Genomic DNA, 127,999 nt, shown 5'->3' with positions numbered 1-127,999 from the left:
GAATGCCATACGTAACATCATCACCATGGCTCATCCATAGACACACCACCTAGTCATCCATAAAGGACTCAATGATGATCACCACTCGTCCCCTATATTCATAATTTCCATCCACATCCATATGCATCAGTTGTCATGGGTGCGGGGTGCCACGGAGGGTGTGGGGAAAGAGTAAGGTTCCGAAATCCAACACCAACAAAACGTCGTTTCATATGGTGAGTTTGAAAGAGTGGATCAACAAAAATCCTTAGCGATAAGTTGCTTCTGACCTATGGTAATAATAGTCAAGAGGAATAAGTGATTATAGCGGGAAATACAAGTTCTCTCGGGACCTGATCTGATCCGCGCGGGACCAAAGTTATAGTGATTTTAAGGTTGAAAACCTACTTAAGGAATTGAAGGATTCTATTCGGAAGTTAAGTTATACTAATCGGCCCAAAACGCTCTGTTGCCGATTCAAAGTAGATGCATGCCAAAGAAACTGAATAAAAGAAACAAGAAATCGTTAAAGGAAAAAAGGCGAAATAAGAAGAGAAAAAGAAAGATGTGTCGTTTAAGCCCGTCCTCAAATTATTACAGTCTCCGCCGGAAGTGGATACGACCTGAAATCATTGTACATCGTGCTACGATTCTAATCTAGGATCCCCTATTGTGTACCATTCAGCCCCACAGTAGTTGTACATAGCCCTGCAGTCGTTTATCAGCACACCTATTGTATTTCCATCAGCCTAACCACAATCAATCAACAAGCCACTGCTGTATTCACAATGATCAATTTTGTATTAAACATCCTACATCCGTTTAGCGAGCCATATTAACTCTGTTGTAAATGAAGGTGGGCACTACATTGGCCATCCCTCAAGGTGGAGTAGCGAGAACTACACAGGACTGCTAGATCATCCAGTCGGGCCATAAACCACCCTTTAGCAGGATATCATTTTTAAAAGAGGTAAAGTGCAAAGACCAATGATAAGGACTCCAAAAAGGACCCAGAGTTCAAGTGGGAAGACCAAAACCAAGACGACGACGAAGCCGTGGTGAAATTTCAGGAGAGGATGAAAATACTTCAAAGACAAGTCAAAACGCACAAATCTAAGCCGTTTCAAAAGGTGTGTGAACGCACAAACAAGTACTTGTTCACCAGACCGACTATTATCTACCATCCACCTCTGAAATATCTACGATCGACCAGACATGTCGTACATCGTCCAAGATCTTGTATTGCTCACAGGCCATCCGTTTGTTTTTCACCAACCACTCAGTGGTAATTACAGACATCCTATAGATATGACAGCCTCCCGTAGTGTTCCATCAACCACCGCCTTTAAACCACAAACCAATTATCAATCACACGACGCGACGTGGCTCATCAGTATTTAGAACTCACAGTAGTTTCATTACAGCATACAGGCTCGTATGTGGGTTGTGCCCACCTCATTTTTTCACCGGCACTAAGCTTATGGCTGGGGTATTGCAGGGATTCAATGGCCCCAATTGGTGCTGGTCCGGGTTCGGCCTACCAATTTGGTCCGCTTTCGGTAGGTAGTCAGTGGTGCAAAAAGCTTCAAGAAGAATTCCAAAGAAAGAAAACAAAAAGAAGAAGGCGCATGAAGAAAGAAAATGCAGAGCAAAAAGTCCAAAACACGGAAAGATTCGTCAAAGGAGATCAAACAAAGCATCATAATCATTCATCATCATCGGCATCATAAAGGGACCTGAAACGTCATGCTTATTCACGGTTTAGTTAGACCTGCATATACAACGTAATGGAACAGGCAGGAGTCTCGTTTATCACCGATCCCTTATCACAAATCTACCTTGGTGAACACACCCCCTGCAGTTGGTGAGCCGCTACACAAGTCAAGAGTGGCTGCCAAGGGAAGAAGCAAAAGCAAGTCAGCTATATCAAACAAAATGCTAAAAGAAAAAGCTGTAATGGTGGTAAAGAAACAATAGAAAGGTGAAAGAAAGAAAAAATATGATTGTAGTTCACCGTCCACCGATGACTATCACCCACCTCCTGAGATCTCTGACGTCATGACGTTGTGGTTATGTCCAGATTTAGTCATCCATAGACCATCAATCGTATACCACCCAACCATCATGTTGTACTCCACAGACCTCCAGTAATATATCACGAACCACCGGTGTTTTTCATCAGCCAGCACCCATGGTACATACCCTATAATACACTCTCATGATACCTATGTTGGACCATCCGTTTACGAGCCATATGCGTCGCATGTTGAGCACGCAGGGAGCTATGTTGGTGCACCCCACTTTTTTGGCGGAGGATTTGGGTATGGATATGGTGGCTTTGGACATGACTTTGGACATGGCTTTGGACCCGGCTTTGGACCCGGCTTTGGACCTGGCTTGGACCCGGCTTTGGTCCTGCATTTGGCAAATCAAAGATTGAAAAGATCAACAAACCTCAAAGAAATCAAAAATAAAAGTAGGCGTTCAACCAGAAACCAGAAAAAATCATCTAAAACTGGTAGCAAGAAAAACATGGTTCTTATACATCGACCTCCTATGATATATCATCCCCCCTCCAGAAATCTATGACCAACCGGATGTCGTGGTCCATCGTCCAGACTTGGTAATCCATCGACCATCCATTGTGTATCATCAACCGTCAGTGGTTATTCATAGACCTCCTGTAATATACCAACAACCTCCAGTTGTATTTCATCAGCCTCCACCATTAAACACTCAGCCAGTACTACATGCGCATGACTCTTATGTTGCCCCACACATATCACGAACCTATTGCTTCTAGTATACAACATGCTGGAACATATGTTGGGTCGCCACCACTATTACCCTGGTGGCTTGGGAGTCGCCTCCACATGCTTGGGGTCCTGCATTCGGTAAATCAAAAGTCCCAAAGGCTAAGAGCAAAGGAAAGAAAGTCAAACGATCAACAGTGACAAAAAATATATCGAATAAAGAACACGCAGGCTTCAGGAAATCAAGCGGAAAAGGTGATAAGAAGAATATTGTAATTGCACACCGTCCACCCATGATTTATCACCCGCCGCCTGAGATTTACCACCGCCCGGATTTAGTAGTGCACAGACCTGACATAGTCATCCATAGACCGTCCGTCGTTTACCATCAGCCATCAGTTGTACTCCACAGACCTCCAGTAATATATCACGAACCACCTGTTGTCTTTCATCAGCCAGCACCCATGGTACATCACCCTATAATACACTCTCATGATACCTATGTTGGACATCCGTTTTACGAGCCATATGCGTCTCACGTTGAGCACGCAGGGAGCTATGTTGGTGCACCCCACTTCTTTGGCGGAGGATTTGGGTATGGATATGGTGGCTTTGGGACCGGCTTTGGACCTGCATTCGTAAAATCAAAAGTTACCAAAAGTCCTACAAAATTGAGTAATGTAAAGAAAAACGCAAAACCTGCCAAGCAACGGTCGAGGCGAGATCTTGAAGACAAAAGTAAAAAGATCGAGAAGAAAACTAAGACCTCAAAATCATCTAAGGGTGAGGCACCTGGACATAAGAAAAATCTGGTCATAATGAGACGACCACCCGTCATATATCATCCACCACCGGAAGTATACCACCGTCCTGATGTAATACTCCATAGACCAGACATCGTTATCCACAGACCATCCGTGGTATTCCATCAATCTGCAGTTGTTGTCCATCGTCCACCAGTGGTATACCATCAGCCACCCATCGTGTTCCATCAGCCAACTCCTATGGTACACCAACCAATCCTGCACTCCCATGAAACCTATCTTCCTCACCATTATTATGAACCAGCTGGGGCACATGTTACTCATGCTGGAACGTATGTTGGTGCTCCGCATTTCTATCATGGAGGATGGGGTTGGGGTTATGGATATCATGCTGGGCACGCCTTTGGAAAATCTAAGGTTGAGGATACTGCCAATGGAAAAACTGCTAAGAAAACAAAATCTTCTAAAAAGACAAACAAAAAAGAGAATGAAACTGATGACGAAGAGGACGATGACGATGATGACGATGATGACGATGACAATGAAAATGAAAGCAAAACAAAATCGAAAGTTAAAAATAGGCGAAGCTTAAGTACCAAAAGTCATAAAAATGGACACAAAAAGAATATAGTGATAATGCGTCGACCTCCAGTTGTCTACCATCCACCTCCAGAGATCTATCATCGCCCAGACGTCGTTCTCCATAGACCAGACATAGTCATTCATAGACCATCTGTAGTATTCCATCAGTCTCCTGTTGTCCTTCATCGACCATCTGTGGTGTATCATCAGCCTCCAATAGTATTCCATCAACCAACACCAATGGTACATCAGCCTATAGTTCACTCCCATGATACGTATCTAGCTCATCATTTTTACGAACCTTTCCATGCTCATGTGATCCATGGGGGTACATATGTTGGTGCACCGCATTTCTTCGGAGGCGGATGGGGCTGGGGCTATGGACATGGACATGGGCATGCCTTTGGGAAATCCAAGGTTGAAAAGACAAAGAAATCTCATCACAACAAAACAAAGAGAGACACTACTGAAGACAAGAAAAAGAAACACTCAATATTTCAAATGTTTCACAAGGTTCTTCAGAGGAGGTCTGTGAAAGGATCAAAGAATAATCTCCATGGCCATCCCTCTAAAGATTCTAAAAATACAGTTAAAGGCGCAAAGAAAAACTTGGTTCTCATTCAGCGACCCCCAATGATATACCACCCACCACCAGAAATATATGACCGGCCAAATATTGTTGTCCACAGACCAGATCTAGTGTACCACCAGCCCTCTATAGTCTACCACCAATCATCTGTTGTCGTCCATCGTGCCCCTGTAATTTATCACCCACCGCCAGTTGTTTTCCATCAACCGCCACCTCTGGTGCATCAGAATGTTCTACATTCTCATGACAGCTATATTGCGCATAGATTTTATGAGCCATTTGCGTCTCATATTCAACATGGTCAAACCTATGTTGGTGCTCCGCACTTCTTTGGCGGTGGATGGGGATATGGATATGGGCTTGGACCCATGATGCACCCAAGTGGACCATGGAATGGTTTTGGACCAGGAGCAGGAATGTTTCATGGCCCATTTACATATAATGGACCCGGATTCCATGGTCCCGTGGCATTTAATGCAAATGGGATTGCAGGTGCTCAAGGTTATACACCACAAGCTGTAGGTCCTTTTGGACCAGCGTTTGCTAAATCGGACGTGGAAAGAGCTCCTAAGGGAAAAGTAACAAAGAAGTCTCACAAAGCTGTTGCTAGTAAAGGCGCCAAACGTACACGCAAATCTCGTAGTTTGTCATCAGAAAACAAATATTCAAATCGTGTCAAATCTCATAGCCGTCATCACAAGGGACTTAAGAAGAATGTAGTAGTGATGAATAGAGCTCCTATCATGTTCCATCCCCCACCCGAGGTCTATCACCGACCGGATGTAGTTATTCATCGACCGGATGTAGTGATCCACAGACCACCTATAGTGGTTCATCAAGCTCCTGTAGTTGTGCATAAGCCTGCCGTGTTGTATCATCAATCTCCAGTAGTGCTTCACCAGCCTCCCCCATTTGTGCACCAACCAGTTCTGTACTCTCATGATACATATGTCCCGCACACGAACTACGAGCCTTTTGCTAGTGACGTGGCGCATGCAGGTACCTATGTTGGGGCGCCTCATGGTTTTGATGGAGGCTGGGGATACGGCTATGGACATGTAGTTGCTGGATATGGGAAATCGAAAGTAGAGAAAACCAAGTCTTCCAAGAATAAAAAAGCTCACAAGGGAACAAAAAATAGTAAAACAGGAAGACAGGAAAACGCTTCAAAAAAGGTTAACATTTTACACCCTGAAGTTGAAAAGGACGTCAAGGCGGACAAGAAAAATGACATCGTAGTGAACCGTCCTCCCATCATCTATCATCCTCCGCCCGAAGTATACCACAGACCTGACATTGTTGTACACCGTGCTCCTATCGTCGTTCACAGACCTCCAATTATCTACCACCAACCCCCAGTCGTAGTCCACAGACCTGCTGTCGTGTATCATCAACCTTCTATTGTATTCCATCAGCCTCCACCAGCCGTTCATCAACCAATCATACACTCGCATGACACGTTTGTCGTTCATCATAGCGCGATGTACGAGCCCCGTGGTTCGACTGTATCCCACCAGACAAGTTATATTGGAATACCATCACATGTTGAACACTTTGACGATGGTTATGATTATCATGGTGGTCATGAAGGTTACCAGGATGATTACCTAGGTTACCATGGTGGGTTCCATGGTGGCTATCACGGTGGTTACCACGGTTACCGCATGCTCCACAGATCAAATATCGAGCATGCCAAAAAGTCCGACAAAGAAACTGGATTTACCAGTAAAGATTCAAGTTCTACAAAGTCGACAATAACTAAGACAGAAACGCCAATCAAAAAGGAAAACACGCATACAGTCATCATAGACGAAGATCAGCGTAGCAAAACAATCACTAAAAGACAGCTTTTAGGGTCTCATTCTCTGTTTCTGCCCGTGTCTCCATTAAATATTGCCCATCCAAAAGGCCCTATTGTAGAACGTCTGCAGAAAATGTCTACTATACCGGGTGTACCGAGTACTGATTATGAACACTATGTTGCTAAAAGAGACCTGGATTCCCAATCCCAAAAGAAGAAGAGACAGTTGTTGATTAATCCTGGTGCTCAAGCTCCCATGAACTACCCGAATCCCAATGCCTTAGCACTTCAAAGGTTTGTTCAGCCATATGGACATGCAGCTGCTCCAATGATAGCATCTCCTTCAGCTATATATCCAAGACTACCATTTTTGCAACAAGCTCCTTTATTTCCTGGTTACCCAGCGGTCAAGCCTCCAGGGGTCAATGTTCATGTTGAAACAGAGAGATCTACTATTCCTGATAAAAAGAAAAAGAAAGGGAGTCGTCAGAGACGTCAAGTCCTTCCCATGATGCAAGCTGATATGTTCGGCGCTGCGCCCCATCTTTTTTACAATCAAGCGCCAGTTGCACCAGTCCTTCACGAGGCGCCTCCACAGTTACCCCAACAGATACTCCCACAGTACCTTGGTTATCATCCAATGATGTTACCTACGTATCCTTTGATGAACTTTCCACCACAACGACGACCACACGTCAATATTAATGTTCAATCCATGCGATCCAGTATTCCAAAATCCAAAAGAAGAAAGAATAGCGTAACTAAGAGGCGAAGCAAGCGACAACTACTTCCACAAATGATAAACCCTTATGCTTTGGCACTCAACTATCTTGCTCGCGGTTATGGAGCTTATAATCCCTATTGGAATATGAACATGAGCCCCTTGTTCTTCCGTCGAAATCAGGAAATCGAAAAGATGAAGATGGAAGATGAAGACGAAAGCGACCCTGAATCTCAAAACACAGAACTAATAAAACAGTACTTAACCAATCTTTACGAGTACTACACAGGTGAAACCTTCAATCACAAGCGTCCAAAAGTCGATGTTGAAGTTCATGCTTCGAAATCCAACATTCCTGGGTCATCGCCTCGTGACATAATCGTACGAAGCAAGAGACAGATGTTGAATTATCTTCCTCAGTCACCCCTTACAACTGGACGATATGATATACCGATATCTGGGCCTCTGTCTTCTTTTTTACCTCTAAAGAGAAGTAAAGTTAGTAAACCCAAACGATCCACGAAAAATGGTGCTGATAAAAAGATTAAAAGGAAAGAAATTAAAGGAAGCAACAGCAAACGGGACGAATTTGCACCTCAATCTGTGGGAGTTAGAAACGAACAATCTAACTTGATTCAAATGAATCCTGATAATCCGGATGCTTCGCTATTTGGAAATGGACAGAGCAATCAGTTTTCTACGGTTAATGGTGGTGCTGAGGGATTGAATGAGATCGGTCCAGGAGGACTCAACGGAGCAATAGCCGAACAACAAGATCAGCAATCCCCAAATAAGGCGTTTTTTCAAGGGAACACTCCGCAAGAATCGCAGAATCAAGAAGGACTGCAACAAGAATTCATGCAGGAAAAGCAACAAGATCTTCCAGTCGCAAGCTTACAATCTAACAATGTAGAACAGGTTCCTAACTTTGCTCAATTTCAAGAGATGCAAGGACAGAACAGAATGGAAATGCCTTTGAATGAAGAACAAATGCTTCGCCTTCGAGGACAAGTACCATTCTTCCCTCCTGGCCCACAAATACCACTAGAACGGGAACCACTGTTGGCACCAGGGCCTTCAAGACCCTTTTTCTTTACACCACCTGTGGTAGCTCCACATCCAGTACCTTTGCTGAGACCTTTCGCACCTTTGCCATTCGTTCCATTTCCAGCACAGCAAATACCACTGACTTTCCCCCAGCAGTCTCCAATGGCGTCTTTCTTCCCAGAACAACCACCACAACAACAAGGAACCATTAATGTAAATGTTAATACTGCAAAATCCAAACTCCCGAGGGTAAAGGTTCAGAAGAAAAAGACTGAAGAGCCAAGCAACACTGAAAAACAAGTAGTGCCAGCTGAAAATATACTCAAAAATGGAGACAAGCGTCAAAAGATTTCACTTTTTGAAAGAGTACCAGCCATGCAAGTGTTGCCTCAACGATTTCTTCAGAATGGGGTAGCAGTGCCTTCATTTGCCGGCAGCGAACCGCGAAAAGAAAGTCAAATTCATGGCGTAAACGGAATGATCATCAGTGAACTTCAAATGCAGAGGAAGCATGCTATTCCAAGCAAGGTCAACATCAAAAACATACAATCTGGCACCAAGAAGTCAGGCCTCTCGTTCAATGATGCTGAAAAAAGCAAAAAAACTGATGTCAAAACAAAGAAAGTTAAAAGGCAAATCTACGGTATGAACGAATTGCCTCAAGAGATAAAGTTTCCAAAAGATCAAAACAATTCCAAGAAATTTAAAGAAACAGAGGATAAAGAACAAGGCAAGAAAGATCAAAAACGATACATTCAAATTGTAAGAAGAGCTTTGAATGGAAAGACTAGTGGTAGTTCTAAAACTTCATCTAAGATGCCTGAGAAAGCCGTTGAAATGCCAAAGAAAAAGTCGTCGCTTTCAAAGATGAAAAATTTGGTGCCTCGTAAGCGACAGTTTGTAATGCCTTTTGCTGTCGAAAGAGCACAAGCTGGGATTCCAAGCTTGGGGTTAATTACAGAACAAGGAGCTCAAGAACAAGTTCCTCAAGTTATAAACCAGTATCAACAAGGTCCTCAACAGGTTGTTTCACAGCAACAGACTCAAGTTATTCAAGACCCAGAAGCTGCTTATGTTGAGCCCCAGCAACATGCCACCCAGATTGAAGAACCACTGAATCATGTTCAGTCCGAAGCCAATGAATTCAACCAAGCAAGTGATGAAGCAGGTGTAGCCTATCTTGGTCATCGGCCAAAAGTCCACGTAAGCGTTCAAGTAGCCAAGTCCTCCATTGGCAAAGGTTCAGCAAAGGTAACGTTACAAGACAAGAAAGCAGCAAGCAGCAAAAAGGATAAAACTATTACGAAGAGGCAGTTGTTCGGAACTGTGCCACTGTTCAGTCCATTAGGTCGAGCAGACGTTAACAACATTGTCAAAGCATATGATGGCCGATCCAGTGTTCCTGATTCCCAGGCCGTCGCCAACCAAAAACAGGTAAGAGGATTCTCCTTATTTACACGGTAAGTTCTGTTGGACATTTCATTTCAAAGTAACTGAAGGTACACGGACATTACAGCAAATAATATTATGTAGATTGAAAAAATAAATTATAAAAAATGTTTCTAGGCGAAGATACCTACTATGGGGACAAAGGATACCAAAGTAACTCATCACAATGTGAAGTGACATCAAAGGATCCCAATACTAATCAGGAGCAAGCAATATTTATTACACCTTTGACAACAACTTAGACGTTAACAAAGCATTGCGATTAGTTAAGATAAATATTTTATTAATTCTGCACTCTTCTGATTGGCTCTTTTTTTCACTCTACATCGTGATTGTTCAATGGGTAGTAAATCTCCTCAATGGAAAATCCTGAATACGTCATCTGTGGTAAGGTCAAATTTCAAGCTGGAGCTTCGAAAAACTATGTTAAGGAAGCCAAAACATTTGTCTACTTTCGCCTTTCTGAATTTCAAAGGAAGTCTGCTAAAGACCTTGTTGTACATATGGTTGTGGGGCAAGATTAAGTAGGGCTAGGAGGCCATAAGAGTCGTCTTTTCAGCTTCAAAAAGGCGAAAGGATTAATAACCTTATCAACGAGATGATTTCAATTCCTCAGTCGAAAATGATTTTATTTCTCTTTCTCGAAGATGCTTGGCTTCAAGTTATGTTCCCAATATTTTCCATTAATCACGTTGCCTTCTTGTGGCGACATCTATGACGTCACGAGGAGGCGAGCTTTTACTCATGAGTCACTAGCTAGCAAGAAAATATCTGTACTAACAAAATTTATCGGGTACTACTTATTACTCAATTTGCATGACTGTTTGCTGACAGCATGTTCATACGATAGTCAATGCTTTGATGCCTTTCTTAGGAGTTTAAGTTTTATTTCGGACGTTTGTTATTATAGGTTCCTGCCCGGTCCCGAAGATCTCTGACAAACCAAATGCATGAACGACAACACAATTCAAAATCAACGAATAGAAAACAAAAAAGACAATTAGGAGACCTGATCAACAATATTCTAGAGAGGCGCCGTGGACCAAAGCTGCTAGGTGATCTGCTGAAGAGACCCAAAAACCTGCCCGTTATGTTTTCAACCGGCAATGCTAATAACAATGGTGAGAAACCGATCGATGTGTTTCCCGGGAATGCAGGAGGCAACCAGAATCCTGGAGAAGGACAGCCAAGCCTTAATGATGGTGGAATAGACAACCCTTTTGCAGCGAATTTACCTCCACCCCCTCCACCATTGCAAACCAATCAGAACACATTGTTGAACAATCCAGCTATTCCCGGAAACCAAGCCATGTTCCAAGACGATCAGTCAGCTATTGCGGCCGCACAGGCAGCCCAACAACCACCACCACTTCCGTTGCTAAGGCAACAAGAACCCGACACTAGACAAAATGTGTTACAGTTTCTTCAAAATGCTGGCCTTCCAAACCCTTTGATTCAACAACGATTGAATCTCCAACCTGAAAGGGGTCCTGCACCATTCCTGCCGCCAATGCTTCCCATGGGAATACCACCTCCAATGATGCCTCAAGCTCCGATGAATGATGCTGCAGCTCCAGGTGAAGGAAGGTCACAAACACCTTTCGTCCAATCACCTTCTGGATTTGACCTTGCACCCCAAGGCGGTCCTCCAGTAGGACCATTTGGAATGGGGGCACCCTCAGTGTTTCCCGTAATGCCTTTTTATTCCGCCCAAACACCGTTTTCGCCATACCCATCAGTACCACCGGAGATGGAAACAAACCCTGGGGTCCCCGGTTGGCCTGTTAACCATTTAATTGACAACTTTAACGATCAACGGCCGTCAGTGAACGTTAATGTCCAAACGTCAAAGTCTAAAATTCCAAAAACAGACAAGACCTTGAATAGACACATAAAGAACGCCCCTTAGAGGTGAGTCGGAGACATTCGATTTCATTATAAGACCTACGGAATTTCTCATTCTTAATGATAGGCATCAAAGCATTGACAATCTCTTGACAAAGTTTAAAAATCTAAAAGATAAAAGTGCGAAGAATATCTCTCGCTTACAGTGACGTTCCTAGAAAGTTCCTGTTTGTTGGTTCGATTTCATTTGAAAACTTACGGAGAGCCTCTTATTTTTGATAACAGTCAACAAAGCATTGACAATCTCTTGAGAAGGTTTAAACCTATCTAAAGTAAAAGAGAAAATCGTAGGTGATAGGGATATCTTTTGACCTTAGGGGCGATCCTAGGCATTTCTTGAATGCTTTTCTCCTCATTCATTATACTAGTTTTCATCGACAATTTCTTTGAGTACCGACTATGCTATTGCATTGCACAAGTTAATGAAAAGCAAAGAAGACAAGATACTTTTTCTTGTTTCTGTAACAATTCCTAATGCCGTAACATTCTTCAATATTGGATTTTCCGATGTGGAAAACTGGTAACGAGTAGGATGCGCGCTGTATCATGGGTCTGTGTTGGGGGACAGCATTTGACTACTTCGTCTTACAGGTTTTAGCTTTTGAATCGGGTCACTTTGACTTTGGTTTTCGGTCTATATTTCAAGAGAGTTTGCTTTCTGCAATATTGAAACATTAACGTCCCTAGAAAAGCCCCGTGATTTCGCGCGCGTCACAACCTCGGAAAGGCCAGCATACGTATTCATGTCTCTGTCTAAAACTCGATAGACGGCAGGAAAAATACGAGAAATTGTACTTTGTCTCGGTTTGTATCGACCGTAGAATTATAAAAGGCACTACTTTTGTTTTTTCAAATAAACGTTTCTTCAACTAGTATTACTGATTTTCATTACCAAGCTTTTGAGCCGGTGGCCCTTTTCTGATTCTACTAGGAGTCGTTTCGAAGGCATTCTTTTTAACATATGTACACATTTTTACCGTTGATTATTTATGATCAATCGTAGCCTGATAATGGGCCATTGGCACTAAAAATCAGTAATGAGGAAGAAACGCTTATTTGACAATGTCCAATCTTGTCAACGATAGCAACTTTTTCATTTAATTGTATTTTTACGCTTGTTTGATTTTTTTTTTCCGCAGGAATAAATTTTTTTTACCATAATCTTCACCAAGCTACCAATAAAATGACTGGACACTAACATTTTTACAAGTGTCAACACCATATAAGGAAAGCAGCATGTCACGTGACCAGCCAAGAAGGCAATCCATTAGGAAGCACTCTGCGATAGTTCGTGGTGAATCGTTTAATGGCATCCAAAGAAAAATTGCACAATGCTCATTTGCTCATTTTGTGCCAGTTAGAAAATATTGAAAATTGATTAGAAATCAGCAGGTTATAATAAGTAGTCCTTTGGGGCTTCTTTTGCATGTGACGTCGTTGCCGCCATCTTTGCTGAGATAAAAACCTATTTTTTCCTTGAAACATAAATTAAATCATCCAAAATGGCTGCAGAACATTATATTTGCTCAATTCCTTTACGAATGTTCAATGCAATAATGTGAGTTTACTTGTTTATACCTAGTAATGTATAAAACAATGAGTATCGATGAAATATCAGCTTAGTTGGAACAAATTAGATTAGGAAAAAAGAGGAAAGGACAAATATTGACATATCCAAAACAAACTTTTTCCTTTTGCTAAACGTTCAAAAAACGTCACAACACAAATGTTCGTATAAAATTATAATTAGATTCATTTAGGAATCACGTGTTTAGGTAGTATGACGTGGCGGTCTCTCATTGGTCCTTTACCGTCCAATACATAATTATATATCAAGTCGATTAGTAATTTGATGAAATTAGTTTTATGTTGATATTGAAAGTGAGTGAAGAGATTTTCTATCAATATGAATACAATCATTATATGCCAAGCGTTATAATAAAAGACAAGATTTTATTTATATCAACCGTTTGCTTTTTGTTTGTTTGTTTTCTTTTTTCTTCGGTTTTTGTTGTTGTTATTGTTGTTGTTGCTATTGTCGTTGTTGTTATATTGTGTGTCTATATGCTCTCCTTTGCAGCTCTTATTCATGTAACTCTGATAGAAGTATAAAAATATAAGGCAAAGAAAATATATTACTTAATTTTTAGGAACAAAAGATAATCATTTGCAAACAGCAAGGAAAAGAAATGGACAACCTTAGCAAGATTTCTAATACGCCTTTTCGAGTTCCAAATTACCGCTGTCTTTTTTGATTACAGACTCATTTACCCAGGATTAGCCTCAGAATCAGTGTCCAAATATTCACAAATACCAACAGTAAAGTAAAGAATGCACAACTTTAACGATACAAATACTTTGAAATTCCACTGACCTTGACTGGAACACATGAATATTTTACAGTAAGTCGAGGCTTACCCTGAGCAACAAAGAAATGGAAACTGGAGTATTAAACGTACAAGAACAACATCCTCCCACTGTCTCATTCTCGTTACCAGACCCTTCTCAGCACATTTCTCGTTACAAAGCAACTGAGAAGGGTTTGGGAACGAGAATGCTACTGTCATAGTTATGGTTGCTAGGTAACGAAACCAAAATTGTAGTTTTTTTTCACTTCTGGTGAACAAAGCATTCGCTTATAGATTTATTCACTGGATACGGATTTTTTCCAAAGGATAGCGCTTCAGTATCACCCTTGTACGACCGAGCCCAGTTTAGTATTTGCTATTTTGAGAGACCACGGATTCATTTGCACTGGTTTAGCCTTTGGTATAAGTCATCTATTCACAGATACCATTCCTGAAAAGCCCGTGGGATTTCAAAACATCGCTGTAGTAAACGAGGCTAAACCTGTGCAGATGAGTATTATTAAGTCATAAAACACAGGTTTACCGAATGAGAAAAGCAACTAAAGTAGAATAATGAAATCTAAGCTTTCTCATTTGTTCATTCATTCAAATAATTTATTTTTCCTTTTCCTCATGTATTCTTTCTTTCTTTTATTTTTTCATTCTTTTATTCATCTATTCATTCATTTTTTTATTCATTCATTTGTCCCTTCTTTCTTTCGTTCTTTCGTTTGTTCGTTCGTTCGTTCGTTCGTTCGTTCGTTCGTTCGTTCGTTCGTTCGTTCGTCCGTTCGTCCATTCTTTCGTTCGTTCGTTCGTTTGTTCGTTTGTATATTTTTATGAGTGAACCCCTCCCCTCGCACGTGCCCGTGTTTTCTTTTTTTTATTTTTTACTTTTACGAAACAATGTTTGTTTTGTCTAAAAGACCTGTCGGATTTGATTTCTATTGTGTCTGAAAATGGAACGCTGTTATAAAAAAAATTTAATCCTACAATTGCCAAGACAAAACATCTTAATAGATACAAGATTATTAATAAATTAGAAAAAAACAAAACATTGTTTATCTAAAAGTTGACGTTCCCTTATCAAACCTTCAGTCAATCGACACCTTTATGGCCTGCTTAAAAATTGGTAATCATAGCGCATATTTCTGACTTACTTCGACCTGTTAATTTTGTAAAGAAAGAAAGAAAATTGAGAAAAAATTATTTTCTAGGTGAATGATTAAAACTCATCGTGTAGGGAACTCCTGTTGCAATATTGATAAAGTTTAAGGTTTTGACCTCAATCTATCAAGTCAAGCGATCAGAGTACAAAAGGAAACGATCCAACGGTTTTACCTGTTGGTTCAATTGGTTTTTGCAGGTGCAGTCATTGTTCCAGCCGACCAGCATTCAATCGCTCCAATTCAAACACAAATAAGCGCCACGTCTTTCTCAATGACCAAACATTAAATCATTTCTCCACATTCCTTCTGTGTTAGATCATCGAGTTGCAGTTTCGTAGACTGATCTGGCTGTGGATATTGTGACTCTTGAGGTTCTGTTGTTTACAAGAGAGGGAAAGAACAACGTTGTTTATTTTTACAAAAACGATGGGTGCCCTTGGGAGTTTGGGGCTGTTTATGACATTGTTTTTATTGTCAAATGCTGCGAGGATCAGAAGAAATCCCGATGGTTATACTGTCCATGAGAAACCACCCGAACTTGTTGTCAACGCTGACACTGAAGGAGTCAAAGTACAAGCCCGTCCTTCGAAACTACAAGTGATCGCCTATCCTCATTTACAAGGATTTCATCCGTTTGAGCACACTGCCGTTTTAGGACCTCATAGTCCTCCGGTAAATATTGGGCCAAATGCGCCCCCAGTTCATATTGGACCTCATGTGCCTGCTGTTCATCTTAGTCCAAGGGTACCAAGTCTTCATTTTGGGACTAATGCCCCTCTCCTTCATGTTAGACCACATTCACCATTTGTTCACATGACTCCACCACTTCCCGCGGTCCACGCCTTAAATGGACCCCCAGTTCATGTTGTATCCCCTTCGACTGTGTATCACCAACCGCCTATTGTCTTTCATCAGCCACACTTTGCCTACCCTGGTTATGGTTACGGTGGAGGGTTCTATGGAAGGTCTGGTATCCCTGGTGGTCAATACCAAAGGTCTTACCACAGATCTAGGCGTGATCTGGGTTCACAAGCAGGACGATTTAAGAGACAATGGTATGGATGGCATCCTTTCCCACACTCCGTCAACGTTGGCCCTCACACGCCACCTATCCACGTTGGACCACACTACCCCCCTGTACACATTGGTCCCCATGTCCCAGCAGTTCATATTGGCCCTCATGTCCCTGTCATTAATGTACCTTCACATGTCCCAGCCATTCATGTCAGACCTCACGTCCCAGCTGTCCATTTAGGTCCCCCAGTACCAATCATTAACGCCGGCAACCATTTCCCTGCAGTCCACGTGAGCTCACCACCAACTATCTACCATCGACCACCGATTGTCATTCACCAGCCTCATATTGTACATCCCTATGGCCAATGGAAAAGAGCAAGGATTCCTAAGAAATACAACAAGACCCTGCAGAAGAAGCAAGAGGAACCCGAACCTGAAGAAGAAGAAGAAGAAGATAAACCTCCAAAAGGTAGCAAAGACAATGATGAAACTTCACAGAAGAAACAAGAAAATCCAGAAGAACCAGAAGAACAAGAACAATCGGAAAATCAAGAAGAACCAAAAGAAGAACCAGAAGAAGATAAAACTCCCAAAAATGACAAAAAAAAGAAAGTCAGCCTCAGGGCAATAGTGGAGGGTGCAAAGAAAATCCAAAAACGACAAATGTTCTCGAATGCTAACTCTGGGCCCAATGGCGACTCTGTCATCTTCGTTCATCCAAATCAAAACCATGGCAACGGAGACTCCAATATTGGATTCAATGACATCGGGTTAGGAAACTCGAATCCACTTGAAGGGAACCATGCCAGTGATTTTGGTGACATGTCAAGCAAGGGTTTTGGAGGTGATAACTTCTCGCCTTCATTCAGTGACAACGGTGGAAATAATGGTGATAGCCTTGCCGGCATTGCAGGGGGAAGCCTTGGAGGGCCAGAGGTGGGTGGAACCCAGTCCTTCACGGATAATCCTGGAATGAACCTCGGTGGAATGGGAGGAGGGCAAAGCTCACTGTCGGACCTCGCTGGAGCATCACTTGGAGGTGGAAGCATGGGAGGCGGAATGGGAGGTGGAATGAATGGAATGGCGGGATTAGGAGGATCAAGTCAAATGGGAGGTGGAATGGGAGGAGAATCGATGAGATCTGATATACCAAGATCTTATATATCATACCCAGAAAGAGAAGAATACCAAATAGATGACGGCCAGAACTATAAAACTACGAAAAGAGATGAAATCCCTGCTGGGTATATAGAATACTAATCCAATATGCACAGGTGAGTAGACCAACAATTACTGTGTTCTAAGAACGCTATGACTTTTAAATGGCTTTTGCTTATGACCAATAAAAAAACACTAGAGAGATACACTGTCCAATCAGAAAGCTTAAATATGGAAGCCATTATGAAGTAATCATCTAACATCAACATCATCATCATCATCTATTATTATCATCAATCATTATCATCGTCATCATCATCATCATCATCAATCATTTCATCCATTGACCAATCTTATTTCTTCTTATACATATTTTCTTGTATCGACCCATCATATCCTTTCTTACACTAGCCAATCATTATCTTTCTTACATCAGGCAATCATTTCGTTCTTGATTTACCGATCATTTATTACATTAACCAATCATATTCCTTCTTATATTAACTAATCACATCATTTCGTTTATCAACCAATCATATACTTTCTTACATTAACCAATCATATTATTCTCTCTGCAGGCATTACGCTGATTGACATCAACAGAACAAGGGCGGTTCAACTCAGCCTTGTAAAAACTTTACATAATTAACGAAGCAATGCTTCGAGCTCTATCAATAATATTTCAAGTTGAAATAGAACAAATGTTATTATCACATTCGCCCTCAAACTCTTATCATCAAAAGCCTTTTTATGACGTCACTCAAAACTTGACCCCAGTTTCTCACGTCCACAACATACTGTAGCATGTTTCGTGGTAAACAAGATTGTTTTTTATATTCCCAAAAGAACAGAAATAATAGATATATATTGATCTTTAGATTGTTTATGTTACAACTGGGGACACACCCAAGAAATAGGAAGAAAATTGCCACACGTTTGAGTTATTTTTCTGATTTTAGAAATGTTTGTTTCATAAATAGTTGTGAGACGTTTCCTAATCAAAAAATAAAGACCCAAAAAAATGAATTGTTACAAATTTCTTTTTTGATTGTATTTTTATTTGTTGCTGGTATAAACTGACGTCATTTCCTGTCTTGCGCAAAATGTTCAACAGCTTAATCTCACATTTCATTTCACATTTCAATCGGACTCTCTCTGGTTGACAGCACATGGTAATTAGGCCCCGTCCACACGTATCCGGAAATTTTTGTATCCGCAAATTATTCCGGCCCAGCTAGTGGGCTTTCCCTCCCAGTCGCATCCCATTTTGCTTGGGTGGCCGTAGAGGGTCAGAACGCATAACTCCATAAACAAACGCAGATGTAAACAATTGACACTTGTGAAAATTGAACGAGGGAAATGTACAAGCTAGCCGAGCCGGACCAGGAACCGTCCGAAAACAGGTTATGGGGGGGGGGGGTTGATTTAGATTGCCCTTCTGGTCCAGCAAGGCAGTAGATGGCCCTCATGAATAGGTTAACGGTCGACACACGACCAGAATACGAATCTGAGTCGACACAGACCCGATCACGGTTCAGTTGGCCTTACGGTCGACACACGACCGAACAATAAATTTGACCGAGCTCAGGGTCGCCACACGACCGAACTGCCGAAACACGGTCGAAACACGACCAGACCACAAGTTTAACTAAAGGCCGACACACGACCAGACCAACGAAGCATGTAATACATAACATGTTATACATAACCCTTAAAATCTAACTATGCCGAATCTACTAACGTGCAGGTTTAATAAATACATAACAACTAGTAACCGTAATAACTACGGTGCAGCCATGACAAGCGAGTAAAGCGGTGACTGCTTGAAGATATAAAAATTTGAGCTAAACAGGCTAAACAGTAAACACAAAGCTTGACTGAACTACTAGGGAAACTAAACCATGCAAACACACGTGTCGGGTCCGCGGACATGAAAATATCAAACACAACGAAAAACTAGAGTCCATGGCAAAGTGAATATGAACTCCGAAACCAAAAATGGGGCTGGACTGAACTACGACCAAACACACATGCACGGCCAAATAAATCTTAAAACGATGCCAAGAATCGAGCGAAGCCCGTAAACATGACGTTAAACAGTCAAATAATTACCTCGACGACTGTTGGTACTGGACGGCAATGTTGTATAGGGAAGCTTCGGTGACGCGTTGGTACGGAAAAACCAAGAAAAAAAAATCCGTCTAGCACTGACTTGTACAGCGAACCTGAGGCCGAAACCTAGGATTTTTCGCTTGAATAGGCAAATGCCGAAGGGGGCATTCATAATGCTTCTCACCTAGGAATCACACCCAGAAAGTCATGATAACATTCCGCGTGTACTTTTTTAATGGCTGCTTTGGGGGTGAAAATACTTTCATCAAACTGATTGTAACAAAAAGTTGGTGGTTTGGTTATTGGTTTTATTTTTTTCAGGAAAATAAAATAAAAAAGACACGACAGCCAAGTTAGATGCCATGACATAAGCAACTAATTGCAAATGTTTTGTTAAATGATTCAACCAAGGTGGCTTCGATGACAACCAACAGTTCATAAGAGCTTGCGCTTTGATTCATGGAAGCGAATGTTCCATATCTGCAAAACTAATACTTCACCTTTCTCCCCTCCATCATCCAACTTCCATTTACAACAAAACATGTACCAGATTTCTCTCCTGTCCCCATGACCTACTTTCATAATTCAGGACAGCCTTATGGTGAACGGTATTCTTTGCCTATTTCCAACCCTCCTCCGATTTGTATTTCCCTATATGATCACTAAAGCTGAATGTTTGAATGTGATTAGATGGCTTTGTTTGATTAACAAATTGACATCAGATTTTTATGTGTCTGTCCTCTTATTGACAATAAATTGCGTCATCACATTGTCAAAGTAGTGTGGATCCACGAGGCGTAGCCGAGTGGATCCGCATACTACTTTGACAATGTGATGGCGAAATTTATTGTCAATAAGAGGACAGACACATAAAAATCTGATGTCAATTTGTTTTTTACAATAACAAAAACGATAAAAACTGTCTGTCCTCTTATTGATGATAAAAAATAACCAATCAGCGCGCGAGAAATTTGTAAGTTATTGTAAAAAGAAGTATTGCTGTCGTATGTAACGTCTTTATGGAGTGGGTGGGAAGAGGGTAGGCCCAGTTTCAGCTGAAGTTTACGTTCGTGCCAAGCCTCTCCTTATTCAGAGGATCGCAGGCGCACCGAAAGTGCCATACCTGAAAATCGAGCCCAGTGGGGGACAAATCTAATTATGCTTGAAATCTCTTTTTTTTTTTTTTTTTCATTAGTTTGATACATTCATTATTTTATGTATTCATTCATTCATTGTTCCAATCCTTCATTCATTTATTCATCCATCGTATTCTAATCTTTCAATTCACTCATTTATTATTTCAATACTTCATTCATTCATTCATTCATCCATTCATTCATTCATTCATTCATTCATTCATTCATTCATTCATTCATTCATTCATTCATTCACATAAATCATCTGACCCAAGCTTCTGCATCTCTGTTGAATACAAAGATATCCCAAACAAAACCTTGTTATCAAAGTCCCTAAACTGCAATTGAGTTGTTGTTAGTGCGTGGGGGATTATAGAAATCACCAGAGGGTGTGTATAGACATGAAGATAAGCAAGTCCTTCAATGTCTCGAGTGAAAAATTATCAAGAAAGTTGATAAAGAAAGTTGATCATATTCGTTCCCAGGCTTCTGGGAATACAAAAAGCAAACAGCTTTCTTCACGTATAACTGAGAGTCATAGCTGAAAAGTTATTATACCATGTGCTTTCCATTCTTATATTTGTATTAAAAATTACCATCAACTCGTATGTTGATTTTAGTTTTATAACCAACAATGACTTAGTTTATCAAAAAAACAATCGATGTCAAAAAGATATTTTTCACTTAAATATCAGAGCCACACACGCTTGACGAAATTTAGGTGGGAAATTTAGTTAAAAGAATAAAGAATTACTTCAATTTAACCGGTCAAAGTTAATTCAGAATCTAAAAGATCCAGGGCTAACGGTGTACATGGACTGTAGTTAGAAATAAAATTGGAATTTCAGTCACAGAACATTTTTTGAAGAATCAAAAGAGAATAAAGGAATAAAGTCTTATTAGCGTGTAAATACACCACTTGCCAAAGACCAAATAGTCATCCATAATTAATAACCATATGAAGTCATTAGATTTGTAAACCAGTAGCAGTCGACAATAATTTACGAAAGCAAACGTGTTTGCTCTTAAAATATCCTCTTTTCTTCGTCAAAATAAGGAATTCCTAAATGCTCAAAGCTATGTAAACTCGTGCTGTAGTTATGGCAACTGTAAGAAGGATCGTAGGATTGAGATTCCTTTTATTAATGGTGATTTGTACCAGAATCGAAGCGAGAGCTTTGCCAGAAGGAAAGGTGACCCAGTCAGGCGAGCCTTCACATTTTCAAGTCGACGACAAAGCAGCAGAGATCGAAGTCAACGCCAATCCCGCCGGGGTTAAAGTCAATGCTAAACCAGCATCTTTACAAGTAGTAGCCAAACCCGGGGCTCCGGCTATTCCCGTATACCATCCCGCTATTCATGTTGCTCCCCATTACTTGCCACCACCAATTATCCACAGGGAGCCCGCCATGTATCATCATCATCACCGCCACTGTTTTCCGTACTGTCTTGGGATGAGTAATGGATGGTTTTATTCTGGGCTGAGAAGAAACAAACTTCCTAAACCAAGTAAAAAATACGATTCTGATGGCACGAGAAGAAGTGAGCTGTCAAAAAAAGGCGAGAAACTGTCGCGAAGAAATGGCATTCCACAGATAACAGAGTTGGATGAAGATGACAATAGCATTAGCAGGATACATAAATCTTCCATACCAAGACAACACAAGCACAAGCACAAGGGTAGAAACGCGCGCAAGAGGCAGTTTATTGCTGGAATCCCTCAAATGTATCAGCCGGTGGGCCTAGGGACCCTTGGGGTTCTTGGAGGTCTTGGGGGTTTGGGGAGTCTGGGGACCTCTGGATATGGGGTACAGCCTTATGCTTCCATGCCAAGGACCAGAGCTCCATTGGCTAGGAACCTTATATCATCTTTAGGCGGAGTTCCACGGAACAACGTTCTTGGCTCCTTGGGTATATATGGTGCCAATAGATACAGCTCATTAGCAGGATATGGTCAGCCCATGGCAAATAATGCACTTGGTTCCCTCGCGTCCCAGATCCCAAGCAATGGACTTGGAATGTATGGCTCTATGAATGGCAACGGACAGTTCTCGAATTTTGGACAACAATCATCAAACTATGGACTCGGACAAAGACAGGATGACCCAATCACTAAGTTCCTTCAGGAGGAGATAAACCACGAGCTGTACAGGTCAGCGGCTAGTCCCAGTGCACAAGGGTTGGGTCAGGGTTACAGCAGATCTATTATCAACACTCCCTATGCGCAGTCTTACTCAGGACTTGAAGGCCTTCTACCTAGAAGGGGTATGGGTAGTGTTGGGGGTCTATATGGTAGCGGTGGTGTCCTGGGTTCGTCTGGATTGGGGTACGGTAATGGCGTTACTGACAGGAACCCCGCGTTAATGCAGCTGGCGCAGATGTACGGAGGACAACTATCAGGGATGCAGGGACTAGCACCAGGTGAGTACCCATATTGATTACTAGTTTCGATATTAATATATATCACATTAATAACAAATCATTTCAGCCCAAGGTCCGTTAAAGGAGGCTTTGCTGGTTGGGAAACAAGCGTTAAAATGCTTGTCTTGAGAACAAAATCTTGTCAAAAAGAAAAAAAAGCTTTTAAAAAGCGTTTTTGGTCTTTTCAAATAAGTAAAATCAAGAGAGCATAAATAAGAGAGGAAACTTCTAATTGTGGCGGGCGCCATGTAAATTACAGGTTGGACTAATTTTAGAAACCGGATGCAGTTTAAATTTGGCCTTACCCTATTATCTCAACTACCGCGCGCGCTCACTTTCTGTATGTTCTTTCGATCTCCTTTTAGTTATCAAAACAACAAACGGGAAGAGCGCACGGCTGCGCGTGTAGCTTTTTGTTTAGGAAATTTGAAAAAATACTTCCGTTGTATTTTTAAAATTGCATAATTATTAATGGTAACTTTTATTGCACGAACCTTTATTCAACTGTTTTATTCCATTAATACCCAGGGCTGCAGCAATTCGCTCAACCAAGAACAACGCTACCATGGCTACCATATCCAAACATGGCGGCCGGAAGTAGAAATCCAATGGTCGGTAGATCGAGCGTCCCTGGGTCCAAAAACATTACAAGAAAGAACAAGGATACTTTGAATAATGATGAACAAGTTGAAAGCAAAAAGGATCAGAAAAAGAAGGATGAATTAAAGAAGAAAAAGATGAGAAAAAAGAGGCAGGCCTTGTTCGAGCCAGATGACGAGGGAGGTCTTGACTTGAATCAAGTTTTACAGGAAGCCTTGGTGAATGAGGTCAAACGACAGATGATTCTTGGAGCGCCACCACAACCCGAGGTACAACAGCTAGCAGCTTTAAGAGATGAAACACCACAAGCAATGAGAATACCATTGCCGGGGCTACAGCGACTATACGACGCGGCTCAGGAACAAAATGTAAACCCAATGTTACAACAGCAGATGCCTTTTAGTGCCCTTGGAGCAAATTATATCTCACCGTTTGATAACTACGAGGGACATGAAGCAGGTGCGGCGCATTTAAGCGCAATGGCTCTAGGGAGATCTCAGTTACCCCCAGATCAAATGCGTCTCATGCCAACATTTCCTCAAAGAATGCCATTGATGCCACCACGTGGACCTATTGCAAGATACCAAGGTCCACAACCTCTGGAACCAAATAGACCCAATGTATATGTAGGCGCCCCGATGTCTTTCCGCGCTGATTATACGAGTCCTATACAATATGAAGAAATGCCACCAAGACACAGAAGGAAATATGGCCGACATCCTTTGTTCCGTAGAAGACTACGCCGACCACACCCTCGATATGATGACATATATGATGACGATGATGAGAATGATGCCGATGACTATGATGAAGATCGTGCGATGTACCATGCTGAACATTTGGGGAAAGAGAGAGTGTCCTTGGGGGGTTCTTATTCTGAGAATGAAATCCCCAGAGATCAAGGAGAAACATTAGTGGATACAAATAACCATGGATTTGGACCAATCACGGTCGAGGCTAAAACAGCTGAAGGAGTAAGGCAGTCCCTTGGGGAAGACAGCAGAAGTAACATAGCAAAGCCAGAGAAACCTGAAGAACGTCTAGAAAAGAAGAACTTTACCAGGCATCATCGCCGCCTGCATCCAGGAGCGAGAAAGGGCGTTCTATGAAGAAATACTAGTCGGTCAACTTTTCACGAACGTAGTACGCTTTAAACCAAAATTTGGCTCATGGAAATAGCTGTTAGCTCGTTAGAGGGGAAGGAAAGTATTTTCTAAACATCTGATCTGAGAAATATTGTTTGAATCAAAAACAAATTCAAAACTGAGGTGTCAATTTTCCTCTTACAATTATGGATTTCCTGGCCACCAAATGAAAAAAAAAGGCTGCTAACAAGTGCTTGATAACAATGACATAATAATTTAAAAAAATTTAATATTTTTATTGCAATAGCAGGCAAAAAAAGTTTTATTTTTACTGGTCAATTTTCACAGGCTTTATGTGACATCTCAGTTTTGCAGGGACGCTATTTCTCAGTAAGTCACTATTTGAGAACCGCAAGAACACGGCTATAAAATTATCTAAAATTACACCGCCAAGATTATTGTCATTGTTTGCGTTGCCCTTTTGCCGTCTTAGGAAGCGCTGATAAACAAATTTAAAGTTCGTAATAATAATGAGTGAATCAGAGAATAAATCAAAAAGAGATCCTTCAATCACATTGGCAAATCTTTGAGGTCAAATTTATGCTTTTGGGCATTGCACTTTATTTTTGTACCTCTCTTCTCTCATGGCCACCCCCTATCCCTCCCCCATCCTATTCCCCCACCCTCCCCGTCTTCTTTACTCTACAGGAGGGAGGAAGACTTAAAGGTAGACTGAAGTGGAAATGAGAGTATAGCTTAAATAGTTACATTACTTTTTTATGGGGGAGGGGAGGGTGACAGGTTTGTAAGGCGGGCAGCACTCTCTTGATGTTTGTATCAATTAATTAATATTAATAAAGATAATAAATAACAAAACAAATATATGTCTCGTCTATACATGTATAGTGTAAAAACAATGAATAAAGTTCATGCACAGAGGCCTAGTCGCAATGTTAGCCAAAAGATAATGGAATGGCTCACAGATAAGAATGATTTTGTTTAACTCGTCTAAGACGGTCTTCTCTCTTAAGGTGTTCTCTACATAACATTAAATAATTGCAGGTTCTGCTCTTTTTTAGGCCACAAAATAAACAGCGTTATGCATGTGACACTACTTTTGAATTTGATCTTGCGCCATGACGCAACAAGACCAAATATCGCAATGTTCTGTTTCATATTCACCATAATAGTGCAATAGTATCCAGAAGTCTTCACGGCAACACCCACTAGTCCTTTGCGGGCATATCCAAGTGCAGTTAATGTTCTTGTCAGCAGATTTTGCCAAGAAAGATAGGAAAGCGTAGTTCTACTTTTCGCAGATCGATATTGCTTATATGACTTATAATGTCTGATCGAACTTATACAGGCTTATAAGCAATCCGACTAGGAATAAAAAAAATTTCACTAAAAAGATTGCCTTATTGTTGAAGAATAAAAATCTAATAAAAAATTGATTAAGAAAAAAAGAAAGAAAGAAAGAAAAATCTTATGTGGATACGATGGGATTCGAACTCATCAAAAAAAAAAAAAACAAAAAAAAAAAAAACGACTCCACTTTGCCATACCCCCTAGACATCCGCAGAGCTGAGGCGTCGTATGGACTTCGGACCTGACGGCGATTAAATCCTTCTGCCCTTGGGTGTACGAATTACGCAAGAAAATGTTCTAGCCGAAGCATCAGGGGAGAGACCAGCCGGCCCCCAGACCATATCGGCTAATCCCTTGCATCTCTGCCACGCACGGAATCGGTTGAAAATTGATTGTTAAAAAGTCTAGTCTATTTGGTGCATTGTTTTCACGGCTATTGTTATGCTGATTCACCTGGAACCGTGGTCCAGTGGATAAATCGTTGTCGTTCAAGATACTGAGTCAAGCTCGTCTGAGGAAGGTTAGTACTTGGATGGGTGACCTAAACATTATACCTATTCACGCTTTTGCTCCTTTTTCTCAATTTTTTTCTTTTTTTTTTTTTTTTTTTTTTTTTTTTTTTTTTTTTTTTTTTTTGAAAATGATAGGATATAGAATAGCGCTAGTATTATTGGATTGAGTTGTTAAAAAAATGAGAAAATCTTAAGTAAAAATCTGACGAGTAAAAATGACTCCAAACAAGGTGAAGGTTATCTAACACGGGGAAAATGCACCGTAATGCCAACTCGATCAAGTTTTCCTCGACCTTGAAATGGCTAAGAAGAGATATGGAATTTTACAAAACCAACCGATAAAGAAAGCTCATTAGCACGTACTCAAAGAACACAATGGCTTACTATCACGCTTCGAAGTGAACAACCATGAGCCACCTATTCGCCCTCAATAAAGGTATTAACGCTGCATTGGATAGTTTGTTTACATGTTGCTTTAGAGTAAGGCGTTAATCTTAATCTAGTGATATGCTGTTTCCATCTGTATCAATGCGCTATCGTGACTTTTATCTTTGATGTTTACTGAGAGATTTGAATCGTTTATTTAGCTATCAATGTTAATGAGATCAACTTCAGAAGATAAATATAATATGTCTCTGGAGATTATTAGAGATTAAGTGATTATTGTTAGAACCCTTAAAAATAAATAGTATCACCATGGAAACAAACGGTAATGTTTGAATTAGAGAGACTATTATAATTGGACGTTAGCTCGCCTCGTGCAAGGCTGCAAACTAGAACCAAAGAGTTCAAAACTATGCCAGGAAGAAACCATGAAACGACAAAGTCATATAAATATTTTGTAACTTATGCTTTTCGTTAAGTCTGATAAGCTGTAATACAAAGGACTAGGAAAAGAAAGCGGTGAGTAGGTAAATGATCACATGTAGCAAGAACATCAAGGCCCAGTTGCACGAAGAGTGAAAAGCTCTATCCCACGGATAGATTCTTATCCAGTGGATAAGTCGATGCTGTTATCCAATAAATTTATCTACTGGATAAGATTTTTTCTTTGGATAGTGCTATTCACTCTTCGTAGCACCGGGCACTACTGTAATACCCATATTCATGCTTAAAAGTTTGAAAACTTTTTATACTTAACGCTTTGAAAAAAATTTTCGAATCGTTTTATCGGCCTGTGGTTGTCAGCTTGCAGTGTAGTGACATTCGTAAGCGGTATACTAAGATCTCAAGAAAAGCTGTTAAATTCTTAGATGTTCATAAGGTTTTGAGTGGTCTTTGTTGGTCCTCTGTTGTTCTGAAGATCCACAAACGAATGGAAACGATAGGAAATTCTGTCAGAATCGACGAGAATACAGTTCGATAACTTAGACCAGTCAGCGGTGTACCTATCCGTTAGAGGGAAATTCAACAAGAACATTCATTACATCCAACAAGTACATACATGTGTAAAAATTATGATAATAGTGACAAAATCTATGAAACTTTCATCTCACAAGGCCCCATTTCACTCAGGACTGATTTATAAGCAAAATTGGAGCAAAAAATGATCAAATATTGTAGTAATTTGAAAAAAGCTTTCATCACCATTTTGTAGTTTTCACGGTTTTTTCCTTTTTTTTTTTTTTTTTTTTTTTTTTTTTCTTTCGTAAACCAATGAGTTCAATTTTTGTCGTTGTTGATATTTTCTGTTTTTGTTTAGATTTCTACAACCCGCGCAGTCAACGAAACAGAAGAACTAATATCAAGTAATAATTATCACTGAGAATTATTGACGGAATTAAAATGCCTCGACGAAAAAGCACCAGCACTAGTGCAGTGAGTAATCGGAGATCTGAGGTATCAAACAAAATGAACGACCATAAGAAAACCCACTCACATGCTGTAAGGTCTCCTTGTTCTAGTGCATCAAGCTCAATCAAAAGAGCTGATCAAACCATCAAAGCTTTGAAGACAAAGAGTCTAGATGAGTTAATGGAGACTATGTCGGTGTCGAGCTCACATTGGGATACTGATCTTGAAGATGATGACGAGTTGGGACTAAATAAAGAAACGGATAATGAATTGTACGAGAAAGTGTGTGAAAAGCTTGGCGTGACTCCAGTATCGCGATTCAGTAAAACAATTGGTCAGGAAGAGGTTAAGATAAGCCATCGATATTTAAAAGAGCTCGGAGCGAAGGCTATTGCTTCTGTTTTGGTAAATAACAACACTACATTGAAGGTACAAATCGAATCCAATGACCTTAGCCCAAGGGGTGGGGTGTATATGGGGAAAGTTTTGCAACGAAACTCGACCCTGATAGAACTGAACCTAGCTAACAATAACATCAATAAAGAAGGGATTCGAGCGATTGCAGAAGCGTTAAGTGAAAACACTGTGATCAAACGACTGGATTTGTCGGGGAATGGACTGACTGACAAGGACTCGAAGATCTTGTCAGATGCCGTTGAGAACAATACATCTTTAAGATACCTGAATCTGAGTTATAACAAACTAGGGGAAATCTCTGGGCAGCATTTTGGCTCAGCTTTGAGTTATAATAATGGATTAGTAGAATTAAATCTTAGCTGGAACAATATCAGAAGGAAGGGTGCTGAAGCTATCAATCAGAGTCTGCGCTATAACGATGTGCTGGAAAAACTAGATCTGTCTTGGAACGGGTTTGATGACTACGGGACTGGGGAACTTACGGATTCATTCAAGCGTAACAATACCTTAATTGAGTTAAATCTCAGTAACAATAGATTAAGTGATATAGCTGTTATGAACATTGGTCAAGGTTTGGATGGGAATAGTACGTTGGAAGTGCTTGATATGAGTCATAATTCAGGCTGGGGAGGATGTGAAGGAATCAAGTGTATATTACAATGCATCCGGAAAAAGCGGTGCGCTTTGCAACACCTAAAAATCCTCGACATTCAAATCAACAAATCATGCGAGGAACTTATTACAGCGTGTTTGAAGCAAGATGTTGAGTTAAAAATCGAATTTGGATGTAAAAAGAAAGATAGTTTTGTGTCTAAGAAGAGCGAAGTTAACCCGATAGATCTGTTGAAGGAGTATCTACATGAACACAAGATTCATTCGTCAGATTTGTTTAAGCAGTTAGATATCAATGGCCAGTTTCGAGACAGTTTAACAAGAGAAGAGTTTGTTGGAGGAATGAAACGACTTAACGTGATCAAAGATCAATACCTTGAGAAACTGGTAGAATTGTTGGATTCTGATGGCGATGGGGAGGTTGATTACAGTGAATTTGTCAAGCTTTCTTAAATACGCATTAGGATAGATTGAGCTTTTAGCTTAGTCCTTATACAGCTGTTTCAAAAAAGCTTGTCGGAGGGGGGTGGGGGGTGGAGGGAGATAAGGGGGCTTTCATTTATTTGCGCATGGGAGGCTGGAAAATTTATATAATGGGGTTACGTTATTTAGAGAAATTTGATAGGGAGGTATCACGCATTGAGGGAAGTTGACATTTATTGTAGGGTGATGTAACGGGGAGTTATGCAATTGTTGCCTCTACCATGGAGGGAGGGGGAGGGGGTTTTGTTATGTGTGTGAAGCTTTCCATGCGAATTTGCCAAACGCAATTAAAAAAAAATTAAGATTAAAAATAATCATTTGTAATTTTAAATACAATAAGCATAGGGTTTATGTTACCCTTTAGCGATATCGAATTCTAAATTCTTCATTTATAGATACTCATCAAAACACTGGCGTATAATTTTGCATTATTTTCAGGTTCAGTTCACGTTTTACGACTGGCTACTTTTAGTTTGCTAAATAATTATAGTCGAAAATGTTTTCATCAAATGCTAAAGCAACACCTTAGTATTAGTAATATTAGTGGTAGAAGTATCGTTACAAAAAGATTCACTTAAACTGGTGAAAGCCAAAGAAAACAATAATAAGCTCGCAAATGCACTTGGAATAGCCCTGGATATCTTAGTCTGGACATATCGCGTCGCGTATTTCCTTTACCTTGGACAACCTTTTTTAAAACAGGTATGAGCGCAAACATCAAAGACTTAGCTCTCCAAAGGAAATTTGAATATTTCAAAAACGTTACTACTATAGATTATTTAGTTCATGTATCTTTAATATCACAATCCTTATAATGTAGAATCATAGTAATAAAACATATATTATTCAACATGTAGTCTGTTGTTGTTGTTCAGGATTGTCCTTCTGTTCAAGAGCATGTCGTTTGATCCTCTCATTCAGTAGTACAACCGCTTCTATTGCCGCCATCATACTTGCATCTTCTTTATCGTGTTTACAAAATTTACTATCTCTGAACCTCTTTCGCCACCTCTTGCGCAATAGGATCATAAGGTCCTCTGGAAGCCAGTTGATTCTGTTGTTATTTTTAAGTTCGAACCCAACAGAGAACTGGGAAATTTTTGGAATCTTCGAGAAGCGTTTGTAGAATATTTACAAATCTATTGGTCAGTTCGTTTCCCCTGAAACCTGGTTAGAAAAAGTCAAAAAAAAAAAGAGTGTAATTTAGTCTTTTGTTAAAACCACTTGTCATTCCCTTGAATATTATACTTCTTTGGAAATCGTATTTCTAAATTTAGTAACCTGTTTATATCCTGAAACACTCTCTGGGCTATTTACAGCCATTCTCAATCACACGCGCCCTCTAGGGATTTTTTTCTGCTGCGAAGAAGAAGGTCTTGGTGGACGTCAATCACAAGGCGTTTCCAGAACATTGTCGGAAAACACAAAGCTACAAGGGCACGTGCCTATAGAATGTCATGGAAACGCCTTGATTGACATCCACCAAAAGCTACTTCGGTGCGAAAGAAACAATCGCTAGAACGGCGCTTGTGATTGAGAATGGCTGTATCAATTGGTCCTTGAGACCGAATGGGTTATTGAGGGCGATTGCGAGAGGACTAATTGTCGTAGTCAAACCCAACGAGTCGGTCAAATGTATAGACAGATTCACATAAGATGCCTATAGTACAAAAATCGAACATAAGACCCCAGAGGTGAGAAGCGAGTTCGCTCGGCCTCTATACCACTCTTGATTCCAAATACAAGACCGAACAAGCACAGTATACACATACATACTTACCTATATAATAAAGGTGTTTTTCTTTAGATAATAAGACCAGGAGTTGGTAAGCTTGATTGGTAGTCAGGCCACAAAAACTTATAGTAATCTTACGTAATTTAGGATTCCTTGATATCATAGCTTTAATTAGTTTAAAGTTTTTCTCGTATGCCAAGTTTACGCCTGTTATTCGGACCTCATGACGGTTCTTTGAAGCGAGGCTTTTGCGGTTCACACGATCGATGTCGTGTTCGTTATCTTTGGTAATTTTGAAGTTAAAGTAAGAGATGAGGTGTTTGCACACGTGGACGGCATGGCGGATGTTCTTGTCAGAAAGTGCTTCTTGCAGCCTATAAAGGTTGGAATTTTGTAATTAGTATGATATTGAAGAGAAGAGAAGAACATGTACCAAAATGATTATTGCTTGGATGTAATATTGATGCAGCTATGAATACGATCACTGGAAGACTGAGAACGAAGCGATGTAAGAGAAACAAGAGAAAAAGGACCAGGGACAAAAAGAAACGGAAGAAGAAGAAGAAGAAGAAGACGAAGAAGAAAAAGAAGAAGGAAAAGAAGCAGGAGGAGGAAAAAAAGAGAACAAAGTCAACAACTGTTCAAATACCTTCGTAAAAAGTCGTGTGCCTGTCTGTCGACCAGGAAATCTGGTAATTGTAACAGATCCACCAATCCTAAGTTTGATATCAGCTTTGTTTCTCTTGTTACTTGTAAATTTTTGCATAGCTATGGAACAAAAGCAAGAGAAAGTACAATTCCAATGATCTTAGTTACCTAAAGGAGATTTGTTTTTCAATGAGGTGAATGAGGTTTTAACTATTGGTTTTCATAGGTATTGGTGGTTTCTGTGAAAGTTGATATGCTCACTTTTCATAGATTAAAATGTTCAGTGAAGTTTAGAATGGTTAGGAACGGCATTTTCAACACTCAGATTGAACCCTGAAACAATGTCTGAGCTGGTCTAAGTCAGGACAAGGCTAACTCCCAGATTGAACATTAAACAGGAATGGAACTCGAGACCCCACAGGTGAGAGGTGAATGCACCACCTTTTGATAAGTGGTTTTGTTAGAACATAACTACGTCCAAACAGTTTTTAGATTCTTAAAGAAACTTACCTGAGTCACTAAATATTTGGCATCATCGTGGTATCCTCTCTCAAGATTGTCTTCAATCTTCCTCAAGATATGCACGCGCTCATGAAACGGATAGAATGGAATTTCAACCGTTTCAATCGTACAACAACAGACCTGACCCATTTTTTCACTGGAATTTTACATCTTATTATATTCTTTGTATTTTCGCGCGCGTCACAATGTAAAACGTTACGTCACTATTACATCATTTTCGCGCGTGCGCAAAAGAGAGGTATCAAAATCGCAAACTATATCTTTGATTGAATTAACTTTGCATTTTGTATTTAAATTTTCAATATAAAAAATGATGATGATGATAAATAAAACGCTTAAAAATGGCAAACATGGCGCAGAGAAAACTTATCTTCCGAAAGAAACTGATATTTTAAATTTTAATCCCTAAACTTGATATGTCGGCTTTTAAAATGAAAAATAGCCTGTCGTGTGGTCTAGGTATCCTAGTAACAGACTAGTAAAAGAGATATACTATGAATAATGTATTGGTAATTCTTTTTCTCAAAAAATTAAATAATATTTTGAATAAACTCTAAAATAGTAGGTAATATAACTTTTTTATCGCATATCATGTGTGAAAATATATGCAAATATAAGGAAAGAAGAAAGAAATCGCAGATTAGACACGAAAAACTCAAATTATTGACTCGAAGTTCAAGTCCATTCTGTCTTCTTGCTTTCTTTATATTTTCATATTTCTAAAGATTTTCAATATTTTAAGGGCCAGAGATTCAAAACTAGAATACATATGTGTTTGTTAACAATAACTACGTTTGTTTAAGCGGTTATTTGATCTCAAAACGAAGACAAAATACGAAGCTAAACAAATAAAAAAGAATGCATTAAATTTGCACTAGCAGAGCCAGTCACCTGCTTTCTCATGTTTTATTAATAATGAAATATATATACATATATACAAGTTTTTAAATCAACTGTTCTTTTTATATCAGTGAGTATATGAGAAAGTTTGGCATTTTCTTTACTTTTAGGAGCCAGAAAGGTTTTTAATTTCTTGTTTAGGTAAGAATGAATATTCATGATAATAAATCAATATTTGTGGTCGTTTGAACAAATTGCCACGTAATAAATAGCCAAACTGAAACTACATTTTACCATCTGTTGGGGGTATAGCTCAGTGGTAGAGCATTCGACTGCAGATCGAGAGGTCATCGGTTCAATCCCGATTGCCCCCTATAATTTTTATCATTTTATTCTTAATTTTAAATTTCGATTCTTGAGATTATAAAATAAAAAATAAAATTTTCGCGCGCAAGTAAATTGGGAAAACTATGCTATATCTATTTGCTTGTTAATAAAAAATATAAAGAAAAACTTTCAAATTTAAGACCCAAAACCAGAATAGAGATTTGAGAGTTGTACCCAAAAGCAACTTTGTTGATTTAACATTTTAGGTTTTGTGAAGGGAGTAAAACCGGGGAAAAAACTTCTAATAGAGGCTTTGCACCGTCACGTGATGGCAGCCATGTTAGATGGCAGGAACGACGCAATCGCTTTACATAATAAAGAATTCAATTCCAAAAAGCAAAGGGATTTTATTCTTCTTCCATCCAGTCACAGGCAGCCCAAGCTTTATTATGGGCATGAGCACGTGATAGTGCAAAACTTCTAAAAAGCAACATGTATTACCTTTTCCGTTGGTATTTGTGAATATTTTGAAGCTGAAATAAGGCTAACAACCTGAGTCTGAAATCAATGAACACAGCGGTAATTTGAATAACGTCTATCAACGTATATAAGCGTAAGAGAGCAAATATAATGGCTCTTGCTTTCGAGGTCATCAATCCATATTTTTGTACTCTATTTTCCGTAAAAAAATAGGGGGCAACCGGGATTGAACCGGTGACCTCTCGATCTGCAGTCGAATGCTCTACCACTGAGCTATACCCCCAATACATAACTAAGCTATTAACCAATATTTATTTGAGTGGACTGAACACAGGAAGACCAAACATTTTATTAGCTGGCAACGAACCTGTTATCTTTGACTTCCAATTGACTATGAACAGAAATAGAGTCTGAAGTCAAACTGCTGTAGCTTGGCCTACTGGCAACCATCTTGTTTTCATCTTTATCATGGCTCTCACCAACGCTAACTGAGCTTTCAAAACTAGAGTGTGACTTTTTGTTTTTATCATGGCTCTCTTTTCTCCTACTCTCAACACTAACTGAGCTTTCAAAACTAGTAGAATATGACGTTTTCTCTTGACCTTGATCTTTTAATGCTGAAGTTTCGCTGATTTTGCTCGACGGGATTTCATTTTCATCTGTTTCTCTTTCGTCGATGCTGTTCGTATAGTCATTGCTGTTTACCTGAAGTTCCTCATTAGTTATTTCACTGTTCTGATCTTCAACTGTGTAGTCTTTTTCAAGTTCCATAGATGCCGGCGCCTTGCTAATACTTTCTCTTTTGTGATTCTCTTCGAATTTCTTTTCATCTTTACATCGTTCCTCGCCTACCACATTCTCTTCTTCAGCAGCCTCGTATTTCAAACTTATCGATGACCTTGACCCCTGATCAGTTTCTTCTCTTGTGACGTCATTATCGTTTGACCAATCACTATCTTCATATTTCTCATCTTCTCGCTCTGACCTTAAAGAAAGCTGACTTTCTTTACCTCGTGATATAGACGCAGTAGAACTACTCATAGTACTCTCTTCTTTAATGTCACTGTATGTCGAAGAATCCCTTCTGTCAAGATCTTTGTCATGCTTAGAGCCGTCGCCCGCCATATTTATTTTTTCGTCTGTATAATCTTGATTAGAAGTTTCGTTTTCTTTTTGCTCTGGTTTATCATACAAAGACAAGGAATTCCCGCCAAACGAACTGTAACTGGTGGTACTTTGTCCACTTATGGAAATATCTCCTTCTTCGTCTTCTTCCTCCACTTCCTCTTCTTCTTCTTCTTTTCCATCTCGTTCTTTTTCTTCTACTTCGTCTTTTTCTTCTTCTTCTTCTTCTTCTTCTTCTTCTTCTTCTTCTCTTCTTCTTCTTCTCCTTCTTCTTTCTCATCTCCTATCGCTGTTAACCTTGGAACACCAGCAAACGAAGAAGACACTTGCCGCCTCCGTTTGACACCAAAATCCTCGTGAGCGCGGGACTCTGGAACATATCAAAGTTTTTTGGCGAGAAAATTATCAAACAAAAAAATTTATCGCCACTTTCTGCTGTGCAACTGAACCTCATGTCACGAGGCAAGTTACACGACAAATTGCTCTATGTAACCTCCCTTGCGTAAGCTTGTACAACACCGCTCTGCACAATTTTCAGCTAATGATGTTTCATCATGCGATCGCGAAGCGGGAGAACCTACATAGCAATCAGTTGATGTAATGTTTTCAGAAAATCTTATTGTATTCTATTGTCGTTCTATTTATTGTATTAGTTGTGATGCATTGTATTTTTATAGATACATTATATTACACTCAAATGCTTGCTACGCAGGATCTCCCTTCGTCAAGCAGCACTGCTACAATACCTGGCAAAGAATTGATCACGTGGCTACTACCGAGAGATGAGACAGTATGCCTTCGAAGGAGTGGCTTCTTCTGTCGTAAATCACGTGACTTGCGTCTATCTCCTCCAAGTTTACAATGGAGTTCTTTGGCGATCTAAAGAAATGTTTACGAAAAAGTAAACCACGATATACATGGTGAATAGAGTGATTTCATGGCAGAGCGCTAGCATGATGAAATGTTTTTGCAAGATTAGATACTTCACGATTTTCCCTAAAAGATCATTTTAATTGGACTTGGGCGTAATTTTTTCCTATTTCAGACAACATGTTATTCTCTCGAGTAAAGCTTTGTTGGAGTTACTACAGTATTCATCCATATTCATTCATCTTCTGATGCACAACCATTAAACAAAGAAACCACTTCATGCCGACTGAAATGACAATTAAATGAGAAAACAATTCGTCCAAGATAAAAGGGCCTATCGTCCTTCCCTACAACATCGTTTCCGTGAAGTTACTCTATAATCCATGTCAAAGGAAATATATATGTTATTTAAAATTTCCTTAGCCGCCAATTTGGATCCATTGGCCAAAGTATCACCACGACCTGTCGCACTCAACACCTAATTTAAGACTCGACGACTACAAACTACAAAAATTTCGCCGAATAGACTGGGTCGAGTATTTCTGCGCATGCTCCTAGCAGTTTATTTTCTTACCCCAATTGCTTTGGTAAGAAGTCAAAACGTTTTACGTAGTATTGACAACGTATGTCTTATGGCTATATTTAAGACCGACAGAAGAAACATGTAGTGCTTATTCTGTAGTCTGTAGTCGTCGAATCTTAATGGTCGCACAGACCTCCCACCAGTAAAAGCTAGTGGAGCAATACTCACGGGAGTAGGCTTTTGTAGAGTGACGCAATACTGCATGTCAGCGGTAGAATGGATCGTAACCTTCCCAATAGTCTCTGGGAGCTTAGTCGGATCACTGAGCCTCAGTTTCAAGTTAAAATCCACAAAGGTGGTTTTACCAAGGAACATGGTGGTCCTCTCTTCCGAGTGGTCAGCGGCGTCTCGGTCAGGTTCAAATCTCCCGCGAACTAAAATACGAACTTTGCCTAACGGTACCGTGAGAGGCTGGGAACAAACTTCGTAGACAAAGCAACTATCTGGGTTGCAGGCCTGTGAAGAATCGAGAAGAGATATTCGAAGTACAAACTGCTTTCCTGGTTCAGCTATCTCGGTGATGAAGCCTTTGAGTAATGGCGTCACCAGGACGTCGGGCGAGGTTGCTGTGCACAGCTCACGGGAGATGCGAGAGGAGACTTGCTCGATAAAGTGCATGTGTTTGTTTGGAAAACGTCTGACCAGTTTGAACAGACCGCCGCTTGTAATCAAGAATGTTGCAATCTTTTTGCCATTTTTTGTTGTCTCGACCTATGATTTTGGAAACAGATAAAATTGTCTCAATGATTATATTGCTGTGCTGTGCTGTGCTGTGCTGTGCTGTGCTGTGCTGTGCTGTGCTGTGCTGTGCTGTGCTGTGCTGTGCTGTGCTGTGCTGTGCTGTGCTGTGCTGTGCTGTGCTGCCCTACCCTGCCCTACCCTGCCTTGCTCATTTTGTCTTCATACCTCTGGAGTGCTGTAGTGATGGTGCCAAATGATAGCTTCGTCCTCCATTTCTCGACTTGCTAACACCACAAGTCGGCTACTCTCTTTCTCAAAGAAACCATCAAACTCATTTCCCAGCAGCGGCAACGAAAGCTTCACGGGTTTACAAAACCTCGTCCTGATTGGTCGAACGAGAACCACTGGACTTCCGGTTACATCAATCATATTCTCATTAGCATTTTCTCGGATTTGGATCGGAAGTCTTCGACGAGAGTCGTTAAATGTCGGGCTTGCCGAAGGTGAGTTGTATAAATCCTCCAAGCATACGACTTTAAGGGTTACTTTGGTATCTGAGTTCACGCAACCGGTGTCGTAAGCTATTTTAATCCCGGGATAATCTTCAACATGAACAATAAGTTCTTGTCGAGGTGACACCTTGCTCGTAACTTCAGGACATTGAGTTAAAATCAGCGTATAAAATCCTGAATATTTACAAATTATTTTCGCTTCTGTCCTCAAAGGATTCATAATAAACAACCTGGAGTCGATTCGACCCCATTGTAGGAACCTTACATCGTTTTTGACAGCGAAAGAATTACTGAACATGCATACCACTTGACCAGCGGTCTTTTGGTTTACACAGCTTGGTAACCGCACCGTCATCTCAGCGGGAGGGTTAAAGACATAATCTTTAGGATATATTTGAATGATATCGTGAACGCGATGATCATTTCCTTCTAAGAATGGTTCATACAGGGTCTTGTTGTTGATACGAAACTTCACAGCAATCGGTTTGATGTTCTTAACAGATTCCCTTGAAACTTTAAGTCTTATTCCAAGAAACCCGTGAGCTAGGTTCAAGTCTCCTATGAGTTCGTTTTTACCGCTAACCCATCCAGAAGTAATGGTGCTAAGAAAGAGACAAATAGGAATTAGAAAAGAAGAAAAACTTCATATTTTGGAAAGATTTTCAATCTATCCCAATTTTAATTTCCCCTTTTACAGTTTTATTTATTTATTTATTTATTTATTTATCTATCTATCTATCTATTTATTTATTTATTTATTTATTTATTTATTTATTTATTTGTTTGTTTATTTATTTGTTTGTTTATTTATTTGTTTGTTTATTTGTTTGTTTGTTCGTTCGTTCGTTCGTTTATTTATTTCTTCCTCCCACTGTATTCCGATCGTTGCCTACGTGACACCTTTGCCTCAACCCCTCCTCTGAAAAAATAATTTATTACTGTGACAAAATAGAATAGATTGCACTTATATAGATGATAACATCAACGAATTATTTTGCACTAACGAACTACAGTAAAATATATCTTTTACATTGAATTTATCTAATAACTGTTATGAATCTCACGTGGCCTGAAATGGAAAAATATTACTCATAAGGTAAAGAGGTCTATCCAAAAACTCACTTTGGTTAATAGCCTAGGCCTCGTTTTACTTATTCACTACTTTATTTTGCAACAAAGAACACAAGGACTGACAAGAAATTACAGAGCTACTTTGACCAAATCTTATCACTGCTAGAAAAACGAAAGGTCTTCATCTTAATAACGTGCTTTTTGCCTTGAATTAAATATTTTGAGTTTTTTTGGATTGATTTTGTTTCCTCTACATGATGCCACTGAGAAAACTGTAAAAAGATCGCAGGGCGTCTTCTAATTCATTGGCCGAAAAGTTGCGGTCTAATTGCATAGCGCCATGTTGTGTTATTCCTTTTGTTTGCTATGTTTACCTTGCCACCTTTATTATTTACCTTTATCTCTGATATATATTGCATTAATAAATACACAAGAAATAGTTAAATCTTTAAAAAATTCTGAACAATATACTTATTTTAATGTTGAATCGTTATTTGTTTTAGCAAAAAGTGTTCGTTGAACACTTCGCTTTCAAAGCATGACACCGAGCAAAATTAATGCATGTTTCAGAGTTGGGATTACTATTTCTTATTATAAAAAGTTTTGCTAATATAATTTCCTTCGCCAGCTGTTCTAGCTTCTGTAGTTTGCATAAAGAGGGAAAATTGTTTAATGGGGCTATATCAATCTATGTTGAAAGACGAAAGACTTGGGACTTTTTTTGCGAATTTATTCAGCGTTTGACGACAAAATGGCGTCACAATATATACATGTCAAAATTTGGTAACATAACGATCCGGTTTTTTAAAGGAAATTTGTAGCTGCAGCAGTTAAATAGTCTCATTAGTTATGAAGATATTGAATCGTTAGTTAAATGTAAACGCTATAAAAGCGAATATAACAAAAAGTCAAAGGATGTTTACCCGTTGGTTATCGACATCAAAAACCATAAGCAATAAAACAATATATCATATCTGCAAGAAGCTTATTACTCTTTATATTGACGTTTTCTAAGTAGCAGTGAGAAATACTGAATTTGAATAATTGAAGACTTGATTATAAATTTATAAAGAGGGTTAAGATGGGTAAAGACGGGTGATTTTTGATTGTTAATTGATCTAGTTCGTTCAAGAATGGATTTGAAAGCATACGTTAATTGCTGTAATGGCTTCCTATAATGTTTGAACACGTCCTTATCAAGTTTGAAGTGTAATTTACACCAGCTCTTGTACACAATAACTCTCTTATGACACTTATAAATCTTCACAACACAAATAGGTAATAAAACACAAGGCAAAAACAGTTAAAATGCAACTAATTCACGAATATACTTTACCTAAACTGAGGTCTTCTACTTGAGTCGTCTTCATCCATCATTATCCTTCTTTGGTGCAGTAATTTATGGCGTTTTTTGTCCATAACAACCAAACGAAAATCTTTATTTGCAAACAACGTTTCACGCTCTCAATAATTGTAAGCAATTAAACGAAGTCCTTATTCATTAGCAAACAAAAGATATTCCACTAGAATGGCCTCTGATGGTTTTTATTCCTTTGGGAATCGTTTTTAAGCTTTTTGAGATTTATACATTTTTTAAGGAAAACAATGAAATTGCTTAGCTACAAAATCCTCCGCGACGAGTTAATTAATCAAAATGGGGTTTTGTGCTGATGATGAAGAAGCTAAAAAAAATACATAGGAAGCAATTGTTTTGTTACCGTCGCTATTGTCAACTTCTTCATGAACAAATTTCCTCTTCAGAATGACATTAAAAACTATTTCCGATAAAGAATTTAAAATAAATAACGTGATTTTGTAGGAACTGATCAACTCTTTCACTAGCGATGCATTATCTCATGTACTCTAACTACTGGCATCCTTATAATTCCTTTTTTTTCTTTCTATTTTTTTAAATATAATAAATACTTCATTAAAACAAAGACGTGTCACTTTACAATATACAGATATACACAAAAAGCCATACATAACATTTTCTGTCTCTTTTCCTTATATTTCTTATATAAGTTTTTTTTCTTAATAATTCCTAATATATAAGTTCAGCAATATTTTCTTTGTCATGTTGAATAGATATATAGTAAACCATAAGTACAGAATAGCACCAATGAAACAAGTGAAAACAAAAGAAATAGATGTGTTTATAAAATAACTGTCATAAATGTCGCGTTCTGATTGGTTGTGAGAGCGTGTTTTATGAGAGCACACAGCACGCGCGCGCACAGCTTTTGACTCAGCTGCTAGTTTTGTGCCTTTTCCCCTCTAGTCTTCTTTCATGCTCACGAACCATGTCATATTAAAGTCCTTGCTTTACAATTAAATATTAAAATATGACATCATTTAAAATGAAGCTCAAAATTAGGAGAATCGCTTACTTTCGTGTGTGTGTCAAAAAATTGTAAGTAGAAATCTCAACACAGAAGTGGGTCTTTCATAGAACAAGATTGATATCACAAGTAGGACTTTTTAATTCTAATCGATGTTCATACATTTACTGCATCTTATCAAGTTCTCTGCTTGGAGCCATCGTTTCGTGTCACTCAAGCGAAATCGGGGGAGAGTTGTATTCCAGATCGTGTCATTGTCTTATTTAAGCTTCATTGTATTGCAGTGAATTGCTCTTTTACTGGTAGCATTAATTTTGAATGTTTGAAACCAAAGCCGGAAATTTACAAGCATGTTAAGAGGGGATGTCAGCAAAAATCGAACATTTTGTGGCAACGGTCGAAAAATCGATTTCGCTCATATTCTAACCTTAGGTAGGCCTTATTCTAACTAGAACCACTATGTAGTTTGTTTTTAAAAATATCGCTTATTTTACGAGAAAAACGAGAAAATTGATTTTTGCGGATTTCAGCCTTTTGACGGCGGAAAGAAATCGACTACTTCAGAGCCTTCGCGTCGCAAAGAAAAGTAATTCAGACATATAAAACCATTATAATCTTATCAATTGGTATCTAAACTTGTTTTAGGAAAATGTTCAGCTATCTCAGTTTCCTTTTTCAAGACGAAAAAAATTTTTTTTTGACCCATACATTTTACAATACCAAGAGTATAGAAAGTTTAAAAAAATATTTTGGTATGTGCTATATAAAATAATGGGCTAAAATTTGGGCTAGTTAAAGTTAAGATGCTATATAATCTTATTCCACTGAAATTTGGTTGGGTAAATTATTTATCGCGTAAATAAAAAGCTTGAAATTCTTAAAAAATTCAGCGATTTCTCTGTCGGCAAAGATCAGTCGATTTCAATAGTTCTGCACAAACAACGCAATAAATCCGAGTTTGTTCGTTTTTCGAGCAATAATCTAAAGCAAAAATACTTTAAAAGGCCTAAGTTATTATTTTTAAGATAACGAAGAATCTTTTGAGGCTCAGATTCAAACACGCTTTGCTATTCGCGACTGAGAAGTGGACTGAGTATTGTAAGCAAACTTGAATAACTAACAAAGTGTCTAACGATTACAGTAGGGATTGCTCACCATATTTTCGGATTACTTCAGACTATTCTGCTTTAACCGTTGAATATTATTTATAGTTAGGTGAAGAATAAGTAGTCGTTCTATTTTTCTTGCTCCTACCATGATAAATTGGGAAAGGACGGTAATCTGAGATGTAAACATGTAATCCACAATGCATGCCGCTTAAAACAATACACGTCACCAGTGACACCAAACTGACAGTGACATCTGATTATAAGATATCGTCGTGTGTTTCATATTTTTGAGATGAATTTCCTAGGTAACTGAGGATAAACTAACAAACTTTACCTTCAAGAGAGACAGACTGCAAATACAGGTGTTGACTAATTCTTGCAGGAGATGTAAGTATGGCTTCTTGCGTCTTGTCTTAATGTGAGACGTCTCAAGCTCGAAGGAGGCACAGATTTCCTGAAGCATTTGGATTGAAAAAGATGATAGCTTGGATTTGGATGCCATTTCGCAGATATTGTAATGATCAAACATGATTGGATGTTTTGCAGAAACCAGTTCCATTACTTCATTCATTACATGAAACAATTCTTTTTCTTTGTTTTCCTCATTTTTCTTCATTTCATCGTTGTCTTCGTCATCAGCTGAGCCTAGCTTCTTTTTTCTTGCCAAACGCGAGAAAAAGCCTGCAATTTGTTGCGACGTAAGATATTCATTCTTATTGAACATACTTGAGCCATCTTTGTTTTTGGCCCTTCTCATGGTCTGGGCCACAGCTGCAGGATTGGCCTTCCTTCCAGTTGATTCTCCGTTTTCAAAAATATCGGTTAGATAGTTTTTCTGTGCTTCATTAAATCTTTTTCGTTTTGCTGCTGATTTTAGTGCCCATCCTTTAGGAAGCACTTGATCATGATCTAGATTGACGGTAGTGTCCCCATCTATCTGAGGAACGTCAGTAGCACCATGCTCTAGCTTTGTAGCGTACATAATCATAGCTCTGTCATACAGAGTTTCATGCTCAAGAACATATTTGTGGCTTCCATAATCAATATGCTTTTCGAGAGAAGAATATCTCTGAAAAGACATAATACAGCCTTCTTCGGGGCAAAAGAATAACGCATTTTCGTCATCTCGACCAATTTTCGCGCCCTCACTATCTTCGTCTTGGTTATCTTCTGTTAAGTTGACATCATCATCATTATCATCATCGTCATCATCATCGTCATCATCATCATTATCCTTAACTTTTTTTACCTTCTGCAGTGACTCAGCTTTAAGAGCGGGTTTTTTTGTCGGCATTTTTCTTGCTTTGATGGAAAGAAAGGTAACCTTTAATACTTCATAATCTGGAATCTTGTTGAGCTTTGGCAATTTGTTGGGCAGATTAAAGCTACTCCAAGGCATAAATTTGCCAGCACCAATTTCATAAGCCCTCCAAACTGTAATTCCTTCATTGCTGTAAGCGATGTTGTTAATAAAGCTCACACCTTCCCATTTTTCTGATAAGTCTGGAGAAGCTTGAGCGCCGCACAGTGTTACTCTTACCCCAGGGATTCCTCCAAATGACTCCATAGCACACTTCATTTGTTGAGCAGTATCTATATCATGTCCTGAGTTTAAATACTTCTTCATATGATTCTTGATAGTTGCAGCCTTTCTATCGCATGCGCCTTTGCCGCCCTGCGGGTCTGAGAAATCAATGCGCACTAGATTAAAGTCATTTTGTGATGCAACCTGATAAATGCCAAGGATTGTCGATGCAGAATGATAACATCCGGCATTATCTTGTCTGAGGTAAAGAGAGGTAATGTCAGAAGTGATGCTCTTAAGTTGCTGTAGAACGTCGTCAAAAATAGCCAGAACAGCAGGACTGTCCTGAATGCAGCTTTCAAATATATGTACAAACGTCAACATTTTCATTTCTCCTTCATCTGTTTTGGTCATGGCAACAGTTATGTGCCAGGGGATCCCGCGCTTACCAAACCAGTCTTGCTGGCTTTCTCGGAACTTTCTTGGCAAAAACTTCATTGCCCAGTCGGAAACTAAAAGCACTGCCTCCTTTCTTAAATCTTTAATAATTTCTTGCCTTGCTTGATCTTGATTAATTGATCGTAAAAGATGGGACTTCCAGGCCTCGATGTTCTGCGCGGACTGGGAGATCAAGAACTCCATTTCTCCTTTATCTTCCAAGGTGCATCTAGTGCTTTCTACTACGCATTTTATTTCTTTCAGAGTTACAGGAAATAAGTTACATCTATCGCATTTCAGGTCATGCTCGTGGTCACAGTCAACCATGTGGTCATCTTCACTTGGATAACTTAGGGCGTGCGTTCTGCAATGATCTGCAACTTTTGAGCTTTTGGTAACGTGAACCTTCAACAAAACATTATAACGATATTATGCATGTATTTCATGATGCTTATTGGTTTGGAGCTTGGGATTTTACTGCAGCGTGCGCTTTCAATAATGAATTGTTGCAGAATAACTGAAAGTGAACATTTAGTTTACCTTATAGTCGCCTTTGAAGTAACGCTTTGCTAGTTTGAGATTCTGCTTTATTTCCTTCGCCCAAGTAAGCCCATTCCCGTAAGTGTCTCCAAGCTTTTCAACCAACTCTTCAAGATCATCAAAGGCTTTTGCTCCAAGTGCTGAAAAGTTGTCTAAGCCCTGTAAAGATTTGCGTATTGAAGCTGAACATACGCTGAGAACTCTGCATAACGAACTACGACTCATTGGTTTGAAACCTGTCTCTTGACAATAGCTTTGGTACTGACAAATAATTTGCTCAGGTATCAAAGATCGTATAACATTTGGGATCCTGATTTCTGTTTGTGACGATAACTTAAGCGTTTTCTCGCCAAATGGCAAATCTTGTACAATATGTGAGCTGGTAATGAATATAATGAAGTGCTCAAGCTTTTCTGGTTGAACGTACATTCGCGTGTTCTTAGTGGAAGGTAAAACTGCCCCTCTGCCGTGGAGTAAAAGGTGGTGTCTTGCAAGATTGAAGCGATATCTTGTCAAACTAGGTATCCACCTGCGAAGCTCTTTAAAACTCAATTTGTCCGCCATGATGGATAATATCTGTCTGCGGGTGCTCCAAGAACTGCTGTTATTGTAGCATTCAGATAAAGCCTCCATAAGGGAGTTATCAACACTACATTTATTAGACTTCGTTTCTTTCAATGCAGAAAATAGCATTTCAGAATCTTCAGGAGCAATCTCCTTCAGGCATGCATCTACAACCTGTTGCGTTTTCCGGATATGAAAACGCTTTGTGCGCTCTGATGTTTGTTCCCATGGCAACAAAAGAGAATGACGAATAGGGCTAATGTCCCGTGAACAAAGGAAGGCATTCAATTTTTCTTTTGGGGAAGGAACAACCTCCGTTTCTTCCACAGTGACGGATAAGTAAGAAGATTCGCTTGGTTGATACAGACTTGTAGGCGTGGAGAACTTTGGATTAAACGTCACCTCCTCCTTTTCGTCCTAAAATTATTTAACAGAAAAAATAATTTAAAAAAATATAAGAAAATGAACGCACTTCTAATTCTGATTTCATTTATCGGTAGAATACGTAAATTCCCGACCCACAAAAACATGTAAAATACGCATTAACGTTTTGTTGATTTTCAGAGTTTCCCACTTCCTCTCCATTCCCTTCCCACTCCCCTTCCCATTTCCCGCTCCACACTTTTTCATATTATACCAATCCGCCGCCACTCGCGCCGCCTTTACTAATTTAATCTGATTACCAAACCGACTAACAAATAAACAAATATAAAATAACCAAGGGTTTTGAAAACAGCACTAACGCACAAAAATCATTTATTTTAGTAATAAAAGCATTCCTTCAGTTTTCAAGGAGAAAAGATATTTACCAGCGACAAATTACTTATTTGCTCAACAATCCTCTGTTCATCCAGTTCCTGTCTTTGGGAGGCGCTGGTGGTGACCGGAGTCTGTGGATCGGAGTCTTCGAGTTGTTTAAGAGTTTTTCTGCAATTTATGCACATTCCTACAAGTAAATGAAAGAAACATTTTTATTACTATAAAAGTATTTCATAGAAAGAAAAAATGCGCAAATCAAACCTCGAGTATCATTAGGAATGCAAACTTGTTACTGACCTGAACCTACTTGTAGGAATACCTCAGTCTTATTTAATATCATAGACGAATCGGATTTTCCTATTCCTCTTTCAAATCTCGGCCATTTTCCTTTGGTCTTTTGATGCTTAGATATTTCAACAGGTACTCTGCACCTTGTATTGCAGCCTCTTGTCCATCCCAATCCTAATTTTGAACGATGGAATGGACATATTGACCACGTATCAACATCATTTGGACAAACAAATATGGCTGCCCGACTCAAGATCAAGTCAACTTCATTTTCGGGGCCAGAGAACGCAAAGGCGGTCTTGTGGTCGAAAATCTCCTTTCTGCAGGCCAATAAAGGGATTATGGCAGTATCTCGTTTCCTGTCCTTTGGATCGAACCCACAGCTTCCTCCAACCAAAAGTTTGTTAGTTTATCCTCAGTTACCTAGGAAATTCATCTCAAAAATATGAAACACACGACGATATCTTATAATCAGATGTCACTGTCAGTTTGGTGTCACTGGTGACGTGTATTGTTTTAAGCGGCATGCATTGTGGATTACATGTTTACATCTCAGATTACCGTCCTTTCCCAATTTATCATGGTAGGAGCAAGAAAAATAGAACGACTACTTATTCTTCACCTAACTATAAATAATATTCAACGGTTAAAGCAGAATAGTCTGAAGTAATCCGAAAATATGGTGAGCAATCCCTACTGTAATCGTTAGACACTTCGTTAGTTATTCAAGTTTGCTTACAATACTCAGTCCACTTCTCAGTCGCGAATAGCAAAGCGTGTTTGAATCTGAGCCTCAAAAGATTCTTCGTTATCTTAAAAATAATAACTTAGGCCTTTTAAAGTATTTTTGCTTTAGATTATTGCTCGAAAAACGAACAAACTCGGATTTATTGCGTTGTTTGTGCAGAACTATTGAAATCGACTGATCTTTGCCGACAGAGAAATCGCTGAATTTTTTAAGAATTTCAAGCTTTTTATTTACGCGATAAATAATTTACCCAACCAAATTTCAGTGGAATAAGATTATATAGCATCTTAACTTTAACTAGCCCAAATTTTAGCCCATTATTTTATATAGCACATACCAAAATATTTTTTTAAACTTTCTATACTCTTGGTATTGTAAAATGTATGGGTCAAAAAACATTTTCCTAAAACAAGTTTAGATACCAATTGATAAGATTATAATGGTTTTATATGTCTGAATTACTTTTCTTTGCGACGCGAAGGCTCTGAAGTAGTCGATTTCTTTCCGCCGTCAAAAGGCTTAAATCCGCAAAAATCAATTTTCTCGTTTTTCTCGTAAAATAAGCGATATTTTTAAAAACAAACTACATAGTGGTTCTAGTTAGAATAAGGCCTACCTAAGGTTAGAATATGAGCGAAATCGATTTTTCGACCGTTGCCACAAAATTTCAAAATTGTTCGATTTTTGCTGACATCCCCTCTTAAGTCCCTTTTCTATTTCCCTTCAGTCTTAGTGTTTTTCAGTTTTTCACGCTTTGTTCGCAAGTAAAATAGAAATAGATACGTAAGTAACTAAAAATCTAAAATAAATCTAAAATAAATCAATAAGTTACACGTTAATCATAGTTTCGTGGTTAAACCTTTTTAACGTAGAAAATTAATAAAGCATAGAGTGGCGGGGTTACGTTTTTAACTGAATAATTTGAAGTCTTGGTGTTTTTCAAATATTCTTCCCAACTTCCAGCATGAATACCCAGACGTCTTCACGGCACCACCCACTAGTCCTTTGCGCGCATATGATATAGAGATCCAGGTACACTGAGTAAATGTTCTTGTCAGCAAACTTTGCCAGGAAAGATAGGAAAGCATAGCTCTGATTTTCTCGGATAGATATTGCTTATATGACTGATAAACGTCTGATCGAGATTATACAGATTATAAACAATCGACTAGGAATAAATCTTTTTTCTTTTTTTTTTTTCACTAAAAAGATTGCCTTATTGTTGAAGATTTAAATCTAATAAAAAATGGATTTTAAAGAAAAAAAGAAAAATCTTATGTGGATAAGATGGGATTCGAACTCAACAAAAGGAATTAAAAAAAAAAAAAAAAAAAAAAAACGACTCCACTTTGCCATACCCCCTAGACATCCGCAGAGCTGAGGCGTCGTATGGACTTCGGACCTGACGGCGATTAAATCCTTCTGCCCTTGGGTGTACGAATTACGCAAGAAAATGTTCTAGCCGAAGCATCAGGGGAGAGACCAGCCGGCCCCCAGACCATATCGGCTAATCCCTTGCATCTCTGCCACGCACGGAATCGGTTGAAAATAGATTGTTAAAAAGTCTAGTCTATTCGGTGCATTGTTTTCACGGCTATTGTTATGCTGATTTACCTGGAATCGTGGTCCAGTGGATAAATCGTTGTCGTTCAAGATACTGAGTCAAGCTCGTCTGAGGAGGGTTAGCACTTGGATGGGTGACCTAAATATTATACCTACTCATGCACGCTTTTGCTCTTTTTTTTCCGTTTTTCTTTTTTGATTTTTAAAAAAAATATTAAAATATAGAATAGTGACCTATTCCTGTCTATCCAAATCCGTCAAATTGAAATCTAGCAGAGGAAAATCCCTGGAAAAATATTAAACCAAACCTTTCTATGCTTTCTATGATCGTTTATAGCGCTAGCATTATTAAGTCTTAAGTAAAAATCTGGCAAGTAAAAATGACTTAACACAAGGTGAAGGCGATCTACCAAGGGGAATTGAAGGTCGCCAACTTTATGTGTTGATAATCTTTAATGAGGGAAACCTACTCACTAAGCGTGGTTTTCAGTAGTGCCCTAAATAAGAATATACAACGACTAATTTTACAATAATACAATTAAAGAAATATGAATAAACAAAAAGACGGATAAAAAGATAAATTAAATACGATAAGATACTTTACTAATTAAACATGGGATTTGTTTACTAACGGGAATATTTGAAGCCTTATTTTCCTAGTTTAAAGTAGAGCTTTTAATCTTAAACTCTTTCAGCATAGGATACTGATTTGTGATTTTTGAGTAGACAATTAAAAGAAAGATCTTTTCACGCCATCTTGAACTTTCTTGGTCAGTTTATGAGTAATTCCTAATCCTGCACTGAACTTGAATTTAAGCAACTAACGAAAAAAGAATATGCGTAGACATTAATTTCTGACACGTCATTCGCAGCCCCACCCCCAATCAATCACTTTGATAAATTAGACATTGATTGACAACTGTCACTAGAAAATAAACCAAACTCTCTATATCACATGTCCGCAAAGTCTTTTGGGTAGTGCCGTGAAGACCCCTGAGTACTAATTGCGCAATTTTGGAATTTTCTGAACGCAACGCATTTTTAGACTGGGCTGCCACAGGCAACCCAGTAATTATAAATAATCATTCTACTGTTTTCAAGGAAAGAATGAAGATCTGAACTGAGCACAACTCGAGTTCAGTAAAATTTTACACCGAAAAAATAAATATCCAATATTTACACAAAAACTGCAGTCGTTTTAGTAGACTCTGAACTAACAAATTATAATAAATTTTAAAGTAGTTTTACTTGTGACGCCTTTACTCCTGAGGCAAGTAAAATAGAATTTAAAAACAGTCTAACCAGGTCGAAACAATTAATCTTTAATCACACCTGGAGCAAAATTCTGGCTATTATTTTTAACCTTGCGAGAGCTGAGCAAAAAAGAGCATTCAATGATGGCTACATTGTGAACATTATTTTTTCAAATCATAATCATTCGGGGGAAAAAAAGATTTAAATGTGAGAAAAAATACAGCAATTTTATTGGATCACTTAATTCTACTGAAAGAGTATTTGCGGCATTTGACTGAACAAACCACACAAAAATATTTGGAAGCCAATCCAGTGTTGAAAAAACGCACACGTCTTCGAAATCGTGCGAAAACCGCGCGCAAATGCATCGTCGTAACGACTATTTTCGCGCATTTATCGTGTTTGCAACAGAGCAATTCCATTATTTCTCCCTTGAAATAAAAACTTTGAGGTACGGCTATGCCATGAAATGAGAAGGAAAGAGAGGTAAATCCATACTCTCCTGTCTTCCCTCTTGCGGTAAACACTCTTCCAGACGGATTGGCTATTCGTCGAAGATTTCCACTAAGCTGTACTTATCTATTTTATTTCAATTTCCTGCTCTAAATTCGATCTTTCGCAGAATCCACTCTATAGGTTTTAACTGTTGTTTACAATTATTTTTACTTTAATGGTAAGAACTAGACTGAATAGTTTGATTATAAAGCAGGTAAAAATATAGGAGATTGCAGGAAATAAGATTTGAAAATATGAAAGTATTACAATGAATAATAAGATGTCTGGTGTTTATTAGGAAATTAAGGAAATGCGCTAGATCCCAATTTTAGAAATAGCAGTGCCTAGAACGTGTTTTTTTTTTTTCTTTTCTGTCTGCATTTTAAACCATGATATTCAATAGTTGTTTTTTTGTCCTGATAACCGTGTTGGATTGTAAGCAATATCTTTGTTGATTACCCGCTCAGAATTGAAAGAAAAAAACATGGCATTTTTACAGTACCCAACTGTCCAAAACATCTTGTAGTCTTAAGTGCTCTCTCAAACCATTCAGGCTCGTCTTCCCATCTCCACTGATAAGTCGTTCAAGCTCCTCGCATATAGCCATTCTTCGGCCACAATTTGTTGCCAAAAATTCATTATAAAAATGAATGTCAAGAGCTTTGAGAAATCTTTCGCGAACGGGATTGCTCTTTTCTGGGATTTTAGGGATGTCTTTAGCAGTGTCAATTTTCGTAATCTTTTTCGATTTTTCATCTTCGTCATGATCTAAGACACTTATTAAGTTGGAAACCCCATCGCTGTATATGTCACTTGAGCGAATCCACCTGCCTTTCATATCCTTCACCGCACAGCTTTGCGCATTATTCGTACTGCCGGATAAAGAATCAAAACCAACTCTTCGTTCAAAACTAGATATTTCATCGTCTATCACCTCAGCGCTAGTTTCACATTTATAACTAGATAACCGATCTTTCTTTTTGCGTCGACCCCTTAAAAATCCATCAGAAATGCCAGAGATTTCTGGCTTTCTTATGCGCTCTACCCGCATTAGACCCGGCTGCTCTTGACTTCGGACTTCTGGTTTTTCGTATGTCTTGTCATAGGTCATCGCCGTTGATTGCTCACCATTTTTCGAGCGAATGAAACGAGTATTTGCGCTAAATGGCGCGCGTTCTAGTCTCGGTAAACCTGCTGAAATTCTCAAACGCTGTTTATTCGCTGAGGCGACAGAATCACTTGAAGAAGAATGTTCGTTTACATCAGTTTTGGTAACGTTAGTAGAAACTTCTAAGTCTTGTTGAAAAATTGGTGGCAGACGGGGAACATTAGAACGACCAAATTGAAGAATTTTGCGAGCATTTTCTCGTTGTGCTGGCATGGTCTGATGCAAGCCATAAGTCTGTCCATTTGGTGTAAATATCTTTCTCTCCATCACCAAAAAATTGATTGAAGATTTTCCGCTTGTCACTTGGGTAATGATAGTGTATAGTAGCTAAGTCTTGACCTTCTTTTGGGGAAGAATGATGAGAGAAATTGAACTTAGAATTGAAAGAGCAGTAGATTCGTCAGCACGATCGGGAAGTCCTTCCCTGTAAAAACAAACTTGTTATTACTGTGTTTTCTTAAAATACCTATATTGAAACTCGCTCATGTCAGTCCCAATATGGTCATCAACGCTCAAGCTTTATCGTAACTGAGTTCGAATACGCGAGCTCCGTCACTTGCCTGGGTTAATACTACAAAGCGATATGATTGGCTTTGAGTTCACCGTGTCTTTATAGTGTACAAGGTACGAATTCGATCTGCCGCGGACATGAATATGCATTAGTTTCTTCAAATGAGAATCCCACGAACAATAACGGGTTTGTATACATTAATTCTAAGTCCACTATTAGTATGCTCACCTGTTCTCATAGCCTAGGGTTCTGAACTAATTTCTTAATACTATGCTTGGACATAACTAATAGCTATTTCGGGCTAAACCTGCAGGACTTGGTTGAAATACAAATCAAACACCATACTATAATGTGCTTATTGGGACTCAAAGTCGGTCTTTTTAGAATACATTCATGTGCATTATCTGTATTCTATGGATTTTCAAAAATTTAATGGTCTTTAGGGGGAAATTACTGCCTAATAAATCAAAGCTTTTCCAGCTAAAACTATAGGACTTGGTCGAAAAAAAACAACATTTGTTTTGTTAATTTATTTTGTGATATTGGGATATATACGTTCTTGTGTATGATTGGATTATAAATTTAGGATTTATAAAAATATGAATAATAAACCAAATATCATATAAATACTTCGGAAATTGTTTTTACTGATAAAACGCATCTGAAATATCTGTGTTTATTTTTAGGTGAACGAGCATTAAAACCGGCGGCTTAGCAGGTCTCTGACATTATTCCTAAAATGCTCTTAGCATTAAATCTGTTATCTAACAGCAGAATATTTACCACAAACAACACATGAGGCAAAAAGAAGCAGATTTTTACCTTAATTTCTCAATTCCATGGCCTTTCATTTCTAATATTTCTAATATTTCAGCTTTTCAAAAATACCTCCTTCAAATATCGAAAAAATATATAAAAATCCAAAAGAATATATTCTTTTTTCACCTTCCATTAAGGACCGATGACGTTTGATATTTACTTTTTAAGCGATCTATTTACAAATATTGGTTTGCTTTCAGAGATAAAATATGCAAAATCGAGCAAACAACAAAGGAATCAATACGTCGAATTTCAACCAAACGCTTCAAAAATTACTCCAGGAAAGCTTAAGAAAACACGCAAAAAAATTGGCTGAAAATCGCTATTTCCAAAGTATCTTATTTTATTTCATACTAATTTATCTTATTTCATTTTATTTCAACAGTGATTTCTTATCTTTTTCTTCTTTTTGACGATACCTAGTCATATAATTTATTCTATTCTCCAAGACTTATTTCCTATATCATATATAATGAAACCGTGATTATCAGAAAATTACATCCATACAAATTAGAGAAATAATATAAATAGATTGAGTTGGTCGTGTTTATGTCCAAAACAGGAAATTCACAAAGTTCATGTAAAAACTGGAATAAGCAGAAAGATTTCTCGAATATTAAAGAAGAGAATGACAAGCAAATTTTCTACTAAAAACAAATACATTTTTGATTTGTTTGTTTGTTTATTTGTTGTTGTTTTATTTTTTTATTTTATTTGTGGCACGAAATAAAAATTACGGTGATTAGATTCGCAATAAAGATTGTTGATTTAAAAGCATATAAGAAAGCTTTCAAATTATGTCTATGTGAAGGGATTTTCCAGCGCGCTTCGTTTGTTTTTCAAAAAAATACTCATTTAGTCTGTCTAGGGAAGTTCATCAGAGGTAGTTATGAAAATACAAATGTTTTATGGCCTAATTCTCCTCGTGGGTGGTCGATTTATGGTTTGAGAAACCCCCGGCAAAACAAAGTTATCTTTCTCAAACGACTGCTCTTTTGGAAGCATCTAGAATGCAAAGAAAAAGGCGAAAATCAGGCAAAAACGCATACTTTTCTCAAACTTTTAGCAAATAAGTTTCATAGCCAATCGCAGTCGTAGATCTGAGTTTAATTACATTATTATTCTAACTTTTAGTAAGAGTAATAAAATTGGTTTGTATAAAATACAATGTTTGGCTGAGTCTTTAAGCTATATTTTTAGAATCTGCGCATCGCGCTATTCATGTATACCGATGCTTTGAAACACCACAGACTCATTACTCATTTCAAGAACGATCGGCTCCAACAAAAACGACTGACTTAACCGTTGCGCCTTTTTCTTCTTCTTCTTCTTCTTTTTCTTCTTCTTCTTCTTCTTTAGTCGGTCACATGATCTTCAGTGGGCCTAATTTCTTACACTTAATTCAAACATTTCTATCCTTCAAAAATTAGGCGAAAGATGTTATCCTAATTAATATCGTATAAATGAGTCGTGGAAGGAAATTGGAAGAAAAAAAAGAGACTCTTCGTGAAAATGATATGGCAAAGAATGATCGATGGAAGAAGCTCAACTCACATGTGATCCAGGGGCTGATTTCCTTGACTGCCTATCACAAACGACCTATCTAAAGTACCTATTTAAAGATAGCTTAGGGTGAATGAGATTTTAAGGAACTCTCAGATCACGAGCACTAGCCGCCTTTCATAATTACGGAAGAGTCGGTACCATCCACCACAAACGCCTTCAATCAAAACCGACATTTTCTCATAAATGTCCACAGATACGCCCCACGGTGCACTTTACACAAACGAGCTCACCGGCCTCATGATAGACGACGAAGTCAAAGTACTAAAAAAAGATTTTCAAGATCATGATTTAGTATTTTCATTGACAAAATCAAAGCTCGTAAAACCAGAATCTTTGGCTGAATGGATGCAAATCAAATACAATGATAAAATCTCCATCAATTTTGTTAGTTTTGTTAGTTCTAAGTTGATAATCTGACGAAATATACTATGACAATGAGAAGAATTTATTAAAGTAAAGATAAAAAAGGAAAAGAAATTTTACGAGAACTATGTTATTCACATTTGAGCTGTGGGAACAAACACGTTTCAAAATTAATGAAGGCTAGTCAGTCTTTGCTGCTAGCCATAGCACTAAACAATGAATTTTCAAGTGACGAATGTAACAACATTTGATATCCTTGATATCAGTTTAAAACACTTTTAAGTGTCGTCACATCAATCGTATGGAAAAATTGATTTATGAGAGCAAACAGCACCGGTAAATCAGTGAAAAGAAATTTAAAATCTGCCTTCGGTGCTGGGTGCAGTCACGAAGCACTTGGAACAAGTTGGAATTAGCAGAAGACTCCAGAAGTGTTGATATCAGATTTCACAATAGATAATCTTTTCAGATTAAGTTTAGCTTATCTCGTAGCAGTAAGAAGATTCTACCTCTTCCTTCTGACACCATTCTTGGCGATGATTGTAAAACTTAGCAAACAACTGAACTATAATAACTGTCTACGCGAGACTTGTCGTGCTTTTGAAGGCAAACCTTGCAGGGATTCAGCTCACCAAAGCACACGTACTATTTCCAGGTCTGCAAGCGAGGACAAGCTTGCTCTTTTTTCAATAGTGGATTGAAGCAAGATAAAAAAGTAATCGCAAACGCGGTTTATTTTAAAGGTGTGTTTCTTGAAGAAAATCAGTTTTCTTGGGGGGAAAATTCTGAACTCCAGGTAAAAAAATTTGCTCCAAGGAACATGGCTCACATCTTTAATAACTATCCGAGCACAAAAATGCCTGAATACGGTTTATTTTGGTTGCCAATCATAGCTAACGGAACCTCAAATCTTTCCCTGCTCAGTTTGATAAGCCATAGGCGAGATGCATTCTGGTCAAGATTGAGTACACACACCATCATAACGGCTAAAAATATGAATAAATTATTGAAATTGAAGAAATAGAAAACGCGGGCGCGTGCTGTGTGCAGTCATAAAGCACGCGGGGATTGGCAGAACACCAGAGAAGTGTTACGAGAAGCACGACGCGTAGCGGAGTACTTCTTGACACTTCTCGAGTGTTCTGCCAATCCCCAAGTGCTTTATAACGAAACACAGCACAGCAAGCAAGTTTTTTATTTCTTTTATGAAATACAGATTACAATAATTAAACTCAGTTATTCTGTGTCCCTGTTAACTTAAAACAAGCGATAGTATTAGCAACGTTTTCTTCTTCTTCTTCTTCTTCTCCTTCTTCTCGTTTAATTCCACAATTTCAAGAGAAAGTGATACTTCAGTTTATCAAATGTTCTTGATTCTGATGGACAAATATTTTTTCCGAGATTTTCTGGAAAATTTTGTAATGATGGGAAATACCGTCTGTTAACTCCCCACTGATCATCCTACTTATTTCCACTACAACTTGAGCGGAACCGTCAACGAGTAAATGAGATATCTTGCTATGACGTTGAACACGTACGCCAATGTGGTATGCAACAACACTGAAATGACCTTCAAAATAATTTTACTCGATTTATTCATTGAATCAATTAACTGACATTTATTTAAGTCTCCTTATCTATAGTATATGAATTTATTTTCGTCCAAAATCTTGATACGATATGCCATGACACCGAAATGGCTTCCAAATATTTTTGCTCCATTCATATCCAATCAAACTGTTCCTTCTATTTCTTTATAGTTGACAAATTCGTAACGTTTGGGTGTAAAAGATATGTCTCTGGTTTACAGCACGTACACGGTATGGTATACCATGACACTGAAATGGTTTCCAAATATACAATATACAATTAATTCAATCAGCGAAAGTAAAATCTAGCTGGAGTATCACCTATGCTCCCACGCATTTTTCCATGGTCTTCTAAGTGGATAAACACATAAGCTTAGAATTTAAGCCGGAGATTACTTGTTGTTCTTTGAAACTGAGCGGGTGTATTTTGGGTTTTTAGAGTGTACTCTCAATAACCAGAAACAGAGTAGAGGGAGAAAGGCTAACAAAAAGACACGGAGGAGAGAGAAACAACAGAAACATAATAGCTATTATTCCAAGGGTGAGGTAAAAACTGTCTATTGATGGCATTACAATGCATTATGGGAGTTATTCAGGACAAAATGGGCGCTATCTTGAAAATAGAACACTCCCACAATGCACTGCAATGTTAACACGGACCAAGTTTTTATGCTTTTCCCCTCTTATTTGAAAAAATCAAATTAATGTAAGAAAGGAAATATCTTAATTATAAGATATGGAGAATATCAGGATGTCAATACACGCGACAGACACATAAGAAGTGAAATTAATAAAGAACAAATTGAAGTCAAAAGATATCAACTTTCGATATAGGATTTCTCGATATTCGAGTCGATTCTTCTGACAGCTAGAGATAAACAAACGTCATTTACGAAAAATTACAAAGCTTTGATCATTTTTTGATCGGGCTTCCTGTGGAAGCAGATGAAGATTGACAGCTTACGTATGAACAAGGAACGAGAGGCTCTCTTGCGAGAGGGGATTGGGTTGAGTATCTCCTTTTTCCCTTCTCGGCCACAGGGATCCCGATACGGTTTTATTAAGTATCGATGGCCATGAGAACGGCATTAATGAATCACATCTATACATTCAAATTATCTCTTTTGTTCAGTACAGCCTTCTAGATCGATTGATGAATTGTTTCTATCAAGAGAATTTGAAGTAAGAGAGCACATCCCTGTGCCCCATGAAAGTTTTTTGAAAATCTATTTTTAGCTCCGCGCGCAAGCCTGAGCTATTTTTAGCATGCGATTCCTGATTGGTCAGAGTTGTAGTCACTTCAATGTAAGAGAAAAATGTTTGTTTCCGACAAGAAAAATGTCTTCAAAATCAGTAAAAAGTTAAAATTAAACTATCCTGTATTCTTCATAGACGAATTAAACATTAAACTTAACAATTGATGTAAAAGACATCGAAAAAGACCAAATCAGGATGGTTTTCAGTATACGAACAGCTACTAAAACAGCGAGACGCCAGGGAAGGAAACAGCGATGAAAAATTAAAATGCGATGAAAATAGCGAAGAACCTACAGTGAAAACAGCGAAAAAAGCATTTATCCGCGTAGCGTTTTCGATAGTAAATAGAGTTTAAATTCGAGTGATTAAGAAGATGATGAACAAGACGGGTATTTTGTTTCACACACGAATAAGAACAAACCTATTTGCATCGAAATGTACTGAAGAAAAATTACTGTTATCACCGAGAAAAAAAACTACGAAAGGCACTGAAATGATTTTCCATATGTTTAGCTTGCCAAAATACGGTATACCACTTTATGCAAAAGACATTCCTTTGAGAAAAGTTGAATTAATTAACAAGTTTGACTGTTAACACTAGAACTTTCTTTCATATTTTTCACCTTGAATTTTTGCTCTGCCTCAACGTTCAGGTATTTTTCATAACTTTTCAACTTCTAAAGTCCCAACAGACAAAAGAAATACAATCACAATATCGGCCAGATACAAAAAGCGAATCAAACTTAGTATTTGAGGATTCAAACTAATAAAAAAGAGATTATTTTTACCTGATTGAAGGGCATTTTACTTGCCATTTTTTCCCGCCAGATGCTCTCAGTTCGGCGTATTTGTGCCTTTATGTTTAATTCTTCTATTCCGAGCAGCTTGACTGTTTTCGGCTATATTAAAACCTCTTCTTTTCTTCTTTTTACTGGTAAACAACTGATTCCAACAGTAAATTCTAAATTTTCTCTCAAGCTTAAAATTTTGTGAACTTTTGACTCATTGAATTCAACAAGTTTGTTCATCGAAAATTCTCTTTCTTCTGTACCTTCATTTTAGATGTCCATAAGATACCTTGTCATTTTGAAAACATTGAAGTTCAAGTCAGAAGTAAGTGTTCTTAGAATACAGCAATATATACAGTATTTCAGTTTAGGTGGAGAATTCTCGACAATTTACAGTCTCATCTATAACAGCAATCAACTCCCGCCAAAAAATGAGTCTCAATCGAGCGACCATTATTTTGATTTAAAAACAAGCTTGAATGATGTTGCCTCAGCTGAGTATTTTTTACATTTGCTGTTTATGGATTCCTTCAAAAACCTTTCAGGAGTTTCTCAAGGAATTCCTCTAAACACATTTTCTTGAAAGTTGAATAAAGTTTGGCTTGTCAACTGCATGAAGATTGTTTTGTCACTGTCGATCTCTTGTGTACCCATGACGTCACTACAATCTGACCAATCAGGAATCGCATGCTAAAAATAGCTCAGGCTTGCGCGCGGAGCTAAAAATAGATTTTCAAAAAACTTTCATGGAGCACAGGGATGTGCTCTCTTACTTCATATTCTCTTGAAATAAACAATTCATCAATCGACCTAGAAGTCTGTACCGAACAAGAGAAACTGGCTACCATAGTTGCTGACATATTTTGCGGCTAGTAATTGACTTTTTACCTTGGGCACAATCAGTTTCTAATTTCTGACCACGTGTCATTCCCTTGTTGGCTTGAGAAGAAACGTAAATTGACTGGGTTATATGAAAACTTTTTAACTTTACCTATCTTTTCTGTTTTGAATGTTGACTTTTTTTTCTTCCTGTGATGAAAAGACAAGTTTTCATATTTATTATGTTAGACTTTTGCAACGTATTTTTTCCGAATTCTCAGCTACTGATTTAGAGTTTATTTAGAATTTAAACGCGCCTAGTCAAGCATAGTAATAAGGCCTTATATTGCTAGTTTGACACGTTTAGGAAGTCATTGTAAGCGATAGGATCCGAGTCGAGGCTCCGGGGAAAGAAAAAATAATTACGATCACGTTATTGTTTTACCCGGAGCATCGACTTGAAATATTATGTTTTGACCACTGATGCTCAACACGAGTATCAAAAGTTGGATATTATTCTGTACCCCCCACAAAAAAAAACTTTGCGTGTGTATGTGTATGTGTTTCTAGCTCCGTAACTTTTTCAATTAAACATATTTTAATGTTTCCAATTTTGACTTTCCTTTCTTTTCTATGACTAAAAGAGCAGTTTTCATATTGGTTTTTTTTTTTTTTCAAATTCGCAGGCAACTTAGAGTTTAGTTAAAATTTAATCGCGCCTAGTCAAGCATAGTACTGAGACCTTATTGATATTTTGACATGTTCAGGAAGTCCTTGTGATCTATAGGAACTGAGAGGCGAATCAAACTCTGAATGAACCAACTCTTCTTATTCGTAGAGTTTCAAGGACAAAGGAAGGCAATCGAAATGTAAAAGACCTAACAGTGCGTTTTACAAGAGGAGAAATAAATTTTCGAAGCAGTGAGGCTATGAAGAAATCGTAGAAGATTATAACAGCTAGTTGATTGAGCACTCGATTGATTTCTAGCGACCCAAGGGATAAACAGTTCTTAAACAGAGGTGAGTATATCTTTGCTTTTATAATTTTCCCGCTCAAATTTTCCGAACCAAATGCAAAGATAGATTGAATGAAACACTTTGGAGTAGGCTAGTAATTCACCGGCTAAACGTACTTGTGATGTCTGCTACTAAGATCCACTAATGTACCAAATGTACTCAAGAAATTTGATACCCCTTTGTTGATATACTTCGTGTAACATCAAAATATATTTTATACTCTGTACTCAAACAAATGCACAAACTCTCTAGCCTTTATTTAGCGATTTAAAAAATTTGTAATTCGCTTACTTCTATAAGTATATACTTGTCTATTTGGGTAAAGAAAATATAATATTGTGTAATAAGGCTTGTAGTATGGAATCCACTTATTTACATAAGATAGGGTAGAGTTAATGAATTTAACTTTGCCGCCTCTCTGTAGAGGTATTGGGCGGTAACTAGAACTAAACACCCACTCAGATAGAGCTGTATTTCTCTTAGTTATCCCGATATTCAGTGCGCTGTAGTCTTACCTATGCGTACAAAGCTCTCATCCTTCCGTTTGTATCAAAACACTCGCATTCTTTAGGAAAATATATTTGTTTATTCTAATAAGGATTGAAATAATTACTTCTGTTATAACGAGGTTTTTCAGAACAGTTCTTTTATTGTTACCTTTATCTTAACTCGAGTTTGATAAAATTATTTCTAGCTTTCGATGTTTGCTTATTTTTTCGGGGTCAACGAAGTTAACAAATAAGTCTAATGACAGCATCTGTTACAAAGTTTGAAAACCATTCTTAAATTTTCCCGAAAAACGACCTCTAAAATAATTTCTTTTAGTAGCAGACGTATTCTCTAATTACCAAAAATTATGCATTTAGCATTTTCTGTCCTTAAAGCAAGGATAAGAAAGTTTTATTTGCAAATTGTTTCTGTTTAGTCTGGTTTTTATCCCACCGTATAAAACCGGAAACCCTGTGACAAGTCATACTACAACCTGTGTTGTTGTTCACGAATTCAAAGGCTCAAAATAGCCGGACCTAACTCTTCCACAATTCTAATTCTGCAAACTTTTGTGGAGCTTGCTTTATATTTGTGTCTTATGCAAGCTGAATCGAGAAAAACAGGAGTTAAAGTTAACTTCTACTGTAAAGATTGAAAGGTTTCTCGTTTCCTGTACGTAGAACAAAAAGGAAATGCCGAACAAGTTTCTACACAATAAAAGCAACCCCAGCCACGTGGTACTGCTAGTGTTACCACGGCGACGGTAACGGACATCCTTGACGTCATTGATCAGGTCGCGGTTTGGTCGCAGTCGATTTAACTACTAGTCTCCCTCATTTAAATTTTTTAATCCATTTTTGACTTTCATATCTTAGTCGAGGGAAAACAGAATACCGTGAACACGAGAAAGGTTCGATCTTCCGCTACGCGTTACTAACTGAACAGTTCATTCACGGTCCATTTTATTACTATCCTTAATCGTTGAAGTGCGAGGCCTCGGAGTTAGATGTCTTGTTCACTGACTAGCATTTCAACGCCCGTCAATCAAAGAACTGAAATAAAAAACACAATATCTTGAGGGAAATTTTGGGACTGAATTAAAGATTCCAGAAAATTAGAGGATTAAAATCTTGAATTCAATCTCAAATCTCCTCCAAGATATTGGGTTTTTATTTTTTTGATTGACGGTCGTCGAAATGCTAGTCGGCGAATGAGACATCAAACTTCGAGGGTCGCACTTCAACGATAATGGTAGTAAGGTAGATTCATTATAATATCACATATCTCAATAATTACGCAGACCAAGAAGAGGCAATATTACTTGATTGCTTACTATTGTATCGGATTGCAGGTACCATTTTCCAACTTTTTCGCTCAGTGCGAGCGCATGGTTCTTAGTGACTTTCAGAAACAATGGTTCTTTCATGTTCGTCTTCCCTTTTCGCGTCATTTCTCAAAGTCACTCTACTCAGTAAACAAGCATAAACAAGCCTCCCTAATACGACCAGGCCATCTATCTTTACCAGTCATATTTGTACATATATTAACAAAATTATTAACAATGATATGAAATGAAGCCATGCGTGAGAGGACCCGGACGTGTACGTAGACAGAAGGAAGTCACTGCATAAGCAGGTGCTACATGAGGGTTGCCATATCAACGTCACAAAGTGAAAGACATATTGCCTCACAAACACATTACCAGGAGCCTCCACCTGGGATGCATATGTATGCTAGATTCAGGAGCAGTTTGTGGAATTAATTACTTGCGAAACTGCTTCGAAATTCCTGATACATCTAGTATCTGGGCACATTGTTTGTTATTCGTTGACAAAGCCAAGGCATTTGTACCTATGCTCCACAGACACAGTATTGGTGATGGATGCTCCTAGTAATGGGCTCCTGATGTGGGGATATGCTGGCTCACAGACCCAGTATGGGAGATGGATGCTCCTAATAATGGGCTCCTGATCTGGGAATATGCTGGTACCCAGATCCAGTATGGGATCGAGATGCATTCTTCTAGTAATGGGCCCCTGATCTGGGATGATAATGATGGATTATGTAACAGAGGTTTTCGCGGGTTGTCATTGGAATTACATGAATGGACATGTACACAAATGATTTCCTGAATTAGGATCCGTTGATCAGGCGACACTTTCGACCGTTGATCGCAAAGCTAAGGAATTCGCTCAGTTGTTATGTAGAAAATTCCGCTTTGCCTAAGCAGGTGTCGTGTGAACAGAAAATTATACCATGTTCAGAGTGAAAATAAAAGCCTTGATCAAATAGTTTGGTACACACCAAATATGTTGTTTCCAAAAAGTTTGAATTGGAAATAGTTATCAAAAGTAAACATACGACTAAAACGAAATGGCAAAATCAACGAAATCCAGTGTTTTTTTAACACGAAAGCAAGCTACGATGAGAAGATAACATTAGCTATTTAGAAAGATGGGAAATTAAAACAAATTACAAAAATGAATCTTGTAAAATCTCATCATATTTTAGGCTCAGTTTGATTTGATTGGCATCCGGTATACGGTTGATCAGGTGTTCACCTCATATCCTGATCCACTTCCTGAGTTACTCATAGCCAACGTGTATAAGCACGACATAAACGGATGCCAAGTCATGTGACATTTGTACACACCAGAACAGGACTTATAATGAATACAATTAATGTACGCGCATGCGTCAAATTGTGCAAGAAAACAAATATGGCCTTTGGAAAATTTCGCAACACGAAAATTGACCTCGAGGCTTGCAGGGAAAAGCATTCAGTCCAAACTTTACAAAAATTTTACGTACGATAAAAAATTTAATTTATTGTTTAACATTGGTTAATAGATTAAAACACAAATATTTATTAACTTTCAAAAAATGAGCTTAATTTCCTCTGCACTTATTTAGGTTTTTAATGCTAGAAAGTAGAAAGTTATAGCCATATGAATTTCAAAAATCTAAAGGCGCGATGACATGGAGCAATTTTCTCTGCAACTTGTGCTGCAACAGCGTTGCGACACAAGTTGCAAGAGTGTCTGCACGGTGCAAAAAGTAGAAACGACTTATACTTTTCGCCAAAAGCTGCTGCAACTTTTCACGCAACATTTTTCAAATTGTGCTGTAGGTAACACGCTGCAATGTTCCATGCAACTTGTGTCGCAACGCTGTTGCAGCACAAGTTGCAGAGAAAATTGCTTCGCGTACTCGCGCCATAAGAATGGAATCAAGAATATAAATGATGGGATGGAAAAAAAGATCCAATATTTTCTTATAGTGTCTTTTTAGAAAATGTGTTATGGCTTACTTACTATATTACATACTTTTCTTGAAAAACTTGAAGCATAGATCAATTACTTCCTAGACTTAACGTCAGCTTTTCTGCATGCCTGAACCTTTCCAATGTATACGAAACTTCCTTGGAGGGCTAGTACTGAACAACCTGGCAAAGAAATATCTCAACATAACTACTTAAAATTTAAGTAGAAATTAAGTAGAATTTGTGTTTCGTATGTGGAAATTATACTTTTTTCAGTAGTTGAAATGATCAGAAATAGTTTTAATTGCGCAGAAAATGGAAATATATTTTCTCCTTATACTTTATCAGAATCATGAATACTTGAATGCGAAGTTTAAACATATTATTAACTATGGTTTAGAAACTAAATACTGTGTGCTATGGAAATACACGAACATCAACGCAGAGACCTAGTTAAGCTCTAACTCATGTATAATGCGTAAAGAATGCCAAAAACTTCTAAGACTCCCTCGAAGACAGCCATCACGCACTGTCTTTCAAAAACTTTTCTGTTGCTTAGTTGAGAGTGAAATTTATTTGAATGAAAAGGTGTAAAAAATTTAGCCAAGGTATGATTAATAACCAAGTTTAATGACGTATATTTTATGTACAAAAAAGAAAGAACACAGAAACAAAACAGCATTTCCTGTATGCAAATCTACCTACCAACTAATCTGTTGTCTTTCCATGCAACGTTGAATCCAAATTCGCTTAACGCTTTCCCGAACACATCAATGGCTTACTCATTAAAGCCATTGTTTATCGACGGCCAATTCAATAGAACTGTCAATCACAACTTCAAAAATACTACAGTCATTGAGTTTTAACACAGTGGGAGGAGAAGTTAGTTGTGTCTTGGTTAACTTAGCTAGAAGATGTCAAGGTTGCAATATGAACTGAGATGATCAAAAGTGAAGGTTAGTAGTGATAAACAAATGAGTTTGGACATGCATGTGCGACAATAAATTGACAAACAACGCCGTTTATAACTGCAACCTTTTCTTTCGCGTTTCTGGCTTAATTAAAACCGTGCATGTAAGTTATTTTACATTTTACCATCTTAATTTTATGCTAGATAACTTAACTATTAAAATAAGTTATTTTGAATTCAACATTTAGCATACTTTATGAAAGTCAGCAAATTTATAATTCCTAACTGTTCATTTGCTAGTTTTGAAACGGAACTTTCAACTTGAGAAAATTTTCACTGACTTTGTTTTTGTTTACACCGAAGTTATTTGAATCAAGAAAAGTCAAAAACTATAAATATTTACACATTCGACTTGTTAGCTACTTTTAGAAACTTTGGTAAACTTTTTGGGTTAACGAGCAAGAAACAAACAAACGTCATCAAATTTTTTGAGCCGTGATCATAATATAAAGTAAAATTGTTTCTTCGTAAGGAGATTGGCCAGGCTAATTTGTTTACGAATCATTGTCATACAAAATCGAGATATCTATTTCAGACGACTAACCTGAATGTAATATACGTTTAGGTAAGGTTTTGGGTTTGGGTATATAGTTAGTGCGGTTTTGGGTTTACAAGTCAGTCCATGGGTATATGTGAGTATAAATGTTGGATGGATTTTTGAGTATGTGGGTATATAGGTGTGGGTATATGAGTTTGAGTATGTGGGTGCGTAGGTATGAACTTGAGTATGTGTGTATGTAGTTGTGGGTATAAGTATGTGGATATATAGGTGTGGGTATGAGTATTCATACTTATATACCCACATACTCATACCCCACCTATATAACCACATACTCATACCCACACCTATATATCCACTTATTTCTCAATTCTTTGTTATTCACAAGGCTTAATTTTTGTTATAACCCTCATTATAAATGCAATGTCAATATATAGTTATTAACCCGGTTAATAACTATATATAGACCTTTCGCATTTGTAATGAGCAACATTTGATGGAAAACCTTCTCAATTGATAAACAAAATACTTAATTACCTCGAACGTCGTCGCCTGCGGCCCTCGGAATGTATATGGCTTATTGCCTCCGTTCTCGGTAATTAACTCTTACGTAAGTGGGTATATAGGAGTCCCTAATTGTGAGTATATGAGTAGGTTATGAGGATATATAATTATAATGATATATATAATTTGGGTATGAATATGTGAGTATATATATATATATATATATATATATGAGTATGAGTATGAGTATGAGCATGTGTGTATGTAGCTATAAGTATGCGGGTATCCTCTTGTTGTAATGGTGCCTGCTTGGTGCGCTAGTCTGTGACACAGGTGTAAGATATATAAATAAATAGATAAATCGTTCTTGCTTTGCAAGGCTAAAGAACCCGTGGCCCTCGTTCCATGATCGAATTAGAATTTAGAAGTTATTTTTTGCGTAGGGAGGAAAACCGGAGAACCCGAAGAAAACCCCTCGAAGCACAGGAGAGAACCAACTAGAAACTCGCTCTACTCACAAATGATCCACAATCACATGGGCGTTGAGGACAAAGTTATCTCTCAACTTCAATTGTGACTATTTCAGTCTAGTATTCATTTACTTTTCTCTTTTTTCTGTCCGTCTGTTTGTCTGTCTGTCTGTACTGTCTATCATTCCTTCACCTGCTAAATGACTTGCACAATTAGGAATCCCGGATACAGAGCGATCCGTCCCGTATCATTAACAAGACAAAAGATGTAGGCGATTGCTTCTCACACTTCACTGAATGGAGCACGGAAAAAGCTCTTTTAATTTATTTGTCTCATTATATAGCTAGTATTCTTTTTCGGTATTGAATTTATTTACGCAAAAAGAAAGACGGTCGCAGGATCTAGCAGCACTTTTTGCGCGCGGATGGCGTCAGCACTGTGCTTCGTTCACTAATAAAGCACAGTTTTCGACCAATCAGTGCGCGCGTACTATCCAAACTATAATATATATATCTATATAATATGGTTGCATGCTATTGGGTATGGACATTTCAGTGCATTGATCATAATCAAAAATAAAAATGCAAAAGTGATGTGGGATTAAATGAGCGGGTGAAAACTATTTTCGATTCATCTATCCAATTTTGTGGAAAAGTTTTATTTTTTCGTGCTAAAGAAGCCTAGCTTAAACTAGCCCTCATTCATTAGCACCTAGTTTGGAAATGACTGTAAATAATAAACTTACAATTGAATGTTCACTTAGTTACCTTAGTATTCCGTCTTACTCTTATGTACTGCCTTTTAAATGTTTTATTCCCAGGCTATAGAATTAAAAATTTGGTTGAAAACAATTTTATAACGTTCATGTTTCTCATCTGTTCCTAACCAAACACAGGACAAGTCAGTTCACTAAAGATAATTTGGTTAACACCAACTAAGATGACTTCTTAGCAAAGATAATGTTAGTTTTAATCAAATAAATAATAATAATAATAATAATATTTATTGACGTGAGGATCCAATTTATATTTTTAACTCCAAACAGGTTTTTTCTTCAGTTTTTGAAGTTTACTGTCATTTTTTTAAAAATTTGCATATTTTTGAGTTTGTCTAATTTGTTTGTGTACAAAGTGTTACGTACGTTGTTGTTTCTTAGTATTACATTCAGAAAATGAATAGCTTTTATAATTTCAGGAGTCAAGAGACTAATTCTATAAAACACACATTTTAAATTCTGATATTTTTCTAAAGTTTATAAATTCAAGTTGGTTTTTGTGGGTGGATTTTTTTATTCTTCTTCATTGATATAAAAATGACTCGAACCTATGCGAAAACACACTTAAAACAAAGCTTCCCTCACTAGATCATTAAATATGGCATTTTTCTCTCTTCCAAGTGTTACCCCCGCAACATAGACAACTGCGCATGCGTGCTAACGATTCGATCGAATTCGCCCGCCCCTAGAATTAGAATAAAACAAGATCATTTGTAACCTATACATTTCTCTACCATCTGGAGTCATAGACCAGCAGCCTTTCAAAGATCGTCGTATTATTGTAAGTCTTTTCTAAGCTTTATTCGATTTTCCCGCCATTTTGGCGGTTACATTGATGAGAGGGGGCGGCCGCGTCTTTTCGATTTTGCAGCTCCATGCTGCTTTCTAAATTGACAAAGAGCAGTTAACTTTTTGAAGGTACCTTTTTCCCGCTCAAAAATTCACTTTGAAATATGCATTTTTTAGGAGTATCAAGAATAGGATAATTTACAGACTATGCGAATGAAGTTCCCTCTTTTATATTTCATGTTTTTGAAAAGGCTTAAAAGGATTTTGAGTTGCTAGGATTTGGCTTTGTTCGTTTTCCATTTTCATTGCTTCTGCGAAAATCTATTTAAATTCGCTCAGCAAAACGATCTCGCTAGTGCTTCAATTAAAACATGCACGGCACACAACTGAAAGAAATATTTTAAAATTTCCTTTTAAAATTCTGGCCGTTTTTGAAAATTGCAATTCTTTCCGTTGTATTTATAAATACACCACAAATTGAAATCATCAGAGTTATATACAGCAAATACGATCTTTTCAGTTTCGGCGAAATATTTTATCTATTTTGATTCATATTTTGATTAAAAGATTCCCTGAATTCTTCAAAACTGATGCTTGATCTCTGTCGAGTTTTCTTGAATAAAAACATATTGTATTGTTTATATTCGCTATAAAAATTTCATGGCGATTGACTGCATTCTAACTTTTGAATTAATTAGGACTCGAATGAGAATGAAATTGAGAATAAAGCTCTTCTTTCTCTTCAGGATTCTAGGATACCAAAATCCATGGAATTGGAATACATCGACCTTGAAACTACCAGTATTGCTGGAACAGGTATGTAAAGAAAAAAATTAAATTTACGCTAAGAAATTGAAAGGTTTTTCTGGCTATAGTTATGAATAATTATTTAGGTAGATCATTTATCATTAGGGGACTTATATAGGGCTAACCTCAATGTCTTCCTTTTCAAAATATGTAATCTGCATTTTTTTGAATAAAGTATTATTATTAATTTATGAAGGAATAGTGGTTGAATATACGATTTTGTCAAAGCAATAGAATACTATAATTTTTCAACAAATGTTAATGTATATAGAGCAATGCAAACGTTTTAGTTAAAAACTTTGCCTTTAATTCTTTTATAAAATTTGTTCATTGAAAAAACCTTGAACAGAATATCGAAAAAGGAATATTTATCAAGGTTTTACAACCGTACAAAACGTTTGCATCGTTGATAAATGTACCTCGTGAGAATCTTGTCTCTGAACCATTACAATAAAATATTGGGTAATTTCGAAATTTGGCGATACTAAAATCCCAACAGTTCTGGCTTCAATTTGAAACTCGCCGCCGCGCCAAATAAATAAAATTTATTCAAACTAGTACTTTTATATAAGTTTGTTATTTTGTGTACTAATTTTTGGATATATTTAAAATTACTTCTCGGTATGTAATCATGATAGAATAAAACATGTAGAGTTATATAATATTCAATCATTCGTACAATTTGAATTATTAAATATAACAACTGCAGAAGGAAGATAAAATATTGTCTTTCTTAGAATATTATGTTAATAATTGTCATTCGAATTTGAATTTTCCTTTAGTTTTTTAATACAAAAACTAGGATCTTGCTTTTTACTCGAGATATTTTAAAGAAAATTTTTGATTTAAGATTTCAGTGTTATGTTGTACTGCTCCTGCATATTGTATAGTATTGATTGTTATCTTAAAGATTGGTTATTTTCATGTTAAAAGTTGAAAAAAAAAAAAATTATCGTTACAGAGCCACGCATTATCGCGTGTTATATACAGCAAAAAGCGAAAACGGTGAGCTATATTCGTTATCTGTTTCGTGATGCCGAGCATTCGTGAGACGAAAAAAAGGCTTAGGATCTCAGATTGGGGATAACACTACACGGTGCTCCGGACTTTTTTGTCACTTTTGACTGTTCCTCATCAGTTTGATCTTATCGCTTAGCAACAAATGATAAACACTCTTGGATTGCGCGTATAATATTCTGGCTGAATCAGGAATAAACTCACTTATATTAATCGCTCTAGAAAAAACAGCAGGCGCGCGCATTACCAGGTTCTGATCACAGTAACTTCCCTGTACTGGCGCCACTTGGGATAATGTCTTAGCCATCTTGAATCACGCACAATCACGCAGGATCACGCAGGAGATATACAACGTGCCGTCGAACTGGTTGGTGGAATACGATTTCATTCTTATCTTACAACAACTTTATTTCTTTCAAAATTCCCGCGGAAAAATGATAAACAATGAAACTAAACTTAAATTCTAAGCCACAGTGCTATCAAAATGCCATAAAAAAACTGAATAATTTTAAAAATCTTAACATTTTATATTAGAATGAAAATATTGAATAACTGAAGAAAATAATCATTATAGATATGCATCACTAATTCAAACCTCATAAAGATCCCTTAAAATTATAAAAAAATAAACAAACCGAAAGCCTAATAATACTTATGACAAAGATACACATTTCTAAATTGTGACAATAAATCATCAGTTCTTACCGTCGAGAAAATGTTCTAGATTCAGTCACCTATCAAATTTCTTGCGAGACTCTTCTGTAAGTGGCTAAAGTAGAAAACAGTATGTCCCCGCCTCGAGCTATACGAATTCAAGCCTTATAGTATAAATCTCCTTTTTTAGCATAGTCGTCTCTAGAGCCACTTTTTACCATTTATCTGGTTTTTAAATTAGAAATTTGCTTTGGGGGGGGGGGGGGGGGGAGATCACGATTCTAACATGAATGGACATCTTTTTTTACTCAGGTAGTGTCAAATTTTCAGCCAGCTTGACTCTTTAGCCCACGTGAATCGACGAAAAACTCATTGCGTGGCTCGTTTTACCCCTCGGCTCTTTCTCCTACCCTCTATAGACCCCCTAGTCTACAGATTTGCCCATTTTTGCTCTCAACACGTTTTTAGTATTCAGCTTCGTTGTGTACTCGTCAAATCATCGAATATCAGGGAGATCTGGCATGGGTAAAAAACCTTCAACACACTTGAAGGGGTTCTAGTTCTCGACCAATGAAAAGCGAGATAATGTATCTCATCTAATCAGTCGAGAATGCTTGGGTGTGTGCGTCTCCCACTCAATCGAAGTCAGGGGTCTCTGCATTGAGGCTTGCGTGTTAAAATAACGAATAAAAGATAGATGAAAATTTGTCACAAACCAAGTTTGTCCTTAGATTTATGTCTTTCAACTTTAGGAATACCAAACGCTGACTAAAAATATTTTTAGCCCGTTTGCAAGCTTTATCAAGCTAAATCAAGCCCTTAATAGGCTTCGGAATAGCTTATTAACTAAAATATAATTATTATTATCATTTTTATTTTATTTTTATTAATCCATTCCTTATAAATCCCACCGTTGTCACGACAACCCCAAGCTTATTTCATTCAAAGCGACAGAAAACGTCTCTCAACTCCTACTTTCTGACACACGGTAAATGTCGAGGGTGTGATGACGTCACAGCTAGGGCGTGACGTAAATGGTTACAGGAAGATTTCTCGTGAGTCAGCGAAAACGAATAATGGTCATGTACAGCTTAATCTCTTGATATTTAGCGTATGAAGGACGAACAGGGAATATATAATAAATGTTTGGCTATTAATTAGTCATTCCTAAGAAGGCGAGACGATGTTTAGCGTAACGATCGACGATGATCGCGTCACGTCCAAAGTACTAGTAACCATGAGAAACCAGACGCTTTAGTGTGAATTAATTTAAGATCGTTATTCGTGATGAATAAGAATTGGGAAAAAGTTTGTTCTCATATTAGCTGCAATTCTTTTTTATTCTTCCGTCTTTAGGTTATACATGTAGTTTTTATTTTTTACGAGTTTCCACTTAGTTAACTTTTAGTCTACAAATCTAATTACGCGATATTAAAGGCCCCAAAAAACGTCGAATGATGTTATTTGTTTATAATATGCCATAAGTCTTTTTAAAGGTAGTTTGACAACGTTCGTACTTGTCAAGAACAATTATTAGAATATTTGAATAACTATCGCATACAGCTAACATTTTCATTCATTTGAACTAATTCTTGATATCATCATCTAGTTTTTTATTAAAACGTTATTGAAATGATTACAGCATCAATTCAAAGAACAAAATGAATTAAAAAACGAAGGAATAAAAAGGTCAAAGAATTTTATTATTATTTTTTGATATATCATCATTTATGATGGTTATTTAAAAAAAGTTGTCATTTGCGACGAGTAGAAAATCAATGACTTTGAGAACAAAAAGGACGGAATAAAAAGGTCAAAAATTTTCATTTAAAAGTCAAACTGACTTAGCTCTCATTGATATCATCGCTCTCATTGATGTCATCGCTGGCCTGCAGTTGTATTGTAGCAAGAAGCAAGAAAAGCAAATATATAACTTAACGTCAAGGTCTGTCAATCACCACCACCACATCGCCATTATATTCTACTCCAAAGCAGAAGATTTTCATTGCATTATTAATATCAGAATTAATTCACCATTATCAATAGTTCTATAACTGGTAGAACCCGCTAAAATCGCATTCTTATAACACCATACTTTCAGGTTAATTTTATCAATAGTCCAAATAATAATAATTTGTTTCATTTAAACTGCAATTATATCTAATTACGTTATCTGATATTATTATTTATTATTATGCTTGTTGTTATCATTGTTGATGCTGTTAGAAAGCTCTTTTAATGAATATTATCATTATTATTATTATTATTACTTTGGTAGTTTTAGTTACATATTTTATTATTGTCATGCATATTTAATTATGTAATTTCATTCGCCTTATGAACACTTACATCAGTATGTGAAACTGTAATGATAAAAAGGTAAATTATACACCGTGAAAAGATGAAAAAACTTACTGACGTTTCGGACGCTAGTCCTTCGTCGGAGTAAAAGAGCATGTGAAATGATTATGTCAAACTCATAAATAATTTGTTGAATTTAAGATGTGATAATATTCATGTTACATATTTTTGATTTGAATGAAATTTTTAGCATTATTTATTTAGTCGTTTTAAGAAAAACATCTTTATGTCATGTCGCTAGGATACGCTTCTTTTTGACGTCTTCTTCAACGGAAAAACTCTTAAACATTTCACACATGTCAAAAATGTCGGATGAGTTTAAACTTATTTACAAGTGCGGTTGCTGGGTGTTATAAACCAACCTTTTTATGCTATCCGCTAATTAAAAATTTTGATAGAGGGTTTATAGCTTTGCTGACATCGGTGTCCTTACCATTTCACTCAAATTTGTGATTCTTAACACAAACCGTCACTCGTGTACATGCTTAGCTTCCGGAAACTTAAAAATTTCCTATTGCTGTCCTTCGTAAATTTTCGCTGATAGTTTGGCAATATTACGTTTAAAATCATTTATTCCAATTTTTGGTCTACCCATTTTAGACCTATGAGAAAGCCTTCTCAAGACAACGTAATCCATGTCAATCACTTTAACAACCACCCAATGAGAAGTCACTAAAGGCGCTATTAATAAAACTCGCAAAGGCTGTCAGCACTTTAATACGAAACCTGATTCATCCACAATACGGTTTTGAAGGGCTGTCATATTTGGCACGTTTCGTGTTAGGAACCAAAAAGGTAACGAAAACTCGCTAAAGAAAAAAGCTTTATCGCTCGTATCCATCTATTTTTGAGTACAAAAAAGCGGTAATAAACGGCTTTAAATGTACTTTACTGGAGCTGAGAGACTTGCGGCTTCTGTGTTAGCGGTGAGTATGTGATTGACAGTAAGTACAAAGATGCGTTATGATTGGTTGATTAGTGAAAACCAATCAAGTGTCGTGCATGTGTGTCGCTTCACAATGGCTCAAGTTGGCTTTTGTCTCGACTAAAGTAAGAACCAAGACTAGGACTCAACTAATATTCACTGAATTCCAACCTTTACAGCCATTTTTAAGGCACTCCTTCCGTCTTCAGGCCTTCATAATCGTTATCAGGGAATGCAAGAGGGCTTTCTCGTTAGAATGGTGTGAAAATTTGAACGATTTTGAGCGGAGGAAGCGAAAGAGATCTTCGCCGACCAGCACAGAGAGTGTTCATTATTACGTGATGCGAAAGTAAGTCAGTGCATTCTCTCCTTGATTTGCTTGTATCTTAACAGTTAAGTGCGAATACAAAGACGCTATATTTATAGGAAGGAACCCTAGTATTTCCTTTCTGAGGTATAGCGTTTAAATTGATCTATCTTAGTAATTATACGGCTGGAAAGCTCGATTACATTGACGACTTCCATAATTTTCGCGGGTCACATTTTTGGTTTCTCTTGCTAAACATACTTATCTTCTCTCGTATTTCCTTAATCCAAGACACGAATATCTTCTCTTTAGCTTTAGGACTGGTAATTCTAGTCTCTTAGGGTCCTAATCTCTAACAATTTGTACCATAAACTCCTGTTTACTAAGCGACAAGTCAAAGTTTAAATAGAATATTCACCCAAGTAAATGGCTGAATTTTTGTCATTTTGGGAAGAAAACTCGATCACTGTGTTTTTTGTACCTCAAATTTAATTTATGCTAGTTGTCAGAGTATTACAATTATAACAGGAATACGGGTCATAAAGCCTATTTGTCCAACTTTGGTTGTATAGTTCGCTGTATATAGTTATAGATCTGCGGGGAGTTCACAACTGGGTAACGACTGGACGTTTACAAACATGGATCTCAAAACCTCTTAATTCACGAAACCTTTGAAGTAATTCCTTGCTAATTCTTATTTCCCTGGCTAATTCTCAGACACAGAGATTGAAGAAATTCCATGCTTATATTGTCAAAATCGATAAAAAAAATAAATTGTCCGTCATAACATTGAACGTCGCTGTGTTGAGCTGTGTTTCTTTTTTACACGTCTGCTTGCATTTCTTTAGTCTAGCACCCTCTACGTCACCGAATCACAAGCAGTTATTCTACTCAGACATTAAATACCGTAAAACAGTCCAATGTTTCGATTCTTCAAAGCAATGCTTAGCTCTTTTGCAGTATGTATCGGTGATTTTCAAAGGCAAAAGCGCTTTGATGTTCCAGTAATTGTATTTATGCAAATTTAGATCGGACTGAAGTATTCATTTCATGTCGATTTGAAATAGATTACTTCGAGTTTTGTTGACAGTTTGGGATCTTATTTTCAACCTCTCCATAAATCTGCAGCTTTTTAAGTCTCGTGTTTACTGGCCTTGAAGCCTTTATGTGTATATTTTATGGTCAATGCACCTAGTAATCTGTATTCAAGTTGTAATAGCATTGATCTCCAGTTCAATCATTCGAATCAATTTGCATTCGATGATCCGACAACCTTTGTAACCCTTGCCAAGACACACGCATTCCTTGTCTTGGTTAAATCACGAAGCATTCAAACCAGACATTTTAAGATATTTTCTCTATCATCTCAAATTTTATATACCCCATTATAACCAAAAAAGACTTTTATTGTCCGATCTATTTCTCACGTGGGATTTTTGTTTCGATTTCAATCCACTGCTATTTCGTGTTCCGAGACCAGACATCTGGCGTTTATAACAATCAACTTTTGCTTGCGAAAAGATCAGCAGTTATTTTTCGTTTAACAAGTAACCAGCCCGACCCCGGGTGTTAAAGGTTCATCCAGATATATATTCCCAATATAACACTTTTGAGGTTATAATAGCGTATAATGTTACGTATGCTTTCATTAAATTTAGCATTAAACGTTACTAATAGAATTACTATTAAACTGCAAGGCACAGTTATAATAGAGTATTCATATCTGTAAACCATTTCAAGTAATTTATCACTTCCAATTGGTGTTGTTTATGATCTCTTTATTGTCAAGTTGTTATACTATCTATCACGGGATCTTCATTTCTTCGTGTATGTAGAAAGATGGGGTGTTTGAAGGTCTGATCGCCTTGTGTCGCTAGTTATTATACGGCAGGGGGGCTATCTTCTCGCAAGCTAATGGACAACCCCGACAATCAATCCATACTTGATCGACCAATTCTTTTATGACGAAACAATAGTAATTTAACTAGTTCTTAAGCTTCAAGGCACAGTTTTTGTATAGATCATAAATAACTAGTGCATTTGAATGCGAGTAATCTTATGTCACGGGCTTTTAGAAGTAATCTAAGATCTACATATGTATGACAAATGTTTCGAAGAGGAACAAACTTTTGTTTGACATAATCTGTGCTATCTAGTTTACATATTGGTAAAATGTTTGCTTTATACATGTGCAGTGTAATTATTACAAGACTTGAAAAAACAAGTTACAAACAGCTAACTATAGCGATTTCTGAAGCTTTACACCATCAAAAGAAAGTCTTATTTTATTCCTTATGATTCAAAGACGATACCTAACCAACAAAATTTCCTCCTTCATCGCTGTCATCTACACAAATAATTTAACCTAGAAACACAAGTTCGACATGAGTTTACATAGTACTGTTCTTGTTAATTAAATTATTTCAGATCTGCATGTATGGTAATTCTGCTTTCAAGTCTATATATTGTTTATAACTGCAGAATTCTTTTATTTTTAAACGAGAATGGTTATGTACTGTACTTGATTATCTTTATTCTTTTTCCACTAGTGGTCATAGTCGAAATGTTGCTTTGTTTCAAAATAGTTCCCATGTCTTATTTCTCTTTATTTTACCTCATTCCACTGCACAATCAATAAGCGTTTAAGTGGGTTTAATTATTGATCATTCTCATCGTTGCCTGAATTTTTCACATCATTTCCATTAAAACATAAAATAAAATATATCCTAATCCTAATTCATTCCATCCCGAATTTACTATTAATTAACGTCTGCTTTATTGACAAAATCTTAGTTGATGTGCATGAATGCTCCAAAATTTTCTACTCCGTTCTTTCCTAATTTTATTATGATTCAAGAATACTTTCTCAATTATATATTTATGTAGAGTAATTTATTCCATGCGTGTATTGGTCATGGGGTTATTCACCCTAACAGCATTACAAAATGCTCACCCCAAGAGTATACATTTATGTCTATACAATCTATCTGTATTATATCATCATAGTATGATGTTATATTTCATCAACAACGAACTCTTTCCAAGATATTATGCTCTGTTCAGCTGTGTTTCTCACATTACCATGACCCTACTAGAGCTCTTTTACTCTGACGAAGGACTAGCATCCGTTTTTTCATCTTTTCATGGTGTATAATTTACCTTTTTATCACTACTGTTTCATTAGAAACACCGACACAGCTCACACTAGTTTTGAGCTAGTTAATCTTTCTACTAGGGTGAGATATGTAGTGATTTTGGCTGTATTTCTGTCAACTAACCTTAATCAATATAAACATTCTAGATATGAACCCGTGACTGATAAGAGGTCAGTCTAACCTATGGTACTACCAGTATTTCAATCAAAATTTAGTATTTTCTACCTCAGTTTTACTCATTCAATCATTCAGGCATTATTAAGATATAAATTGTCAAAAAATTACATAAACTGGGACTGACAATAACTTGTTGATTCGTCCGATGTTGGCTTCCAAATTTACGTATGAGCACCAGTGCAAAGAATCTCAATATCATGTTTGAGTCTGTGAAGGTTAATGATACAAAGACTTATTATATTCTCTGTCTTGAGGCAGTTGTGATTTCGGTTTTATTGTCTAGTTAAGTTAAACCAAAATGCTATGCTCTTGTTCACATTAGTGTTATATATATAAATATATAAATATATATAACAGTATTCATTAAAAGTAATATTGAGGTAGTATTAGTTTATTACTGCACACTCTCTCGGTATCACTATATATATTTCAATGCATATATATTCCAGTGTGTATAGATACCGATACTAACATATGTGCAACTAATTGATGTGATATTGTCTTCATAGCCAAGCTACTCTAAGATAAATGGCTTATTAACATTGTATTTAAAATCTAAAACTTTACTTCCATTATATTTTTTGATGACATTTTAGCTTCTATTGGTATGGATAGGCCTGTATGTTTATAGCATATTCCTAATCAGCTCAATTTGGATGACAAAACAATATAATTTTCCACTAAGTATTGAAATTTAGTGTTTTGTTTCTCAAGTTGAGTACATCTAAAATATACATGGGGTTTAAATTACCTTACACCCCAAAGCATTAAAAAGCTCTTGTTATGTAATAGGCCATATGAAACTGGTCATCTGCTTGAAAATATGAAAATTGCACAATTGGCTGTAATTTTAATTGAACTTGTTGATCCCTATAACTTAGTATTAAAAAACTGATCTTAGACCTCTTTCAGTGTAAAGACATTAGATTTGCACACAAATTTTGAATCTAGTTGTTTTCAGGTGCAACACTTATGTTCTTTAAACTAAATTTTTTCTTTCCAATTATAGTTATGATAAAGCAATTCTCTATTTCATTTTACTTCAACCTAGTACCAGAATGCTTAGCAAATACTCCATTTCTCTGTTTCCATTTCTCTGTTGCTCATGGTTAGTTATTCATGTGTTCCAGTGAAGGTCTGTAGAATTTCAAAGTGTTTGTATTGTTGAAGTTGTGCATTCTTTACCTTACTGTTTGTATTTGTTAATATTTAGACACTGATTCGAGGCAAACCCTAAGTAAATGAGTCTGTAATCGAGGAACACAGCAGTAATTTTGAACTCGAAAATATGCTATTGCTTTTTCTATACAAATTTATATTATTGATTATATAGTGAGACAACTGGTGCTAATGAACTAAACCAAAGGAAGTGTGCAAAGGATTGTGGTAGTTGTAGCATATGTCATTACAGTGAATTAGCCTTTTCTTTCAAGTAGGATTTAAAGCTATTGCATCCTTTTTTTGTGGTTAATAACTGTAAAAACTAAAACAAAAACAAACAGGAAACCAAAGGAAGAAAGGTAGACACAAAAGGAAGAAATTTAGGCAAAAAAAAAAAAATTGAAAAAAAATTACAATGTATCAATTTTGTTTTCAAGGTTTACATCTTTTATTGGTTTTTTGTTTAAATTTCAAAAACTTTAGTCGTCATGTTTTTGTTTTAGAAAATGTTATTTGTCAAGCATTTTGTTATTGTTAATTTTTAAATATTCTAATGATTTTGTCATTAATCTATATTAATATTTTAGCAGATAAAATTCTGTAGGTTTAGTGAATATTATTATAGTATGGCAATTTGAATTCTGAACAAGCTGTGGGAAAAGAATTATACTAGTTGTGGAAGATTAATGACTATATGTTCATCAGCTGAAAAAATTCATTAAATTCACTTCATATTTTGGTTTGTGCTTGTGTTTGTATGATTTGCTGCTATTAAGATTCTGGTTTATTGAAAGATATCATCTGTTAGAGAGTTCCTTTCCTGACAGCTTTCTTCATGCTTATCATTCAAATTGAAGAGTTTTCCCCGACAGTAAAGTTTGCATATTAAGAGAATCCTTAATTAAAAAAACCCTTTTTCTTGATCTAAATTTCCCTTATTTAACTACTTAATAACAAGTCCAAGGCTCTGGACGTTGATTGTTTATCAAAAGCCTAAAGCAGTCTCCTAATTCTGGAACCCTGCTGTGAACTAAGCAAAAGCAGAACAGACTATATTTAAAGCCTTATACTGCAGAGTATATAAATATATATGCCATTAAGTGATTCTAAATTTTTTATATTATAGAAAAAGAAATCTTCTTTACCAGACTTGAAATTTCTTACATTTTAAAGTTACAAAAGAGCGATGTTTAGTGAAGAAAGATTGTATTTTTACACCCAACTAAAAAATGCTAATTTATTTTAATGAGAGTGTCAGATATAGAGCAGCTGGGTAATAGAAATTACAGAATTATTCTCACTAAAGAGCACCTAGAACATGAAGGAAATATCATTCTATTCTTATAATCACACTAACCTATCGTTTCCTATGTGTTTATTGTGTTCTTCATAGTTGTTTTCGTAGGTAAGTATATTTTTTGTTGTACTGTAGCATTTATTGTACAGGTCTTTTTTTTATGTACAGGTGATATAGTTGTTATATTTCATCACAACACAGCTGTACTCTTAACTCACTTGCAGTGTGATTCTTTATTTTTACAACATAGACTTCTAAAATTTAACTTCAAACTTATAAAACACTAAAAACATTTTTTTTCCCTGTCCACATTTCTAGTTCATTTTGTTTTTCTTGACTAAGACAGTTTTAAAGTCATTGATGTCCCTACTTAACTAAAACAATATAACTTTCGATGTTTCAATGATTTTTGTCTTTTCCTATGATAAAAAGGTCTCGATTGTCTTTAACTAATATACTCTAGGCTTTTTTTTAATTTATTGCTTGTAACATTCAAAGGATTCTATAATTCTTCCTCATATTCTCAATTGTGTTGCCATATTTATGTATTGCTGTAATCTTATTTAATAATTCAATAGCGCCTTTATCATATTCATGTTTTCTTTGAAGTTAAACTTGTGCTTGTGTGGAATAAAGAAAAGACCTAAAAAAACAACAGGTATAAAGCTAGCTCACATTAAGTCTTTCCAAGATTTTCAAAAATGTCAACTTTCAGTAATTAAGACTAAAAACTAATTGACTCGATAAATTCCAAGATTTGTAGACTTCAATTAACTGAAAATTTTGAAGTTTATTTTAATTAGTAAGGTTTTTTCTTTCTTGCTTTCTTTGCTTATATTTGTTGGTTGAAATTTTGTTATTCAAAATTTTTTGACTTTTTAAAGGTTATGGTCACTTTGATTTTTATAAAAAATGTTTTTGATTGGATTTTTTGCAATTGTCTTTTCCTGCAAAGAGACATGTCAGATGTACAAGTTGTATTTTTAAAAGCTAACAGCTGTCTTCTACCATCAGCCAATCAATTCCCTAGTTCATCACCATAGCAACCAAACAGGAGATCTTTCTTTTGTATTTATGCAAATTCCGAGGAGCATGTGTTTGCTTGAAGTGATCAGAAATTTGAATACAAGATTATTTTCAGTTCTCTTTCCTTTGCCCTTGGGATATGTTTTTCCACATTTTCTTGATGAAATAATAACAAACAAAAATCTAATATAATCTTATCTTTAATGCTTTTGTAGCTTTCCACTCCTACGAACTAACAGAACATTGTTGGGTGGGCTCGTCTTCGAATACAACCCACCCTCACTTTTTCCACTTCCACATTTCCTGTAGGTGTTGTAACTTCCAATTTCTTTGCAAAGAATTTTATCCAGAAATATGAAATAAAATAACAGTTAGAATTGTGCAACCTATTGATCCTCTAGTATTTAGTGTATAATTCTCCCAGTTTCATTGGTAGTTGTTGTTTTATTGGTTCGCTTTTTTATGTTTTATTTATTAGTAAGGTGTTTTTTTTATTATAAGACAAAGTTTTGTTGTTTGAGTGAGTGAGTCAGTTTCCCTTAGGTGACTTTCAGCAGGTGTTATTACCCATCCACACCAACACATACTATTTACCATAGATGGATCTCATTACACTCTTGTCGTGCCTGTCATGTTTAAATTCTCTCTTTCATCCGTTCTAAAAAAATGTAAGTAATGCCGGTTATTTTGTAAACACATGAATTCAGTAGTGCTGGTATATCTTTACATACATATGGATACATAATTCATCTTTTGTTGCTTGTACAGAAGTCATGCATGCCTTCCTGCATGTAATATATATGTAAGTAACAGTGGTTACTGTGTAAATACATGTATTTAGTAGTGATGGTATATCTTTACGTAGATATTGACACATAATTCCTCTTTGCTGTTTATACACAAGTCATGTGCCAATCATCATAATCTACTAGTATGCTATATACCTGATATATTTTATTTTTATTTATAAAAACAATGAATACACACTATATTTACCTGATACGTCGACACACACACACACACAAAATATTTACTAACAGCTTGAAAGTAATTTTTGAAGTATAACAAGAGATGCATAAAAATATCTTTAGTATAACATTTCTAATTATTTCAAAATACCAATTTTTTGTCAAGCAATTTGTCTTCATAAAGCAGTTAAGAAATCACTTCATGAAGAACTAAATTCAAATTACTGCTGTGTTCCTTTTTACAGATTCTCTTAATCAGGGTTAGCCTCATATTTTTGTCAAGATCGCAAAAACATCGCAGTCTTTGGAAATATTCAAGAGAAAACTAAAAACATTTTTGTTCAATTTGTAACTTTAATCTATTTTTTTCACTTGACATTTCGTCGTCGTATTTGTAAAGCGCATTGAGAGTCTATAATGCGCTATATAAGAACATATTTATTATTATTATTAAGATATTCACAAATACACCAATGATAAAGTAAAGAATTCCGACAACCTCGACAATACAGACACTTTAAAATTCCACAGACCTTTAATGGAACATGAATATTCTGCACAAATTTGAGGCTAACCCTGAGCAACAGAGAAATAGAATATTCATTTAATATTTCTTTAAACACATGCTTTAAATAAATGTCCTTTTTATATCATGTTTACTCTAAAAAACACATCTCCTCTTGTGATCCAATATTGTATTCCTGTTATATATTGTAATGCCTTTGCCTTTTGATGAGATAAGACACGAAATGTTATCAGTTAAAGATTTAGCCTTTTTGGAAACTTAATACTACTCAATATATCAACTTACGCATGAGCAGATGTATACTCTTTAATTATTTCTTTATATTTACATCGATTTTGCATCCTGTTGCAAGTCGTACATTAGTTATAGACAGGGTGAATACTATAATATTGCATTGTTTAAGTCCAGTAGTGTTTGCGTGCTTCTTGCATAGTGAATAAAAATTACTTCACTCCGATGTAAAGGATGTTTTGTTCATTTCTGATGGCAACACACTCAACTTCGTTAAGCCATTTGTTTAAATTTCTGAAGAATATTTGAATATTGATTCTGCGTTTTGTTCATTTTTTATATATTATTGGCCAATAAGCTATATGTTGTAAGAGGTATTTTAAATTAATATTGTTTATGTATTTAAAAAAAATATAGTATTCCTAACATTAATCTTATTAAGAATAATGTTACCAATAAATGCCTAACATATAAAAATGTAAAACTGGTAAACCTATCTAACCCTAAAATGATGTTAATTCATTACTAACTCTAAATATGTTAATTTGTTATAAATATTCAATGTATAATATTATAATTTGTTTATGATGCTAAATAAAGTTTGTGTATATGCAACTCAAAAAGATACATATATCTAACAATAATGATAGCATGGATGTTTATCTCATACATGGTATACCTTGTGAATTACTCTAGGGTATACGCCCTTACCTACGATGATCTTTGTCTAGTCACACAGTCATTTTCCTTGTGTCTATTATAACATTAACAGTTCTGTATACATACACCTCACCCTCCATCTCCTTAACCAGCAATATATACGGTATTGTCTGTACCCTACGTAGGGACATATTATCATCTAGCCTGCACTCCCTTTGTTACCTGTAGACTGACAGTTTTGTTAACAACCCCCCATCCCAATCGCCCCTCCCCCCACCCCCTCAGCACCATGATTTCTTTCTAAAAACGCATTTGTTTAGTAGTGCCCTCCAGTCACACGAAGGGGGAATATCTAGTTGCATAGTTTTCAGCCCTTCCCTTTACCATAGTCTTTGTGGTCTACCTTAGGACACCTCTGTCTGGATAGGGTGGGGAAGGTCGGTGGGGAACCTTGTCTCCAGCGATCACATCTACACTGTAGTCTGTTTTCTTCATCATTATTTTGCAAATGTTTGGGTGTCCATGTTGCAAAGTTCTTTTTATGTCCTCTCCTCTCCTCGTGGGGATTTTTTTCTGGTAGCACAAGAGTTTTAACCCTCCATGGTGACTGTCAAGATTGTGTGCACCCATCGAAACCCCTCTGTCTTTTGACCAAACCTTTTGACGTGCTGGTATTATGTGAACTCTTGCTTCACAGATCACAAGACAACTCATAGCCACTTTCCACTCTGTAAAAATAATGTTTAAATTAAACGATATTATTAGGTTATTAGTAATGAGTAAATAACTGCGAACTTATTAAACCATCTAAAATTCATCCCCCAATGTAGCACTATTTCTAAATGCTTCAATTTAATTTTGAAAACTGTACAAGACCATTGTTGTCTGTCTAAAACTAAAACCATAAATTTTTAATCACCTGAATGTTTAAGGTCTAAACAATAAAAACTTAATTCTATATTCCATTGTTCCTGTTTTTTTCTCTTCCCTAGCCTCCAAAAAACAGTGAATCCACTGTACGAGTAGAGCGCCTGAAAAACCTGCATCATCGTACTCGTGCAGATTCATTATAATGGATGACTACTCTGTTAATGTGGGTGATTTTGCCAGCAAACCTATGAATGATCTTGACGATGGATTTTTCTATGGAACTGCTACAGCTTCCCAACATCCTCAAGAAGGACAACAGCTTGTACCATACAGTACTGTCAAACTTATTTTCTTTCTTTGAATGTCTTAGCTCTTACTTGACAATTGCTCTTTTATGGCAGTCCTCTTTGTATCATATCTGCAATCCTATCCTATCTTTGCTTATATTTGATTCAAGTATTTATGAGTATTTATTTATAAATTATACTGTAATTAAACCATTTAGTAACCTTAAATTAATTCTTTTAACTACCGTGTAACCTGTTTTTGAACTAATACTTAAAACATCTTAATTTGTAAATTCCATAATTATCATGTTTATTTGTAAAAAGTCTTGAGTGTTTAAAACGTTATAATCACGCTTTTAAATCCTGCCGCAATGTTAAAGTATTTTTATTACACATAAAATTTACTAACATTAACTTTGCTCATTGTTTTTACTTTAAATTCTGCTTAAAGTTACGAGGACTAACAATAATATTACAAGCTTTTGATTGTTTATATTTTATGTAAAATATTATATTACGTATTATATTATGTTATGTTTTGTTTTATAACATATATCATATTGAGTAAATCTGGCTCATTTTATCAAGATTTAAGGGGTGGGACTTGAAATATAGTAACAGGTTTTTAAGTGTTTAAATACATTTTATATTTTATATGAAATATATAATTCTACACATATTATTTTGTGTTTTTAATGAGATATATATTTTATTGAGTAAATATGGCTTATTTTATCAAAATTTAAGAGGTGGGAGTTAAGAAACAATAAGAGGTTTTTAAGTGTTTAAATCCATTTTATATTTTATATGAAATATTATAATATTTTACATATATTGTTTTTTTGTTTTATAAGATATATCATATTTTTTAGTAAATATTAAATAAATAAATAGTAAATAGTACATTTTTTAGTAATTCCTTTTTATTAGGAAGACAAACTCAAAAAGATACAACATTTTGACATTATCATTATCAAGTGCAGTTAACCAGTGGAGTGTTTATGAATATACACGATAATGTCTAGTTGTAATCTTTTTGCGTTTGTCTTTCTAATAAATTTTGTATCAAAGTCTAGACTTAAGAATATGGCTTATTTAGTAAATCTTAATCTATTATATTATTGAGTAAATATAGCTTATTTAGTCAAAATTTGGTTGGTCAGACCTTTCTCCAAAATATAGAGTACAAACACTAAATATTTTCGACCTAAATTGCCAACTCTTTTAATTCTTTTAATTCTTAAAAGTTACAGCATAAACACAGAGGTGAGCAAAGACTGTCTTTTAAAACTGTTGTTTGACATATGATATCTTAAAGCATGAAAAAGATTGTTTATGGCACACATCAACCAGCCATAAAAAAAAGAAAGAAAAAATTTTTTCTTTATGCAATTCTTGAACTGTTTTTAAAAATAAATTTATTGTAGTTAGTTGTTTTAAAATGTAGTTATCCTTGGTGTGGTGTATTGATTGTTAGAGTGGTATAAAGCGGTTCTGTAGTAGTTAGTAGAGGAGTATATTTCAAGTGCTTTTAGACAAAGGCTTGGAACCATAGAAAACCATATGTCACACTGGTGTTCTATGAATTATTGATAACCTCATGATCAAACTAAAAGGTCCATTTACATTCATCCTTGCTTGTTTTGACTACATTGGAGGCAGCAACATGTAGGTGATTTCAACACTGTCATTTCGTAAGGGTATCTTCTTCATTAATGCCATAAAACCATCTAGATTTCATTAATTAATCCTATTGTAGGAATAGGAAGCTTTGTTAATTAATTGTGTCTGTTTATTAAGTGAGTTAGTGTAATAGTTAGATGCACATCAATTGATCCATAGTTTGTTATAGAGATACATGTGGAGTCACATAACATAGTTCCACTTTACTATCTCTACAGTCGTCAAAATAAATCTTTTTATATTTTCTAGATCATAACCATTTTATTAACACTTAAAATATCTTAATTATAGTTAACATTTAAACGATTATTTCACCACGACAAGAAGTCCTTGTAAATTCTATAATGAATGCATTATATTGAAACATCGAATTTGAATTATTTTAGAAGATTTACGATAATTGATATTGTTGTCTATTATATTATACCAATGACCACTTACAATGCAAAAGACTAATAATTATGATAACTTTTAGTTGAAGGGAGGGATATATATTAATTTCAAATTATTCATTCTTGAATGTACCAGTTTATTATATTGTCTTACCTGGACCACCAGTTCTAATACCCCTCTATATTTCAAATGTTCTTTTTTGAGTTACTAAAACTGTCTGTCTTCTCAAGTTAACTTAAGTACAGTATAGCAAATTTAAATATATAAAATAATATCTTAATACTCTTTAAAACACCAAGTTAGAAAATATTATCTTTAAACTTTAGCTTATAATATAACTGCTTGTAAGTTCCACAGGGTTTTTAATAATAAATAATTAAAAAGTAGATAATCTTGTATGGATAAGCTTGTTATCGATAAACAAAGCAGTTAATATGTTATATTTGAATCTTTTAAATTATCTCCATAAAATCATTATAACTGTCTTTAACATGTACAAAATTTTTCTTTCTTGTATAGCTAGTTTCATAATGTGTCCAAGCTAGAAGAGATTGGGATTAAAAATACTCTATTTTATCATTTTATTGAGAAGTACAAATTGTTGTTAGGTTTTAAAAGGTGCACTATTAATCCAATGGTAAATATTATCTTGTAACACTAAGGTGCTAACTAATTTACATTTAGGAAGTTCTTATTTATTCATTTTTATCTTTTGGGGTCAGTAAGATTTTTTGGAAATTTTCTTTGAAAGCTCTGGGGGTGGGGTGGATAAGTAAAAATTTTTTATGTCCTTATTTCTTAACAGACTTTAGGATTTCAAATGTATTAGCCTTGTATTGCTAGTATTTTTATAATTCTAATATTTATTATTAGATTATTATTAGATTATTATTAACTTATTAATAAATTATTGTCACTGAAAGCAGCCCATGGGAAGTGTCGATATAGTTTTGTTTCATATCGTATTGAAATAGATTTAACTTTATAGTAATTGTTTTAAAAAGCTATAGTTATTGTTATGTTTATTATTATTACTGTCGTTGTTGTACGAGTTTGTGAACAGTTTATTATTTGTTTACCTTTATATTGTGAATAATTCTAACTTGTCTTCATAAGCGACCTCAAGATTTCCTAAATCTACGACAACGACATCAACCTGAAGTGTAAATAACTATTTTTTGTGGTTTTGTGCCTTTAAAGACTGTCATCTCTTTGGATGATTTGGCTTTACTGACAATGTTTTGAATGAAATCTTCATGAACAGAATCCCAAAGAACAAGTATTTATGCTTCAAGTTGACATTGCTATAAATTTTGCTAATATTAATCCCCCTACTGATTAAAAATAAATTGTTTTGTATGACTAGGTTCAGGAATGTCTCTTAGCATGGAGAGGCACATACAACAGACCAATGAGCGACTCATCTGCATCAAAACACACCTGTCCTCACCTCAAGGGTTCCAGACTGCCGCCAGGGAGTTGTTAGAATGGTGTGGAGATGTCAGAGCTTTCCAAAGACCCTTTGAAGGCAACTTGATGGGGTGTTTAACGGTAAGATAATAAATACTACACCCGTTTATGATTACAACTACATTTGCATTATGACGTCATCACCTACATGTACCAGAATCCCTTGCACACTTTCTTTTGCTCAGTGAGCACCAAGTGTCTTGATACTCTCATGTGGAGAAACAAACAGATTAGCAAATAAATTGTAATTAATCTTATAATGATTATTGTTATTATCGTTATTCGTTAATACTTATCCTCATGCGTTTTATAGGTTGTCAGTCAGGTAGCCGCGACTCAAGGATATGACCTTGACCTTGGTAAATATACTTGTTCAGTCAAAATAGAATACCATGGAGGGAATTGAAGGAATGTGTGTGCAGGGGGAGGGGGGAGGGATTAGGGGTAGGGGGTAGGGGAGGGGGTAGGGGGAGAGGGGTAGGCTTGGACATTTGTGAGGCCTCAGGGTCTTGATAAGCAATCCATGGTAAAAAGTCAGTGCATTCACCACTATCACTATAGTTACGGGTCATAAGTCACCTCCATCCAGCCATACAGATACCCTCAGACTGGTAGACCATGACGGCAAGAGGTGTAATATTGTTCTATTTTAAACCTACTAATCAATCAAATAACCAAATAGACCACTAGTAGCTCAGCCAATCAGTGTGCAGTATTTGTGATAGACCATAAGTAGGTATATTTATTGTTATTTATTATTTGAACAGGTTATCGGCTTCTGGCTGTTTGTGCCGCTCACAGAGACAAGTTCACTCCAAAGTCTGCCAGTATGTTATCAGTCTGGTGTGAAGAGTTAGGGAGACTATTATTATTACGGCACCAAAAACAAAGAAATGACAACCCTAAACCAACACCCTACCAGCAATCATCAATGAATAAAGGCATGCCGCCACAGATGAACCCTATGAATAATATGGGCCCAGGGTAAGAATAGATGTAATAATAACAACAGTTGGTGTAATAACTATGACTGTTATAGCCAAGATGTTCGTGCTAGCAATTACTCAAAACTTGGGATCAAAATCTTTAAAAAGCTTAAGAACATATGCAGGGTTAAAAATGATGGCTAGTCATCAGACTAGCCACACTAGAATTTTGGAACTTTTCCAAACAAAACTTGCCTTGCTAGTCATTTTTAACCTTAACGTTAAACCAGGTATGACCAAGCTACGTGTAAAACTGATTTGGCCTGTCATTTTGATGGCAGAAGACGGCAATATTTTTTGCGTTGTAATGACATTGTAACTTCTAGTAAAATGAATACTTTGTTGTTATCTACAGAGCAGACACAGGGACAGTCATATGGCCACAGACCACTCAACAGCAGGCTGCCCTCTCCGTGGTAACAACAGTCTGGGGTGTGACGTCTTCACTGACCAACTCAATGACGCATGATTCTATGTTGCCTGGGATACCAACTACAAACACTGTCAACTCTGTCACCCATCCCTTCCCAACAACCTCGGCGAACCCTACTAAACAGTATGGGGCACAAGGTAAGACTGTGCTTTATTAGTAATAATAGATGAGATATAACTAAAAACATATGGTACAGACTTGTTGAGGTGTGACTTTGACAGGAACTCCTTACTGCATTTGGATAAATAGTATGTGTCCCTTTAATATCATTGGCGCCACTGTAGGCTGTGATTTCCTTTGTATTCATTCATCATCACTGTCTTCATTATTTTTGACATAATTATCATAACCATTATTTTCACGAATCATCATCCCTTACAGTAAACACAGCGCTGGCCATTGTAAAATGATTGGCTGGAATTGGAACTTGTTCAGTCAAATCTTTGCCTTGACAGTCATTTTGACCAGTACTGTTAAAAGAGGTATGACTGTGCTAGAACTTTCTCAAAATGATCTTGGATCTGAGGCTAACATGTGAGAGATGCCACACATTCCATGAGAATAAGTGTGATTTCTGTTGTTGATTTACATGTTAGCCTAAGGCTGTGTTCATAATGTATGGCAGAGGGGGGGGGGGGGGAGACAGGTGAAAATTTGAATTGTCCAGAATAATTCCCAACACCCCCCTTAAAAGTCATGCAAAAATATACGATCCCCCTAAGCAAGGCTTGTAGCTTCTTCCAAAAATTGTGCATCCCTATTTTTCTGATAAAAATTTGCCCATCCCCCCTTTTTCCTACCAAAATTTTCCACATCCCCTTTCAATTTCACCTGCCCCCCCCCCCCCCCCCCCCCCCCCCCCCCGCCATACATTATGAATGCAGCCTAACATCCAAGATCATTTTTAGAAGGATCCATTTGGCTATTCATAATAACCGGTGACTGGTCAGCTGTTATGTTTAGCCCTGTCGTCACCATCATAGTCAATACATTTACATACACAGCTATTGTCAAGGCATAAGAGAGTGGTCATTACACTCCAATGTCTTTGCCATATTTTGTATCAGAAATGAAATCAAATGAAATCTATAGTTATAGAAAATATCCATGGCCTTCCAGCCTTTATCAAAACAGAAGTTGTCATCACACTCCAATGTCTTTACCATATTTTGTATCAGAAATGAAATCAAATAAAAAGTGTAGTTCCAGAAAATATCCATGCCTTCCTTATAAAGGGGATTGTTTCTGTGTGCCTGAGGGGGGTTTGATCTTTGTTTTCTATTTCTTTGTGTAGTCTAGGTTACTAGCATTCCCCTGTGGGGAAGGAAGGCATAAGAATATTTTCTGAAGCTATGCATATTCAACTTTATGTTAAGTATTCATGTATACACACTTTTATGCTGCCCCATATTAACAAGAATAGGAAGTTTTGAACATTTCAAAATGATTTTACAAAACAAAAAGAAAAAAAAAATGCAATAGGAGAATTATTTATAACATTGCAATTCCCATTCAAGTAGGGTTTTGTGGTGTAGTGGTAGAGCGTTTGCCTCTCAGAAATCTATAGTATGCATTTTGATTCCTGGGGCCATTGAGTTGAGATGGTTGTTGGTTTTATTCCTTTTGGGAGGGGTTCCTTTGTTTTTTTGTTCTCGACAGTTTCTGGAAACAACTTGGAAATGTTTTTCCTGGTTAAGCCAAAACATTTTAACGAAAATAAACATAAAGAGAGCTAAGAACAAAGACTTATTTCAAGAGTTCTGGGTTTTGATAAGTTCCACTGAATTACAGGAAATTTGCCTGCAGATCAACTTGATTTTTTACGTCAAACATTGTCAAAAATTGGGATCAAGGGTTGTAAAAATTGCTTTATTGCAAATGCATTATCAAGAACAACGTCTATTAAATATTCAAGAATTAATTGATCCAAATCAAATGTACCAAATATGGCAATTTTTACAACCGGTCATACTTTTTGATGACGCTTTTTGATCCTTGAGCATGCGCTAAGAGCAGTAGCACAGAACTCTTGATGCATTTATAGAATGAACAAAAGGTCTGAGTGAATGGCACCATGTAAATATCTTGATTTTTTGATTACCTTTAGGTGGGTACCCCAATCGGCGGATGATGCCAGACACTACGGCTTCCTCCTATATGCAAAGACAACATAGTTATCCAAGTGGGAACAATCCAAACGTTCACCAAAATAATGGAACCTATCCTAATGGAATGTATCCACAGCAACCAAATGCTCCACCCAATGCTTCGCCTTTCCCGTCTACACCTGCCAACCCTGCTGCTGCAGCCGCAGCCGCAGCTGTTGCTGCTGCTGCTGCCACAGCAACAGCCACTGCGACAGCAACTGCGACGGCAGCTTTACAAGAGCAGCAGCAAATGGGTGTGTATATACATTTATTCTCATTTAGAATCTTTATAATTATGATTTTAGATAAAGTTTTTCAACACCAAACTAAGAAAAAAATCTTATTCCCCTTTAAAATGTCTGAAAAATAGTTGCAAGCAACAAAAAGATGAAGCAACAAACAGACAGACAGACAAACAAGTTCAATGACTAGATAATTTAAAAAAATTGCTGGCCATCATTTTCTTTTTGTTATTTACCAGTTGAAAGACCCTTGAAGCAATCTAAAATACAGCTCAATTTTGAGCTCATGGTCTATGAGTCTAATTGTTAATTATATATTACCCATTTCAAGGTCCGAGAAAAAACTGGGTCCATTTGGCATCGCAGTGCATTTTGGGGCTGTTTTGGGAATGAAATAAATGCCATCTCGTAAATATGCAAAATGCACTGGAATGTTAATTCAATCCAGTTTTTTCCTCAACCTCAGAATGGCTAAAAAGAAGCATGGTTTTAAGAAATATTATATAACTAAGACTTGCTTTATAATGAGTGATCATTTCTACAATTTTCTGAATTTCAGAGGGATATGGCTATTCTCCTGCACAAGGAGGACAGTACCCAAATAATAACCAGGTTAACCATCCTCAACATCCGCCACCACCTTACCAGCGCAGTCATAGCTTTCCTGGCTACACCCAGGAACAGTTCATGGCACAACAGTCTCCGCAGATGGGACCACAACCCAGTCACCCCTCGACAATGATCAAAGGTCAACATCCCATGAGTAGACAACAATACTTGCAGGAATTGATGATGAAGAAACAACAACAACAACAACAACAAATGCAGCATTTTAAGTCCCAACCTACGTCAGCGTATGGACCGTCACAATATGGACCAGTAAGTAGATATAATTAGATAGATCATTTTTGGGGAACCCAGTGCATAGTCAAGTGCTGTAACACTGAAGTGGCTTGTGCATAGGTCATGCTGTAACACTGAAGTGGCTTGTGCATAGTTGATGCTGTAACACTGAAGTGGCTTGTGCATAGTTGATGCTGTAACACTGAAGTGGCTTGTGCATAGTTGATGCTGTAACACTGAAGTGGCTTGTGCATAGTTGATGCTGTAACACTGAAGTGGCTTGTGCATAGTTCATGCTGTAACACTGAAGTGGCTTGTGCACAGTTCATGCTGTAACACTTAAGTGGCTTGTACATAGTTCATGCTGTAATACTGTAGTGGCTTGTACATAGTTTATGCTGTAATACTGTAGTGGCTTGTACATAGTTCATGCTGTAACACTGAAGTGGCTTGCACATAGTTCATGCCGTAATACTGAAGTGGCTTGTACATAGTTCATGCTGTAATACTGTAGCATTTACTTGATATCTCATGCTATATTTTTGTCTTTTACTTACAGCAACCAGGCTACCCAATGCAACAACCTGGGTACCAACCACATAATGGTTACCAACAGCAACAACCCACTCCTCCCCCACCCTACACACCCACCATGAACCAGGTCAACCCAATGTCTCAAGTGGGACCTGGAAACCAGCCCAACGGAAATGAGCAGATGGGAATGATGGGAGGTATGCCTCCAAGCAGCCTCGTCAGCAGTATGAATCATGGAGGCCCACCAATGAGCCAGATGAACCCGATGACCCCAATGGGAATGTATGATACACAAATAAATGCAATACCATCAAGTAGATCAGGTCCAAGACGTCGAGTACCCAAGAATGCGGCACCATTTGTACCCCCTCCTATCGCTAATGCTCTGTCACCTCCTGGTGCACCTTTAACTCCAGGGCCGATGTCGAGTCCGTATATGAGTATCTCGGAAGGAAATGGCCCAACGTTCACTTATAATAAATCTTCACAACCTAATTCGTTACAGCCAGTGGCACCTTCACCACCTGTGCTGGAAGACGTTAAACCTACGAGACTAAGAACATGTGAGTAGAGTTACAACAAAATGATTTATGTGGTATTTACATAAGAATAGTAGTGTAATCATGATTGACGAAAAAATCTATATGCAATGTATAATGCTAAGTCATACATATAAGGGTGATTTTCTTTTTTGTTTAAAAACTTAACTGTTTTAACTGTCATTCTTTTGCTAACCCCAGTTAAGGACCATAGCTACATAGTAGTTTTGTTTTCAATTGAGACAACAGCTTACACGAAGAACAACTCTTATTAAATTGCCAATCTTTGGACATCACTATCTTGGGTCCTATTTTAGTACTTTTCTTCAAACTCTCCACTTTTACTATATTGACTGTGCCCTTTTGAGTCATGATATTTTTGTTAGCCTTGTATTTACAGTCTGTAATATTTAAAATGTCATGCTAGGCATGCAAACTCTCCATTCCTGCTAATATGTCATACACCTAGTTCAAAATGATGTTGTTGGTTGGAGATCTGGAAACTAAATAGACCTTATTCGTGGTGTGACAATGTTGTCCCAATTCAGCGTGTCAAACCTCTGGGGGAATGAAGACCTATTGTTTTGAAACTCGTCGGGATATCATCGTTATTCCTTTCATATCCTTTGGGATACTCATGAATTTCTCGAAGAGTAAAAACAAAAGAAAATGAATCCCCTGGAGGTTCGTCACGCTGAATCGAAAAAACATTGTCACACCACGAATAAGGTATATTCTGACACCGAGTAACACGCTGCGAAATGCAATACATTCAGTGCCGAACGACATAGTTTTACTTTTAGTTTTGAATATGAAGCATGACCTTTGAGTTAGGAATGTGATTTTTCATATTTTACTCAGAACATAAAACCACAAAAATTCAGTTTAGTCTCAAATCACCCATCTCAAATCTCCCACTAACAGCTTAAGGTTCTCTGTATTTGTTTTTCATTTCAGTGGAAAATGATGTAATTCGACTAACATTCCCAGTTAGAGACGGTATTGTGTTGCCAGCATTTAGACTGGAACACAACTTAGCAGTCAGTAATCATGTATTCCATCTGCGAGACTCGGTTCATCAAACATTAATGCAAAGGTAACTATGTTAATACATTCTCGAATGATATATCGAGTATGGAAAAGAGTGTTTCATCCGATTTTCAAACACTGAGAAATGAGTTGGAAAAAACAACTTTGAGGTGTTGGATAGAGGATGAAACACTCTTTCAAATGCTCAACATTACCTACTGCTATCAAGAGTGTAAATGTGTACAATGACTTAACTACTTATATAAAAATATAGATATTTATGCAAATAGAAGAAAGCTTTGGGAATGTCTCCTGAAAACTCAAAGTGTTTGTCTTTTTTCTTAACCGTTTCCCCACAACGCACCGTTTTTCCGGCGTTAAGAAATATTATTAAGATTCTTGCTTTATTCTCGGGGTAAATGTTACTTCATAGCTGCCATCTTGTTTGACAATAGGAAAGCATTCCTTATTAGATTCTGTTGTAAGGATCGACCAACAAGGTGGCTGTTTCATAGCTATTTATATCTCAAGGGATTTTGTAGTTGCACACCAAGTATAAACAGGGACGCACGCACACAAAGGGTGGACATCTTGTTTCACACATCAATATTTATAAATGTTTAAATGGTAAAAATAGAATTCAAGAATCACCCTTAACATTTTGTTATTTTCACATATCATGCATGAGTTAATTTTAGCCTAAATCATGCGTCACCCATATAACCACTTGTTCCAACTTTTTTTTGGACCTCTTGGGTTGATATTAATCTTTAGTTTTTATACTGTGTTTGGTTGCAGACCCGATTTAGAGTTACAATTCAAGTGTTACCATCACGAAGATAAACAAACAAATACCAACTGGCCTGTGTCTGTGGCGGTTAGCGTTAATGCAACACCACTTCAAATAGAAAGGGTTAGTAAAAATAAATAAGAAATAAAAAAATAAGGTTTTGTTTTATGAGAGTAGCTGATAAATAGGCAGTGAATAATAAACATGGGTTTCTTGTTCCATGACTGAACTGGAATTTAGGAGTTGATTTTAGTGGAGGGAAAAGAACTGAAGAACCATACACTTGCCTCTCACATCTGGGATCTCAGGTTTGATTCCCAGACTTGTGAGTCACATGCGAGTAACGTTTATTAGGTCTATTCCATCATTCAAGGATTTTTCTCTTGGTTCACCAGTTTTCCTCCCTGGCCAAAACTTAACAAGCTAAATTCCAATTCAATCTGTGAATAGGATGTTTCAGGGTTCATTCTGTGAGTTAGCCATGCCCTGACTTAGATCAGCCCACAGGTTGTTTCATTGTTTGATCTGTGAGTTAGCCACACCCTGACTTAGATCAACCCAGAAGTTGTTTCAGGGTTCAATCTGTGAGTTAGCCATGCCCTGACTTAGATCAGCCCAGAGGTTGTTTCAGGGTTCAATCTGTGAGTTAGCCATGCCCTGACTTAGATCAGCCCAGAGGTTGTTTCAGGGTTCAATCTGTGAGTTAGCCATGCCCTGACTTAGATCAGCCCAGAGGTTGTTTCAGGGTTCAATCTGTGAGTTAGCCACACCCTGACGTAGATCAAGCCAGAGGTTGTTTCAGATTTCAGTCTATAAGCCATTCCTGACTTTGATCAACCCAGTGGTTAAGGTATCATTAACATTTTTTCGTGTTTGTTGTCCCCTGTTTTCTCTAAATGTTCATATGCAGTGACTGGATGATTAAATGGATTGATTTTCTTACAGGGAGAAAATAAAACTGCCCACAAGCCATTACATCTCAAAACTGTCTGTAAACCTGGTAGAAATACAATACAAATCACTGTTACTGCTTGCTGTTGTGTAAGTACTGAACAATATTGCAGTATTTGTAACTGAAACTATTTGTAGCAACCATATAAAATACCAACTCACATACAGATGGGATTCAAACTCACAACCTTCAGTACTATAGTCAGACTAACTGTCATTGAGCTACTGGGAAATTAACGGTGAGTGTAGGTCATCCTGAAGGCAAGGTGACAAACAGACTGCAATCAACTGCTAGTCTCTGTAATGTTGGTACATGACATAAATGTATTGCAGTAGTCATTCAATCGATCATTCTTGAAATGATCTTGAATGCAAATAAGGCTAACATGAAAATACAATAGAAATGTTACAAATTATATTGAACAAAAGTCTGATTTCTTTTAAGTTCTCCTGTTAGGTTCACCTCAATGATAATATGAAGGGTCCATTCTGCGTACTTAATGAGCTTGACTCACCACTTGATTTTTTTCTATTTTATTTCAAAATCTTTAGTTATCCATTCATTCCATTTATTTTATTATTAACCTCATTCATTCTTAAGCCTTTCCATGCTTTGTACATTATTTCCCATTTATTCCATTCTTTATCCCATTTTCATTTCCCATATTCATCCTTATTCAACCATTTAAATCTGCTTTCTTATTCCTTTTTTATTTATTTTTAGTCTCATTTATTCGTCCTTCAACTAGTCCATCGACCTTCTGTTAGTTCGGTATTACAAAGTCTTTTACGCAAACGGCTACTTCCTGCTGAGCATTGTATAGCCAAAGGTTAGTATCAAACCATCCATGATTCACTTCTTCCTTCACGTCACCCAAAATTATTGTCGGTAGAGTATTGGACAGGTATATTGGGTGGCATGAACTGCTACAGCACTTCCTCTTGCCGCTGTGCAGTTCACACCTGGGGTCGCTGGTCCAATTCCCAGCTGAGCTACATGTAAATTAAGTTTGTTTGATGTGTTGTTCTCTCCCTTGTCATGAAGGTTTTCATGCATGTTTTGTGATTTTTCCTCCCTACCTAAAAATCAAATGTGAGTTAAGTGTTGAGTGTTGTAAATATAGAATGTAGTGGTTGTGCCAGTGGAGAGAACCTCATGGAAGATCCCCTTACGAGGAGTGATGGTCATGAAATACAAATGTTTTTTTTTACTAGGGTATCCTAGCTAGGGTGTTAGTACATTTATGATAAGACCTTGGTATCAAGATTATTAATAAATATCTCATAACTGCATTATTTTTCTTTTAGTGAAAAAGAATTTCGCACTTTGTTCGACTACCAGTAGCAGTGATGATGGCGTAGAACAAACAGCAATCAAAGTGTCCCTCAAGTGTCCTATAACATTTAGACGAATAACATTGCCAGCACGAGGCAATGAATGTAAACATATCCAGGTGAGGAAAACTCCAGTGATATCTAACTACAAAGATTTTCCCAGCTAATAATAAGTCTTCAGTCGGTAGAGTACATTGAGTCACACTTTTGAATAGTCGCCAGAAATATGAAATGGACAAACAGTGGTATATTCTACTAGAGTGCATACCATATATTCGTGAAAAAGTTAACTAACAAAATTATACAAATTAGTGCAAAGTTTTGTAGTTCTATAGTTCAATGAAATTACTAGACCTTACTAATTTGTGCAGATTTGTGCAATTTCTTACAAAGTCTTTTATAATGGTGTATGGTATTCACTCTAGCAGTTCACTGGCAAATTACACCTTAGTGAAAACTGAAAAACATGTCAATTTTTTTTAATTCAAAGTGTTTTGACCTGGAATCCTACTTGAGGCTGAACTGTGAAAGAGGGAGCTGGAAATGTCCTGTGTGCAAGTAGGTTAACTATGCTGAAGAGCTGTGAAAAAGTGTTTTTGAATTGTAGACCAGCCATTAGCCCAGTACACTCACAGTTTCTTTTTTGTTCTGCAGCAAAACTGCACTACTGGAAGGCTTGGAAGTCGATCAGTTCGTATGGGGAATTCTCACTTCGCTTGCTTCGTAAGTTCTTGTTCAATATCTTATACACTGAATTATAAAATAACTGCTTTAAAACTTGCAAACTGATTGTTTGGGAGCCCGTGCTTTATGGGAGCACACAGCATGCATGTGCACTTTCAATTTCGTCATTCATTTAATTTGTATTTTATGAAAGAAATAAAAAACTTGCTCACTGTTCTGTGTGGAGTTATAAAGCATTTGGGGATTAACAGAACAATTGAGAAGTGTTGAGAAGCACTCCGCTATACATCGTGCTTCTCCTAACACTTCTCTCATGTTATGCTGTAACTCAAAAGATTAATGGTCTAATAATTTAAGCAAGACAAGACATGCATGTTGACAATGATATGCTGTTGTTCTTAACAGGTCAGATATAGAGGAAGTAACGATTGACCCAAACAGCACCTGGAAACCTATGGCTGTCAAACAAGAAATCAAACAAGAAGATGACTGTCAAGGACCTCCACCATCAAAGAAACTCCGCCCATCTCCGCCAGACTCGTTATCGCTAATGAACCCCACCTCTCAACAGTCAAATACAACGCATTATTCACCTTACTCATCATCTCAACCTTCTTCAAATCGAGGTGTTGCAACACCCACACCGCCTGGACAGACACCCACTGATATTAAGACTGAACAACATGGGCCTAATAGTAACCAGAATCCAGGTACTAAATAATAATGATCTGTGAGTTATCTGTTCCTGGCTTAGATCAATCCAGAGGTTGTTTCAGGATTTGATCTGTGAGTTGGCCGTGCCCTGACTTAGATCAGCCCAGAGGTTGTTTCAGGGTTCAATGTGTGAGTTAGTCGTGCCCTGACTTAGATCAGTCCAGAGGTTGTTTCAGGGTTCAATCTGTGAGTTAGCCATGCCCTGACTTAGATCAGCCCAGAGGTTGTTTCAGGGTTCTCTGTGAGTTAGTCGTGCCCTGACTTAGATCAGTCCAGAGGTTGGTTCAGGGAGCCATGCCCTGAAATAGATCAGCCCAGACAATGTTTCAGGGTTCACTCTGTTAGTTAGCCATGCCCTGACTGTTTTCATGGTATTTTCAAGTATTATTGCTGAAAAATATATTAACACTGTTTATTTTTCTCTAGGAGACACTTCTCATAGTCCTGCTAACCCAAGTACACCATCATCTTCTCAATCATCAACAAATCACAGTAATCCTACATCAACACTCAACACCACTACTGCCAACTCCGTCGAACAAACAATCACTTCATCAGCACCATCTTTAACAAATAACTGCGGCTCGAACACAGATAACTCTGCTCCTGATCTTACTTCTGAAAACTTACCTGATGAATTTGAATTTGACCAGTCTATATTAGTGGGGCATAACTCTGGTGATAATGGCGAATTTGAAGGAACACTGGATGTAAGTAAAAGATTAAAGTGCCTATGCCACATAACTTAATATTTTCAGTATTGATTCTAAATAAAGTGATATTTGAATGGTAAAAAAATTTCGTATGATTTGAGTGATGCATCTTGAATATGTCAAAGTTTATACTTCCAATATGTTAAAGAGTGTTGCAATATTGCCATAAATGTTGCTAATTATTGTTATTTTTTATTTTGTAGGACTTACCAGAAAACCTCGATCCATCGCAACTATTTTCGTACCTCACTCCTTCGGATCCAGATCCACACGAAGATATCCTATCAATGTTTGATTAAATCGTCAAGACAATGAAGAAACAGAGGTATTTCAAGATCTCTCCTCAGGTGCTCTTCCCTTTTAGCCATTACCTCATGAGGTGGTATGAAGGTCAATGATCTTTGAGATATAAATAAACTTCAAAATGTACAACGAAAATGATGCCGCAATGCTCAAAAAAAGCTTTGCGGCAGGCATTTATACCTCTTATTAACCCAAGTTTAAATGAATATTAGATTTATAAGAAGTTTCTCAGATAAAATTATTATAACATACAAATATTAGAAAGCATAATAAATATAGTTGTAACAGTTTTATTTATTTTTATTTTCTGGACACATTAGCACATGTATGAGAACTTCTGATTCAAACACCGAACAGTGCTCTACTTGAAAGAACACTTTAAAACAAATCACTTTTTATTGTCTGTAAATACTCATTCACCAACGTGAATACATAACCCATCTTTATGTAGATAGATAGTATCTCGATGATTATATGGTGAGTTTGTCTGTCTGTCTACTTTCATATCATAGTTGTTTATATAGTGGGGAGAGAGAGAGAACATTCTTTTAAAGCCTACGTACGGTGGTCCCGATATAGTGGAGCGTTTCAGGATAAGTGCAAAGCATATTCAGTTTGGCATATATAACAAGCATCAATTCTTTATGTACATTCACAGGATTCAAAGGCACTCCTGTCACTCTGAAAAAAATCTTGTTGAGTCTGCTGAGAAATGAATGGTTGAAAATGTTAAAATTTATTGTTCCTGATTGGCCACTGTTATTTGTATGTTGAACCAATCAGAATTGAGTTTGAATGCAATCATTTCTGATTGGTTGGCCATGTGTGCATTGAACCAATCAGGATCAACTTTTATCTTGAAATAGCTACCCCAATAAGAACTCCCAAGCACTTTGCTCTGAGTGTCATCCTGATTGCCAAGATGATTCTCGAAAAGGGTGAAAGTGGTGGTAGTATTTACAATAAGGAAGTCATTAACGGTCATTTTCACAAATACTATCGTTCTGACAGTGCCATGTCAGCCTGATAATTCTGAACAGAACTATGCACAAAATTAACACCATTTTTTGAACAAAACCTTTTTCCACTAGTACTATGACCACACTCAAAACTTGTATAGAAGTATAGTATTTAGCACAATATTACTTAGAAAACCAGCCCCTTACAGATTTTGGGTTCACAGATTTATGTTCTCTCCCAATGTATGGTATACAACTTAATGTCCCAATATTTGGGCAGAAACGGTAAATGCAGTTAATATATGCATATAAATTATGATAATAATAACAATGATGCTTAGCTCTGCTTTGGACTTGTCGATAGAAATAATAATGATTATTATACAAATAATTTTAGATTATGGCATCCGTTTACAGACTGATAGGAATGAATGGACAAGGGGAAATAATTTACACATTTATATTAGTTGAGAAGATTGCGAAGGTTTCGGTCCTGCATAATATGTATTGCTGTGCTTGAATGTTTTAGACAAACACTCTTAACAAATTCTAATTTATTTTTGTAAATAGATTTATACATATATGCATGATTATCGTTCTGTCTTAGTTTCTTCCTTCCATTTGATTTTCATCCATTTTCTTGAGATTCTTAGTTTTATTTTTATCAAAATAATTAGTTTTAATCTGTCCACTGATTGATTGAGCTCAAATTATTTTTTCTTATGCGTTGATCTGGAATTCTTACAATTTTTTTGAACATTGGCATAGTTTTAATAATCATTATTGGGGTATTAAGAATATTAATTTCATATCTAGTATTTTGATTTATTTCTCTTTATCAAGCTTTATCTTGAGCGTAGAAATAATTGTAACAAAATGCCAAATCAGTAATTGAAAGTTCAAGAATTGTTAAATTATAGTTCCAGAAATTATTCATATCCCTCAAGGAGGAATTCATTCTAAACCCCCCCACCCCCTACCCCCAGAAATTCCAATTTTCTTTCATACAGACTCTGTAATTTTTGTTCTTTATCTGACCCCACCCCCCCACCCCCCCACCCTTCGGAAATTCCTAATTCCTCTGTTGGGTGGATAATTTCTGAAACTACACAATAGACCCCTTGCATGTGACGTCAAATCAGCTCGATCTGGGGGGAAAACTAAAGAATTCCATTCTCATAAGAATTGGAACCTATTGTTTTGTCCCCAAGATTGAACTGCATTCCAAGGTGCTGTAAGAGATCTATAGTGATTGAATTAAAAGTTTGGCTATAAATGAAAATCTAAGTTGAGTTGAGTTGTTTTCACCAAACCTAAATCCAAGGGCTATAACCTTATTGTACAGCAGTTAGCGAATCGTACAGCATAAAAATTTGACTCCCAGGATTTTCATCATGCCTTACCTAGATTTAGACAATAAAATTCTGACCCTTTTGTACCTATACGTTAATAGTTTTATTGTAACTTTATATCTATAAATCTCATTCAATAAGCCAGCTCATACTTTAAGAATCGTTTTCAGAGCACATGCGATTTTATCCCAAATTTGGCATGTTTTGTTTACTTCGATTTTTCAATATTCTGTGAACTCAAACATATCAACAGCTTGTTGTGAAATTGGCTTTTCACTGCCGCCAGTCAACAACATAAAAGGTACTGACTGATTATTTATGATTGATGGCAGCAAAAAAGCCAGCGTGCAGCTTGCAACTACTGAGTTTGCAGAATATGGAAAACCGCAGTAAACCTTTTGTTGTTAATTAAACTAAAGAAAGTGAGAAATTCTGGATAAAATGGCATGCACACTGAAAACAATTCTTGAAGTATGAACTGGCTTATTACTCTTCTGTTCCAATCAACTAATGATAGCATCTTTTTGATTATAATTACTTTAGTAAGACATACTGTATTATTAGAACAAAAGAATTCAACCAAGAACGAAATCTATAGTGTCCTGCTATTGTTACATCAAAATTAATATTGTGGGACGTGTGTAGCAATAACAGCATGGCTTGGAAATAGTTCCAAGTCCAGGTTGGAGTTGCTGCGCATAACAAAACTATAGTTTACAATGTCCAGCAACTCCAACTGACGACTGGAAACTTTTATTCATAGCCTGCATAGCGGTGCTTTGGGGGAGGGGGAAGAGGGTGAGTCCCCTCCCTTTCCTCACCCCCTCCCCTCACCCCCTCCCCTGAAGTGCCTTTACGCAGGCTATACTTTTCATGGTCACTGGACAGTACTGTAAAAAGGAGTATTAGTTGATCATGACAGACCATCAGCATTTTTTATTACAAAGGCCAGTACATTTATGGTCATACTGGCTTTGTACCATCACGTAATGGCAGCCATAACAGTAGGCACAACAAAAGAGTCTTTTCCCCTGAGAAAATGAATTCTTTTCATGTAAATCAGATTAGACTAGATTCAATCGTTCCTGCCTCCTGTCATGGCTGCCATGATGTGATGGTGCAAAGCCTCTATAGTCATGCAATAAAGAAAGTTTATGCACCTATCAATGTTATTAGGAGTTTAAATTATACCACAGATTAGGGTCAAGTCATCATGTGCACATCTCAGATGTAAATTCTCTATCTTTGGTCCACATTTTGAGTTCAAAGTTATAAACCAGTGGGCAATAGTGTAAGATCCTGGTAACATTTTCGTGTTCGGAAGTCTCTAAATTTCAATCTGTCTGCCATGGGTTTTACCTGCCCAAGTCCCTTCTGAAGTCTGTTGATATCTCTTGGCATAACATTGATAGTTGCATACAAAATAACTTCGAATCCTTTTTATGTTGATCAAAGAAATAGCAAGAACAATCAAGCTATTGCTAAATCTTTCTACACTAACAGCAATAGATAAATTCACTGTTTTTCCCTTTCAGACCATGTGTAATTCATTGTACATTATTTGTTGAGTTTTCTGGTATTAGTGTTGCTTGAGAAAATGCACTAATATGGATATCACACATGGCCTGAAATGGGAAAATTTAGTTCGTTCTTTTTTTAGTAAAAGTTCTGCTGAATGAAAAAGATTAGACAAGTTGACCATCATCAAAGGTATTATCAAGGACAGAAACGAAAGAAAATAATCTATATAATGTATACCAAATAGATATTGGGGGAATGGAAGCAATAGATATCAAAGTATTTATAAGTTAGAAATTAGAAATGTTAAACAAATTCTTAAAGGAAGGCTAGCTAGTCCACAGACTGTGACGTAGGTAGGATGCATTCTCTGTTTTATAACAAATAAAGTGAAAATTTTAAAACAATGATTTGTGCTCATTATTTCTTTATGAGAAATTAAATGGTAAAAAAAAGCTAAGCAGTCCCAGAGTGAACCTTCGAAGAAATCCCATGTTGGTGATTCAATTTCTCATTCCCTGTGACCTTAATCCAGGTCCCAGTGATGAACCTTGGGGTAATCCCATATTGGTGATTCTATTTCTCATTCCCTGTGAACTAAATGATGGTCCCAGTGATGAACCTTGAAGAAGTCCCATGTTGGTGATTCAATTTCTCATTCCCAGTGACCTAACTGATTGTCCCAGTGATGAGCCTTGAAGAAGTCCCATGTTGGTGATTCTATTTCTCATTCCCAGTGACCTAACTGACTGTCCCAGTGATGAGCCTTGAAGAAGTCCCATGTTGGCTATTCTATTTCTCATTCCCAGTGACCTAACTGATTGTCCCAGTGATGAGCCTTGAAGAAGTCCCATGTTGGTGATTCTATTTCTCATTCCCAGTGACCTAACTGAATGGTCCCAGTGATGAGCCTTGCAGAAATCCCATGTTGGTGATTCTATTTCTCATTCCCAGTGACCTAACTGATTGTCCCAGTGATGAACCTAGTAAAAATCCCATGTTGGTGATTCTATTTCTCATTCCCAGTGAACTAAATCCGGGTCCTATTGATGAACTTTGGGGAACTCCCAAAGTTTCGATACTAGCTTGGGCTACCTGTGCTCTCAGCACCCTAACGAGGCAGGATCTCTACTTCCGGTTTGATTGGGAGCTCAAGCACGACTGACAAAACAAGAAGATTCCAAGCCAAAATTTCCACTTAAAAAAACCTTCTGTGATGGGACAAATAAATACTAGGGCATTATACGTCTTAGCTTTCGTTTTTTCACTTCTAAGTGAAGTGTGCTTCATTACAGTTTTGTCTGTTTTGACCAACAATGCGCCAGAAACGAACTCCACATTTTGCTGGTCATGGGAAATAGGAACAGCTCGAGCAGAACAAGATCATTCCTGTCCTTTCCTTGTCTTCCTCCTGGCTGCTTTAGTCAACGGCTGTTTGCTCATCTTTACAGGAATATACTTTGCACTTCGTCTCTGCCTTGTCGCTGAATACTTCCAGAACTCAGTTTGCCTAAAATACGTCATAAAGTACAGCCATTTTGTTCTTTCTCTCTTAACTACGTTGTTGTCTTTGGTGTTCCTTGGCCTAATGATCGGATATAGTAATAGCAACAATAAAGCTGAGGACTACACCGGAGGGCTTTTTTCGGAGAATAAGTACTATCGCACGATACTGCTCTGCGTTGGAGTTATTCTTTCTCTTCTGAGTACTGTCTTCAGTGCTATTTTGTGCTTTAAGGGAAGTAGTCCTGAATCGGATTATTCTACTACAACTGGCGGAGTGTTCAGTACTTTCACTGATTATGCTGACCGCTATGATCAGATAAACTAAGAAACAGCCCTCAAATGTTCATCACTGAACCAAGTGAGATTTTATCCATTAAAACGCTGTAAAGTGTACAACTAAATGCCAAAAAGAGTGGAAAAGGCAAGACTGAAAAGCAATACATTACAGAATCAATCAATGTTATTTAGATTTTGTTAGTTGAATATAATTCAAGTTGTACTGTAATTATAAAATTTGTGGCAACAAGTTTGATCCAATTTTCTCAACGTTTCGACGTCATCAGGCGTCATTCTCAAAAGTACTCATAACAATGTATATATAATTGATTATAATTGTATAGGTAATCACATGACCCCATGCACAATTTGGAATACAAAGGTACGAGTGATGTTTTGAAAGTTATCAAAATTGGACGAGCCCTTTATAGACGAGTCCAATTTGAAACTTTCAAAACACCACGAGTACAGTATCAATTCTGAATTGTATGAGAAGATTGTGCGATTTTTTGTTTACAATATGCTCAACAAAATTGAGCAACTTAATTGGCACTGAGTACAATTTGGGATTTAATTGTATTCCTCTTGTCCAATCAGAATCGAGTAATTTTGTTGAGTGTATTAGTAAATGAATGTTATTTTCTATCATATGGAAATGAATCTAGTAGAATAATTATATTTCATCAGCACGAAATCATGTAGGATTGCACTTGATAGTAATGAACATTTTTGAATGTTTTTTTTTTCTGATAGAAATGAATATTGTAAAGTTCATGCACTTGAAATATATATATAATTGCATATTGCTGCAAGTCAGTTAAACCTTGACATCCAACAGTGGACTTGACATAGACAAGTACACTGGAACCTCTATAATGGTCTCTAAAGGGCCAGGAATAAGTGTCTATAAGTATCCATACCCCTGGGGGAGTGGGGGGGTTAGAGAAAGAACGATTACTGACTTTCTATGGAAAAAAATTGGAATTTCTGGGGGTAGGAGAGGGGGTCTTTAAAAAAATTCTATACCCCACCAAGTAACTAAGTTTGTGAGACAGGCACTTAATAACACGTGACGTACTTCCCCTTCCACTTCTAATTTCACATTTACTTCCGGTCGCACTTCCTTATAAGGCAAGACACGCCCCCAGCCCCTCCCATGGTTCTATTACCGCGTGATCCTGGGCCATTAAGTACGTGATTGTGAGATCATATCTTTGGATTACTTGTCTCTCTGCCGCAATACTATCTAAAAATCACTCTAAAAACCCTAGTTTTTTCAACCTTTTACAATGCTACGGGCGTCAAGTGTGCGCTTCATGCGTCCAAGCTTGCCTGGGAGTATTAGACCAGCTTCGATCGCCAAAACTGTGTCCTCAGTTCGTCTTTCAAGTACCGAGGCCGGTCAAGGCGAGGAACCTTCCTTCACTCAAATGTGTGAACTGTTCTTAGATAAAGCAAGAACCTACGTTGAACACAGGCTTTTAACACGACCAGAACCTCCGGGCACTAAACGGGCTCCTCATGAGAACAGGAAGCACAAGATTCGAGGTTTGTTGAGATTTTTAGATGTTTTTCGTTCGCATTCTTTCTGTTGTCAAGAACCGGCTTTTTGCATTCGATTTGCCACGTGAAGTCATCGACATTCACTTGTAGAAATACGAACCAGAAACGCCATAGAATCTCCTTAAAGACTTCATTATATCAAGATTTCGAGGATTATTGTACAATGTTTTGGTTAAAGTACAATCTGAATTCAAAAGAGATAACAGACGCGATTAACTTTGGGTTGAAACGGGAATTTTGCAGGCTTATTAAACACAGTCGTTTCTTCGATATCAAGGTTGTTTTACACATCAAAAACATACTTTTATCGAACAGAGAAACTCTTAAATTTCGATATGACTATTGACCTCACGAGACTTTATGTCATCTACACTTGTTGAGAACGCTTTTCTGATGTGCGATTGCCTAATATTTGTCATCTTTGTTGACGTTCATCGGCGTCTCTTTTGAAACACTTTGTACGATTTTGAAAAATTAATCCTTGATATAATTGACTCTATTAATTCTATCCATTCAAAGAATATCGTTTTTGAATTCAAACTTTCTTGATCAGATGGTTAATACTCATTCTTAAAAGCTTGAAATTTGGAATTATCCATGAATTTTACTTGTTTGTTTATTAATGGTGTCGATCTAGGTTTAAAGAAAGTTGTCAACAATAATCTAACGCAATTCTTTTAAAATCTTCATATAAGAGCTAGGCCAGGTCTTGTACAATCTTTGTACAGTACTGAATTTATTTTGCACTTAATAGAACCAAATAGAGCAATACCTATTTTTTCCTATTGTTTTATCAGTTCTATTTAGTACTAAAACAGTGCTTATAATAATGGTGATGGCCAATATATATAACAATGCATGTCTGGCAAGAAATAGAACTTGTCTAGTCAAGTCTTTGCTTTGCCGGTCATTTTGACTAGTGATGGTGAGCTAGACATAAGGTATGACTAAGCTAAAACTAATATATGGCGGCAACTTGCCATTATTAATCAATTATTAATCTGCTATATTCACTAATGTTTCATATATGTATGTAGTGCTTACACTCTAAAGCACAACTAATACATTGAAAATATACATTAGGAATCCTTGATACTATGAAACCATGTCAAGATGTGTTGTCTGTGACGTTCCCAATCAAGCGTGACAATGGAGAGTATGAAATGATTAGAGGATACCGAGCCCAGCACAGCCACCATAGGAAGCCATGCAAAGGAGGTAAGATACACTGATAAAAAAATATATGAAATAACAACTATCAACACGAACTTATTAGAGAAATTGACTATAGTATAATAAAACTTTACATCAAGATTAAAATGAACTATATGTAAATTTAACTGTGAAGCTCAGAGACAACACGTTCATGCGGACAACGCAGCGATGCAGCTGAATGTAAAATAATATATGCCGCCCCATGAACAAGATGCCGCCAAACTTGACAGCCAAACCAAATAGGGATCTATCTATATTTTATTTATCAATTGACGCGGTTTTCTTTGTTATTCACAAGGCTTTATTTTCATTATAACCCTCATTATAAATGCGAGGTCAATATATAGTTATTAACTCGGTTGATAACTATATATAGACCGTTTGCATTTATAATGAGCAACATTTGATAGAAAACCTTCTCAATTGATAAATAAGATACTTAATTACCTCGAACGTCGGCAATAAGCCTATACATCCCTCGGGCCTGCGGCCCTCGGGATGTATGTGGCTTATTGCCTCCGTTCGAGGTAATTAACTCTTACATTATAAATGATAAAGGGTAAAATGGAAATGGAGTAAAATAAAGAGAAAATTACTAATATAAAAATCATTTACTACGAAAACATATGAAAAAAAAAAGGAAACTATGGATAAAAATGTGGCAAAAAAGTTTACTTTTCAAGAAATTTCTGGCGAAGAGCAAGTATAAACAATAGAACTGTTGCTTGGTTTTTAATGTCCGCACTTAAATTGAATTATCTTTATGTGTATTACCTCTTGGCTCTGCCGTCATAATTCCTGAAATTGGCTCACCTCTGGAAGACTCACAGCTTGTATACAAATATAATCCAGTGATAATCACTTTGCCTTCGGTGAATAATAATAATAATTGTTGAATAGTATAGTGGAAATCATAGTATTAATGTTTACTTTAACCTTCAGGTATCAGGTATAGTGGAGATGTTGACTTGGATGAGGTGAAAGCTTTAGCTACACTTATGACGTTCAAGTGTGCTGTGGTAGATGTGCCGTTTGGTGGCGCTAAGGGTGGCATCAGAATTGACCCAAGAGAATATTCTGTAAGTTATTATAGTCATATAATAATCATATATTTTAGAGCAAAGGAAGCAGATGCTACTTGGATATTTTGAAACCCTGAGTGTTGGTTCGGCCAAGGCTTCCAACACAATTCACCTTTTCGGCAATAGCCGTCTTGTCATAAACACTTTTTTAACAGCAGTAAGAAAAGCTTCAATCAAGTTAGAAAAATGATATTTTACTTGTATTTAGAGAACTAACTAAACAAACCAAGTAAATAGTTCATTTAAAGCCAGCACATTTGTACGGAAATCCAAGAACAATGTCCGAACTTCTTGGTGACCATAACACAATCCAAACAATTTATACCACGTGATGGCTAGCGCCGAAAGGGTGAATTGTATTTGCAACAAGAGAGAAATAACACACATCTCATCCACCGATTTCTCTAAGACCCAGACTCATATTACAGTGTACTTAATTATTATTTAATATTGTTTAACGATGCAATGAAAATAAGAGTTAAGAATGATAATAATTAAGATGAAAAAATATTTCTTAGAAGAAGATGTATTCCACTTACACAAAATTCCAAAAATCTTTCTGTTTAATGTTTTTAGGAAATTGAATTAGAAAAAATCACTCGACGATTTGCAATGGAATTAGCCAAGAAGAACTTCATTGGACCAGGAATGGACGTGCCAGCACCAGACATGGGTACCGGCGCAAGAGAAATGAGCTGGATGGCCGATTCCTATGACATGACACTTGGTAATAAATTGTGCTTATCAAAGTTGTTTTTTGGGGTGATATGTAAAAGAAAGTCAAACAGTTGTACATTATTTAGATATTTTTGTCCCTAACTTGTTTATTTTTGAAGTTTTTCCTACACCCTATTTAGTTGTTTAAACTCTGCGGCACTTATAAAATACTTTGGGTTTCATATTTGGCATTAATTTGAGGCGGCGTTTATCCTAGGGCGGCGTTTATTAAAGGTCAGCGCTTAATTTTAAAAAAATGTGTTTTAACTATTACCATATACATCATGATTGTGTAACCAATGATTTTTAATACAAAGTGAATACGAAAATTTAAAATATACAAAATACCAATGTTTTTTTGTATGGATAAAAGAGGTGCTTATTCATGGGTGGTGCTTATTTTGTAGTTCCAAAAATTATCCATACCCCCCTCACGGAGGAATATTTTAAAGACACCCCCCTGTCCCCTGGAAATTACAATTTTCTTCCACACAAACTCTGTAATTTTTGTCCTTTCCCTGACCCCCCTACTCTTCGGAAATTCCAAATTCCTCTGTGGGGTGGGTATGGATAATTTCTGGAACTACACATTAACAATTTTGTTCTTAAATTCTGCTCTTATTTGAGGGCAGCGTTTAATTGTGGGTGATGCTTAAACTAGTTAATACGGTATGTGCGTACTTCTGTAGGATTTGGTAACTTGAATGCATATGCATCAGTGACTGGCAAACCAATCCATTTGGGTGGAATTCACGGAAGAGTGTCTGCCACTGGAAGGGTAAGAATAAAGAAAATTTAAATTCAATAAAAAGTTAATCCTTACTAGTGACTGCAATCTCGTGCCTAGAGCCCACGTTCCTCATGGTCAGCACCGAGAAACGAGAGGCTCTGGTTGTAACCGATTTTCAGTTGGCTTCCGGTCCGTGAATTTCGGACCAGAAGTTTCAACTGCGCATGCCTTAATATAACAGGTAAGCTGATGTTTGGGCTACTTTTGATCTTCAGGGATTCAAATTGTTTCGATCAAACGGTAATCAATTTTTGACCTTTTTAGCTTGAATATAGAAGTTAAATTATTTATCCTTTGCCATCTTATAGTTTATTTAGTAAATTTTTCACCCGAGTACTAACTGCTTGTGCTATTTTTGTGAGTTTTTAACACGTTTTTTTGAGTTCAAATCATCACGACAAATGCAAGAGTGATCGGCCGCCAACTCGACTCATACTAATCCTCGTGAAAATTCGCTTAAATTCCAGTCTCCTTCTGATCTACTTCGGGTATGCGAAAGATTGATTATCGTACCACATTCTAGCAAATTTTGAGTTTGATCCAAACCAATTTAGTGCTTGAAAAATCCACTTATTTCCTGATATTTTTGAGTCTGTTAGCTATTTTATTTCCGGAACGAATCTTTCTATTGTTTTCCCCCCGGACCAATAGGAATGCTCAAAAAATCGGTTACAACCAGAGCCTCTCGTTTCTCGGTACTGACCAAGAGGAACGTGGGCTCTGGGTATGAGATTGTAGTGACTGTTTCATTGTGCTCTGTGAAATCACCCAATAGACTGCTGTCAATCAAATAAATCATTTTCTCGTCCCTCTTTGTTGTTTCAATGTTCCTTTACCTACGTACTGTATGGTTTTATTTGAATGAAAGCAGTATATTGTCTTATTTCCATGTTGCAACTGCTGTCTCGATTAGCATGTAGCATTAAAGACAATGCTAACTTGTTTCACACTTTGCTTTGAATTATTCAACAGGGAGTTTTCCATGGAATTCAAAATTTCCTTGATTCTGGTGAGTGGACTATCATAAGAGGTGTGGCATTCAATGCTGACCAACATTCAATGAACGAACAACAGTGAACGATCTAAATCAGTGACAACTCTTAATTCTCATGAGATGCATGTGACCGTAGTTGTATACAGTCAAAATGAATCCATGGAATGTATTTAAGTGTATGTCTTGATATATTACAGCACTCCTCAATCACTAGTGTGAAATCCTACCATTTGCTGTTGCAACAAAATAGGGTTGTAGTGGATGTCATTTAAAGTGTTTCCATCATATAGTTAAAAAACACAAAGTTATCAAGGGCCAGTGCTTATGGAATGTCATAGAAATGCCTTGATTGATGCCCACCAAAACCTACTTCGTCAAGAGGCACTGCAAATTGTATGATTTCCCGCACGTTATCGTGCTGTAGGGGCGGATCCAAGCAAAAATATTTTTACCACTTTTGGCAAATGATACTACAGAACTTGAAAACATAGTACGAAATAATTTATGCTTTTTATTCCACTTCAAGAAACTTAACTAAAATTTTGATGGCTGGTGGATTCAGCCCCCAGTTGCCACTCCTTGGATCCACCCCTGTGCTTTAATAAGAAAGTGAAGTTTAGATAGCCATGAAAGTCGACATATGAGTAGGGTAATCATCTTCGAGACATGACATTAATTCAATCTTGCTGTTCATCTTAGAAAAATATGCTAACATGGTTGGATTGGAACCTGGATTGAAAGACAAGACTTTCATTGTTCAGGTTAGGTTAATAACAAGCACTCTTAAAGCATAGTATATAAGGTGGAATAAGCTTATTAAGGAGGGGGGAACCCTAGTGCCGACCAGTGAAACTCAGTGTCTACAACTTGTGGTGGTGGATAGTGATTAAGCAGGTTTTTCAGCCAGTGGCGTACAAACGTGATTGATTTTTGTTGAGGGGGTCAAAATAGGAGAACCTGGAAAAAAAAAAAAAAAAAAAAGGAGAACCTGGAAAAAATCATCAAAGCATAGGAGGGTTACAAATGATTTTTCTTTGATTTTGTCAGGGATTTGGTAATGTCGGATTGCACAGTTGCCGATATCTACACAGAGCTGGTGCCAGGTGTGTGGGAGTCATTGAACGAGATGGAAGTATCGAGAACCCTGAAGGGATTGATCCCAAAGAACTGGAAAACTACATGTTGGTAAGTAATAGTATTGAAGGAAATCAGTTTATTTTTGTAAGCTTATAAATCAGAAACTATACTGCAACCAGTATCATACGGTACACAGTGCAATTTTGGCTTTGTGAAACTTTCGTTGCAAGAAAGTTTCACAAAAAGTAGAACTGCTTTCTACTTGTGCAACTGAAACTTCAGTCGGGAACAAGTTTCAGAATGAAATTGCACTGAGTAACATCCCTTTGGCGACATGCTGAAACTTGGTATTTACTTCTGTTAAATAATCCGTAGCCAAACCAAATTTCAAGGGGCAACTCTCTAACTATGGGGATTGTGTAATGAGGTAAAAACTGCTGTATGAAGCTCTACAATTCTAAAAATTTCTTTCTTCTATTTTTTGTCAGGAAAATGGAACAATAGTTGGTTTCCCTGGTGCCAAAGTAAGAACATTTCTATTGAAGATTCAAGGGCAGATCCAGGAATTTTAGAAGAGGGGTGACTATATTACAAAGGTTTTACCAGGAATTCAAGGAAAAGGGGGTGACTGTTACTAACGATATACTGAGAAATTCGAGGAAAAGGGGGGTGACTAGTCACCTATATTACCACCCCTGGATCCGCCCCTGAGATTTACTTGTGAATCTTGTATACCGTGTTTACATTACATTATCTTATGTGATAAATATATAAGTGGAACTTAACAGTGCATTCTCCAGAGTGGCTCTTCATCCACTGAATTTCAATGACATTTAGAAGCTGAATTTTGTGGCAGAGAAAAACAGGTACAAAACAGGAGAGAACCAACAAGCAACTCTACTCACATAGGACACCGAGACCAGCAGGACTGAATCCCAGGTGTCATTAGTGAGAGGAAGCCCTCTCTCCACTATAAAGCAACCCTTGCTTCCCATGTGATAAAAATAATATCGTGGACTTACTTTTGTTTGATTGTTTGTTGTAGCCTGCTGAAAATCTACTTGAAGCACAGTGTGACATCCTTGTGCCTGCCGCAAATGAGAAACAACTGACCAAGAAGAATGCCCCTAGGATTAAGGCAAAGGTAATGATTATTAAGGATTATTAAGGATTAACAATAATGATCATTGATCAGCAATCAGTGAGGATTCAATTAGTCTATTTGAAGTTTTCATTGGTTAGTATTTGCTATATTCATGAAATTTCTGTAATCCTATTCAGATCATTGCAGAGGGTGCCAATGGACCAACTACACCTGAAGCTGATAAAATATTTATTGAAAATAAACAACTTGTCCTTCCGGTGAGTACACTATGAGTCTACGTAAGTTGGTTTTGGAATCCAACTTTAGTGTGAACCAGGATTTATTAATAATAATAATAATAATAATAATAATAATAATAATAATAAAAAATAATAATTAAAAAAAAAAAATAATGGGATTAACAGAATCCAGAAAACCCTTGAAGCACAGGAGAGAACCAACAAACAACTCTACTCACATACAACACTGCTCAGAACTGGTCGGGACTCGAACCTGGATCGCATTGGTGAGAGGCGAGCGCCCTCACTGCTACGCCACCCATGCTTCCCAATTTTAACAATTTTAAATGGTACCCCTCATTCCTTGAAGTGTTGATCTATAACAACTATTTTCCATGATATATTCAGGATCTTTATCTTAACGCTGGTGGTGTAACAGTGTCATACTTTGAATGGCTCAAGAACATTAATCATGTTAGTTTTGGACGTTTGACATGGAAGTATGAGAAGGAGTCTAACTACCATTTATTGGGTAAGAACACAATATTAATAATGGTAAAATAATTAGGAATATTGTGGTTAACCTGCTAATACTACAGTAGTTGGGACTGCACGGGTGTGTTGAATGCAACAAATGACCAGGATAAGAAGAAATTTAAATGCCTAGTTGTACAAAAGGTTCAAATCTGATGTACTAGCATTTAGAAGATTGGTGTTAGAGTACTTAACTTTTGTTCTCATTTTTGTTATTCACCTATATATGATAATAATAGTTCTTTATTATAAAAACGGTGGTGTTGTGTGCTGCTACTGAATTGGCTCGTACCAATGCATCACGGGTTCGAGTCCTGCTGGTCTTGGGCTTGTATGTGAGCAGAATTGTTTGTCGGTTCTTTCGCATGCTTTGACAAGTTTCTTGTATTAGTTCATTTTGTGAGGGAAAAAAAAAAAAAAAAAAAAAAACAAGAGAAAAACCTTTCAAAGTATAAGGAGAGAACCAACAAACAACTGTGCTCACATCTTGAGCCCGGCGAGACTCGAAACAATATGGTTATAATCTTTATGTTTGTTCATTGTATACAGAGAGTGTACAGAAAAGCTTAGAAAATCATTTTGGCTCAGGACCAATACCAGTCAGACCATCTACAGCTTTCCAGGAGCAAATTTCTGTAAGTAAACCTAAATTTTATTTAATATATTATCTCCCTGACTTCAGGCCACATACTCAGGGCACAAGGTTACACGAATGCTAGCAAATGAATTATTTCCATGTACCTTTCTACAGTTATGGTTTATATACCTTTCCTAATGTAGTGATTCATTTGATTGATGGTTGTTTATATTATATTGTCCATTATAACGTAGCCACGATATGACATGCACTCTGATTGGTTAATTAGCTTGCGTGAGCATGCATTTAAAAATGGATAGTGCATACTGACATAATTGAGTAGTGCATTGTATTTTTCAAAGGTTTTGCTATGTTATAAAAGCAATGCTCAATGCTCAGTTGTGCGTATATCCAAATCTGAATGACCTTTGGGAGGTTGTTAAACACTCAAGAAGCTAGAGTTGCACTCGGCTATGCCTCATAAGACTGTTACGCTTCTTTCATGCTTATTAACCTCCCGCCTTGCATCCAGAACTTGATATGTACACACACTAAGTATTAACCATTCCTTAATAAACCTGTTATAATTTTTTGCTTGATCAGCAAGTACATGAAAATAAAAATAGTATGGTAACTGGGTAATAATATCTGCCGTCATTTTACAGTCACTAGTCAAAGTATAAGCATCTTTAATGGTCTTGTATTGTTTTTCAGGGAGCATCAGAGAGAGACATTGTCCACTCTGGATTAGAATTTACCATGGAAAGATCTGCTAAGGTTAGCTATTTATTTATCATCATAAAATGGAAAATTGTTAAAGGGAAGACGAGTAATTACTTATAGAATATATTGGCACCAGTTCGAAATTTATCCTATACATGGAGTAAACTACATGGCCATCGAGTATTTTATAAACAGAGCTTGAGTCAGTACACTGCTAAACAGTCACAGATAAACCCCTTAAAAACAACTCTGGGCTGATCTAAATCAAGGCATGGCTAACTCACAGATTGAACCCTGAAACAACCTCTGGGCTGATCTAAGTCAGAGCATGGCTAACTCACAGATAGAACCCTGAATGGCTTAAAAAACTGATGATGTATGTTCTCATATTGTACTGAATTCTTTACGAAATGAACCAAATGCAAATGAAGACGAATCTATATCAGATATAAAACCTCCTTCATGGTCATGATTTCTATTGTGTTTCCTTCATGAATTATTGTTTTTTTTAAGTTTAATATGTTTTTATTTCCAATCCTGCAGCAACTAATGAGATGTGCAGAAGAATACAACCTTGGACTGGACATCAGAACAGCTGCCTACATTGTTGCCATGGAGAAGGTCTACAACACTTATCATGTCGCTGGCTTTACTTTTGCATAAAATAATTGACACATAATATGAGTCTGCAATAAATTCAATTCAATTTTTACAACAATTTTTCAATAACTGCTGATAACTAGGGTCTGAATAGTTTGATGTGCGTTGAACGCAAGTCCTTTGGTCAAATGGAAAGAAAATGGAATATCTATTTAAATAATATTCAAGTTTCTTGGTGGATTTTTTTTTCATTTTAGTGTAACCCTCACATATGTATAGCTAGGGTAATTTTGTTTAACTGTGGAAAGAGTTAGAAGTTTAAAAGGCTTTGCACCATCACGTGATAGCAGCCATGACAAGAGGCTGATTTACATTAGGTAGAATTCAGTTTACAAGGGGGGAAAGACTCTATTGTCATGCCTCCTGTCATGACTGCTATCACATGCTGGCGCAAAGCCTCTATTGTATAATAGTCAAAGCTATGGAAATAAGATGTACTTACCTCATCTAATAGTCTACTGCAGGGCTTAAAGTTAGTCAGTAAGTCACCAGCCATAATGACAGGCCTAATTAGTTTTAGCTTTGTCATATAATTTTATTATACCTCGATTCTGGCAGTCAACATTACCTGGTCAAAATTACTGATAAAGAAAAAATTTGACAGGACAAGTTCCAATGCACCTTCTTAAAATTGTCTTGAATGCAAGGCTAACATGGAAATACAAAGAAATGCCATGGATTCCATCCTTGCATCCACAATACTTTTGAGAAGGGTCAATTCTGGTGGACATTAGAGACCTTTAGATGCGATGACGAGTACAAGAACAAGTACGAGGTTTTAACTTTTACAGCTGTAAAGCGAGGCATTATCTTTTTGTAGTCATGATCATGTACGTAGATTGAAACTTTACATCGTAAAAAATCGGGAATCAACTACGATTTAGTGTTAACCACATGCACAGGAACAATTTTAAAACTCGTACTCAATCTCATACTCGTTGTTGGATCTAAAGGTCCCTATAATTGTCAGATGTCCTGCAGTTATTTTAAGCCCTGTACTGACTATTTCACAGTCCAAGGAAAATCACTGGATTATCACATACACATAATATTCTCATGTACTTCTTATTAAAGTGTATGGATTTAATAATTAATATTTTGAAAAGAAGAATTGTGGTGCTGGTCCTTGATGTTGTATGCATCGTGATTTTAAAAGACGTTCGAATAAACTCTTTTTCCCAATTTGCAAGTGTTTTTTTTTTCAGAGTAAGATGGAAGTGATGTTGAGTACATCATTCTAATCACATTTCAAATTGCAATGAGATGCAAAACAGACTGTCAGCACTTTAGTATTTTTACATAAGTGAATATCATAAATCTGGCACGCTCATTGGCCATAATTTACGTCTTATGCTATTATATGCCTACACTTGTTTGTCAATTTGTGCCACTTGGAGATTTTAATTATAGTGTTAACTTTGTTATTTGCAGGAATATATTTACAAAAAAATAACGCAATTTGCATTACTTGTAGTTATATAAGGCTATATGTGTATATTGATTGATACAGTAGTGAAGCTGAAAATAAATTCAACATTTTTGTCCTTTAATTTAGCTGAACAAAGTCATATAAACATGGATATACAGCATAATAGATATTGATCAAGATGGGACAAGCCATGAGAGCATTTATAAGTTGTAGCTAGCTAGCTAGGTTTATGAAGGGAAGAATAATACAAACTTGAAATTTTCCAAGGGAAAAAGCTGCAAAAAAGATATTCATTTAGATCTTACAAACCCATCAATACTCCAGCTTTGAGTTCTCTTTGCTCAGCCTTAGTCTCGGTTGTGCGTTATGATATTTAGCTATTCAACCAAAAACTGGCATTTTAATCAACTCGTTCCATAGTATGTACAAGAGCATTAAATGTACACAACAAAGGCTAAGTCTGAGCAAAGGTGAACCCTAAATAGGAGTATTGTGAATATTCCTTGAGGATATTTCTTTCATAAATGCACAAGAGTAAATTGAAACTTAGTTAATGTTTTAGTTCAAAGTTATTCAATAACTTCTAAAGCATTCATTGTTATACTTCATTGATAAAGACAGTTATTTACAATAGAAGACAAAAAATATGCAAAGATTATATAGAATAAAGAGAAAAGAAGAAACAGTCTATGAATAACATAATACAAATTGGAACAAAATATAATTACAAATAAAAATTGATATTTAGTGTACAGTTAAAATTGAAAAAATCAAAAGAAAATCATTAGAACCTCAGTCGGAGGGACTGAAATTCTGGTACATGTATACAGTATCAAGATGAAGATATTATGTACACTATAACTAGCATTTGAATATTTTAGATGTAGTGATTTTTTGAGTGTTCTAACTCAATGACCACGTTTCTGGTGTTGGTGGTAGGGAGTCTATGTCAAGATCATGGAAGTATCTGTGTTTGATGGCTCTTTTGGCTGAAATTCGTTTGGCAGGATCATACTTGAGCATCATCTAGGGAGAGGAGACAGTGTAATTAGTTTAGAAAGAAATAACACTCTAGGGAATGAGTGAAACTCAGTTCGAAATAGGCCGTTTGCATGATGACATTTTACTCTACCACTACCAAAATGCAGCATGAATTTTCTTTAATTCAAATTTATATTTCCTCATGAGACCCAAAAATACATGTCAGAAATGAAGTTACAAAGTTACCAACCTCTAAAAGTTCCAATCCATCTTCGCAAATATTTGGCACAGCTGCTCGAAGACCAATTCCTTCCCACTTTGGAAAACTCTTCTTGTAGTCTGGCAATTGAGTAATGCCTTTCCAGTGTTCGTCTGTTGGGGTCCCTAAAATTCTGTTAAGACAAATTTTATTGTTTATTGAATAATTCTGTTATAAATTCAGGTGTGTGATATCTTATTTGTAAAAGCGGGTACTTCTTTGGGACTGAGTTGATGTGTAGAATACGACAAGTAGGGAAGCACTGGTGGTGTAGCGGTGTGAGCGCTCGCCTCTCACCAGTGCAACCCAAGTTCAAGTCCCGCCGTGCTCGGTGTTGTATATGAGTAGAGTTGTTTGTTGGTTCTCTCCTGTGCTTCGAGGGTTTTTCTCCAGGTCCTCTGGTTTTCCTCCCTCCCCAAAAATCAATTCCTAAATTCAAATTCGATCATGGAATGAGGGCCACAGGTTTGTTAGCCACTGTTTATTAAGTGCTACCCTCGTGAAAAAAGGAACTTTTTTTAGATGGGTAGGAAACTTAAACCCAGGCTGGAACTAGATTAATTTTTTGATTGTTCAAGTCCTTTGTCAGAGTAAAATGTGAAATTCAATAGACTAATAAATTCTGAGAAACACAGCTTCACTTGACAATGGACCACCTCAAGCTAACCACCACTTACCTAAAAATACGGAATAGTTGATCAATTTCAGAATCACCATGGAAAAGTGGTCGTTTCGTAACCATCTCAGCAAAGATACATCCAACACCCCAGATATCCATGGGGCATGAATAACGTTGACTGCCCAGAAGAACCTCCGGAGGACGATACCATAGAGTTACAACCTATAGATGATAACGAAAAATCAAAACTTGGCCATTCCCTAGAATGTTTACTAGTTAGCATAGGGATGAGTTCAGGGCGGCATGGGTGGCCTAGTGGTTTACTGCTTGCCTTTCGTTGCTGTGGTCTGGGTTCAAGTCTCAGCTCAGACTGAGTTGAGTGACGTGAGTTGAGTTCGTTTGAAGTGTTGTTCTCTCCCTTGCCACAAAAATTTTCTCAGGGCTTTCTGATTTCCTCTCTCCATAAAAATCAACATGTGAGTCGAGTGTTGTATGTTGTAAATATAGAATGTAGTGGTAGTGCGTGTGGAGGGAACCTCACGGAAGAGCCCCACAGAGGGAGTGGTGGTTGTAAAATATAAATTTTATGTTTCCCCCCTATTTTTTGAGTAGAATGTCTTGCCCATGCAACAACACATTTCTCACCTCCACCCATGCCCACGTTTTTTTCTCTTCTTGCTCAGTTTCCTCGCATTTTTCAAAAACTCAACTTTTCTAGTAAATTCAAATTTTCAGGCCTTACCTCATGGGTGTATGCGCGCACAGGAATCCCAAAAGATCTTCCCAACCCAAAGTCAGCAAGTTTTATAAGACCCTTGGAGTCAATCAGCAAGTTTTGTGGCTTTAAATCTCGGTGGAGAATTCTTCTTGCATGGCAGAAATACATAGCATTGGTAATCTGGTAGAGGTAACTCTAAAAAAATAAAGGGCAATAAAGACCTTTAGAATTATTATCGTACAGCAGGGTGATAAAGTTTTTTTTACGAACCTTGACGAGCATCTTATCAACATGTCCTTGTGTATTGTCCAAATACTTTTTCAAATCACAAGTAAGGAATTCAAATACAAGATAAAGTTTCGAGTCCTCATGAAGAACATTTTGAAGATTAACAACGTTAGGATGGTGTTTGAGTTCCTTTAGAATCGAAATCTCTCTGACTGCAGTTGAGGGAACGCCTTCTTCTTCTACTTCGAGACGGATTTTCTTTAGCGCTGCGAGTTCACCAGTTTTTTTATTCCTTGCTTTATAAACTACTCCATATGTACCTAGAGCACGAAGAAATACTTTTAATAATAGCTAACAAATCATAAAAGACAAGCTAACTGTTATAGGAAACCAGTTATTAATACGACTTACCTTCTCCAATCTTTTCAATCTTTGAAAAATCTTCCATGGTAGTCATGTTGAAAGAGTGCGAATCAAAACTTACCTAAAACATAAAAAGACAACATACAAAGATGTCTTGAAAAAAATTAAAAATTTTTGGCTTTCGGGAATAATCTTTTGTTGACAAGATCAAAGAAGCAGTTTTATATTAGAGTTTGATCCTTTTGAAAGAGAGGAGTTCGAATTCGGCTCCTGAAGACGACTCCGCTAAACTACTATTAACACAGACCGATTTGTTTTCTTATTTTCAGTAGACTTCATAGAAACATAGTTCTAAAGACTAGATGAGTTTTTTAGTACAGTTCTTATATCCTTTTTGAATTTAACTAAGAATTTCTAGCTGCATGTGAAAGAACAATCAACATGGCGGAGATCCAACGGCTAAACTTGAAACTCAAAGGAATTTTTCTCTACCTTCGTCGCAATTTCTCTTAAAAATCGAGGGTCAGGTTTCGAAAGTAATCTTCATGATTTGTATCTGTGCAAAAAGGATAGCGATCGGTAAAGAGAAGACGGAATAAAAAGGCTTACCTTGAGCAGTAGGTTGATGCTTCCAAACGTCTACAAGAAGATAAGGAATCTCGTGTATCTGATTTGAAAATAGCGCTTTGCCACCAACGAACCAATCACAATCCGTCTACATCACGTGGAACTTTAAAGTGATTTCGTTCTTACGTATCATTCGATTGGACAAACTTTATTTAAATAGCCAATCAGGACTCGACAACCATGTTACTAGCACACAGAACGTGATTTTATAACGAAGTTTTCAATTGGATAATCGATATGGATGAATGTGATTGGATTATATTTATCAATCATAGAAGGTTTTATATTGACATAGAATCCTTTCTTTTCTTGGCGTGATTTTTATAACGAATGTTTCAATTGGACAATTAGATAGAGAATTGTGATTGGCTTATATGCACCAATCATAAGAGGTTTTATATAGACATAGGACCCTTTCTTCTTTCTTCTCTCTCTACAAGAACAAGATGGAGTCTCTAGTTGGTTTACCATTCAATGTCCTAGAAATCCCAAACCTCAAGCTTAGAAAACCAACATGGCTCAAAGCTCCGTCAGGAATGGTTGTCTTTGCTATAATCCTTCTTTCTTACTTTCTTGTTACAGGAGGTAAAGGATGTTTTGTTTTTAGTTTCGTTGGACGTTTTTGAAGCTTACGTGGCTAAAGTTTGATACTCTTTCTCGTATTTTTTTTAAAGAGTGCATTACTTTTTGCGTTTAAAAACATCTGTTATTGCATAATCTTATTGTGTTATAGTATTAGGAAAACATTTTGAATTCATGTTTTAAAATATATGCATGTTGAAAAACAATTCAAAATAATGTATTCAGTGAGAGAGGGGAGGGGGGGGGGTTGCTTTAATGATTCTGAAATTTTGCCTTCTTTTTTTCCTCTAATCTGAGTAAAATAAGATAATAAAATAAGATAATTTAGATTTTGAAGAGGATGCACAAAATGAAATTTCTATTTCAATTTTTGATGTAAATATTTGATGTTTCATATTTGTTTTTCTTCCTTTTTTATAGAGCTGTATATATTCTATTTTTTCTATCATCTTTATTCTATTTTATTTGATTCCTGTCTGATCTTATCCATTCTTTTCTATTCTAATCAGTCCTGTTTTATTCATTTTTAATCCCTAATCAAATAATTCCATTTTATAGACAAGAATTTTGGTCTAGGTATCAAATTTATGGAATCAAATGATTATTTTTTTAGGAATTATATATGATGTAATCGTTGAGCCTCCAAGTGTTGGAAGTACGACAGACGAGCATGGCCATAGCAAACCTGTGAGTTGATTTTATAAGAAATTATTATAATAATAAGTTACATAGCGCTATTTCTATCACTATCCAATAGTGCTTAATCAATTGTTCTAAAATACCTGTTACACTTTCAAAAACAATTTGCCATCCCTGTACATGTATGCTTAACAGCACATAACACTATATCAGAGAAAAGACGAGATTCAGGATAAAAAAAAAACGTTTTAGTATTATTTCTGCTCTGGAAAACTTTGGAAAACCTCATAATTACTGCTCGAGCAGTGAATATTGTCTCATAATATAACAGGGTCCTTGACCAATCACAGCACATGAAAACTCTAGATTCCAAAAAATATATAGCCGAGTGGGATTGGTATTTACTGGTATCAGGGCGCTATTTTGGATTGTTGTTTTGACGTTGCTCATAAATTATTGTAAGTTTAGGTAATAGAAGCCTTGAAAATATAACACCACTTACCACATACGGAGTTAACTGGTAGAATGGTCACTTAAAAAAATATGAAACAAAAAAGTTCTCACCGCTTACCAATGAGACCTGGGTTCATGTCGTATGTGAGTAGAGTTGCTCGTTGCTTCTCATACTCATTAATAATTCATGAGTAAACCAGCCAATCAATGGGCTATTTTTGGGTCACATGATGTTACTTGAAACCTGGTAAAGTGCTGTGAAAGGAATGCATTCAGTCTGGAGTAACTGGAACAAAATTAATTCAGTCCTAGGACTGAATTAATTTTGTTCCAGTTACTCTAAGTCGAATAATTAATGAGATGAGAAGTCATTTCAAAGCCTCCAATATCGGACTGGACATGATTTCAAGTCCGCACAGTTAGTTCCAGTCCTTGCATGTGCCTCAGACTGGAACTAATTGCTTAGACTTGAAATCCTGTCCAGTCCTCATTGTTGGCTTTGAAATATTACTTCTTCTACAGGTTCACCCACTTCATAAAAATCAACTTCTGAATTCCAATTGTAATCCAGTGGAAGAAGAGCCACTCTGTGGAATCCACTTTTGATCCGATTTTTTCTAAATTTATTATTATTAAAGTTTTATTGCTATCTTGTTGATAGGTTGCTTTCATGCCATATAGAGTTAATGGACAATACATTATGGAAGGTTTGGCCTCCAGCTTTCTGTTCTCCATGGGAGGTATTGGGTTTATTATTCTAGACAAGTCCAATGCGCCTGGAATGCCCAAGCTGAATCGTTTCCTTCTCTTGTTCATTGGTATGATCTGTGTGCTGATTTCTTTCTTCACATGCCGAGTCTTCATGAGAATGAAACTTCCGTAAGTATTTTACAACTTCAGCTAAGCGTCAAATAAAGAGTGCTAAAAAATGTATTCCACTTGTACCCCAATTGTAAAAAAACTCCATTAGTATGAGCCATGGAGAGGCCTAGTTTGTTGAAAATGCCTTTCAATAATGATTAACAATTATTAGCAATTAATAAGGGGCAAAATATCATTCCCAAGTAGATTTGGTCCTTTGGAACTAGCTTTATGTAGAATATTCACATGTTCCAGTAAAGGTTCTTGTCCGTATTGTATTGTATTATTTACATTTACCATTGGTATTTGTGAATATTCAGAAGCTGCAATCAGTCTAACCCTGAGGAAATGAGTCTGTGATACTGTAAAGGAACACAGCAGAGCAGTAAATAATGAATTCAAAAAAGGACTATATTGATAATAAGAGAAATTCTGTTGTGACGTTTTTGACTTTTTAAATTTATTGTTTATCTTTTAGGGGATACTTACAAGCATGAAGATCATCCATTAAAAATGTAATATCATTACTATATAATATCACATCAACTTCACTATTTGTATTTTAGAAATAAATGAGAGCCTTTTAATATAAGCGATGTCACAGTTTTCATGGAGTATTGAGAAATGTTTTTTGAATGGACAAAATTTGAGGGCTGTCAATCCATATCTGAAAGTTAGCCGTGCCCTGACTTAGATCAGCCCAGAGGTTGTTTCAGGGTTCAATCGGTGAGTTGGCCGTGCCCTGACTTAGATCAGCCCAGAGGTTGTTTCAGGGTTCAATCTGTGAGTTGGCCGTGCCCTGACTTAGATCAGCCCAGAGGTTGTTTCAGGGTTCTATCTGTGAGTTGGCCATGCCCTGACTTAGATCAGCCCAGAGGTTGTTTCAGGGTTCAATCTGTGAGTTGGCCGTGCCCTGACTTAGATCAGCCCAGAGGTTGTTTCAGGGTTCTATCTGTGAGTTAGCCATGCCCTGACTTAGATCAGCCCAGAGGTTGTTTCAGGGTTCTATCTGTGAGTTGGCCATGCCCTGACTTAGATCAGCCCAGAGGTTGTTTTAGGGTTCAATCTGTGAGTTGGCCATGACCTAACTTAGATCAGCCCAGAGGTTGTTTCAGGGTTTCATATATTTGAAGGTTTCTATCAAAGGAATCAGCGAGATAAAACATTTGATGCATTATTTCTTTCAAATGTTTGATGAAAATATCACTACGCTGATTATATTACAAGATAAATTTGATTAACAATAAAAAATTTTTATTCTTTCCAGTTTTTGACAAATGCAAAGAAATACTTTGCCGAAGATTAACACCAAGTCTATTAATATACTAGAACCAAAGTATAGAACATGAAACACAACAATGACACACATTCACACAATAGCAATACACTAACTAGAGTCAACCCTTCAAAAGACTTCACACTAATCCCTCGTAAATGTGTGGTTACAAAAAATGTATAATAATATGTCCATACCCAAACTTTGAGGTAACTGGAAATTCCCAGAGGGTGGATGGTCAAAGGAAAAACAAAATTAAGAGATTTGCATGGAAAAGAATTGTAAATTTCGGAGGCCGTGAGGGGATCTTTTTTTCAAATTCATTCATCATTTGTGGAGAATGGAAATTTTCTAGGACCACACAATGCTTTTATCGAATTACATCTTATTGTCCAGTCATATGCTATATACTCATACTTCTTGTGGTCTTCCTTGTATATTCGTGCTATTTCTGGCACCAGGGGGTCGTCTGGGTTTGGGTCATTCAGGAGAGAGCAAATACCTAAAATCCTCTATTTAGCACCCCGGGGGGCTTATTTATTTCAGGCATGTTTGGGGGGGGGGGGGCTCATTGGAGAGAGGGGGCTTAATTGAGAGGGGGTGTTTATTGATATAGTCGAAACACAGTAACTTTGTACACTGTCAGGATGTCATATGATTGTAACTCGGGATTCAGTAAACGGAAGCATTAGTATTGACCGTCTCACATAATCTGTAGTGATGTAGCTGTCTTTTTCACCATTCCTGGCTAAGGTGAATGGATTGATCCCAGCATATCTTAGCATACCCCTGGAATGGTCCAGTTGTTAAGCGACTATTATGAAAAGAGCTACTGCATACAGAAACCCCTAAACTGTTACAGTGCAACTACTACAGATGGTGCCACCAAGAACCAATCAAATTATTGTAGAATGGAAACAACATATTCCAACTTTGGGTAGTGGAGCCAATCAGAAAGCAGCAGAAAACAATAACCTTTCAACATATCTTTTTATTCCCAATAGAAAATGCACACTTTGCCACTTATTTATTAAACCAGCTCAGACAGAATTAATCCCTGGGGGGTGGGGATTGGGTGAAAGTTGCTGATCAGCAAGTAGAATGGTTTTCAAAAACCCGTGAAATACACTTTAGCGTATTACACTTTAATACACTTTATTGTCTGCATTTTCTTTTGATTTTCTTTCATGTTTTCGGTGTATTACAATTTATTACACCTTAGTTATTACACTTTGTTTCACAGGTTTTTGATAACCACTATAAATTTATCTACCAAGCACAAATCGATTTTTAAGTTAATCAAAAAAGATAGCAAACAGGCTATGTACTTATTGACTGAGTTAGGTCAGGCCGTATGGGAAAATATTTGGCTCGAGGTGATGC

General features: G+C 36.8%; 11 protein-coding genes, 2 non-coding genes and 1 pseudogene across 21 annotated transcripts; 8 read left to right on the top strand and 6 right to left on the bottom strand.

Annotated features, from left to right (window-relative positions):
• Nucleotides 1-1,194: 1,194 nt before the first annotated feature.
• On the top strand, nucleotides 1,195-13,550 carry LOC148910648 (uncharacterized; annotated as a pseudogene). The gene is made up of 5 exons (XR_016119945.1): nucleotides 1,195-1,238; nucleotides 1,948-2,804; nucleotides 2,894-3,407; nucleotides 3,465-9,670; nucleotides 12,730-13,550. The product of XR_016119945.1 is annotated as an uncharacterized LOC148910648 (transcript).
• A 1,889-nt stretch (nucleotides 13,551-15,439) lies between these two features.
• On the top strand, nucleotides 15,440-18,308 carry LOC116292247 (uncharacterized). Its single transcript, XM_031699524.2, has 2 exons — nucleotides 15,440-17,398; nucleotides 17,861-18,308. The coding sequence occupies exon 1, from the start codon at nucleotides 15,534-15,536 to the stop codon at nucleotides 17,382-17,384; it is 1,851 nt and encodes a 616-aa protein (XP_031555384.2). The 5' UTR covers nucleotides 15,440-15,533; the 3' UTR covers nucleotides 17,385-17,398; nucleotides 17,861-18,308.
• A 3,222-nt stretch (nucleotides 18,309-21,530) lies between these two features.
• On the top strand, nucleotides 21,531-25,575 carry LOC116292244 (uncharacterized). The gene is made up of 2 exons (XM_031699521.2): nucleotides 21,531-22,951; nucleotides 23,480-25,575. The coding sequence occupies exons 1-2, from the start codon at nucleotides 21,631-21,633 to the stop codon at nucleotides 24,658-24,660; spliced, it is 2,502 nt and encodes an 833-aa protein (XP_031555381.2). The 5' UTR covers nucleotides 21,531-21,630; the 3' UTR covers nucleotides 24,661-25,575.
• A 2,726-nt stretch (nucleotides 25,576-28,301) lies between these two features.
• LOC116292246 (uncharacterized) lies at nucleotides 28,302-29,792 on the top strand. Its single transcript, XM_031699523.1, has one exon. It carries the CDS (start codon nucleotides 28,302-28,304, stop codon nucleotides 29,790-29,792), a length of 1,491 nt encoding a protein of 496 aa, XP_031555383.1.
• Nucleotides 29,793-30,620: 828 nt separating this feature from the next.
• LOC116292270 (leucine-rich repeat-containing protein 75B-like) lies at nucleotides 30,621-32,856 on the bottom strand. The gene is given in 5 exon segments (XM_031699551.2): nucleotides 30,621-30,896; nucleotides 30,898-30,989; nucleotides 31,603-31,931; nucleotides 32,207-32,325; nucleotides 32,716-32,856. Coding segments are annotated over 5 exon segments (909 nt in total). The 3' UTR covers nucleotides 30,621-30,668.
• A 1,013-nt stretch (nucleotides 32,857-33,869) lies between these two features.
• Trnac-gca (transfer RNA cysteine (anticodon GCA)) lies at nucleotides 33,870-33,941 on the top strand. The gene has a single exon. It is a non-coding gene; the product is annotated as a tRNA-Cys (tRNA).
• A 644-nt stretch (nucleotides 33,942-34,585) lies between these two features.
• On the bottom strand, nucleotides 34,586-34,657 carry Trnac-gca (transfer RNA cysteine (anticodon GCA)). The gene has a single exon. It is a non-coding gene; the product is annotated as a tRNA-Cys (tRNA).
• A 1,034-nt stretch (nucleotides 34,658-35,691) lies between these two features.
• LOC116292271 (uncharacterized) lies at nucleotides 35,692-40,780 on the bottom strand. Its single transcript, XM_031699552.2, has 5 exons — nucleotides 40,553-40,780; nucleotides 37,859-38,747; nucleotides 37,121-37,663; nucleotides 36,246-36,378; nucleotides 35,692-35,869 (listed from the first exon to the last, which is right to left on the bottom strand). Exons 1-5 carry the CDS (start codon nucleotides 40,633-40,635, stop codon nucleotides 35,697-35,699), a joined length of 1,821 nt encoding a protein of 606 aa, XP_031555412.2. The 5' UTR covers nucleotides 40,636-40,780; the 3' UTR covers nucleotides 35,692-35,696.
• Nucleotides 40,781-42,713: 1,933 nt separating this feature from the next.
• LOC148910647 (uncharacterized) lies at nucleotides 42,714-47,482 on the bottom strand. Its single transcript, XM_089031295.1, has 4 exons — nucleotides 46,791-47,482; nucleotides 46,544-46,680; nucleotides 45,171-46,151; nucleotides 42,714-45,035 (listed from the first exon to the last, which is right to left on the bottom strand). Exons 1-4 carry the CDS (start codon nucleotides 46,831-46,833, stop codon nucleotides 42,969-42,971), a joined length of 3,228 nt encoding a protein of 1,075 aa, XP_088887421.1. The 5' UTR covers nucleotides 46,834-47,482; the 3' UTR covers nucleotides 42,714-42,968.
• Nucleotides 47,483-50,916: 3,434 nt separating this feature from the next.
• LOC148910646 (uncharacterized) lies at nucleotides 50,917-52,615 on the bottom strand. The gene has a single exon (XM_089030955.1). It carries the CDS (start codon nucleotides 52,274-52,276, stop codon nucleotides 51,335-51,337), a length of 942 nt encoding a protein of 313 aa, XP_088887081.1. The 5' UTR covers nucleotides 52,277-52,615; the 3' UTR covers nucleotides 50,917-51,334.
• A 7,938-nt stretch (nucleotides 52,616-60,553) lies between these two features.
• On the top strand, nucleotides 60,554-104,951 carry LOC116298546 (zinc finger MIZ domain-containing protein 1). 8 transcript variants are annotated; one of them, XM_031707052.2, is made up of 19 exons: nucleotides 60,554-60,741; nucleotides 69,244-69,313; nucleotides 88,369-88,553; nucleotides 88,786-88,831; nucleotides 89,240-89,456; nucleotides 89,814-90,028; nucleotides 91,999-92,292; nucleotides 92,840-93,159; nucleotides 93,683-94,220; nucleotides 95,154-95,292; nucleotides 96,024-96,138; nucleotides 96,961-97,056; nucleotides 97,691-97,796; nucleotides 98,275-98,420; nucleotides 98,792-98,859; nucleotides 98,956-99,024; nucleotides 99,391-99,695; nucleotides 100,126-100,409; nucleotides 100,616-104,951. In XM_031707052.2, the coding sequence occupies exons 2-19, from the start codon at nucleotides 69,265-69,267 to the stop codon at nucleotides 100,709-100,711; spliced, it is 3,288 nt and encodes a 1,095-aa protein (XP_031562912.2). In that variant the 5' UTR covers nucleotides 60,554-60,741; nucleotides 69,244-69,264; the 3' UTR covers nucleotides 100,712-104,951. The 8 variants fall into 8 exon arrangements, with proteins under 8 accessions (XP_031562912.2, XP_031562914.2, XP_031562909.2 ...); XM_031707054.2 differs by lacking the exon at nucleotides 60,554-60,741 and adding an exon at nucleotides 65,430-65,445; XM_031707049.2 differs by lacking the exon at nucleotides 60,554-60,741 and adding an exon at nucleotides 65,492-65,563.
• A 2,565-nt stretch (nucleotides 104,952-107,516) lies between these two features.
• Nucleotides 107,517-118,763, top strand: LOC116298534 (glutamate dehydrogenase, mitochondrial). Its single transcript, XM_031707030.2, has 15 exons — nucleotides 107,517-107,874; nucleotides 108,973-109,107; nucleotides 110,047-110,183; nucleotides 110,763-110,913; nucleotides 111,593-111,681; nucleotides 112,666-112,702; nucleotides 113,387-113,448; nucleotides 113,735-113,872; nucleotides 114,253-114,288; nucleotides 114,810-114,908; nucleotides 115,046-115,126; nucleotides 115,496-115,619; nucleotides 116,171-116,256; nucleotides 116,913-116,975; nucleotides 117,465-118,763. The coding sequence occupies exons 1-15, from the start codon at nucleotides 107,616-107,618 to the stop codon at nucleotides 117,582-117,584; spliced, it is 1,617 nt and encodes a 538-aa protein (XP_031562890.2). The 5' UTR covers nucleotides 107,517-107,615; the 3' UTR covers nucleotides 117,585-118,763.
• A 343-nt stretch (nucleotides 118,764-119,106) lies between these two features.
• Nucleotides 119,107-122,307, bottom strand: LOC116298535 (cyclin-dependent kinase 1-A). Its single transcript, XM_031707031.2, has 6 exons — nucleotides 122,227-122,307; nucleotides 121,858-122,135; nucleotides 121,612-121,782; nucleotides 120,928-121,091; nucleotides 120,242-120,383; nucleotides 119,107-120,036 (listed from the first exon to the last, which is right to left on the bottom strand). The coding sequence occupies exons 1-6, from the start codon at nucleotides 122,270-122,272 to the stop codon at nucleotides 119,914-119,916; spliced, it is 924 nt and encodes a 307-aa protein (XP_031562891.1). The 5' UTR covers nucleotides 122,273-122,307; the 3' UTR covers nucleotides 119,107-119,913.
• Nucleotides 122,308-123,218: 911 nt separating this feature from the next.
• LOC116298532 (oligosaccharyltransferase complex subunit ostc-B) lies at nucleotides 123,219-125,932 on the top strand. Its single transcript, XM_089031118.1, has 4 exons — nucleotides 123,219-123,390; nucleotides 124,001-124,074; nucleotides 125,141-125,358; nucleotides 125,819-125,932. Exons 1-4 carry the CDS (start codon nucleotides 123,252-123,254, stop codon nucleotides 125,835-125,837), a joined length of 450 nt encoding a protein of 149 aa, XP_088887244.1. The 5' UTR covers nucleotides 123,219-123,251; the 3' UTR covers nucleotides 125,838-125,932.
• The last annotated feature ends 2,067 nt before the right edge of the window (nucleotides 125,933-127,999 follow it).

The sequence above is a fragment of the Actinia tenebrosa genome, unplaced genomic scaffold (genome assembly GCF_029948245.1).
Source record: "Actinia tenebrosa isolate PJP-AT-01 unplaced genomic scaffold, QUT_ActTen_1.0 PGA_scaffold16__25_contigs__length_10494907, whole genome shotgun sequence".
Classification (NCBI taxonomy): domain Eukaryota; kingdom Metazoa; phylum Cnidaria; class Anthozoa; order Actiniaria; family Actiniidae; genus Actinia; species Actinia tenebrosa.
This window is presented reverse-complemented; position numbering and strand designations above follow the sequence as displayed.

What these genes read in the sequence shown, in the direction of transcription:
- LOC116298532 (XM_089031118.1), top strand. Translation starts at nt 123,252, where the DNA reads ATGGAGTCTCTAGTTGGTTTACCATTCAATGTCCTAGAAATCCCAAAC. An exon ending in TTACTTTCTTGTTACAGGAG is followed by an intron (nt 123,391 to 124,000) that starts GTAAAGGATGTT and finishes TTATTTTTTTAG; the next exon opens with GAATTATATATGATGTAATC. An exon ending in AGCATGGCCATAGCAAACCT is followed by an intron (nt 124,075 to 125,140) that starts GTGAGTTGATTT and finishes TCTTGTTGATAG; the next exon opens with GTTGCTTTCATGCCATATAG.
- LOC116298546 (XM_031707051.2), top strand. Translation starts at nt 84,842, where the DNA reads ATGGATGACTACTCTGTTAATGTGGGTGATTTTGCCAGCAAACCTATG. An exon ending in CATCAAACATTAATGCAAAG is followed by an intron (nt 95,293 to 96,023) that starts GTAACTATGTTA and finishes GTTTGGTTGCAG; the next exon opens with ACCCGATTTAGAGTTACAAT. An exon ending in CTGTTACTGCTTGCTGTTGT is followed by an intron (nt 97,057 to 97,690) that starts GTAAGTACTGAA and finishes ATTTATTTTTAG; the next exon opens with TCTCATTTATTCGTCCTTCA.
- LOC116292271 (XM_031699552.2), bottom strand. Translation starts at nt 40,635, where the DNA reads ATGGACAAAAAACGCCATAAATTACTGCACCAAAGAAGGATAATGATG. An exon ending in ATCACTACAGCACTCCAGAG is followed by an intron (nt 37,664 to 37,858) that starts GTATGAAGACAA and finishes CCAAAATCATAG; the next exon opens with GTCGAGACAACAAAAAATGG. An exon ending in CTCTACAAAAGCCTACTCCC is followed by an intron (nt 36,379 to 37,120) that starts GTGAGTATTGCT and finishes ACATTTCTTTAG; the next exon opens with ATCGCCAAAGAACTCCATTG.
- LOC148910646 (XM_089030955.1), bottom strand. Translation starts at nt 52,276, where the DNA reads ATGGAGAGAAAGATATTTACACCAAATGGACAGACTTATGGCTTGCAT.
- LOC116292246 (XM_031699523.1), top strand. Translation starts at nt 28,302, where the DNA reads ATGCCTCGACGAAAAAGCACCAGCACTAGTGCAGTGAGTAATCGGAGA.
- LOC116298534 (XM_031707030.2), top strand. Translation starts at nt 107,616, where the DNA reads ATGCTACGGGCGTCAAGTGTGCGCTTCATGCGTCCAAGCTTGCCTGGG. An exon ending in CCCCTAGGATTAAGGCAAAG is followed by an intron (nt 114,909 to 115,045) that starts GTAATGATTATT and finishes AATCCTATTCAG; the next exon opens with ATCATTGCAGAGGGTGCCAA. An exon ending in GTCTAACTACCATTTATTGG is followed by an intron (nt 115,620 to 116,170) that starts GTAAGAACACAA and finishes CATTGTATACAG; the next exon opens with AGAGTGTACAGAAAAGCTTA.
- LOC116298535 (XM_031707031.2), bottom strand. Translation starts at nt 122,272, where the DNA reads ATGACTACCATGGAAGATTTTTCAAAGATTGAAAAGATTGGAGAAG. An exon ending in CAACTATTCCGTATTTTTAG is followed by an intron (nt 120,384 to 120,927) that starts GTAAGTGGTGGT and finishes TTGTCTTAACAG; the next exon opens with AATTTTAGGGACCCCAACAG. An exon ending in ATGGATTGGAACTTTTAGAG is followed by an intron (nt 120,037 to 120,241) that starts GTTGGTAACTTT and finishes TCCTCTCCCTAG; the next exon opens with ATGATGCTCAAGTATGATCC.
- LOC116292244 (XM_031699521.2), top strand. Translation starts at nt 21,631, where the DNA reads ATGGCAACTGTAAGAAGGATCGTAGGATTGAGATTCCTTTTATTAATG. An exon ending in GATGCAGGGACTAGCACCAG is followed by an intron (nt 22,952 to 23,479) that starts GTGAGTACCCAT and finishes ATTAATACCCAG; the next exon opens with GGCTGCAGCAATTCGCTCAA.
- LOC116292247 (XM_031699524.2), top strand. Translation starts at nt 15,534, where the DNA reads ATGGGTGCCCTTGGGAGTTTGGGGCTGTTTATGACATTGTTTTTATTG.
- LOC148910647 (XM_089031295.1), bottom strand. Translation starts at nt 46,833, where the DNA reads ATGATATTAAATAAGACTGAGGTATTCCTACAAGTAGGTTCAG. An exon ending in ATTCCTACAAGTAGGTTCAG is followed by an intron (nt 46,681 to 46,790) that starts GTCAGTAACAAG and finishes ATTTACTTGTAG; the next exon opens with GAATGTGCATAAATTGCAGA. An exon ending in AAATAAGTAATTTGTCGCTG is followed by an intron (nt 46,152 to 46,543) that starts GTAAATATCTTT and finishes AAATAATTTTAG; the next exon opens with GACGAAAAGGAGGAGGTGAC.